Here is a 123,064-nt window from a genome sequence, read left to right as displayed (position 1 = left end):
GACCTCAAGTTTAACTGGTGGGTGAGGAAGAAGCATAGCCAGGCTTCAGAGTCACTCAGCTTGGCTTGAATCCTGATTCCACCACCAGATAGTTGTACAGCTGTAAGCAATTTTCTTAATGTCTTAAATAAGTCTGTTTTCTTGCTATAGTGAAAGTGACAGTCGCTTAGTCGTGTCCAATCCTTTGCGACCCATGAACTGTCACCTGCCAGGCTCCTCTGTCCATGGAATTCTCCAGGCAAGAATACTGGAGTGGGTATCCATTCCCTTCTCCAGAGGATCTTCCCAACCCAGGGATTGAACCATGGGTTTCCTGCATTTTTCTTGCTATGAATGGACATAATATGTCTGGCCTCACAAGGGTGGTTGTGGAGCTCAAAACACACAATGGACTTACAGCACTTAGTTTCATTAAGCCTGCCTGGCATGACTGGAAGGACTCAATGAGCAGTAGCTAGCATCACCCCCTACTGTCCATCAAGTAAACTACTTTCCACAAGGAATGGGTGAGCTCAGGCCAGGTAACAGGTCACCTGAGGCTGTTGTGGGACCATTCAGTCCTAAAGATTCCTAAAGATTTCTCTTGACAACCTACTGTGAGAGCTTTAGGTTGGGGGAAAAAAGGAGTGTGTAGAGGTGTGTGGCACTCTAACAACTTCTCTGATAGAGCTAGGCAGTCCTTATCCCTCTAGCCTTCCTCTCTTAGAGGTCACCACCACATCCCATGCCAAATGACTGAAGACAACCAAGAAGCCTGAGTTGATTTGTAGGTGTGCGATCAGCCCCTTCCCACCCCCGTCCCCCACTCCAGCTCCCCTTTCCTTCAAGGGAATAGGAGGTGGAGCCATCATCTACCTGCATCCTTCCTACTTTAGTACTCTGGGTGCTGATGGAAGGTTGATTTTTCTAATCTCAGAGCGCCCTCTGCTGGGATCTGAGGCTCCCTACAAATGGGAAAGGAAAAGACTAAGATTTGAACTTTGTAGGGAGAGAAGGCTCCCTACAGAAAACTGCAGAAAGGAGGCTCTTCCCTGGCACTCAGGACATGGAATTGAGTGACAAAGAAGAAACAGACAGGTGTTCAGTTTACCGAGTAACAATGGCACCATAGCTTTTATTACTGGTGGCGGTTGGTTGCGGGAAGCAGGAAGGTGCTCTTAGAGGATCTCACTGGGGCCTTCACCCCACTTCAGCCAGAGGTCACAGGAGTTGGAGGCAAGGTCCAACTCTTCACTCTGTGAACTCACCAGCACATATTCCATCCCCAAGCCCACCTCCCCTTTGGACCAGCCATTGACACCTGGGCCCGTCTGCCTCTTGGAGGTGGGGGTGGGGGTGGGAGCAGAACCAACCCTCAAGAAAGAGAAGGAACTAGGATCAGGATGCTGCGGAATGTCTAACAAGATCAGCGGAACACAAAATCCCCTGTCTTAAGATTATACACTCAGGCTTTGTCGCCCTGAGGTGTCTTACAGCCAGTTAGACACCTGTGGAGTGTAAGCACCATTCCCACAGCTGCCTCCCTCTGTCAGAGGGTGCTGCGGGGGCTCTTAAAAAGGAATGCTTGCCATGCCTTCATGGCTTTTTGGTTGTGGGAGGGTGCTGGGATTGCGAGTTTAGCTTTGAGGTTATGATATCAGAGTGGACCAAGAACTCCTGGGATTGTGCCCTAAGATGGCCTTATTGTAGTGGGAGGCAGGGAGTTAAAGAGCACTATGGGAAGCCGGCAAGAGCAGTACAGGATGCTGAGACTCCTTTGTTCTGTAGAGAAGAGGAGAGGAAATGACCCATTCCAGGATGTGGGGGATGGTACAAGCCCCCTGCCTCCCGTATCCCCACATGTCCTCCTCTGCCAGCTCAGATCTCGAGTCAGCTTTGGGAGCCAGAAAGCAGAAATCTGAAGGATTCAGCCCAGTTTGGCCTGCTAAATGTCCTTCAATCTCTGTCATGAGATCCTGGGGCTCCTATGTCCAGAAGGGGCAAGGTCCCATCAGAAATGACCTGGCTGGTGAAACTGTTTAGGCAAGAAAGCCCTGTACCCTGGCTGGCAGATAGCCAAGAAGGGAAGCCAGACATGAGGACATCCCAGGACAGCCTGTACACACATACGTTATCACTTATGTACATACACAGACGTACTAGCGCAGGAGAAAGGGATTATGTGACCCTGCCTTTTGAAATCAGAGGAGAGGAAAAGGCTTATGGGGGTAACCTCTCAGCCGAATGGATCGCTGGTCTCAATGGCTGCACCCCCACCAAGCCCTCTGCCAGCACCAGGCAGATAGAAAGCAGCCAGGACGGCAAGGCTCCACTAAGCAGCAGCCCAAGGAGGCGAGGAAGGAGGCCAGGGGCTGACCTGCCTCAGAGCCCCTTGTTGTAGTAAACCACTTCGATGCTGGGGTTTTGCTCCTGAATCTGAGCTCTCAGCTCCGGCTCCAGCCTGTTCACGTGTATGGAGCTATAACAGAAGAGCAGGCTGGCTGAGTGTCTCCTGAGCCCACCCCTCACGCTCAGGGACCACCATCCCTCATCCTCCCAGGCTGCAGAATCTTCTCCTCCAACTGCCAGAGGCCCACCCAGATCACAGTCATTCCCTCACCCCCAGGAGAAGCTGAATGCCCACCAGGCCCCTTCCTGGAACACACTGATGGGACCTAAGGTCAGCTGCTACCACAGGTGTGGAAAAGTGGAAGTGAAAGTGTTAGTCCTTCAGTTGTGTCCAACTCTTTGCAACCCTATGGATCTGTCCAAAGCCCCAGCCAAGCCCAGGGACAGCACTTACCTTCTCTGGGGGAACAGGGCACAGCACAGGGGAGTGGCAAATACCAGGCTGCGGGAGAAGAGTATTAGAGAGTTTTGTGAAGCGCTGATCCACGAGTGTTCCCTCCCAGTCCCCCACCCCATGTCTGGAGACAGCCCCTATGGGTGGAAACTGATTAAAGCCAACAATGACAGATGACAGTACGTTCTGGCTGAGGAAGGAGCCTCCAGAGCAGTGATCCAGAGCGCCACAGCCAGTGACAGAACCAGGAATTAAATGTGCATCAAACTCTGAGATGGCACCAAAAGTCTTATTTCCATGGTGGATGTGGGACCCCTTCGACTAGACTCTTGACCTTCAAGAACAGACCTCACCCCTTAACACACACATGTATGCTTTACAGGTGTCCAGGACCCCTACCAGCTGCCTGTATGAATGAATGACATATATAAATATCTTAAAAGCAATAATACCCACCCACATTCACCACAGAAAGGACACTCGCACACACTCTAGCTGTCTTCCTGCATACTTACCAGAAGCCCACCAGGCCCATCTGCAGCGGGGCCCCCAGCCAGGGGCGGCGCTATGGGGAGAGAGAGAATATAAGTGTGTATCCCCTGCCCCCTCACCCGTTACCCATACCACAGCGGTTCTATCCCATCAGTTCTACCTTTAAGCCTCTGATATATGACCCTTTTCTTTCCCTCAATCCCATAACAGCAATTGGCAGCCTCCCACTCTAGCCAGGCATGCTTGCCAACACCCTCCCTAGCATACCATCCTAACCCTTACCTCTCAGAATCACTTCCTACACTTCCTCCAGGAGCGTTTCTCCAGGAAGCCTTCTCCAATCCTCTACTCCCTCCCTCCCATCCCACTGCATGCATCTGTCCATTTCCAAACACACCTCCTGCTCTGCACACCCTTCTTGATTTGCTCCAGCCACCACCAATCTGTTGCTCTGTGTGTGTGTGTGTGTGTGTGTGTAGTTGGCACTCAATAAATATTTGCCAATAAAGGATTCATCAAATGAGTCAGAGCTTACATTGTAAACTACGGGATGTTCTGTCCTGTTCACACGTGTGTGAGCCTGTGTGTATGTGTGTATGCGTGTGTCTCAGTGCTTTTCACAGCTGACAGCACGAGCATGATACCAGGTGTGACTGTGATGGCCCCTCCCGATGTGTGTCTCTGGAGTGACACCAGCTTCCTTCAGGACAGAAACCCTTTCCTTCCTTTCCTGCCCTTCTCCGGCACCCTCAGTGCTCCTTCACTCCAGTTCAATTTAGTCTTGCTGAATGAATTAATGAAGAGGGAGGGGGAGCACAGGGGTGCAGACAGGCGGCACGTCTTGGACTTAGGTCAGGCTGCAGAGGAGGTTGGGGACCGGGGGTTCTGCCCCCAGGCACCACTACTTCCAGCATGGGAAAGGTGAAAGTGATCTACCTTCAAGAAGTCTTTCTTCTCCAGGGTGTCCATGATCACCGGGGGAATAGCTGAGGGAAGAGCAGGGCAGGCAGGGAGGGAGTGAATGGAGTGAAAGGCAGGACCCTCAGGAAGAGGTGATTCCCCCTTAGCAGCTCCTCCCACTCTCCCCAGAATCTTATAGCTCCCAGAGTCCTCACACCCCCTGGATAATGGCATCCCTTCGCTTAGGGCCTCCCATGCGCCAAGGAGCCACTCCTGCCTCACCCATGGCAGGAATCGCCATGCAGATTCTTGATATCACCACCTGGAAGATTCCTTGCTTGGCTGCAGCCACAGAATAGCCAAGCCTCTGACCCTGTTCACTGGTCACTGGGATGCCCACCTGCAGCTCCCTGAAAAGGGAAAGGGGTGGGGATCAGATCACAGGCAGCTGGTCCCTGGGGTCCCCTCAGACAGCCTAGATTCAAAGGCTGGTTCTCCCACCCCAGCATCCCCCCAGCACCAGATGGAGACTAGGCCCGGCAGTTTGCATGGCCAGCTGGTATGCCTACAAGCACTCTGCATGCACGTGCCAGAAGCAGGGGCCACTCACCTTTGCCTCATCAGGGGGATGTTGATGCAGTTGGCAGCTGCAACAGCTGCAAAGGGCACAAATCTGCCAACCAGTGGGGGAAGATGCTGGGGGAGGAAAGGTGTCCCTGAGTGGCCCTAAGGGCCATGGGGTGGCAGGGAACTCCGAGGAGAGTCACAGGGAGCCTGTAGGTTGGGTGGAGGAGGGGAAGGGAAGAAGGAGGTAAGTAAAGAGCGAATGGGGGGGCACTTACCTTGGTCAGGGATTTGAGTCCCAGGGCTGTGGCCACAGCCCCGGTGGTGGCACTCACGTACGCCGTTCCCAGCTGCCTGTGGATGGAAGAGCCAGGAAATGAGGTGGAAATGAACAACCCAGCATGTGGCTCTTTGCTTCAGGGACACACCAAATCCTCAGTAACTGAGATGTGGGAGGCTGGCCTCACTGCAGAGAAACGTCTCCCTTGCTCCAGTGTAGTCCTGTCTGGAAGCCCCAATCCCTCCACTTGAAGAGGGCTGGGTCCCCCAAAGCATACACAAGACCTCGAACCATCAGTCAGGCCAGGAAAGTGAGTAGGGGACTGGCTGAGAGGAGGGCATTGAGCCACACGCTGCACAGGCCTGGGAGGACAAGAGAGAAATGAAGGGCTGGGAGAAGAGCCCCTGGGGTGAGCTCTCACCCTACAGTGATGGGAGTGTCACCGCTGCGGTTGGAGTAGTTCACGACGGCGTTGAAGGACTGATTCAGCCACTGCCAGAACACCACGGTTGGGGTCTTCCTGAGGGAACAAAGGCACTTATTTCCACAGTGTCCCACATCCTTGGACACCGACAATAAAACCCCAAAGGTTATCCCCAAATCCTCAAGAAGAGCCCCGGTGATGACCCCAGAACCTGCTCTGATGACCTGTGCATGACCCTCCTTACACAAACACACCTGAGTTTTGAGGAATGGAAGAGATTCTAATACAAGCTCTCAGCCACCCACTATTTTCTGCCCAAACTGGCCCAGAGAGGACCTGCCTAATCATCAGGTTACCCTCTAGCCTGAACAGAGTACCAGGGAGGAGACATACAAGATAGGACCTGCCTGTAGAAGATGAGCATGCAGCCGGTGATGGTCATGTTCATGGGCACCTGCGCTGACATGCGGCCAATCAGGACCACCTTTTCTCCTGTGTCTGGATGGAAGGCAGAGTCGTACACGTACTTGGCCCTCCACAGCTGGTCCTCGGTGAGCCCTGGCATTATCACGCCAGCCCTGCAGAAGTTGGCAAGGAGCTGACAGGCAATTCTAGGGGGCAGATCCACCCTCCCAAGCCCTGCCCACCCACCTCAGGGGTGATCTGGGCAGAGGACTCTGGCTCCCAATTTCAGAACAAACGAGCTCCTTGTCTCTCAGGAAGAATCAAATCTTCCAGAAAGAGGGCTCCTATTTCTATTTCCCTTCTGGCTACACAAAGAGGGGTGCCCTTCTGTTTCTGTCTAATGCTAGGTCATGGGTCATGGTGGTTTCCAATGGGTCAAAAATGGCTGGGGTGCTCTGAGGGTTTTTCCTCTTGGAAGCAAGGAGGCTGCCCTCCTAATTTATTGGGACTCATCCTTGCAGAGAGTGGCCCAGCAGAGGAACAGGTCCTGTAGAGGGTTTGTGAAGCATAGAACAGCCCGCTACCCATAAATATCAACACCACCTCCTCTACCCAAACACCCTGAAATCCTTTGGGCTGAAGTTCTGTGTCTTAGTTGTCAGTGATTCTGACAGATAGAGTCAAGGAGTGAGGAGGTGGAGTAGAACAGGGTCACGCTCAAGTGAGAGGAGATTGGTACAAAAAGTACTGTATGAGTAGCAGGGAATGAGCCCCTGGGTCAGATGGGGTCAGGGGTCACCTGTAGTTCTGCACGATGTTCCGGGAAGCTTCCAGCTGTGCCCCAGACAACAGCAGATTTCGGGGGTCCGTCACGGTGAAGAAGTGCCGGGCTCTGCCTAGGAAAGTGCTTTGGTCCCAGCGAGGTTCCTGGATATTGATATCTAAAGGCAACTCACCCATTTTCTGCAGGGCAGGAACCAAAGTCAGAGGACTCCAAGGAGGGGGTCCAAGGGCTCCACATGGGGGAGACTTTGGTGGTGCTGCCCTGGTCCCTGGGCCTACTGCCAATCCTTCTAGAGCTCAAGGTAACTCCAGATAGGTAAGCAAGCAGGGGAGGAGCTGTTCTTTAGGCAATGTTCCAGCCCAGGGACCTACAGCCACTGGAGGAGGGGACAGGAGAGAACACGCCAGGGAAGCAGATGTCCTTGTGCGCTGGCCTGCTGCAGATTTTCATGAGTGAGGATTTACACGTGTGTGGTTGACGTGAGCAGCAACTAATCCCATGCAGCTACTCTTGTGCTCTGCATGCACAAAAATGCTGATTATATGCATCACACATCCACATTCCTGTCGGCTTTAGGCCCCAGTTGCTTTGAGACCTACATACAAACACCCGAGGCTGTTTGGAAAAATGGCATAAGCGGTACCACACTCCAGGCCCTAAATGGAGGAGAGCAAGGGCTCAACAGCTCCAGGGCTCACCTATTCCGGGTCTCAAACAGGGGACTGCTGCCAGCCAGCCAGTGTGCTCGCAGGCATCTACAAGCTCCCTCTCCAGACCCATCTTCCTCAACCACACTGAACTGCCCAAAGTTCTCCTTGTTTCCCAGGTGGGCAGGGCTGGCATGGACACCCACTCACCTCCTCCTGAGCCACCTGCCTCTAAAGGAGCAGGATTCAGTAAGTGACCCCTTCACTCGGCATAGAGAGGAAAGCCTGAAGCAGCCATCTGGCCACGTTGGGCAAAATCCTACAAAATGACTAATCCTCTCCAACCACACTTCCTCACAGGCAGACACACCCTCCCCTCTCACACACTCACATTCACATATCCACACACAGAGACACCAGCATACTCGCCCTACACAGACCTGCAGACAGGGTGGACACACCCTGCACACCAAGACCGTTACTTACTTACACACACACACTCACACACACACAGCCTACATCCATCAGCTGCAGACACTTGAATGTGTGACCACACAGAGCCCCACCCTAACACTCCCTCCCTAACCAACCTCCCCTGCGCCCCATGAGCCGAAGATACTGAATCCTATAGGACAGGGGCAGCTTCCCTTTCTGACTCCCAGCCCTCAACCCTCTACTCCCCTGACCCCCGAACCCCACCCGGCACAGCGACCACTCACGCTTTCCTAGGCTCCTGGGCTCCGAGGTTCTGCAGCTCTCAAACTCGCCTTCCTCTCCGCGCTTCCCCCCCACCCCGCCCCGCCTTCACATCCATCACGGGTAACGTCACGCGTGACGCTCACCGGCTTGAGAGGCGGGGGCTCCGCCCGATGAGGCCAGGGATTGGCAGGGCCTGGGGGCGATGAGTGTCATTTAAGGGTGACGCCCCCAGCCCTGGCTACCGAGACCCAGCCCTCCGCAGCCTCCCAGAGCCAATCCGGGCTCCGGAATCAGTCCTGGCCGCGTCCCAGCGCGAGAGAGGAGGGGACGAGCTGCCCCGTTTAGTTGCATTCCCTTGGCTGGCCTCGGGAGGCACCCGGCCTCTGCCCAAGGGGTCTAGGTGCCCCCGGAGAAGGCAGGCGGCGCGGAGGGGCATCCAACCCAGAGGGACTCGGGTTACCTCCAGGCTTGTTTACTTGATGGCTACCTTGGCCGTGGCCTCTGCCTACTTGGTCCCCTGGGCTCCTACCCCGGTTCCCATAAGGTCCTCTCGCAGCATCCGGACATTCTTACTCCCTCACAGTCCAGTTCTGCTAGCGCCTGCGTCCTTCCAGTGGCCGCACATTTCCTCCTCTGTATCTTCTATCCTCCCCTCTGTAACCTCTAGCTCCGCTGGGTCCCCAGTTTCCTTGTGACTCCAGTCCCTATCCCTGCATCCCAGACCCTGGCCCCTGGCCCTGTCCCGGAGATGAAGGGGCAGAAAGCTCAAGGTACCTCTGTCTGCATCAAGCAAGTGGATCAAACATTCTTCCTCCTTCTGGTGGCCCGAAACCAGCTTCCCTGCTATGCGTCCTTTCCAGAACTGGAAGGCCAGAGAGACACTTTCTGACACAGAAGGAGGATGCATGTGAAGGCAACGTTCAAACACACACACACGCGCGCACAACTCATCGTCATACAGAACATCCATGCCGCAAACTGAGGCTGCAGCTCGAGCTCCTGCCCACTGCAGGTTCACGCCTCTCTCTGCCCAGGTGACATTCCCTCGCTGAGGCCTCAGGGGTGACCGCAGAGAGGTGGCAAGTCGGACACGACTGAAGTGACTTAGCAGCAGCAGCAGTAAGTAGCTGGTTCGGCCTGGAAACGACGCGGTTCTAGGCTCGCCTGCGCCGAACCGGTAGCGGGAGCCGGGCGAGCCGAGATCCAAGCTTTAAGTTCATAGTGCAGGATGGGGTATCAGAACTCGAACTGGAGCGGGTAGAACCCATTGGCCCCAGCCCAGTTTACAGACGGCATCCCCAGGCACCCAGGAGAGGTGGCGGGAGGGAGTGACTGGCAGCCTTCCCAGCCAATGGGAGCCCGAGGCTGAGCGGGCCAGCCCTATTCCTGCAGACTCCGCGGGGCGTGGGCGGGGATTCCCCGGCCGCTGCTCTCTTTTCGCGCCCGCAAGCGGGCTAGGCCGGCGGCTGCCGCAAGCGCGACCAGGTGAGGGGGGTCGGGAAGGATGGAGCCCGAGGGTGGGCTGCTGCGTTCTAGATTCTGGAACTGCTATGCGAGATTTGGCCCAAGGTTTTGCGTGGGATGTTGTGGGATTCTCAGCAGCAGGTCCCGTCCCCAAGGCTGGGAGAGGTTCATGCACCTCTTTAGACCCAAGGGAAGGAGGGACAGAGGAGACTGCAGCCTGGGGCTTGGAGATCTCTGGGGCCCTTGGCTGCAGTTGTCCCAGGTTCTGGAGGCCCCAGCCCCTGGGACTGGCCCCCAGCCCACATACACAGGAGAGATAGTGCAGCGAACTGTCCCGGCCCAAATCTCTCACAGTGGTTGCACCCCTGCTACTAAGTCGCTTCAGTCGTGTCCGACTCTGTGCGGCCCCATAGATGGCAGTCCACCAGGCTCCCCCGCCTCTGGGATTCTCCAGGCAAGAACACTGGAGTGGGTTGCCATTTCCTTCTCCAATGCATGAAAGTGAAAAGTGAAAGTGATGTCGCTCAGTCGTATCCGACTCTTAGCGACCCCATGGACTGCAGCCTACCAGGCTTCTCCATCCATGGGATTTTCCAGGCAAGAGTACTGGAGTGGGGTTCCATTGCCTTCTCCTGCTTGCAGCCCTAGGGCCGGCAATAATCCCATCTCCACTCTCTCAACCTCTGCTGAGGACTGGAGACCTACCTGAATAGATGACTCAGCTGAGAGCAGGAACAAGGGGTAAAAGAGAGGTTCTCACCCACCTTGTGGTATAAATGGCTCCAAAGTCCACGATGGTGCCTGAAATGGGCAGTTCTCTAGCCGGGGGTGGGAGAGGTGAGAGACCTAAGGGTTGAACAGGATGCTCAAGCCGGGGGAGAGGGGGTGGAGGTCCTGGGGGGCAGCAGGGGCAGCATTTCCACCCCTTCCCCAATCCTTGCTCTTCCTGTGCAGGCCTGGAGCACACACTCCTGAGAAGCAGCAGAGGTTGGGGGCTCCCAGTCCTTGAGACCCTGGTTGGCACAGAAGGCTCATGGAGCCCCAGGCGTGGGGGGCCCTCCTCTTGAGGGTCAGCAGGTTCCTTCCGGACCTGCAGGGTGCCACCCCAATCTAGCCAACATGGCACATGGTTTTGCAGTGGGCTTTGACCCGCTGGGTCTTGGAGACCTAAGCTCCAGCTCTCTGAGCTCCCTCTCCTCCCGAGGCCACCTGGGCAGCGAGTCGGGCTCCGCAACGCGATACCTGCTGAGAAAGCAACGGCTGCTGAATGGGCCCCCCCGTGGAATCCGAGCCTCATCGCCCATGGGCCGAGTCATCCTCATCAACTCCCCTATCGAAGGTGGGGGCAGGGCCAGGAACTATCAGAGTGGGTAGGGGACAGCAGGCTTAAGTAGGTGAAGGGAAAGCCAGCATGGGTGGGGGTGTCCTAGGGATGCAGGAAGAGAGAGGGCCTCTGTAACCCGTAGATTCTTCCTTGTCTATCCTTTTCTTATCTTCAGACTGGTTTTTTAGTGTTGCAAGATTGTGGAGAGGTCAGAGCTGGGAGGTCTGGGCATGGAGGTGAAGAAGAGGTGTGTGGTATGCTGCTGCTAAGTTACTAAGTCACTTCAGTAGTGTCTGACTCTGTGCGATCCCATAGACGGCAGCCCACCAGGCTCCTCTGTCCCTGGGATTCTCCAGGCAAGAACACTGGAGTGGGCTGCCATTTCCTTCTCCAGTGCTGAGAGTGAAAAGTGAAAGTGAAGTTGCTCAGTCATGCCCGACTCTTAGCGACCCCATGGACTGCAGCCCACCAGGCTCCTCCATCCATGGGATTTTCCAGGCAAGAGTACTGGAGTGGGTTGCCATTGCCTTCTCCAGTGTGGTATGCTAGCCCCCAAGTAAGCAAGGCCAAGTATTAAACTGGCCCCCTCCCTCCTGTGAACTCTTCCTTTCTCCAGGCTCATTTGAGTATGACTTTTGGGGGATGGGACAGCATGAAGAAGGACATTTTTCATCAAGCTGCCCTTTGTGTGCCCAGCTCTATGCTGGGCTGTGGGAGTCAGTGTCCAGATGGACAGACAGAATTAAAGGCTTCAGGTGAAAAGGATGGAGACAGAGGTAGACTGGAAGATGCTTCAGAGAATGGGGAGGGGTCAAGGGTCAGCACGGAATCCCAGGTCTGGGCCCCGAGGGAGGGGGACACCTAATCTTATGCAGTTGCTTAGTGCCGTTTCATGGCACACCTATCTTATACCAGCTCTCATTAGGTCCTGAGGGGAACCTACAGAGAACTAAGTCTCAACTTTCACCTTCCAGAAATTTCCAGTGTAGCAGGGCTTGGAGACCGAGCCATGGTAGCAGCTGGTAGTGGGGTAGAGATATCACAGGGAAGGTTGAAATGGAAAGTGTGGAATATGGCAGGTGGGCTCTTAGGAGACAGAATGGTGCAGTGACAGATGTGAGGCGACAAAAAGCCGGTGAACCAGGCAGGACCTTGCCTACCAGCAGGGGAGGGGGCCTCCCCGGGCCTGGGCTTTCCCTGAGCAGAACCAGATAAGTATTTCCAGCTGCCCTCCTCTCTCAGCCAGCAGAGCTCCCCTGGCTGGCTCTCAGACTGGACTTTTCAGACCCTACTCTCCCCTCTGACCTCACTGGGCCCCGTCTGTCCCCTGCCCAGGCCATTGGGTGGAATATGCTGCTCAGAGAGCAGGCTTTCCCGCACCAGTGGCCCAGCACGTTCACCCTCATCGTCTGCCACGCTGGCCCCACTTTCAGGTGAGCAGCAAGGCAGAATGTCACTCTGGGCATGGAGCTGGAGCCCCCAGATGAACTAGGAGACACGGAGGAGCAGAAGGGAGGCACTGAAGTACAGCCCCTGCCAATCCCATCGTATTAGAATTACACCTATACCTCCCCCTGCACTCTCCATGCTCGACTATGATGCACACTGTCCCTCTCAAGAGCCTCTTCCAGCAGTTCCATGAGTGCTCTCTCCCTCACCCCATGCCCCAGTGCAGTCAGGAGAGCAGCCTCCCTTAGCAATGATGGAAGGACTGGGGCATCAATCCAACCAATTGGTCTGTCTGGGTTGGGAGCCTGTGAGCTCAGAAGTGTCCCCTCTACCTGAGCACAAACATCCCCCAACTCACCACAGGCTGGAGCCCCTCCCCCATGTTATTTTATATGTTATTATTTAGACCCTTCCAGAGGCCTAACGTAACTGATGAGGGAGACACAGTAGAAGGGGGAACACTGCTACCCACATTGTCCTCGAGAGTTCCCACCAGCTCCTCAAACTTGTTGGGTCCCAGAGAAATGGCATTACCTTTAATCCCAACCAGCCCCTTCTTCTTGCTCTCCTAACTTATTCATTTGTTCATTATTCTGCTTATTATTTCATTCATCAAAAAAAGACTTAGCAGGAACTTCCCTGGAGATCCACTGGTTAAGACTCCATGTTGCCACTGCAGAGGGCATGGGTTTGACCCTTAGTTGAGGAAATAAGATCAGACATGTTGAGCATTGTGGCCAAAAAAAAAATTTTTTTAAAGACTTAGCAAATATCAAGCACTGTGCAACATACTGGGGAATACCTTGGTGGAAAGAATTACTAAGTCCCCACCATGATTGACTTCCCTTGTGGCTCAGATGGTAAAGCGTCTGCCTACAATGCAGGGGACCCGGTTTCTATCCCTGGGTCAGGAAGATCCCCTGGAGAAGGAAATGGCAACCCACTCCAGTACTCTTGCCTGGAAAATCCCATGGACGGAGGAGCCTGATAGGCTATAATCCTTGGATTCACAAAGAGTCGGACTTGACTGAACGACTTCACTTTTTCACTTTACCATGACTGAGGTTATAGTCCAGTGAAAGGAGAGTGAGAATAAATAATATTACAAATGAGCAAATAATGAGAAAGGATGGTAACAATCTTAAAGGTATTTGGATGATAGGATAGAGTAGTGGTTATCAAACTTCAGAATACATCAGAATTGCCTGGGGGGCTCATGAAAAACTTACTGGATCCCTCACTCAGAGCATCTGATTCAGTGGGTCTGCGGTAAAATTCCAAATTCACATGTGTGATAACTTTCTGGGGGCTGCTGATGCTGATCTGGAGAGCTCTCTTTGAGACCAATTTTGAGACTCCTTGGGAGGAGGGGGAGGGGCCTTTCTTCAGCAGAGTCTCCCAGGAAGTCTTCTCTGAGAAAGTGGCACCCGAGCCAGGAGGAAGTGGAAATAGGAGGTGGCTTTACGAAGGTCTGGGCAGGAGCACCCCAGGCAGAGGGAACACTGAAAGGACTGGCTGGTGAGAGGAACAGGGAGGAGGTCAGTGTGGCCCAAGGTCATGAGGCCAGGGAGTGTGGGCGGGGGTGAGTGTTGAGAGGTGGGCAGAGGGAAACCAGGGAGGGCCTTATTGGTCATGGCAGGAATGTGGAGCTCCTTGTAGAAGCAGGGGCAAGCATTGAGGCTTTTAATCAGGGCAGAGGCATGACTGTGTATAGAATGGATTAAAGGAGACAGAGGTGAAAGTGAGGAGATAGTGGATATCTGGAGAGATGCCTGGTGGCAGGGATAAGGCACTGGAGGTACCTCCCTCCTCAGGGGCCCCAAGCTTCTAGGCTCAAAACCCAGATTTTGACATCCTCCTGGCCCAGGGAGCTGGCTCTCCAGGAGGGAATGAGGAGAAAGAGAATTGGAGGGCAGGAGAGCAAAAGTCTCCTTGTCTGGGCTGAGAAGGTCCTGGGACCTGTGCAGATAGAATCAGCTAGGAAGCCCCAGTGCCTCTCATGCCTCTGTCCTGCACTGCCCCTGCCTACAGGCTGCCCTTGGGGATTTCTTCCAGAGCCACTCTGCTCATGCACTGTAACTTGATTTCTCTTAGATCAAGTGTGTGTGTGAGTGTGTGAGAGAGAGAGAGAGAGAGATTTCCCCTCTCAAACACCTCTGAGTAAGCCTCACCGGAGAACTCTCACCTTCCCGCCTGGGACCCAAGTTACCCCTCCAGTCCCCTCACTCTTCTCTAAGCAGAAGACCACCTCTGAGCCTTTGCTCACTCCATCCCTTCATCAGTGCCTTTCCCTTCCCCTCCACCCACCCAAATCCCACCTTCCAAGAAGCCTTCCTCAATAGTTCTGGTCCCTAAAGTTCCCCTCCTCTGACTTTCCCTGTCACAGATGGAGAGAACCACTTCTGTGCTCTAGGTGCATACAAAGGCATGGTGGTGTTTTGGGTTTCTCTCCTCATCTAGCCAAATAGCTCCTAGAACCCTCACCTCTAGAATCAGAGTCTACAAGGTAAAAGGAGCCTCAGGTACCCTTCCACAACATCCCAGACAGGGATTTACTATCAGCTTGTATGCCTCCAAATAATGAGGAATTCACTATCTTTCATGGAAAATTCATTCCATTGTCTGCCAGCTAAAGGTTTTAGAGAAAGTTTTCCCTTATTAAATCTCTTCCATATAACTCCACTGTGTGGGCTTGGTTCTGCCCTAGGGGTTACACAGACAAAAATATCTAATGCCTTTTATAGAATAGTTCTTCAACTATTTGAAGAAGGCTTGTCTCTGCTGTAAGCCAGAGAGCCAGGATTCCCTTGACTGTGCCTCATAGAATGGAATCTTTTTCATCCATCTGACTCCGACTTTTTCATCCATCTGTCTTTTTTAGAATTTGGCCTGTCCCAGTGAGTATGGGAAGCTTAGTATGGATTACACACACACACACACACACACACACACACACCCCTACATTATAAGGGAAGGAAAACAGTGTCTTCTAGCATGGAGTCCTGTCCTGCCTGCTCCCACACCCTTCCTGCCATGATCTCAAAATCACTCAGAGAAGACTCAGAAATTAGCTGCCTATGCCCACATTTAGGGTCCTGGGTGGCTGTGCCCAGTGACCCAGCCTTTGCAGGCCCCAAGTTAGGGGACTCAGGGACCCTCTGTGCCCAGAATGGGCAGGGGAGTCATGCCCGTGTCCCCACCCCCATCAGCCAACAGCGATGAAAGTGACATCATCCATGCAGTTCGAGTGGAGAAGAGTCCAGCTGGGAGGCTGGGGTTCAGTGTGCGGGGCGGCTCTGAGCACGGCCTGGGCATCTTCGTCAGCAAAGTGGAGGAGGGGAGCAGTGCAGGTGAGCGGGACCCCACGGGTGAAATCCTGGCTTAGGATGCGACCCCCTACTTCAGTGGTATGCAGAGCTGTTAGCAGGGATGAGAGGAGAGGACCCTCAGTTTTGGAGGGGCTGATCCAGTGGGGAGATGAAAGGGACTAATGAATAGGTCCTTGGTCCCATGGGCTGATACTCAGACCCTACCTGGGGATCCCAATCTCATTGAAGAAGCTGTATCCCAGGGAGCTTCAGGGATGGGAGAGGCTCAGCCTCAACCTGGGGGACTTCTCCCCAGGGGCCCCTGCCCACCACCCCCTCTCCTGATACAGAGCGGGCTGGCTTGTGCGTGGGGGACAAGATCACCGAGGTGAATGGGCTGAGCCTGGAGAGCACCACAATGGGCAGCGCTGTGAAGGTGCTGACTGGCAGCAGCCGCCTGCACATGATGGTGAGACGCATGGGCCGCGTGCCGGGCATCAAGTTCTCCAAGGAGAAGACCACATGGTGAGCAGGCCTGGCCTCCACCCCCAGCCCAGCACCACCACCCAGAGCCATGGTGGGAGAGACCTAGAGCCCAGGGCTTCTGCGCTTCCCATCCCCTGATACTGGAAACACAGGGATCTAACGGTCTGCCCTTGAAATGAGAAAAGGCTGTGTCTTTCCCCCAGCCCTCCTCCCAACACGGTGGCCTCAGGCCCCAGTGACCCTGCCCCTCTATGCTGTAGCTGCTGCAGACCTGGAGACAGGGCAGTAGCTCTCTCCCGGGCCCAGGGAGGATTTAAAGTGGAGCCTGGCAGTTCCGTGTGTGCCTACTAAGTCACTTCAGTGGTGTCTGACTTTTTGCCACCCCATGGACCACAGCTTGCCAGGCTTCTCTGTCCGTGGGATTCTCCAGGCAAGAATACTGGAGTGGGTTGCCGTGCCCTCCTCCAGGGGATCTTCCCGACCCAGGGCTCAAACCTGCATCTCTTACATGTCCTGCATTGGCAGGCGGGTTCTTTACCACAAGTGCCACCTGGGAAGCCCAAGCTGCTGCTGCCTCGGGCCTGAGGACAATATAGTATCTCTCCCTCCTGGGCCTGGGGAGGACTTAAAATGGGGCTTGGCAGTTAGAGCTGCTCAATAAAGAAAGATTTCCGTGGTTTCCCTAGCTTGATGAAATCTATGTCCCAGTGAAGATCTCAGGCCCCGCAGAGCAGTTCCTCCTTTCCTGTGCAATTGTCTTAGCTGCTGGGGGGAGGGGGGTGGGTAGTGGTGGATGGGGGCCCGGGCTGAGGGCCCCGTGTGATTGTCCAGGGTGGATGTGGTCAATCGGCGACTGGTAGTAGAAAAGTGCAGCTCGACACCCTCCGAAAGCAGCTCAGAGGACGGTGCACGGCGCATCGTCCACCTCTACACAACATCCGATGACTTCTGCCTGGGCTTCAACATCCGCGGGGGCAAGGAGTTTGGCCTGGGCATCTATGTGTCCAAGTGAGACTGGGGCAGGGGATGAGACGGAGTCGGGCGGGGGCCTGGGAATGCATCAGCAAGTGGATCCTGCCCAAAGACATGTCCCGGCGACCTAGGTTAGGGATAGGATCTGGAGAGGGGCCGGGGCTCACCAGGAGGAGGGTCAAGGAGTTTGACGAGGTCATCCCTGTGTTCAAGTGAAGAGTCTGGAATGGGCGGTGAGGGGAGGCATCAAATTGCCCCTTTCCTGACCCCAGAGTGGACCACGGTGGACTGGCCGAGGAGAACGGCATCAAGGTGGGAGACCAGGTCCTGGCGGCCAATGGTGTCAGGTTCGACAACATCAGCCACAGCCAGGCCGTGGAGGTGCTGAAGGGTCAGACACACATCATGCTGACCATCAAGGTGGGCAGGACTGTGGGAGTCAGGGAGAGGCCAGACTCTAGGAAGGACTTCCCAGACCAGTCTAGCACTTAATGCTGCCCATTGCTGTGCCACTTATGACCTTCCGCAGGCTCCTGAGAGGCAAGGGAGGCATTGTCCTGTCTCTCTTCACAGAAGAAGGAACTGAGGCTCAGAAAGGCAAAGAAACTCAGGAGTCAGTCATTTACACAGCTGATCAGTAGCAGGACCTAGTTTCAGCCCACCCCCCCACCCCCAGATGCAGTGGCCAGTGCCAATGCCCCTTTGTATGAGTGGTGGAGGTCTTGGAGGGTAAGGAGAAAGTGTCCTGCCCAGAAAGGGACATGGTAGAATCAGGACCTGGATGGTGGGTGTCCTAGGGCACAGGGCAGGACAGAGATTGGATTTCAGGGGAGGTACCTGAATTCATTATTCATGCGGGTCTCACACTTGCCTAAGGATCAAGTCCTTCTCACCCTGGCTCCCACAGGAGGTGATGTCTTCCTCTCCCCAGGCCCCAACCCTGGCCCCTGCCCTGGTCCTCTCCTTTCTAAGCCTTCGTCCTTCTCCCCATTCAGTGCCTCCTCTGCCATCCCCCCACCACCTCTATTTCCCACCTCTCCCACATCCCATCTGTCCCTTTCCTTCCTCTCAAATTATCCCAAACATTCCTCTTCTCCCACTCTGCCCTCATGCATTCATTCAATACTTTTGAGTACCTACTATATGACAGCCATTATGCCAGGTAGGGGGTGACAACAGTGAAAAAGATAGGCGAGGTCTCTGCCGCTGGAGGGAAACAGACAGACTAGATGCATGCCGATTGTGACGGCTGTTGTAAGGAAATTGATGGAGAGGTGGGATGGGGTAATCTGGGAAGGCCCTTTTAGCCAGGGGGATCTAAGGAGCAGACACCTGAAGAGCTGGCCATAAGATGAGCTGAAGGAAGAGAATTCAGGCCGAAGACACAGCACGTGCAAAGCCCTAAAGTGTAGAGGAAGTTGGCACATTGAGAAATGAAGCGGCTGGTGTGGCTGGAGTATGATGAGCTCAGAGCAGAGTAATTGGGTTGAAAAGTTGACTGCTGTCCCATTGCTCCCATATTCTTACCCTCTCTTACCACTCCTTGCTCACTCACTCCCCTCTGCCCTCCTATCCCCACCATACCCTCCCCAGGAGACCGGCAGGTATCCTGCCTACAAGGAGATGGTCTCTGAGTATTGTTGGCTGGACCGATGTAAGTGACCAACTCCCCGAGGTTGGAGGGAAAGGGCCCTAAAGTGGAACTGGGATCTCTGAAGAATAAGTGGGAGGGGCACCAAAATCTCCTCGTGACTCCTGTCTCTGGGCTCCCCTCTAAGAAGTTGCAGGTTCTGATCCAGGCTCTCCTGGGGGCAAGTCTGGGGGTGGTTGGAGAAGTGCCTTGCCTAAGGTCCCGCAACCAGTTAGCAGGACTGCTGAGTAGCGGCTGGTTCCTGAGACCCCATGCTCACAACCCCGCTGCCACCCAGCACTCCCACTTCAAGCCCACGAGTGGGCTGCAGCCCCGGCAGGGCCCCAAAGCCACCCGGCCAGGCCTCTGAGATGCCCCTGCCCTCCCCACTGCCCGCAGTGAGCAACGGGGCGCTGCAGCAGCTGTCCCCCGCCTCGGAGAGCAGCTCCAGCGCCTCCTCCTTCACCTCCAGTGCCCCCTACAGCTCGGCTGAGGGCTCCCTGCCCTCGGACCGCATGGATGTCTGCCTGGGGCCTGAGGAGCCTGGCAGCAGCTGGGGCCCGGGCTGGGGGCGGGCGGACACAGCCATGCAGACAGAGCCGGACGCGGGGAGCCTCGTGGAGACCTGGTGCAGCGTGCGGCCCACAGTCATCCTCAGGGACACCGCCATCCGTTCCGACGGGCCGCCACCCACCCGCCACCTTGACTCTGCACTCTCTGAGTCCCCCAAGACTGCTCTGTTGCTGGCCCTCAGCCGACCCCGGCCCCCCATCACCCGCTCCCAGAGCCACCTGACCTTGTGGGGTATGTGGGGGACAGGTTGCTGCTGCTCCCCCCAAAAGCTCTGGGTCCAAAATCTGTCTTGCACCCTGTACTGGGCCCCAAACTTTCCTTTGCACCAGGCTTTGCTCAGCCATAGCTCCAGAACACACCCAGATCCTGCTTTGGGTTCCATTTTAAACTAGTCCTGGGCCCCAAACCAGCCCTAACCCAGAGCCTCCGTCCTTGGGCTCCCAGACCTGCCCCCCACCCCCACACACACACACACTCCTTACATAGCTGGAGCTGTGGGTGGGGTGAGGCGGGACGCTGGAAGAGGAGCCCCATCCCCATCTTCATCCCCACCTCCCCACACGGCTGCAGACCTTGTCTGCCCCCGACTCGCCCTTCTCTCTGCCCCTCCTCACACCCCTGCCCCTCGTCCTTCTCTTCTGCCCACCCCTCCCTCATGTCTGCAGAGGAGAAGAACCAGCGGAGGAAGGAGAAGTCAAGGTCCCCTGGGGAGAAGGGGGCCCTGCAGCGCTCCAAGACCCTGATGAACCTCTTCTTCAAGGGAGGGCGGCAGGGGCGGCTGGCAGGGGATGGGCACAGAGAGGCCTGGACCCTGGACAGCAGGAGCCCAGCCAAGCCCCGCCCTCGCCTGGACCTGGAGAAAGGTAGGTACTGGGTGGGTCAGACGCGAGGACAGAGGAAAAGTCGACTTGCTATTCCACAGCTCTGAGTCTGAATCCTACACTGGCTCATCCCAGCTGTGAGCCGCCACCCTGCCCTGCAAGCCACATGAGTAAACAGGAGTAATAATACCCATTGGTGCTAGTGGTAAAGAACCTGCCTGCCAATGCAGGAGACATGGGTTAGATTCCTGGGTCAGGAAGATCCCCTGGGAAAGAAAATGGCAACCCACTCCAGTGTTCTTGCCTGGGAAATCCCATTGACAGAGGAGCCTGGTGGGCTATGGTCCACAGGGCTGCAAAGAGTCCGACACAACTGAAGCAACTTAGCACACACACACGCAATACTATTTCTTTAGGAATAATGATGAATCAGTGAATCAGTGTATGTTAATCACTTAGTACATGGTCTGACATACAATAGGTGCTCAGAACATGTAGTGGTCCTTGTTGTACTGCCTCATCTTCCCATTTTACAGAAGGGAAAACTGATAAGAGTCACAGCACAGACAAGAAGACCTTGGGTCAGATGCCCATGCTCTTGGTGCTCTTGAGGGGCAGGGCACTCCTTTCCTAGAGCATTTGGCTTCATCTCCCCTGGCCAGAACTCCACAGGCTCTAGCCAGTTCTATTTTTAAACTTTATTTTAATTTTTTTTTTTACTCTACAATATTGTATTGGTTTTGCCATACATTGACATGAATCTGCCATGGGTGTACATGTGTTCCCCATCCTGAACCCCCCACCACCACCCTCCCCATCCCATCCCTCTGGGTCATCCCAGTGCACCTTGTATCATGGATTGAACCTGAACTGGCTCTAGCCAGTTCTAGAACCACCTAGAGCAAGGCCATTGGAGAAGGAAATGGCAACCCACTGGAGAATCCCAGGAATGGGGGAGCCTGGTGGGCTGCCGTCTCTGGGGTCGCACAGAGTCGGACACGACGGAAGTGACTTAGCAGCAGCAGCAGAGCAAGGCCATTTCCATACCAAGGCCCAGGCAGGAGGGCCTAAGCAGGCTTCGCTCATGTCAAAGTCTTCCTGAGGACTCTTCCAGAGAGCATCTCTTCTCTCTGGTGAGGTTCAAAGGCTGGACCAAAAGTGAATAAACTGAGACTCTTGGGGTTGTCTGTGAGAAAAACTTAATTCAAGCTAGCTTTAAAAAGCACTTCTTGGTTCAGCTATGGATGTAAACTGGGTCTAAAGGTTTAAACAGTCTCCTTAGCCATCTGCACTCTTCATCTTTTGGTTCCTCTTTCCCCTGGTTTGTCTTCATCTTGCTGGCTTTGCCTCTTGAAGGTAAGTGGTCGTGCCACTGTTGCTTAGCAACCCCGGGGGAAAGAGCCTCTCCTTAAATAGTTCCAGATGATGTCCCAGGCTCTGGTTGGCCCAGCTGGGATCACATGCCCAACACATCACTTGTGACCTGGGAGAGAGAGAGGGTGCTTTCATTGGCCAGCCTGGGTCATGTGTCCACCCTGGAGTACAGGGACTGAGAATGCTGGGGGTGGGGGATGGGATGGATCCCCTGGTGAAATCAGGGTGCTGTTTCTAGAAGGGAGAGTGAATGTTGGGTAGGCAAAGAGGGGCTGGGCCTGCCCCTGCCTGGGTCTCATGGGAGAGACATCCCTTCAACTCAGGGCAGTCTAACCCTCCCTAAACTCATCTCTCTTTTCACAGCCCCCAAGGCCTTTCTCCTGGTTCTCTTCCCAGTTCTCTGGCTACCCCTCTCCCTCTTCAAAGGCTCCTCTTTTTCTCTCTGTGCCCTGAAGGTAGGTGATTTGCCCTTGGGGTTCTTCCATCCATTCATTTGCTTTCCAATGGACCTCTATGAGCCGGGCACACACTGGGCCCTCTCTTGATCCAAAGCCTTTACTCCCTCCCCACTGCCTGTGAATGAAGCTCCTGGCCTGACCTTGGCCTTCAAGACCCACCTCAATAGCCTGGCCTCTTGCTTCCCAGTCCTACCACATTCCAGCCTTGAACTCTCCATTCCAGCCCATGATCCAGCTAGTTCTGAGTCCCCAACCCCCATTTTCAGATAGGAGACCAGGGCTGCAACTGAGCCTCTTTCTTCTTCTTAGCAGGGGGAGTGGGGCCCGTGCAGAAGTTTGTCACCTGGAGGCTGAGACGTGGTAATGCTTGCTTCCCCCTCCTGAGCCTGGTCTACAATAGAGCTGCAATGGGGTGCATGTTGGGGGTGCTGAGACTTTGGGTTACACTCATGGTCAAGCATGGGGGTATCAGACAGATTGAGAGGTGCACATCAGGGGCAACTAAAAGAATTGGCTATGCTTTCTAGGAACATAGGGTTACAAATAGATATTGGGGTGTATTTTTTGAGGACTTGGAGCTTAAGCTGGGACTCCCAAAGACAGATTTTTGGGGAGATGAGGGAGGGGGCCTTGCTAGAACTTCAATGGGGTAGACTAGTATGACATTACATGTTCAGGGGGCCCAGGGGCTCTGGGCCAGGACTCAGCTAAGGAGCAGACTGGGCTAGGGGTCTGGGATGGGGCCTCAAAGGCCTGAATTGGAACTCCAGTGATGGGCAGATTGCTGTGGGAGACCATGGCGGGGAGCATCCGGGCTAGGCTGGGATTCCACCTGGGGAACCTGGGACCCTTAGCCAGTCTATTCTGGAGTCTGACCCCACTGAGGAGAGCCCCTGCCTTGGCTTTTGATGGCTCCTGGCTCCTTCACTGTATCCTTTTCCTCCCGCCCTGCAGACCGGGAGAGGGGCCGGGCTCTGCTCTCTGCCAGGTCTGGGAGCCCCTCCAGCCACCTGCCCCATGTGGATGAGCGGGTGCAGGCCTGGGAGAGCCGTCGGCCCCTGATTCAGGACCTGGCCCGGCGATTGCTGACCGATGATGAGGTGCTGGCTGTCACCCGCCACTGCTCCCGGGTGAGCCACCAGCCCACTCTCAGCCCCAGGACGTGGTCACTCAGCCACCCAACCCCTCATTCATTCAGGCCAGTATCTGAGTTTAACACTGTGAGCCCAGTGGTAAGTAAAGCAGAAGTCACCCCTGTGACATGGATGCTCAGGAGTACTCACAGACACATGGACACACACACTGAGTTTACAGTCAGGAAGGAAAGACAGATAGTAACTAGAACCTAAGCACCCACAGAGACAAATCATGTGAAGTGTTATGAAGGAAAAGGTCATGAGAAAATAACCTGAGGCACAAACTAGATGGTGTGGTCTGGGAGGGCCTCCGAGAGGAGGTAATATTTAAGCTGAGGAGAGAAGGAGCCAGACCAGCCAGGTGATGAGTTTGGGACCTCAGTCCCTGCAGTCACCTGCTCTGTTTTCTGTTCTCTTGTAAACCTCAGCCTTCCCCAGCTCATGCCTCCTTCCACTCTTGGGTCAGCCATCAGGCCTGGCCTCTCCCCTCTTACCCAAGTAAGTAATCTTTGGTTCTCCCAACATACCCCAAGCCTCCCCCAATATCTACACTGTTCCTCACTGTTCCTTTCCACTTCAGACAGAAGCAGAGGTTCCCACCGTAGGGTTGAGGGTAGATTTGAGGGAGTCTTTGTGGCCTGAATGTTGGGGAGACTGTAGGAGGCATGGGTCACTCCCTCCAGGAGAAGTGGAAGTCCCTCTCCTCTCCTTCCGTCTCAAGAAGCCCCAGGTTTCCTGCGATGGGTTCCCTATACTGCATCTGCATCAGGGCATGCGTGATCCTCTGTACCAGGGCAAACGGAAGAGTTTCAGGAAATTGTGGTTCCCCCCCACTCCCTCACCTTGGTCAGGGTGGGGCTGTGTTGTGTCTGTGTGATGTGTACATTTGTTTATCTGGGTTTGTGTTGACTTAACTATATAATTTGGGCTTCCCTGTCGGCTCAGTGGTGAAGAACCCTGCTGCCAACGTGGGAGACACAGGTTCGATCCCTGGGTCAGGAAGATCCCCCGGAGAAGTAAATGGCAACCCACTCCAGTGTTCTTGCTGGGAAATCCCCAGGACAGAGGAGCATGGCGGGGTACACTCCATGGGGTCGCAAAGAGTTGAGACTTAAGGACTAAACAACAGCACTGTATGATTGTATCTGTGAGCATGTCACTTTCATGCATTGGAGAAGGAAATGGCAACCCACTCCAGTGTTCTTGCCTGGAGAATCCCAGGGACGGCAGAGCCTGGTGGGCTGCTGTCTACGGGGTCGCACAGAGTCGGACAAGACTGAAGCGACTTAGCAGCGGTAGCAGCATGTCACCTGGAGACTGAGGCCCAATAATTCATGCATCCTTTTCCCAATACTTGATTTACAGCAGAGCTACATGTGGAGATGCATGTTGGGGGCTGCTAAAGGCCTCTGGGCTAAATTCACTTGAGTGTCACGCTCAGCTTAGAGTGCCAAGTAGGGCTGAATGTACCGTCTTTGTCAGCCTGCGATACTAGGCTCTGGCCACCAGGTGGCGCTCTGTATCAGTTTATTTGGATGCTGTTCCCCCATCCCTCTGCTCCTTCCTCCGTGCCCAGACCGGGAAGGCCTTTCCCAGAGCCTCGTAGCACCTAGGGAGCAATGCCCACCACACGAGTCTGACCCAAGCCCCACGCATACCAAGAGATCAGACCTTCGGGGTAGTGTCCTGGCTGGAATGATTAGTAAAGCTCCCTTAGATGTGTGGTCCTGAACCCCAAGCCTCCCTTCTATCTCCCACTCTGAGCCATCTCCCCACAGCCTACCGACCAGGCATTATAAACTACCTGTCTGATCACTTTACAAACTCCCCAAACCCCCTTGCAGCCTCCTGTCTTTGGCAGAATAGAGTACAAGTTCCTTATCCTCACATTCAAGGCGCTCCCTGATTTGACTCCCCAGCTCACTAACCTCTGCTTTCCCACGGTCACCATGTCATCTTCCCTGGGTATAACATGTAACATGGTTTATACAGGCTAACACTGTGCAGCTCTAGGAGCACCTCCTGTACTGCAGTCACAGCCCGCACAGCCTATATGGAGGCCCCTTCATGTACCCTGTGTGCATGAGTGTGTGTGTCCTCTGTCCATGGGATTCTCCAGACAAGAATACTGAAGTGGGTTGCCATGCCCTCCTCCAGGGGATCTTCCTGACCCAGGGATCAAACGCCCATGTCCTGCGTTTTCTGCATTGCAGGAGGATTTTTTACCCACTGAGCGACAGGGGAAGCCCTGTTAAACTTCTATGAACCCATTACTCCACACCACCCTTTCTTCTCAACTTTCTTGTATTTCTTTCATTTATCCATGAGTCAGTGTAAATGCCACCACCTCCGTGAAGCTTTCTCTGATCTTTCCACCCTCCTCTGAGACTCCCTCTGAGCCGTCGCCAGTGGTTTGTAGTTTACTGGGGCTTGTGGCTCTTTGTCGTTGTGTCCCTACTGCCCAGTACAGGACCAGGCACTTAGTGGATGCTGAATGCAGGATTGTGGACTTCAAGTGTGTGCACATATGTGATTGGTTCTCTGCCATTACGTGTATCTCTCTCCAGACAAAAGGGGGTGTATTGGCGGTATGTGTATGTGTGAGTCCCTGCAACTTTGTGTGTGGTTTAGGGCCACACACGCACGTTTAATTTCCAGCTATTTATGAATGTCTCACTCTGGCCACCAGGGTGTGCTGTTTCCCAGTGTCCTGTGCTTGCCGGGGATGCTCTGTGTGTGTCCGTCGTGGCACTAGGGGGCAGTGTGCTATCCAAGTTGGGTGACTCCCAGTATTCAGTTTGTCAGTTTGCGACGGTGGGGTGTGGCTGGAGGCATCTGGGCAGTGCCAGGCAGAAATGCTTCCACTACCCCAGCTAAAGACTGGAGAGACTTTCTATAGGGCCACTCCTTCCCCAAAGTCCCCATTCCAGCCTTGAACAAAGCCTAATTTGTCAGTCTGTATGCAGACACAAGCTGGGACAGCCAGGCACACAGCCTAGCCTTTGGCTCAAATTCCTTCCTTCAGCCTGGGAGGTGGGGGTGGGGAGGAGAGTCCACTCCCTGCATATCCTTTTCCGGTACTGTAGTAGGTAGGAGCCAGATTTCTCAATTTTCAATTTCTCTTCACACTTCCTCATCTGTGTGGCCTGGGGCAAAGTCCTCTCTGAGCCTCAGTTCCCTCATCTGTAAAATAGGAATAACTGATGTCATCTCTCAAAGTGGGAGACCATGTGTAGAAGGCCTAGAAAAAGGCCCAAAGCTGTTATTGGTGTTGCTGTTACTGTTCTGTCATTATTATTGCACGTTCCACCCAGTCACCGAGTAAGACCATCCTGTGAGCAGCCCGGGCCTGGGGGAGAACCTTTCCTAAACATGGGGACCCCCACATGCCCAGGCATGCCCCCGCACCGGGCTCCGGAGGTCCCTGCTGCTATCTGACCTGTGATGCCTCTCTCTGCAGTACGTGCACGAGGGCGGCGTGGAGGACCTAGTGAGGCCCCTGCTGGCCATCCTGGACAGGCCGGCAAAGCTGCTGCTGCTGAGGGACATCAGGTGGAGAGGGCTTGGGGGCAGGGAGGGGACCCCCGATACCTCCCCTAACCTCTCCAGGGTTGAAGCCCCTCAAGGCCCCCCTGGAACTGAGCCCTGCCCACACCTCATCTCTTACCCTCCCCCAGGAGTGTGGTGGCCCCCACAGACCTGGGTCGCTTTGACAGCATGGTGATGCCTGTGGAGCTGGAGGCTTTTGAGGCCCTCAAGAGTCAAGCAGGTCAGCAGCCAGGGGGCAGGACTGAGGCTCCTGAGCCTCAAGTGGGGCTGGGGGTGGGGGGGGGGGTGCTCCCAGGAGAGAGGGGCAGAGCTGCCTGGGCTCTTTCAGCTGTGTCCCTCAGGAAGCCTTGTTCCTAACCTGCTCTCCTCTCCAACCAGTTCGGCCTCCTGCCTTGAGACCAACCCGACAAGACACACTACCCAAGCGTCACCTCATCACCCCCGTGCCTGGTCAGTCAGAGTCCCAGAGCACAGGGAGGGGGCACACCCCAGGGGGACTCGGGGAGGGAAAATGGGCATTCCATCCCTGTTCCCACATAGGACTTCATGGCTTCAGAGATACGTGTGGTGTGGTTCCCTGAAGGGAATCCCTCATCTGCCAGGACTATTTTTATCATGTCCACTAACCATCTGTACTATTATTTACTTACTAATTGGTTTTAAAACCCACTCACTTGTTAAATCATCTCATTCTGTGCAATAATCTCTGAGAAATTACCAGGTTGGGTGTGGGAGTCATATTTTTACTCAGACATGATAAAATAAAACTGTCACTATTCCAATAGAAAGTATTTAAATACTTTTGCAATAGAACGGGGCAGCGTCCCTCACTGTGGGACACACTGCCGTAAGAGCACCCCCAGGTCTCCCTACCCCCACGCAGTGAGGACTGGGCTCTGGCCAAGCAGTTTGGGCTGTTGAGGAGAGGGCAGCCTGACCTTGGCCCTCTTCCCCAGACAGTCGTGGCGGCTTCTACCTGCTCCCTGTGAACGGCTTCTCAGAAGAGGAGGATGATGGGGAGCTGAGGGAGCGGCTGGGGGGCCTCCAGGTCTCCCTGGATGCCTCTGCCCCCCGCCACCCTCATAAAGGGATCCCCCCTCTCCAAGACGTGCCAGTAGATGCCTTCGCCCCACGCCGAAGCGCCTGCACACCCCCTCCCCAGCCACCTCCCGTGGCTCCCCGGCCCCCGAGGCCTAACTGGCTGCTGACCGAGCCGTTGACCCTAGAGGACCCTCGGCAGAGCCGGAGCCAGGGCCCAGCCCAGAGCCGCAGCCGTAGCCGTAGCCGTAGCTGCAGCCGAGGCCGAGGCAAGTCCCCGGGCCGCAGGCGCTCCCCATCCCCGGCACCCATCCCCACTCCTAGCACAGCCAATGGGCGCTACCACAAGCCTCGAAAAGCCAGGCCCCCTCTGCCACGACCTATGGATGGGCAGGTGGCCAAGGCATGGGGCAGTCAAGGGCCCTCTGAGAATGGAACTGGCAGGACAGATGAGGAGACAGCCACGAAGGTCCCTAGTGGGGAGCTGAGGACTGTCACGCTGTCCAAGATGAAACAGTCCTTGGGTGAGTCCTGGCAGGACTGGGCCTGGTCGGGGGTGGGGACTCTGATGTGGGTGAGGTTGGTGGGCTTGGTGTTGGGGTGTGACTTGGGGACCTGGGAGAAGGGAAAGAATCAGGGTATAGTTGGGAAGGTCTAAATTTGGGAGGCTTAGGATTCGAGTGAGTTGAGGATGGAGTAGTAGTAGAATCTGGGGGTTGACTTGGGGGGCTCTCTATTTGGGGATGTGTCCTGGGTTCTCCAGGGAGCTCTAGGCTTTAGGGATGTGGCTGCACTGCACCCAGTGTTTCTCCCTCTCACTAGGCATCAGCATTTCTGGGGGCATTGAGTCCAAGGTACAGCCCATGGTGAAGATAGAAAAGATCTTCCCCGGGGGCGCCGCCTTCCTCAGCGGGGCCCTTCAGGTGGGTGAAGGGCACCCAGACCCACTCTTTAGGCCCAGATCTGAATTCTGGCAGGGGGCAGGACCAGTACATGCTCATCTTCCAGCCAGACATGTGTAGACTAGGTCGTGGGAGGAGGCCTGGAGCAGGGGGCTAACCTGCAGGTTGAGCAGGCCTCAGGGAAAATCTGTGCCCTCATGCCAGCCTGGGCCTGAGGGTGGCCCATCCTATTCCACCCCTAGCCCCAAGGGACAAAAGGCCATTGTCTGTGCCCCACCCTGCCCCCATCGGGCTCTGGACACAAAAGTCCCATTGTCCATCCCCTCCGCCCAGTTGGGGAGGAGTGTCCCAGCTGGTGGAGGTGAGAGGTTGGGAGTGGGGTGGGGCTGACCTGAGGAGGGAGGTCTGTGATTCTCTCACCCCCATCCCAGGCTGGCTTCGAGCTTGTGGCCGTGGATGGAGAGAGCCTGGAGCAGGTGACGCACCAGCGGGCAGTAGATACCATCCGCCGGGCTTATCGAAACAAGGCTCGGGAGCCCATGGAGCTTGTGGTCAGGGTCCCCAAGCCTGGCCCACTGCCCTTGCCCTCTGACTCGTCAGCCCTCAATGAACAGCGGCTTCCTGCTGACCATTCCCCTGCCCGCTGACCCCTTGATGGCACTCCAGCTGCCTCCCATAACTTCCCATTAATGCCCTTCCCACCCAAACCCAGACCCCTCCTGCTGATGCTGGGCTTCTCCAGCTGAGCCCAAGCCCAGGCCTCTCTCCAACCCTCCTGCCTCCTGACACTAATCCGATTCCCCCCAACTATCCCATAACTCTTCCCCCTGACCTCGGAGAATCCTCCTGCCACCCCCCAGACATTACCTAACCTCTTCAGGCTTCAGGAACCTCCCACTCCTGCCTGCCTTGCCTTCTCCACGCCGGTGGCTCAGACCCCCCCTCCTCGCGTCTCCCTCCCCAGTCGTCACTAGGGCTCTGCCCGTTCCAGATAAACTCAGTGTCAAGGACAAGGTGCTACTGGGTAGCTGTGTCACCAGCTCACTGCCCCCAACTCCCCAAGACGGGAAGAGGACACCCAGGGTCTGGAGTTGGGGATTGGTATGCACTTTGTTATGATTCCCTGAAACAGTGAGGGACAGGGACTCTCAGAGATGGCCCTCAAGGGGGTCACCGCATCCAGCCCCCAGCAGTGTTCTGTTCAAGGGAGAGAAAGGTCTTTTCTAGTTTCTCAAACCCTGAGAGCCCATTTCATGTTGTAGTCCACCAGGAACTCAGATTTTCTACTGGATTTGTCCTTCCCCATCACCCTTTCCCTCCTGAAGATCTCTATGAGGGGTAGGGGAATAGCCATCAAATAAAAGGGCACGGGGCTCAAACAAGTTCCCCTAATCTTTATCCACCACACTCATCCTTTTTTAAAAACAAAAAAAAATTTTTTTAATTTTTTTCTTTGGGTTTGTACAAGAAATTTACAATGTGAAAAATATACAAGTGAAAAACGAGGCCAAAAATCTGGGTGTGGGGAGGGGCCACTTGGTCACAAACACAAATAAACATTTCTGAGTTCTTCCTTTGGTCTGACTACAGCCCCCTCTCCCCAGAAGAGGGGCTGCAGAGCTGGGACCTGGAGATCAGACCCCAGTCCCAGCCCTGTCCCCCAAAATGGGCAGGGTTGGGGGCAGGCACATCTGGAGCAGCTGGCGCTATCTGGCTCGCTCTGGCTTTGGGATGGTGGGGAGAACGTGGAGATGAGGGAGCCCCTTCCTTTTCCGAGCCCCCTGGCTGAGCAGGCTGGGAGTGCTGGGGGTGTGTGGGGTTGGCAGAGTAGCAATGGCAGTATTTGGGGAGTGAATGAAATAGGTGGAGTGAGTAGGAGCCTTTGTGTAACAGTGGACACAGGGACCTTCAGGGAGTCTGATCCAAGTCATCGGGCAGCCCTGAGTCCTTGGCAGAGGCCCAGAGGCCTGCACCCCAGGGACTAAAGGCCCTTGGGCCCTCAGACTCTGGGGCCCTCGGGGGATCTGAGGCTGCTGCCTGCTTTCAGTAGACCTCCGTACAGAGGCGGGTGCTAAGGCCCTAGATTTCGGTGGCAGTGATCTCCTCCAGGCAGATGCAGGGCGCTGGCTCCGCCAGGCCCAGGTCCGCGAGTTCCCGGGCCTCCAGCTCCAGACTGAGCTGCTGCAGCTCCTGCTCCAGCTGCCGGTTACGTCGGTACATCTGGATGTAGTTGTGCTGCAGCTGCTTCTGGTAGCGGATCACCTGCTCCTTCTCTGCCTGCCAGGCCAGCCGCTCCCCCTCGAAGCTGTCCCGCTGCTCCTCGCCTCGCCGCCGCTCCCGCTGTAGCTCCGCCCGGAGCCGCTCCACCTGGGCCCGTAGGCTGCCCCCGACCCCGGCGGCGGCCCGCTGTGCCTTGGCCTCATCACTCTCTGCCAGGAGGAATGGGTCAGCAGCGGCAGGTGGCACAGGGGGTTCCCGGAGTCCGGCGGCCTCACTGTCCAACTGCCCAGCTTTCTCCCGCAGCCGCTCAGCCTCTTGACGGTGCCGCTGCAGCTCCTGGGAACAGGCCTCCAGCTCCAGCTCCCGTGTCCGGGCCGCCTCCTGGAGGCCCCGTGCCCGGCCCTCACTGACCCGAAGCGCTGCCCGGGCCTCCCGCAGTGCCACGCGCAGGGCCACCAGCTCGCTGCCCTTCTGTACCAGCTCTGCCTGAGATTCCTTCAGTTGCTGCTTCAGCAGGGAGATCTCACCTGACTTCTGGCACACCTAGGAGTAGGAGACAGTTGGAAAAGATGGTGAGAAGGTTCTCCCAGGTGGCCAGGCCCTGACATCAAGCTGGCCATTTGGGGAGAGGCAGTTTGATCACTGTACCTATTTTACAGATGAAGACACTGAGGCAGCTATTCATTGGCTAAGGTGGAATATAGACCCAGATCTTCTGGTTTCAAAGTTGGGGTCTTTAAACCATCATGAAGCACCAGCTTCATGCGGGTTTGGCAGGAGTGGAAGCAGCAACGGGCAGTGGCTGCATTTCCAGCTGGGAGGCACAACAGTATCTTGGTGGAAAGCGTAGACACTAACTAGAGCCGGACTGCCTGGGTTCAGATCTCAGCTCCGCCACTGTGTGTGGAGTGTGATCTCAGGCTCCATCCCTTCTGGGTCTCCTTTTCCTCACCGATGAAATGAGGGTGTGAACAGCACCCAATTCACAGGGTTATTACAAGGATTAGACGATACCCTACGTTACATGCTTCGAGTAGCAGTACCTGTCAAGGAGTAAGCACTACATTCTCATTCTTACTATTGGTGGGAAGGCAGTGGATGGGAATGTCACTGGCTACCTGAGCACTTAGAGCAGAGCCATGAGGAGAACCAATGTGGAGGCCCCCAAGCAGACCCATACCCAGAAAGGGAGGTCAGAGGGCGGAGCCTCATCTCACAAAGGTGAGCAAGGGGAGGCCCTCTGGGGATGGCAGGTGAGGGGATGTGGCTGGGCCCCTCCTTTCAAGCCTTACCCCCTCACTGAAGGCCCTGCTCCCTGCTCCTCCTGGTACAGCTCACCTCCCACTTGGTCTCCTCTAGCCGTGGCCCGAGCTCCCGTTGCTCCCGCTCGAAGGCGGCACAGCGCCGCTCCAGCTGCTCACGTTCCTGCAGCAGCTGCGCAAAATCGTCCTGCAGCTGCCGCTTCTCCTGCTGCAGCTGGAACACCTGAAGCTGCAGCAGCTGTTGGGCCCGCTGGGCCCGGGCCACACCATCCTCTCGCAGAGCCTCTCGCTCACGGGGCCAGTGCCGTTGCCGCTCCTCGTACACCTGCGGGCGAGGGGGCAGGCCTGGGTCCTGGAGGCTCCCCCACTCCTCGAACCCTGGCCACCCCCAGCGCCCCAGTCACCAACTGCCCTGGTGGCCCACTGTCCTGGGCTCAGGGAAGGTGGATTCAACAGTGACAATAACTAGGATACCAACAGTAACAACTACTTTTATGAAAAGAAAGACAACAATAGCAAGCATGTGTGTGGCACTTCCCAGGTGCCAGGCATTGATCTAAGCACTTTACACCCTTTTCCCTGCTTAATCCTTAATGATAACCCTCAGGTCAGGAATATCCCCATTTATGGTGAGGAAACTGAGGCTCAGTACAACTGAGTAACGTGCTCAAGTCTGAAAGACAGTATATGGTGGTGCCATGTCAACCACTCTACAGTTTAAGCCAGACAGCTGGGGTGGGGATGGGGGTCACCAGCCCAACACCTGCCTCTTGGCAGACAGAAATGCGTCTTGTATGCCCAGCACCTGTGAATGTCCTGCCATGCCACCCCCATCACTGCCACTGACCACACCTGGCACATGGTCACCTCACTCTCGTCCAGACTGTCCCGCAGCTGCTGCAGCTCTGCCTCCCGGTCTCGGAGCTTTCCTTCCAGGACACAGTGCAGCAGGGCCTCATCCGAAGGGGGTGGAGGGGGTGGGGGCGGTGGTGGGGAGCGCTCCCCACAAGAGCTGCTGTCAGGGGAGGCCCGGGGACCGCTGCCCAAGAGCCCCCCAGCCATGCGACCCCCCAGGGAGCCTGTGCTCTTGCTGGAGGAAGATCGGCCGCTGTCTGAGTGGGAGGGCCCAGTGGGGGCTCCTCGGGCTGGCCCCGGCAGGACGCCCCGCCCAGGACCGTGGGAGGGCAGGTGCCCGCCTGGGGAGTTGGTAGCCGGCTCGGCACCCCCGGTGCTGTAAGTGGGCAAGCTGGACAATGAGTTTCGGCCAGAGTCAGACAGAGTCCCCGATGGGCAGCCGCTGGCCCAGCCACTCAGTATCAGGGGTTTGTCGGCAGCCGAGGAGGAGGAGGAAGAGGAGGAGGAGGCTGGGCCCCCGAACAGCTGCGTTAGGCTGCCTTGGCTCCCCGACGGTCCGGTGGCCCGAGGACCCAGGAAGCTAGGTAGGGATGGTACCCCTCGAGGTTTGGGCAGCACTGGCTTGAAGGCTGTTGGGCGGATCACAATTTTCTCCATGTTCTGAAATGAGGTGCCATTTGACAATAGGGATGAGCCGCCCAATCTCTCGAAGCCCTTATCACACTCCCTGCCCTCCCATCCAGGGCCCCCAATCCCCATATAGTAATAACAATTGCTACCACTGGCTGAGGGCCTCCTGTGTCAGCTTTACTTACGTCAGGCAACTTAAAATGTACCTCTCAGGTCATTACAAAATCCATGCAAGCAAAATATTATCACTATTGCATACATAGATGAGGAAATGGAGGCTGAGGGAGTTACAGGCTTTGCTCAAATGCAAACACACAGTAGCTATATAAAACAGTATTTCTAAGAAGCTAACATTTATTGAGTACCTATTATGTGCCAGGCACTATGCTAAACACTTTACACATATTATTAGATTTAATTCTCACAACAATCCTATGAAAGTTGACCTGTTACCTCCATTTTACAAACACAGAAACTGAGGCTCAGAAAGGTTAAATGATGTCCCTGACTGAGGTAGAGCTGGGATAAGAACCCAAGTCTGGTGAATCTGGAGCCCGTACTCCTTCCTATAAATAGGTCTCCAAATTTCAGCTTCTCCAGGGGACCTCTGATTCCACCCAGACCCTCAAAGGAAGGGCTGGTCCTCACCTTCTCTAGCTTTCCAGAGACAGGGATGAGCTTTGGTGGGGGACCACGGAGGTGGGCATTGCGTGCCCGCTGCTCTCGGGCATCTTCAAGGTCACTGCTTGGGCTGGGGGGTGACTCTGTCCGGAAGTCCTCGTTGATGTAGGTAAAGTTGGTACCAGGGACAGCCTTCCTGGGGGGCACAGCTGGGCACAGTGGCTCCTGTGCCTCGTAGCCACCCCGCAGCAGCCCATCCTGCTGGCGGAAGAAGGTGGGTCCAGGGGGACCATGGTGGCGAGGAGGAGCCGGCCCCCCGGGGCAGGGCCGGCCTGAGATGAGGCTGCTCACGCTGCCCATGGCTGGAGCTTGTGGGGCAGTAGCGGCCTCAGGAGCGGGTTCCAGGGGCACTGGCAGTGTCTGCACAATGGCCATGGCAGCAGAGGCTCAGGCCTGGCCAGGGGCCTCCAGGGAAACCTGTGAGCAGGGAAGTGGTATCAGAGTCTCTCCATCTTGAGCTCCCTTCCTGTGTGAAGTCCTGAGTCCCTCCTGGTCCTTAGTCTCTGGTCAAACGGCCCACCCAACATCAGTGAAAAGCACTGATATCCTCCCCCTAACACATCCCCTCTTGCACCTTGGCAAGAACCTCCATCCTCCCTGGGCCCCAGACCACTGCCCAATTCTGGTCTGAATAGGGCTAAGGACTGAATCTATCAAGCAGGGATGATGAGGGAATGGGGGTCCCACAGAGGCCAGGAATCAGGGAGGGAGCCCTCTGTACCAGCTCCTGGCACTGGTCCCTGTTCCGCTGGGACAGGTGGACTCATTAGATGCAGTCTGGGCAAACTCAGGGGTGCAGTCTGCAGCTCAAAATGGTAATTAGGGAACAAAGAGCTAAGGCCAGGCAGTGCCCAGCCTCACCCAGCTGGGCCTCAGTTTCTCCCAGACAGAGAGGCGGCAAGGGTGGAGCTGGTCAAACAAGAACCAGAGCTCTTAGGGAACCCACAGGTGCCCTCTGGGGTCTCCTGCCTCCCAGAGGTGGATGTAGGCTCATGCCTATTTCCATGACAATTCCTAGCCTCACCGCACCCAGTCAGTCAGGCCTAAAGAAGCCTCCACAGGCCCACTGCCAACCTCTATGAAACCTTTTAGCTTTCGACATTCCCCAGAGTAAATCCAAAGGGATGAGAATAGAGGCTCTACCATCACCTCTGGCAGCTGCTCCAGGGAAGAGGGCTCCACCTCCCCAGGCCCTGCTCCTTCCTGGAAGGGGATAGCAAGCCTCCACCCGGAACTCCCTCCCTAGTCCTGAGGCTGAAGACCAGGGCTCAGGCATCTGCTGAAGTCATCATGCAGAGCAGGGGCCAAGAAGTGGACAGAGAACTGCGTAGGAGTAGGAGTGTATGCATTTTACTTATTTGTGCGTGTGAAACTGTGCACAAGAACATGAACATGAGCACTGTGTGTGAAAACATGAGTGTATGTGAGTACATGTATGTTTGGATAGATGTATCAATACATTCAGTATATACATGTATATATACATGAACTCATGGGCATACCTTACAAAAATCTGTGCAGCTCTCAGAAAGTATGTGAAAATTATAAATGCATATATTAGTGAATCTGTGATGTATGAGTGTGACTATGTCAGAGAATGGTTTGATGTCCATTCATATATACATGAGTTTACGTATCCTACACAAGTGTGTGAACAGGAAATAGTGCACAAGTGTGTACAGAGTGTTGTGTGTGCACGTGAGAGGGTGAGAGTCTGGGTGGCAGGCAGGGCCAAATGAGTGAGTGGGAGCCTGGTTTTTGTCACTCACTGGAGTGTGTGGAGAGGAGAGACACATTATTCTTTGCTTGATCTGCTCTCCTTCATTCTTGTGTTCGTTAAGTCCACCCTCCCCCACCTCCCCGCTCAAGTCAAAAGATCTGGAGGAAGGTGTCCAGACTGAGGGAGGAGGAGCTGGGAGCCAGGGGTGGGGGTGTCGTGCCCTCGGAGCAGGGGTGGGGACTGAGTCCACCCCACAAGTGCCAGTCCTGAGCAAAGCCGATAGAACACCCCCTCCTCTGCCTTCTCCCAGACCACCCAGGACATGCAGGAAACCGTGGGGAAGGGGCTTCCTTAAGGGGCCAAGAGGGCTGGCACCTCGGTGTGTTTCCCCACTTTAGTGAGCACAGAGTGGAAACTGAGGGGAGGAGACAGAGAGATTCAGACAGGGACCCAAAGGACAGGAGACAAAGACGAAGAGCGGCTCCAGGGCCTGGCGGACCCAGTGAGCCGGGGTCCCCGCGAAGCCAGGGGCCCCTAAACCGAGAAGAGACGCTGAGCTGGGCCCTGAGCGCCAGACACCCACGGAGCCAAAGCCAGGCGCCTGGAAAGCCAGGCCCAGCCAGTCTGGCTCCCGCTCTTGGAGCCCGAGAGAAAAGGAGGGGCAAGTGGAGGCTCCATTTTGAGAAATGCGTTTGTGGCTGTGGGAAGGGAACCCCTCGCACTCCCCAACATCCTTGGGAAACCGCTCCGGCACAGCACACACTGCCCGGCTCGGTGGGCCGGGGGCGGTAGAGGGCTGGATGCAGCCGGGGCCCGAGGGAGGTCTGGCCGAGGTCCGAGTTTCCCACAGACCTGTTTTGGGGGCAGAAGAGTTCGGGAAAGTCTCCCCCTCACCAAACTCCAGGACCATCCAGCGGGTTCAAGTCTGAGATCACGAGTTTCCATTACAAGACAGGAAGCCGGGAGCCCCCAATCCGCCCTCCGGAGTTCACCCCCCTCCTTCCGCCTCTTCCAGAAAGTGGGGGCAGCTGTGGAATGCCGCCTCCCCACGGGACCTCCGCCGCGCAGAAGTTGGGGGCGCCCCCAGGTCGCCTCCCAGCCCCGGCCCCCCCCTCACCTCCACCGCGCCGCTCCATGCTCAGCCCCGGGCCGCCCCCAGCGCTCCACAGGCGCGCCGCGCGGCTCCAGCTTGCCGCGCGCGGCCACTCGGAGCGGCCCGGTCCGATCCGGCCCCGCCTGCGCGGCGCCCCCAGCCCGGCCTGGCCCCCGCCCGGCCCAAGTGGGCGGTGCAGCGCGGGGGAGGGTCCGAGGGGTGACCCCGCCCCCGGGGCGCGGACACGCGCAGGCACCCGGCGTCACGCGTGTCCGGCGGGGCGCACGCTGGAGCTACGCAGCAGGACTCAGATTCCCTCCCTCCGAGGCGCGATGGCTGTGTGTCTGGGGCTCGGTCGGTTCAGGACTAGGCGGCGGCGGGTCACCCTTTACCCTTATTTGGGCCCCGGGGCCAGCGGCAGCTGGTCATTGTTCGAGCACAAAGGGCCAGGCGCCGCGGCAGCCGCCCTTCCCCCTCCGCTCCTCTAGTCGATGCCTCACCCCTAGGCACACTCGCCGGCTTCAGAGTCCAGAGAAGGAGGTTGGGGGTAACCTAACCCCCAAGTCTGGGCCCTACGTCCCGGCACAAGTCGGGGGCCGACGCTTGGTGGGTGCCTGCCCCACCCCCAGCCGCTTGCCAGAAGGCATACTAGGATTTGCGGAGGCGGCGCCACCTGGCGGCCCGTTCGGAGAACACAGCCACCCCCAAACTTGGGGGGGCCCTACCCTTCTCCCCAGTGCTGTACTCTCTCTCGGGAGAGCCCAGGCCTTCCTCGAGCGCGGTTCTTTGCTCCCCAACCTTCCCTCAGACTCATTTGCTAAGAGGTAAATGCTCAGAGAGAGACGTCCCCTGGGCCCCCAAAAGTCACCCCAGTGGGGGAGCTGGTCCAAACCTACAGGCCAAGCTTACGCCAGCCTCACAGCAGACAACGTTCCACTGTCTTCTCAGGGTCAAGGATACTCTCACCCTCTGGCAAACAACACAATCTAAACACCCACACGACCTTTCCCACACTCAGTCTCAGACACAATCACTCAGTCTGTCTGGTCCATCAGAAGGTTCCATGTCCCTTCTTGCCATAATCAGGCCAACTCACAGAGATACACACTCGGTATCACGGCTAGTTGTGCACAAGCTTTCACAGCTCAAGTTCCTTTGCACCCAGTCACAATCTTGACTATACTTGCCTCCCAAGCTTTTTTCACACTATGACAGTCTTTTTCAGTCACAAAGACAACTTTTTAAACAAACACGTCGTATTTCACTAACATTTTATCACACAGACTTTCCCATAGGGATTTCTGTGACCCAACCAGGTCAGCTGATGCCCGCATCCCTGGGCAAGGACAGCCTCCTGCCCCCTAACCCCGCCCGCCAGAACTAAGGCCTGCCGGAGCTCCTCTGCCCCAGGAAGGAGCATTCCCCCCGCCCCGCCCCCCCCCCCCCCCCCTTCCAGGCCGCAGCCTGGCCGGCTCTCAGTTCTATTTTTAGCTCCATGGAAAGAGTTGTTTTCTTTCTTTTTCCCTGGAAAGGGAAACATAGCCCAGCCACCCTCAGGCTCACCCTAGACCCTCTTGCCTCACAAGTACAGACTGAGCCCCACCCCCATAGAGACCCCCTCTTCTGGCCTTGCCCTGATCCCAGCCTCCTGGGGCACCAGGAGCCTCCTCCCCTTTCTGGCAGCCTGCCCAGAAGCTCAGGCAGCAGCTGGGCTCAGCGTGTGTGGAGGGGTAGGGGGGGTGGTGGAGAGGGAGGCCGAGGGCCGCTGCCCACTCTCATTCGCTGGGGGGAGGGGGCCGTGCTCCCTTCTACCAGAGGGAGACTGGCCCACTCTGGTATAGAGAGGATGTGTACGGTCATGCATTCCCTGGGGAAGGGGGACTCCTACTCTTGCGTGAGTGGGCTTTCTGCTCCTACTTTGAGGGGAGGAGCTCCCAGTTCCGCAAGGAGGAGTGTAGTAAGAAAGGGGACCCACAGGCGTTCGCGCAGCTGCTCCCCGGGCCTGGAGGTTCCGGCGGAGGCTGCTGTACACTGCCAGAATTGCCCCCCTCTCGGGTATCTTCAGGAATGGGGGCAGCATGTTCCGGAGAAGGAAGGTGAGGAGCCCAGGTAACCAACCCTCTCAGTCCAACAGTCTGTTGTCCTCCTTCGCTACCCCAACTCCGGGGGGCGTTGTGCTCCCATTCCTGGGGAAAGGCTTATCCCCTCCGGGTGGAGAATGGAATACAGCCCGGCAAGGTATCTTTCAAACTCGCTTAGTACTGGGGAGGAAGGTTCCCGCCGCGAGGCTCCCCCCGTACAGCCCACGGGTCTGCGAAGCGATGACGTGCTCAACGCCTGTTTACGTCTTAGTCTTCACCTGCGGGCAGCAAGGAAGCCGGAACCTCCGGAGGCGTCCCACCTGGCCCGCCCCCGTCCGCGGTCACTGGGAGGCCCTTTTCTCCCACCCTCGTCAACTACGCGACAGCAGCACACCCTGCCCGCTGGGGGTCCGCGCGGGCCAGCGGCGCTGATCCGCCGACAGCAAGCGAAACTCACTAGGCGCGTCCGCCCCGCAGTGCACGTGTATTCAGGTGTCTCCAGTACGCGCGTGGGTCTGTGTGCACGCGTGTGTGCGCCCGTCGGTGTGAGTTTTCGTGTAGGTTCCCTGTTCAGACTCTTCGCCCGCGGCCCCTGGACTGAGGACCCTTCTCTTCACCCCAATCCCCGGCTTCCCGGGATCGGGAAAGTTCACTCCGGGGCGGGGGTGTGCAGGAGGCGAGAGTTCCTACACCGCCGCGGCGCCCCCACTCACCCACCCAGCGCTACCTTAACCGCCGTTCCAGCTCCCGCTGGGCTCCTGACCCAGGGCCGGCACCTCCTGGCCGCAGATCCGCCGGCTCCCTAGCGCGCTGGGCCCGGGCTTGGTGGAGGGGGCGGGGCGGCTGAGGCCGCGCCCCCGACCAAGGCAGGGGAGTGGTCTGCCCAGCACCCCCTCAGCAGCAGATCTGGTACCCTGCCAAGCAGTGTTGCGACGGTGGCCCAAGACTGCCCCTCGGACTTCTGACTTCGCAGCTTCTGGAACTGGCTTTTGATCTAGGAAGGGGCCAGCGGCGCCACAGCTAAGCTAAGCTACCTGGCTGCCTTAACCAAGTTGGCTATAGGGCTTTACTGCCACCATCCTCTGGTCTGTAGGGAGCCCAGCCTGGTCCACTCCCAGCCCATTCCCCAGACACAGGGAAAACCCCTGGGAAGCAGACGAAGAAGGCTCGGATTTCACCAAAACAGACCCCGCCCTTCCTCACACACACCTCTGAGGTTGGGGCTGCTCAAGCAGAACCAACACTTCCCCCTCCCCTGGAGTAGGTGTCTGCCCCGTGAGCAGGCTTGCCAGTTTTGGCCCCCCCCCCCCCCCCAGAGTGTAGTCAGGCTTCTCTTAGACTTATAAAGTTCCACCCACAGGCACAAACAGGAAGTTGACCTGTATTGCACCAAAGGGTCCCTCCCTCCATGGCACCCAAGGCAGCCTGTGGGAGGGCAGACCGTGATGTCTACAGGTATTTGGGTCATATCTGCAGCCTGAGTACTTGGGCAGCAGGAGCCGTTTGAGTTGAGTCTCTTCTGAGACCCATCCCCAGTGAAGGGATGGGGGACCAAAGCTGCCCCCTTACAGCCAAGTGGGTTAGAGAATCTGAGGACAAGCCTGCAGATCCAGCTGGACTCTACTGGGCCAGGCTGTCCCTCAGCTCTCAGGAAGATTCCAGTTGGGCACAGGCCGAGTACTGATTCTAGCCCAGGCAGTTTGCCTCAATCCACTTAGGTGGGGTACAGAAACAGTGACTCCTAGGGACCTTACATAAGACCCAGGGATTAACTGCTAATTTTTGGGCTCCAGGGGCTCCTGAAATACTTTGGGCTAATTTTCACGTGAGGGGTTTAAGACAGGTGTGTAATGGAATGTGTGTGTGTGTGTGTAGGGGTGGGGGTGGGGGATCATTAGCTTCCCCTCCCCCCTACCATTCTGGTTTGCTGTGTGGGCTGTCTGCTAGAAGGGTGGGGCAAGACAGGCAAGTGTGTATCTATCCCTCTATCCCCAATTCATAGACCTCATAAAAGTCTCCTTTTGGAAATCCCTGAAAGATTTCCTGAGCACAGAAGACCAGAATGTGGAACCCACATCCTTACAGGTAGGGCTGACCTGGTAGTGTGCATCTGGAAGGCATGGCTGACGTTCAACGTTATAGACCCTGGATGAAGCCTAGACCAGCCAGCGGCTGGGAATGATTACTGCAGGATTAGGAGGCCTGGCTCCAGCCAGTCTGGGAGAGACCCCCAAGAAGGGAGGCCCTGGAGGAGGTCCCCCTTCCCTCCCCCTAGAGAACAGCTTTGTTCCAGGGTCTGTTTCAGGAAACAATTGTAGTCACAGTTCTCACAGACCAGAGACCCCAAACCATTCCACAGGGTTCCAGACCTCTCTCTTAGGTTGACAAGGAATGCTTGAAAAGGCAGCCTTGCTTCCAGGAAGCAGGACACTCCCCCTCAAATACCCCCCTTAACAAAAGGCTTCTCCCCAGCCCCCTTCGAACATCTTGCATTCTCACTACTCTTGCAGGCAAATCTAAAGGGAAACAGACTTTAGAATATCTGAGGAAGTGACATGGGAAAGTGTTATCATTTAGCAATATTTCTGACATGGTCTCTTTCTGCATAAGTTATTTTACGATCTCCTTCAGAGTTTCTTAAAAACGAGTCCTGCAACCTCTCCTGAAACCTCCAGAATCAGAAATGCCCGTGTGTCAGGATTTGGGGAAGAGTAGGGCCTAGGGACTGCATTTTTAAACAAGAAACCGAGTTCTAACACACACTAACATAAGAGAAACCCAGAGAGGGTACAAGAGAGGGAAATGGAAGTGGGTGGGGAGCAGATAAGAGTATGCTGAGCCTGAATCCACAAGGAGCGAGGCCACTGAGTGACTCATGTCACAGAGGGACAGCTGGTCAGGCAAGGTCTTAGGCATGGGGCCCAGTGACCCACACCTCTGCCAGGGATCACATGGAGATCCTCAGGGAAGACAGGGATAAAGAAGCACCATCCTATCTTCCCTAGGCCATGAAGAGGTATAAGGCTGTGCATGCATGCATGCAGATCCTGCTTTCTTGGGAGCACGCAGCTCCGACGGAGTGGGGGAGGGGACTTATCCACTCCCAATTCAAAAAGTGAGAGGAAAATTCAGTTCAAGGAAAATCCAGTTTAAGACTAGGGAGACACCTGGTGGTCAAATAAGCAAAAGCAGAGTAACAAAGGCAATGGAAAAAAATATATTTTTATTTTTTTTCAGTAAAACTGGAAAAGGCTCTACAAAAAGTCTTGATTGCATCCACTCCAGCAGTCCAAAGCAGCATACCATGGAATGAGTGTCTAGGTGGCAGGCACTCTGGGCTCACATCTCCCTTCCATGGCTCTCTTCCAGGCTTCCACCTTTGAAGCTAGCCCTGGTGTTATTAATACAAGGGTGAAGCACCTAGATCAGATGGTATTAAGCACCACTTCAGGGGAGGCTTCAGAGTGGCGGGTAGAGGAGTTTGGTGTCCACCATGTCACCCCTTGGCTCTGAAAGCCTGGGCTGGAGTTTTGACAAGAAGTTCCCCTATTCCCCTACAGGTTCAGGGAGCCTGACCCCTCTGCTTTGACCTCAACTTGCTCGTTCTCACCTCAGGGCCTCTGTATTTACTTTTTCCTCTGCCTGGATTCCTCTTTCTCCACATGTTCACATGGCTCAATCCTAGTTCTTCAGAGGTCCCAGCTCAAATGTCCTCTGCTCAGAGATACCTTTTCAAATATTACTCTAAACTAGACTGTAAGCACTATCACATTACTGTAGTTTTCTCCTTTAGAGCATATTTTCACTACTGAGAACTATGTTTTGTGTGTATTTGCTCATTGCTTGTCTCTTCTACCAGATTACAGGTTCCATGGAAGCAGGGACCTCATCTGTCTTGTCAGTGCTATTTTCCCAGAATCTAGAACCAAGCCTAGCACATAGTAGGTTCTCAAATATTTGCTAAATTGAATTCTCTCGAAATGAAACCATTCCCTATGCTAAGCCCCTCAGGGTGAGACAGGGGCCCATAGCTCACAACTACAGGGCAGAGGCAGCCGTAGCAGAGGACTGAGAGTCTCTACCCCACACTGTCCTGCCAGGCATGTTTCAATGTCCAGCTCTGCAGTGTCTTCACCTTGAAGGCTTGGAGAGGTCTGGCTGGTTGGGGTTGCGGGCCTGGTTGGAACAAGTCTCAGAGATCTGGGGCATAGCCCCCTTTTTGCCAGAAGAGGGCTTTTTGGCCACTAGTCCATTGTCATCCTTGATCTTCTTGAGCCGGGCCTTGCTCTTTGGTGGTATGGAGAAGGTGAGAGAACTCTTGTTGAATTCAAGTGGGAAGACACCTACATCTCCATCAAAGCGGTTCTTGGACACCTGCAGATACCGTTTCCCTGGCCCAGTTACCAGTTTCCTGTCCTGCAGGATCAGAACGTTGTCTGCTTCCTGGCTTGCCTGGGGGATAAGGGGCAGAAGGAAGAAGGAGCAAGAAGATATATGAGAGGAGCACAAAGGCAGGCTGAGAATGCAGGAATAGCAAGAATGTGGAAAAGGAAAAGTACTTCCCCTGTCACCAAAGCTCTCTGAACTACTGACCAAAATGCTGGGGTCACTTAAGTATCTTAGCTCCCTGACGACCCTGCTGCCGTCCCAGGTTGTGAACATGCTGTTCCCTCTGCTGCTAACACATCTGGCTCCTTGGCTCACGACCTCACTCCACCTGAACTCCTTAGCATTTAGGTCCCAGTCTACATGTCTCACTTCCCTGGAGAGAACATTCTTGATCCCCATACATAAAAAAGGCACCCGCATCTTTCCACTTCTGTCATTCTTTTCCCCAGTTCCATGTCTGTTTCATCATAGCACATAGTTTGCATTCCTTGCCCTGTCTTCCTAGTGCCCAGCCCAGGCCTGGCACATAATAGGCACTCACTCAGTGTGCCATGGAAGCTCCAGGATCCCAGGCTGGTCCTGCTGCGCAGAGGGCCCTCCCACTTACTTGCTTATTTCATACCTATTGTTGGCCAAAACCCAACCCAACCTTTGTTGACACCTCTTCTAAGAAGTCTCCCCAGATGTCCCAGGCTGACTCAGATGCCTTTTCTCCCCAAATACCTGTGCTGCCTATCATAGTTCTTAGTATTATCATGAAAGTGAAACTCGCTCAGTCATGTCCAACTCTTTGCCACCCCATGGACTTCCACTTAGTCCATGGAATTCTCCAGGCCAGAATACTGGAGTAGGTAGCCTTTCCCTTCTCTAGGGGATCTGCAACCTAGGGATAGAACCCAGGTCTCCCGCGTTGCAGGCAGATTCTTTACCAGCTGAGCCACAAGGGAAGCCCCAAGTATTATCATATTGAGTTGTAATCACTGTCTCCTTTTTTTTGTGCTGTGCTATATGGCATGTGGGATCTTAGTTCCCTGACCAGGTCTCCAACCCTTGCTCCTTGCATTGGAAGCACAGTCTTCACCACTGTACCGCCAGAATACATAGCACATGTATTCTTCATGTCATGACTCCAGAGGCAGCTGCCTCCTGCCTGTTCCAGATGGGTAGTCAAGATGATTTAAGGCTGAATGAAAGCTGTCCCTGGTCATACCTGCCCCCTCTACTCTCCAGAGCTTGAGATCCTCTAAAGTCCACTTACTTTGGCTGAGCCAAAAATGGATGCTGTCTGTAGTTCTTTATCATCATCCTCTTTTCGGGGGTGAATGACCAGTGTTACATGGCAGCTACTGTCTGTTGCAAACTTCCGAAAGGCCCCGACAATGTAGTCTTGAGCTGCAATCCTGCCCAACAAAGCAAAGAGGTTATCAGACACAGAAGGACAAGAATGAACACATACTCCTGATTCGTTCACATCTTACCACAACATCACTCTACTTCCCTTTGCCCAAGGACTCACACTTAAATCCCTGTCCACATTTACCACTGTCATACCACACACCTCTATAAAGACAGAAATACATACAGAGAGGTATGTGCCTGCACATATGTCAGAAAACAAGCGTACAGTGTTTACCCAGAGGCCAGCTGCCTGAGAAGATGTGTGTTTAAGTGGGTTACAGCTAGACAAGAGGAGGATGTCACCTGTCTGTGGACAGCTGCTCATGACCCATCATGAACTGCAGATTGTCGATGACCACATGACAAATGTCATAAACATAGACTGCATGTTGCATTGTGTCTATTACAGTCCTGGGAAGAGGAAAAGACAATGAATTCCAGAGTCAGTTACAAGTAATGACTGTTCTCTAGACCATGGCAGTCTGAAGACTCTGTTGGGAGTCTGTTCTCCTGCCCTCCTGTTCTTTGAAAGCCGAGGCCTGGAAACCTCACCTGATGCTCTGTTGCCCATGAAAAGTCATGAAATAGAGGGGCAAGTCTTCAAAGCGGTCAGCCCACTCATCGTATTTGTCCAGTTGCTCTTCCAGTCGTCCCACAGCAAACTGTGTCAGCATGACGCGGGCTAGTCTCACGTTGCTGATCTCAAAGCTACCCCACAGCGTGTTCACTCCTTGGGTACACAAATCCAGGGCATATTCACTGATGAATGTTGTCTTTCCACTGCCTGTTGGCCCTGCACAGGGGTTGAACACAGACCTGGGTGAGGGAAAAAAGCCCTAACCTTGAAACCAAGATCCACAAGAAACTTCAAAGTTGGGAGGCGAAGGCTCCTCTTAAACATTTACTATTGCCCAAACCCACATGCTTTAGTCATCTAATCCTCTGCCCCCAAACCCACCCAAGCAGTAAGTTCCCAAAGGGTTACCTGTGAAGACTGTCAGCTCGCCCTTCCGATGTCCCTTCAAAAGACGATTGAGGTCTGGGAAGCGGCTCCAGCGAACACCAGCTGCCTGCTCCACGTTTGACAGTTCTCCTAGCACCTCCTCCCGAAGCTGCCGGAAAGACACGATAGACTTGTGCCAGGCGGGCAGGGCAGTACGCAGAATACGAGAAAGGTTTAAGCCTTGGTTCAGAGCCTCCAGTGGAGAGGGCTGCTGGTCCCCAGGCCGCACCAAGGAGCATCGTTTGGGGTTCAGTTTTCGGGCAAACAACTTGGCAGCTTCCCAGGACCTAAGGTCATTCCCCAGCCAGAGCACGACCCGTCGGAACTGTTCGAGGTAAGGAAGCAGGGCAGGGGGTAAGCAGGCTGTTCCTCGGGGTAGGGCTAGAGTGGGCAGCCCTGTGGACTGGTTCAAGGCCAGACTATCCAGCTCTCGACTTGTCAATACCACTTCAACATCTCGTCGACTAATCAGTGGTAACCCAAACAGGTTGTGGTAGGCACCAGGCCGGGGAATGGTGGTCTCCACATACTGCACCCCATTGCCCTGGGTTTCAGCCCCTAGTAGCTTCAGGCCTCGCAATCCCAAACCTCCAGGGGAGAACCAAGGGAAGACAAGCTTGCGAGCAGGCCGCAGATAGCGCACGCTGAAACGCTTAAGTGTGTCATCTGTCACTCTGGTGAGGCCAAACATCATGCGAGCTAGCTGGGACTCCTCTGGCTCAGGCAGCTCCCAGAGAGGTATGGCTCGGTTCCAGATCCTCCGGACCTCCTCACTGTCCTCAGCTTCTGGGGCCTCACTGAGTAGGACCCCTTCTCTGGCCCCATCCCCTTGCCCCTCCACGCTGGCTTGAAAGTCTTCCCAGCTCCCCTCTGCTAGGGTGGTCATGCAGAGAAAGCGGCCCGTGGTCTTGTCAATGAAGAGGCTGAAGGAAGAGGCTGCACCAGTCTGGTCCTTGAGCTTTGAGGCCTCCACAAAGGGACTCGGTGCCCGCAGGCAGCTGTGTCCATCCTGGAAGGGGATCCCACGGGCCCGCAAATATTGGCGGATTTCAGTTGTGGTTACAGGCAACAGTGGTGCCTCCAAGGAGGGAAGAGCCTCCTTCCTGTACCGTCTGCGAGGAGGGCCCGGGGCCAAGCTTCGGGGCAGGCCTCTCCGTCCCATCCACGCCCCACGCAGGGGCAGCAGGATGCGGAGGGGGTACCCGCTTCGGAGGAGGACCCACATTCCTACTCAAACGGAGGAAGTTACTGCTTGAAATGCCTTAGGTGCCTGGTTCGGGTGCCTTCACTACTAGGTCATACCCTAGGGACCCTGCACGCAGCTCTCTTCTCCCTCTGAATCCTCTTCAGCCCCTCTACATTGCCACCTCACATCCACGCCAGAGGACTTTTTCACGTCCGCCTCCCTCTGGCCGGTCCCTCCACAGCTACCTCACCTCTGCCACCTTCCGCGCCGCCCCTTCCTGACGCGGTTTCTCTCGATCATCTCCTCGCCACTACCGCCCCTCCACTGCCCCTCTTCATCGTCCTCATCTCTGCAGCCGTCTGTGTCCCTTCCGTGGTCTCCCTCCTCTGGGGCCCCTGCTAAAGGACCGTTCCACCGCTCCCCTCAAGGGGACTCCAGGCGACTAGAGTGTTGCTCCGCCGCTCCCGCCGAGGGGCGCCCGTCGTGCCTCCGCCGGGTGGCTTCCTCGGCTCCACGGCTAGGAGCTCCGCCGCTCCTGACCCCAGCCCCCGGGTCACCACTCTCGTCTAACCCCTGTCGCCTGCAACATGGGGAACACGCGAGCCACTAGCCGTGACTTCGGAAGCAAAACTAGCGCGTCGCAAGTGTTCCCGGAAGCGGAAGCCTCTGGTTCGCCCCGCCCCCACTCCGCGAGACCCGGCTTTGCGACCGGAGAGCTGTGGCCATGACTGCCCGCGGGACAGCGAGCCGCTTCCTGGCGAGTGTCCTGCACAACGGGCTGGGTCGCTACGTGCAGCAGCTGCAGCGGCTCAGCTTTAGCCTCAGCCGTGATGCGCCCTCGTCCCGCGGCGCCAGGTGAGCCGAGGAAGGGCGCGGGGGTGCGACTCCGGGCGCGGGGGTGCGACTCCAGCCGCGGTCGCCCCGGGTCAGGGATCACCTTGCTCACCCTTCTCTGGTCCCTCAGGGAGTTCGTGGAACGGGAGGTGACCGACTTCGCCCGCCGGAATCCCGGGGTCGTCATATATGTGAACCCGCGGCCGTGCTGTGTGCCGAGAGTAGTGGCCGAATACCGTGAGTGGGGCCGGGCGAGGGCTGGAGGGCGGCGCCGGAGCGGGGCTCGGCCCGTTTGCCTGCCGCTCGTCTGACCCCTGCTCCGCTTCTGTTATCCCCATCTTCCTTCGACCAGTTAATGGGGCTGTGCGCGAGGAGAACCTGAACTGCAAGTCGGTTGAGGAGATCGCCACACTGGTGCAGAAGCTGGCCGACCAGTCGGGCTTGGACGTGATCCGCATCCGCAAGCCCTTCCACACGGACAGTCCTAGCATCCAGGGTCAGTGGCACCCCTTCACCAACAAACCGACAGCACTGGGCGGGCTGCGCCCTCGAGAGGTCCAGAATCCTGCCCCGACCCAGCGGCCAGCACAATGAAGACCAACTCCATACCCATAGTTTGGACTCTCACTCCAGCAGAGGTGGTTCCTGCTCCTGGTTTGCTTCACGGGAGATAGATGGAGTCCACCAATGGGTACTTTTGCTTGGGATAAAGAAGAGCTGCCTGTCTGTTTTGATGTCCACCGTTAGGGGCAGGGACTGTGAGTCTCCTCATTCTTAGCCAGTTGACATCCTGAAACCTGAGAATCTTCAGAGATTTGACTTGGTCTTCATTTCTTAAATCCAAATCAATAATAGTGCTCTCAAAGCACAGTGAGGGCTTTCAAGGCTGGCTTCTGAAGAATTCCTTTTGGCTTGTTTCTGTAGCCAGTGACCAAGAGAGTCTGCTGTGAGCCTGGCACTGGACTAGGCCCTTTATATCTATGTGAATGTTGTGTGCAGATTAGAAAACTGAAGTTAATAAATTTGCCAAGGTCGCACTTGAAGTCTGCTTCAAAATAACACCAATTTTTGACTATTCTAAAACCAGAAGCAAATGAATAATAACTCTTCAGAATGGTGTAATATCAAAGGCCATATGATTAATCTAGGCTTAACCCTTGGAAAGAGTGATTCTCAGACCATCTGATTAATAGGCAACATCTTCTAGAACTAGGGGGGGGAGGAGATGATGAGAAAAAGCCAGGAGGTAAAAACCTAAAAACTTTTTTATGAATTCTTGAATTGTCATTAATTTTGTCATCCCCTTATCACCATGATCAGTAAATAGTGATCATTTTAAAAAGCCTGTGTGCCTGCTCAGGACAATCAGGATGGAAGCTGAGGATCCCACCTTCTGCAAAATTAAAAAAATAATAATTTTATTTTTGGCTGTGTCGGGTCCTCATTGCTACACACTGGCTTTCTCTAGTTGTGCATAGCCTTCTCATTGCGGTGGCTTCTCTTGTTGTGAAGCACAGACTCTAGCGCACATGGGCATCAGTAGTTGTGGTGAATAGCTCAGTAGTTGCATTCCCGGGCTCTAGAGCACAGGCTCAGTAGCTGTGACGCACTGGCGTAGTTGCTCATGGGATCTTCCCGGACCATGTCTCCTGCATTGGCAGCCGAATTCTTTATCACTGGGCCCCCTAGGGAAGCCCTGAAAATAGTTGTATGGAAAGCAAAGCCCACCCTGAAGCATCTTTATCATAAGCTTAGAAGCCTGTCTCCTGGTGATCAGGGGAAGACCAGCCTAGACCAAGCAGACCACTCATAGTAGCTGTGGGGAAACGGGTATTTATTAGCCAACAGTAGGGGGAGGAGCTGAGCCCAGCCTCCCCACTCTGTCACATGCCTGTCCCGCCTACCTGCGTGGTGAGCGGGGGCATTTCTAAAGAAGTGTAGCCAGTTTACAATAAATACATTCATTGTGGGGTAGAGGAAGGAGAGGTTGGGTGAAGGGCAGTAAAAATCCGTGGGATTCCACGTTCTCAGCTACAAAAATAACAGTCATCCTCACCCGAGGGAAATGGGGGAGCTCAGTCAGGTTTTGATTGTCCCATGTGGGCCTGGAAACTTCAGAGGCCCCTGGACCCTGAAAGTGCCCCGGTGAGGTAGGACAGGGGTGGGAGCCAAGCATCCAGACTCCCAACCTCTGCCCTTTGCATAGTTCCGAGAACGGGCATCAGTGCCAGGTGAGACCTCAGATCTCTCCTCCCCCTGCTCTGATCTAGGGGCAGCAAATGCTTGGTGCCCAAAAGGGAGGCTGGCTCATTGAGTGCAGTGTTGGTCACCCGTCCTAAGGAAGTGTCTGCAAGGACAGCTAAATGGGAGACAGCTCTCCCTCTGAAATGTTCATGGACCAAATCCAACAGACAGAGGTTCGATGCAGCAAGGGGAGGCTCAGAAGGTGCATGTGAATGGAAATGTAAGCACATGTGCGTGAGGAAGACCATGCCTGGAGCTGTCTCTGGCACTCCTGAGAGTGACCAGGGAGTAGGGAGGCTGACTCACAAGGGGTACACATTAGGGGAGAAGAGGGAAGGATGCGGTAGTCTTACCTTCCCAGGTTGGCCTGTTGCCAAGCTCTTGCCAAAGAGGTCATCACATGGGGCTGGGACTACAGGAAAAGACTAGATAGGATGGGAGGTGGCAATTGAGAGGGTACCCAAAGTCCAGAAGAAGGAATGAAATGCAGGAATGCACCAGGAGGTGGGGGTGGGGGCCCTGCAGCCCAGCTGATAGGCATTCTTCCACGTGCGCACGTGAATGCACGCAGGGCTCAGGTGGCTCTGGTGGCTGGCAGAGGTCTGGTTTGTTTTCAGGACCGTCCAGCACATAGGGCCAGGCAGAGGGTGGTGACCTTGAGGCCACCTGGACCTGCAGAGCCCTGCCTGGGAGAAAGAGGAAGGGTGTAAGCAGATGATTGGGGCAGGAGGATGGCATCCTCTCCTCCCAAGTGCTTAGGTTAAAAGGGAAGAGGAGTGGGGGCTGGGACTGCAGAGCCTGAGGGGCACCTACCTCTGAGGAGCACCGGTTGACCTGGGCTGCTCACAGATGGGTCTGTGGAGAGACTGAGAAGGGGGCTTTGGCTGGGCCTGACGCTGGCCAGCCCTACAGGGACATCACAAAGTTGGGAGAAGGGCCTGGAGTTGCAGGGATGAGGGTAAGGTGTCCGTTGGGGAGGCAGCGGCCCAGCCTGGTACAGGCAGGCTGGTTTGGAAGAGCATTTGTCTTGGGAGGCTGGGCTCAGACAGAGCTTTCATCCAGGTGCTCTACCAGCTGTGTGTGCTTCCTCTTCTCCAGGATGCGGCTGAGCTCCTCCGCGAAAGAGCAGGGCCCCACTGGCACTCCATTGTTGCTCTGCCTCAGGAGCACGTAGCTGTTGCCATTCATCCTGCGCAGCCGGCTGGGCAGCGTCACCAGCCCATTGGTCAGCTCAGTTGGTGGCGGTGGGGGGGGTGGTGGCGGCGGGGCTGGGGTTCCCTCTCCGGGGATGATCTGGAGGCAGCCACCCTCCAGGCCCCCAGCCCCTTCCCCATCATCACCGTCATCTTCCTCTCCAGGACACTGGCCTGAGACTGTCTGCAACTGCACAGCAGAGCCCCCTGCCCGGCCAGCCCGACCCAGTGAGTATTTTCGACGGTGCCCTCGTCCGCCTCCCCGAAGACAGGCCACGTAGAAGAGGGAGGAAGCCAGGATGAGGCAGAGGCCACCAAGTGCAGCAATGGCTAACACGTAGAGCAGCCGCACATCCGGTGCCAGCTGTGCCCCAGGCATGGCAGGGGCTTGTGGACCAGGCGCTGGAGTGGCTGGCCGCACTGTGAGGCTGTAGGAGGCCAGCAGGGTGCGGAGGCCGTTCTCTTCAGCATAGCAGCCGTAGCTGCCGCTATGCTCAGGCTGCGTGTCTGTTACCAGCAGCCCATCCACACCCACGCGGTAGCCATCCTGCCCATCGCTCAGGCCCATGCTCCCATTGAGCAGCCACAAGGCCCGGGCCAGGTTGGATGGCTGGTCACAGGGCAATAGGACATCATCACCCCGGAGCACAGAACGGGTCTTCAGTGGTGGTGGTGGCCCTGGAGGGAGCAAGGGACAGGAGAACGTGGTCAGTGCCTGCTTATCCTGGGAGGGCACTGGAGATGGCAAGCCAGGTGGTTCACTGTTAGGTCCCCAGCACCACCCACAGAATCTAGAATTGCAGGACTAAGCCCTCTGTGCTCATGCTCCCACGCAAGGTTCAGTTGGCCCATCTCAGTGGTTTCAGTTCCTGACATCTACCAGTGATTCCTCATCTCTGTCTCCAACAAAGAGTTTTCTACTGAGTGTAGACTTGACTTTCTTCTACGTGCCATACATCTCTTGGACATGTCACAGGAACTGAGGCCAAAAGCTCCCTCTTAGATGACACTGGGTATTTTTCTTGAATTGTCATCACCAATTGTATGGCACCACCAGCCATTTCCCAGAAACCTGAGTTTCCCTTGTCTCTTTCTCCCCTTCACCTTTGTATCTAACCCTCACTAAGATTCTGCTTCCAGAATCTTTCTCAGACCTGTTCACGTCTCTCCTTCCCCAGCTGCTGGCCCTCACCTAATCCATTCTTTACGCAGCAGTGGGCTGACCTTTTAAAAACCCTAAACTAAAAAAAGAAAATGAATAGGATATATTAAATGCAGACTGAAAAAAATAATAAAGTCAAATCTGTGTTTTAAATTAAAAAAAAAATAAAGAAATAAAATAAATACACTAAACTGATGATCACATCCCCCTGCCTCAGCACAGTCCTGTCCATCTCTCCAGCCTCTTCTCTCATTCAAACACCAAGCTTGCTCTTCCCTCTGCTTGGGTGTCGTCCCCTTCCTCGTGCCCTGTATTAGCCAGGTTAATTCGAAGGAGAAAGCGTAACAGTGAACAAAAGCACAGATTCCAATCAGCCTGCTTGGGGTTAGGCTCATTTGAGCCTACTGCTTAAGAGCTGATCAATTTGGGGTAGTTTACTTATTCTCTCTGTTACTTGGAGAGATTGCCCCTCATGGAGATGGTAATAATGGCACCTGTCTCATAGGAATGCTCTGAGAACAAATGAAATGCGTGTGTTTGATCAGTGCTTGCCACATGGTTAATCCTCAGTACATATTAGCTATGATTATTATGATTATTGCTCTTGCTTCAGATATCAGCTCAGTCATCTGATCTTCCTTGGGGAAGAACCTATTATCTCTCAAACCCTTGTCATAGTTGTAATTATTTCTTTTGTATCAAAAAAGCCAAAGAAAAGAATTGTAATTTATTGTGTGATCATTTAATTGCCTGTGCACATACTTGGCTGTAAGCTCCAGAAGTGAGGAAAAACTTCACATCTTGAACCTGTTTGCTTATTTATAGCTTTTCGTTTTGCAACAAATGTTTGTTGAATACTTACTCTCTGCTGGGTCATTCTCACTGAAAGCACAGACAGAGTCATTCAGATACATATATGCACATACAGATGGCATCAGATGGTAAAGGGGACAGACTGTGCTGCCAGACCCACACACGGCCATGATGGCACTTACCTGTGACCCTGCTGCCCTCGCAGCCTCGGTTTCCTCTCTCGATGTCCTGTATGAGTGCTGTCCTGGAGACAGAGGATTGGGATTCAAGAACAAGGGAAACGGCCGTAGTTTGCCCAGTGGAAGGGTCAGTAAAGCTGTTACTAACAACTGGACCCTACTCCCTGCAGCTGGCAGGCCCTCCTTCACCCCTTAGGCCCTGATTCCCGGGGCAAATGGGACCCCCGAACCGCCCCCCCCCCAACCCCCATGCCTCTCACCTGCTACTTTGGGACCTGTTGGCTACGGTGGTGGTCACCATGCAGGCATGGGTGCTGGGGTCCCAGCCACAGTAGGGGTCTCGGGCCAGGATGCAGTCATAGCAGGAGCGGTAGCGGGAGCAGCTGGACAGTGGTAGCTGGATGATGCCACTTGGAGCCCCCACGTAGAGGCTATGCTAGGAGTCAGAACAGCTGGTTGGCAGCACCTCACTCCCACTTACAGACACACACACACACACACACAGCCAGTGTCCAGCCTCCCACCTCCCTCTGTCTACTCTGGCAAGACCAGAATATTGAGGGTCATGAGTCAGGAGCTACCTGCATCGGAGAGATGACCAGGTTCTCCACAGACTGGGGCTCCTTGAACACCTGTGTCTCTTCAATAATGTGCATCCCAGAACCCAGGACCACAGCTTTGTGGATCCAGCCATCAGCTGGTATGGGAATGGCAGAAGGTCAGACTCCCAGCAGTGGAAGCTACTCTCAGCCCCCTGCAATAAATAGCCTAACGGGAACAGCTTGGAGTCCTGAGGTCAGGGACAAGGATTCAGCCAGTAGCAGTGGGTTCTCCCGAGATTGGAAACTCCACATTAGTCATGGCAAGAATTATTGGATTTAGAAGCATTAGTGACCAGGGTCAAATGTCATTGTGGTTGGTGACAGGAGTCAGCAGTCACCAAGAGCTAGTGGTCCTTGGGGACCAGTAGTGATTATTCACTGAAGAATCAACATCAGTGGTCACCAGGGTTTTGTGATCGGGGTCCTCCAGGGGACTGGACGTCAATAGGGATCAAGGACTCAGGCCAGCAGTCACCAAAGGGCTCAGGCCAGGGGTCAGAAGCACCTGTGCCCAGAAAGAGCAGGTCATAGGTGGGTCCGGCGGGTGTGCTGACAGGTGTCCCCGTGAGGTGTGTGTAGCGCACACTGCGCTTGAGCAGCAGGGGCCGTCCGCGTGCGGGCACCACAGGCCGAGCCATCAGCGGGTGTAACTTCACAAAGTCCAGGACCAGAGATGGCAAGTCCTGGGATGAGTTGTAGCCTCGGCTTCTCAGTGAATCTGTAATGCACTGTGGTGGGGGATAGGGTGGTGAACCTTAGAATTCTACCACTGGCCCACCCTCCCCACAAGGTTAGACCTCCTCCCTATCTTAGGGGTCCTGTCTATTCAGCCCTGACCCCAGGCCTCAGCACTCACCGAGCCAGGCCGGGGCTCTGGCACCCCACCCTCGTAGCGGCCCCAGCGCCGGACACCATCCTGGTATTCCATGTAGGGGCCTGCGAAGACAGCCTGCACCTCGGCCAGGTCATAGCGGCACACGGCTGAGGCCTCGAGGGTCTTCCTAAGGATGGGATGGAGGGGAGGGGGCTGAGTCACACTGAAAGGAGCCTGCCTACCTGCCCAGCCTGGAGCCCACCGTTGCTCTGACCGAGTCCGCAGGCCCTCTCCTGAGTGGCAGCAGACCCCTGGATGTGCCTGAAGTTCTCTGAGGCTGGCTTCCCCCGGGGGGTCCTCTCTCATCTCCCCTGACCTCAGCTCCAGTCTCTGTGCTGTCCCCATCCCTCGCCTTCCCGCCATCCCCGAACTGACCACTGTGTGGTCAGCGTGAAGGCCGCATAGAAGTGTGTGTGTGCTGAGGTGTCAGCTCGCAGGCTGCAGACACTGCGCAGCGTCTCATACTGTGGGATGTGGCAGATGAGGCGCGCCTTCAAGAAGGAGGTCCACTTCTTCTGCAGGATCTTCTTCCCTCCCAGGTCTCCCTGGGGGGGCAGGGGGCAGGGGGTCAATGGCCAGGGCCAGAGATTCAGCCTCTACACCCTTGCCCTGACCTCAGTCCTCCTCACCTTGCACACCCGGGCCACGCGGGCCACGCGGTGACTGCTGCGGCTCTGAGCAAAGCTGCCTGCACCCTCCTCAGCAGCGCGCTCCGTGAAGAAGTAGTAAACTTTGTCGTCGTCACCCACGGCACTGGCCTGGCTCTCCCGCACCAGGACGGAGAACACAAACTCAGCATCTGTGGGTCAGGTGGCTTCTGAGATAGTTTGGGGATCTCCACCCACTGCCCCCATCCCCACCGCACCGCCCTGATTCAACCACACCCAGGAAGAGACAGGCTCACCTGGGGATTTGGGGATGGGATGATGGTCAACTGCCCAAGGGAGTACGGATGCAGAAACAGTCCCCTGCCCCCCATCACCCTGGGCCTCATCCTCCTAACCATTGAGCCAGTGCATCGGTGCCTCCTCCGTCCTCAGGGAGTGTGGGTGCCGGCTCCGGCGGATGTCAGGGATGCTCCGGAATTCATACCGAGTGGCTGTGTAGAGGCCTCCATCTGAGGCACGAACATGCCCAGTGTGAGAGACACGTCACACACAAGACACATAATACTACATGGGTGGCAAGTCCTAGCAATGAGATCCATGTCTCACAGACAGCATGCCTGTGGTTGAGGGGCCCATGTGGAGAGGAGAGCATGCTTACCAATGATGAGGCCAGTGAAGCCACGGGCTGGGTCGTAAGGACACTTCTCCTTCCCCTCCTCGAAGCTGGTTGGCAAGGTGAAGGCCTCAGCATCCTGGGGGAGGAGGGGCCCAAAGTCAGTGATCCTGAGGACAGGCCAGGGTTGTTGCTGAAGGTCAGAAGGGTCCAGGGTCAGGGAGCAGGGGCGGCAGTCAGGGCAGGGGCAAACACACTCACAATGGCTGCACAGAGAGGCTGGAAGGCGTGAGTCCCACATGCGTAGAGGTGGGTGGCATTGAGCCGCTGCAGGAACCGCACATGGTTGAAGCACTCGGTCTGTGGGATAGACGAGGAGGGTTGTGAGCCCCAGGCCTCCTTAGAGACTGCTTCCATTAGGCCAGCTCTGTGGTCTGGCTCTTGCCCCCACCCACAGGACAAAAGGTTCCTTCTAAGATCCTGGTGGGTGTTCTCACTGCTCAGGACACAGATTGGTCCCGGGAACTTGCTGTCCTTTGACTCCTCTCCCCTTGGCTAGCTCAGCTCACCTGACACACTTGGCTGGCTTCTCTTGCATCTTCTGTAGTCCCCTAGTCTGGGGGATCCAAGGGCTCTCACCACCTGAAGATGCTTCTCTCTTGCATCTTCACAGCACCGTCCACCAGGCATGGAGCTCCCACACCCGCTTCAGGGTGGCATTACCAAACCTACCCCCCAGGTTCCAGCCATTGCTCCACCTGCTAGCCCACAGACATGTCGAACTCATGCTGTCAGAAACCAAGCTTATCCCCTCCTCCATCCTGTGCATCTTCTCCCTTGAACCTGTTCTTCCAGTCTTTCCCACCTCACTTCATCCGTCCATCCTATTACTCAGTCCAGAAACCAGGCGTCATCTTTGCTGCTTCCCGTTCCCTCACCCCCACATTCAGTCTCTCCATGATTAGGTCTTTATCCTGCACGTCCCATGACTCGGTCCACTTCCCCTCCACTGCCATCACCCTAGTCCACTTATCACCGTCATCTCTTCCTGGGCAGCCACAGCGACCCCCTGACAGCTCCCCCACCTCCCTGCCTCTCTTTACAAAAGCTGTTTATTGATTCAGTGAATGAGGAATACATGCACACGGTGTAAATTCAAAAGGTACAAAGGGATATGTTGTAAACAGCCTCCTTTTTTATCCTGTTGCCTTCAAAGGAGACTGCTGTTACCATTGTCTGGATTTTCCTTTCAGAGAGATTCTACCAGTCAGCACCCTCTTGCAACCCACTTTCCGAGGCATATTTTAAAAATGTAAACCAGATCATCTCACTGCTGTATTTAAAACCCTTCTGTGACTCACCAGAGTCCTGAACATAGGGCCCCACATGCTCCTGGCCCTACATGACAGAGCCCTGCCCGTTCCTCTGGCCTCATTCACCCTCCTGCAGCCACAGTGGCCTTCTCCGCCTACCAAATGCCCTAAGCTGATGCCCTCTTGACTTCTTTGTCTTGTTAATGATTCCTCCTCCTGTCTGTTACCCAGGGTTTGAGTCCATGCAGGCCTCTATGTCTTTACCCCACCCTCACCAGGTGCAGACTTTGGCATCCAGCCCTCCTCTCCACCAGCTTGCTCAGGCCTCCCTCCTCTGACCCATATGATGCCCCCCACCTCCGCACTACCTTTCTTGCCTCCAGACTCACTCTATTTTAATTCATTTAGTGCCTGAGACCAAATAAATATTCTTAAAATAGTGTTTCCCCAAGATGTTTCCATTAAAAAAGGGGGAGTGGGGAGGGGGAGTTCTGTGGTCAAATGGATAGAAAACCACAGGTAAAAGCTATCTTTACTGGGGACACCTCAAAGCCTTAAGGGTATCCCTGTGCATTGTAGGATTGAGCATGCAGCATTTTCCAAACTCATCTAACTATTAAACATCTCTTTTGAAAATTATTGCTTCTCAGAACATGCTTTGGGAAATGTTCTTCTAAAGTCAAAGAATGGTCTGGGACCAGTAATGTGTCAGCTTCATCTGGAAGCTCATTAGCGTCGCAGAATCGCAGGCCTTTCCCCAGACCTTCTGAGTTAGCATCTGCATTTATAATACACCCAGGTGATTCAAGTGCATGTCAAAGTTTGAAAGTCTCTAAAATATCAAATGGTGAGGGTACCACTGTCACAGAATAAAATCCAACCCCCCAGCTGGGTGTTAACAGCCCTCCATAAATTGGGCTCCATATGCTTCACCAGCTCCATTTTCCACCCATGTTACACTTAGAGGCATCCTTTGATGGAATCTCCTGGAGACGCCTTTAAGTGCTGCAGACCCACTAGGTCAGAATCCCCCAGCTTGTGGGCCTTGGGGTATTTTTAAAAAGCTCTCCAGGTTCTTCCCTGGCAGTCCAGTGGTTAAGACTTTGTGCTTCCACAGCAGAGGGTGCTGGTTCGATCCCTGGTTGGGGAACTAAGATTCCGATATGCCATGCCACAAAAAAATAAAAACACTGTGTAAAAAGCTCTCCAGATGAATCTGTTACATAGCCAGACATAGGACCCCTGCAGACATTCTGTTCTTTAGCTAGAAAGGGCTGACACTTCACTAGAGAGTGTTAGTTGCTCAGTCGTGTCCAGTGTCCGACTCCGTGACCCCATGGATTGTAGCCTGCCAGGCTCCTCTGTCCATGAGATTCTCCAGGCAAGAGTACTGGAGTGTGTTGCCATGCCCTTCTCCAGGGGATCTTCCTGACCCAGGGATTGAACCCAGGTCTCCCACATTAAGGACAGACATTCTACTGTCTGAGCCACCAAGGAAGCCTGACACTTCACTAATACCTATGGAAAAGTGGGTATTTGAGCTATTCCTTGACCAAAGCCTCATTTTTCTCATTGAAAGTGGAGGATAACACCATTTCCTAGGATTATTTTAGAATGAAATTAGATAATAGCTAAGTCAGCACTTACTAGAGATTACCTATTGTTATCATGATTATTATTTGGGAGCCCAGAGGAGATTAAGATAATATCCAAAACCACACTAGTAGGTCACCAGATGTTTGCATTACAAGTATTGCTCCCAGGCCAGCCACTCCAGCGGCACTCACAGTGGTTGCTGCAACTGACTGGCTGATCTGTTTCTCCATCTATGTCCCCACCAACTGTGATAGCCCCCACTGAAGAGAAAGAGGAAAGGAGTTGGGAACAGGGCGGATCACATACCTGGTTGTTTTTCCCTTTCTGATGACATTTGCTTTGCATCTCTGGGGAGGCCTCCCAGCGAATCTGGAGGGGGTGGTAAAGGGAATAGGCTGATGCATAGAACCCAATGCCTTTGACTTTCCCCATTGCCTGTGGGACAAGGTGATAGGACCCCAGGGTGAGGTAAGTGTCAGAAGGAGCACTGGATGTAAAGGAGACCTGGACCAGGAAAGGCAGTGCTGTCTGACCAGGGGGTTACGGAAGACTGACAGGGTTTCCAGGAAGTTGAGGTCTTAAGATGCTGAATGAAGCTGGATACCCTCTGGGTGGTCTAGGCTCCAGGGGCTGACCTCTTTGTGAGTCCCGTCTCCTATGTCTTGCGCATTGAGAGAGAAGAGGGCACCTCGGGCTCCCACCAGCAGCCTTGCGGAGGCCTCCTCCAGCAGCAGTGTTGAGTAGTTCTGGGCTTGGCCCTTGAAGTGCCGGGTCCCAGAGAGCTCTGGGGAGAGCGGGATCTGTGAGCCCAGCCCTGGGACTGACTGCCTCCCCACCTCCAGCCCCTGCCTCCTGCTGCCTTTCGAGGTTGGGGCTGTCAAACCTTCGTAGGGGATGGTCATCCGCGGGGTGGCATCTAGTTCTCTGGATGGTCTCCGCAGTGAGGGCCCAGGGACTGCAGTTGCTGTGAGGAAGCTCAGGAGGAGGGGCCAGAGCCTCCCCCACATCTTCCTGGGGAGGCCCAGACCAACAAGACCCCCAAAGGGAGCCAGGGCCAGAGGTTAGGGGATGATGGGAAGAATAGTCACAGGGTATTAAGGTCCAGGGAGGTTGCTTAGGTCAGAGGTCATGGGGCCAGGGAGGGTCCTGGAATCGGGAAGACATGGAATCACATGATTGTGCAGCCATGGAATCCCAGGTAAGAGGTCAAGAAGAGGGGTGGATTCCAGACTGCCTCTCGGCATCAGTTACAAACTCCATGGTGGGGTCACACAGGGGTTGTAGATCACTGGTGGGGTCACCCTGCCCCAACAGCAGGGCTAGTTCTGGTTCACTGAGGTCTGTTTTCTGAAGAAAAGAAAAAACAAACAGAAAAAAAGTCCTTTATTCTGTGTGTAGATGGAAAGTAGATAGCATTCCCCTCTAAGTTCAGGTGGTATCAAAGTGAGGAGGCCCAGCATCTATGAAACTCCCACAAGAGAATGAACTCCATCATTCGGTCCTCCTTGCTGTTCAGATGCAGGAAGCTGGGCGGAGCTTGCCCACTTTACAAGACCCTAGACTCCCTTCAACCCAAATCTCAGGTGACAGCCCTTCTGTAACCTAGTCAGAAGCTCAGCTAGGCCTCCATCTTGGTAGAGCCCAGGTTCTCAGGAAGAATGCCTTCTCCCAGCAGTGAGGCCCAACTCGGGCAGCAGCTGCCCCTCCGCCTGCGGGGGTGCCTTATGCAGGAAGGCCTGGGCAGAGATGCTTAATGGGCCTTTGTTTATTTTGTCCTATTTTCCCTTTGTTTTTTCTTTTCCCTGGCCTGAAAGCTCCCTCTGGAATTTCTCTTTAATTAGATACTTCTCCTCCTCAGCATTCCTCTCCAAGGGGGTGCACATCTCTGCCCTGCCCATGCAAGTCTGTACTGTACCCTCTGGCTAAGCGTCCACACGTGCCCCTACCTGCAAACAGGCACTCACAGGCACCAAAGTGGGTATCTGCCCCCTCTGCCCTCCCCTACCCTCAGCAGTGCAGCTGTCATACCTGTACAGGAAGCTCGAGCGTGCAAGGTCACTTAACTGAGACATGAGCAACATGGAAAAGGTAAATGATAGGATCCCTGAGACCCTGGCCACCTCCCTTGGCACATCTTGGAGACTGTTACCACACCTGGACCCTCCCTCATGGCAACCAGCTGGGGATGGGGTTGGGAGAGGTGGCAGGTTTGATCTGACCCCTGAACTTCAGGCCTGATCTCTGAAGTTCCTTGGTTGGGCTAGGTGTGGAGAAAACCTGACTCACCCAATCTTTGACAAAGCCAGAGAGAGGCCACTGGCCTCTCCCTTTCCTTGCAGGTCAAATATTAACTAGGTGGCCTTGAAGAGAGGGCAGAGACTGGGAATTGGCCAGAGGGAGAACAGGAATTTGGAGGGTTTTTTCAAGAGGTAAAGATCACTACTGTTCTGGAGCAGAGCCCCAAAATGGAGAATGGCATATGAGTAGACTGAAGAGGCTCCCTGGACCACAGGAGGGGCATCGTATCCTAGTTTGGGGGCTGGGGCAGCAAGAGGCCCCAGGCAAACCGCCCAGGCCCCATCACTCACTGTGGAGGCACACCTGTTTACCTTTGGGGCCTCCTATTTGCTTAGTGCAGAAGTGGGGCAGGGGCGGGGGGGGCCCTAAGGCTAGGAGGGATCAGTCTCTAGGATTGGGCAAGAGGAATACACCCCAGGTCAGAGGAACCACTCAGTGTGGTGCCTGACACACCGACAGAGGTTTAAATGAGTCACATATGTCCAGAGGAGGGAGATGTGCATGCACGTAGATACACACACATACATATTCATAGGAGGGCTATGAGCACACGTACACATGAAGAGTCAGGCACACACACTCACAGTGAGGTCTGCACAATATGTTCACCTAAAGGGCCTGCCACCTGTCTATACATATTTACATGTAAAGTTGTATTCACATGCCCATTCAATTAGCAAGGCACCCAGTCTCAGGGGTTAACAAGGAGAGTTATACACCCACACATGTCCCTATGGAAGACTATACACCTATTCACAGGAGGGTCCTGCACCTGTAGGGACACGCACACAATCCCACTGATACAGTGGGTCAGGCACCATCATGTCCACAAAAGGATCAACTATATTTGTATGCACACAGTCCTCAAACACACAATTACATCTATGCAGAGACAAGCGTATGTACATATAGGGGTCCAGTTCTCACCGCAGGCTTGGAGGCTAACAGTATCCACTGGGAGAGAGATGCAGAGCAGAACCCTGCCTCCCTTCCCCAAAGTCCTAATTCTAAGGCCAGAATCCAAGTTTGTGTTTGTGAGTGTGTGTGTAAAGAGAAGGGAAGTTTCTGATCTCAGATGCTCAAATAGGATCCATGCATGGGTCAAGGCCAGTCTGGCAAGGGAGGGAGGGGCTACATAACCCAGGCAGGAGGAGGCCCCTTGATGTAGCAAAGTAAAGATGCAATGGAACAGGTAACTTAACCCACCTCCACTCCCATGTCTACTGCAGTTCTAGATTTGGGATATGGGCCGGGAGCGCTCAGCCTGCATTTAACCTGTTGGGCAGGAGGGTGGGGCTAAATGGGGCGGGGGGACGGGCGGAGCTGCCACCCCCTTCTCCCAGTGACCACAAGGCTTCAAGGTCTCCAGTCCACATCCCACACACCATCTCCGGTTCCAAAGCTTGCGATCCTCCCCCAGGGCCGGCCCCCTGAACTCTGACCACCTTCCCGCTGTTAGATCTTGGGGTGGAGGGAACTGAGGAGGGTAGCCAGCGGGATCAATGTAGGGATAGGCAGGCTGTCGACCTTCATCGCAGATGTCCACCTGCCTAGTGTAGGCGGTATCCCTCTCTGCCCAGTAGGATGATGGTCTCTCCTGGCCTGAGAGCCCCTCCCCCGCTACCCTCGCCTTCATCCTGGACAGTCCGCGGTTCTCTCCTCTCCTCAGATCTAACCTCAGTCTCTACTGCTGCAGCTCGAGGACGAGCTCTCCTTCGATCCCGCCAGACGCCAGGAGACGTGACCCAGATCCCGGGGAACACTGTTCACCACGCGGGCCCCCGCCCCACTCCAGATCCCGACTCTGCGGTGGCAGGTCTGCGACCAGCGCCGCCCGAGGCCTGGCCCGCGCCCCTCTAGAGCTTTTATGCGGGACTAGGGGACTTGGCGGTGAGAAAGGCCTGGCCGAGCCTGGAAGGTTTAACAGACGTAGGGAAGGCATGGCCTGGCCCCCGCCCCCCGGCGCAGGCCCTGCCGCTGCCCGCACTCCACGCCTGTCTCACCTTTGCTCGCAGATCCCCGGCCATGCAGACGGCGATGCGCGGCTCCGCGGCCCCACAGCACCAGCTGCGGGAGGAAGGGGCCGCGGCCGGAGGCGGGGCTGGTGGAGGCGGAGCCGGGGGTGGAGCAGGGGCCTGGAAGGCGGGGCCGGGGAGGCGGGGCCGCAGGGAAGGGTGCGGGGAAAGGCGCTCTCTGGTTTCGCATCCCCACCCTATACTATAGGTCAAGGCTCACACAGTGCCCTGGGGCGTCTGGCGTGCCCCGCCCCCTAGGGCCGCGCCCCCTGGAGGTGGCTTCATCACCCTGTGTGCTCTGTAAGGACTTATCCCACCTTCCTACCCCTCAGACCTAGGACCCCTTGGACTTGCTTTCTCTGGGGGATGTGCACACGTGTCCTCTGGCTGACTTAACTCTCCGAAGGCCCTCGGGCCAGTCCCCTAATGCGGAGCTCACTTTTTGCGCTCCTGCTACCTGCTTCTACTCTTTGCCTAGGGCGGAGGGCCAGAGTAGGTGTACACCAAGTGTTGGGGCAGCTCTCAACCCAGATGAGGGTCTTGATTTCTAGCTCAAGTGTATCCAGCTGCCTGCTTTTTCAGCCTGAGCTCTGAGGGGGTCAGGCTTGAAGGGATGAATAAAAATTTGACCGGAAGTGCATACCAAAAAAATGCTGTTTTTCTGATTAAAGAAGCCACAAACATTTGCACTTGTCCGCTCAGACCAACTCTTAGATGTAACTGGGGTCTACCTCCTCAGGGCCTGGGTCACTCAGACACCTGCGTTCCCTTCCAGTTCATGTTGAATATCATTCTTACTCCAGATCTTACAGTGAGCTCCTCCTAGGTGAGCAAATATCCCTCCCTTTCTAGACTTGATCACCTTACCCAGCAGCAATCTAAGAAGCCTCCCAAGAATCAATTCTCCAGCTCCTTACTCAACTAGGGTAGTCCTCCCATGCACCCTGGCCCCACAATTTCCCCTCAACTCGGGCCATGCTTCCTTCCCAACACCTATTAAATCTCCCTCTAGGGTTTAAAATCAGACCTGAGCTCTAGCCACAACCTGGTCTGATCCTCCCTCTCTCATTTGTGACAGTACTGATATGGTCTAAGAATAAGACCAAAGTGATGAGAGCCACAGGGTCAAAGGTAACTGAGCCACACATGTGCCTAGGAATCTGAGCTCTGGAGGAGCAGGGAGTGAGGGAACAGGCAGATGAGCACTGGCCTAAGAGAAGGTCAACAAGATTGAAGTAGCTGTCATTATTTAACTGAAGGGACCCTGGAAAAGACATGTCATCCCTTTTCTCAGAATTCCCCAAAGCTTAGTTTGGCACTTCATCACATACAGTCTGTAGTTTGTGTGGCTGTGAGACTGCATGTCGCTAGACAGCAGGGCCCACGTCCCACTTCCACCACCGCCAGCACTCCGTAAATAGGATGTGTGTGTATGTGGAAGGGGCGGTAGCTGGGAAGAAATGTTTACATTCAAGTGTACACAGGGAATTCCCTGGCAGTCCAGTGGGTAGGACTTTGCACTTCTACTGCAGGGGGCAGATTCATTCCCCAGTTGGGGAAATAAGATTCTGTAAGCCTTGTGGTGCAGCCAAAAATTAAAGTGTACATAAACTTTTACAAAGAGTATCCAACTTAGTATTTTTCGTTGTAGTTTCATTCCACTCTGATGGATTATCAGGCCTATTTATTAGATGGGAAAACAGGCTCTAAGGCGTTAAGTGACTTGCCTTGAAATCAGGACTGGAAAAGCCTGAGAAGAGGGAAGCAGGGTAAATCTAAAGAATTGTCTGAGCCAAGGCAGAAGTATGCATGCTTGTAAGCTTGTGCACAGATGAGTGTTGGGGGAGTGGGCAGAAGGGAAGGGGCATGAAAGAGAAAAGTGAGTTTGATTTGATAAGATGGTTCCTAGTAGGAAAAAGAAGGGAAAAGTCAGCAAGTAATTCGGAAAAGAACACAGAAAAAAATCTTGAAAGAGCTGATGGATTGACTAAGTGCAAGCTGGGAAGACCAGGAGACACATGGCTATGAAAAGTAAATCTGCAGTCCTTGTGGGAAAGTGGGCTGGGGGATAGTGGAGGGAGGGCAGGAAGACTACCACCTTATGGTAACAGACAGGAGAGAAATTAAAGGGCAGGGGCCCAGGGGGCTAAGGGACATAGCTCTTCATATTCACGAAGAACTCAGTGCTGACTTAGGTACCTCAGGAGGTGGCAAGTAGGCCAAAATGGTTTGGTGGTCAGTTCAGCATTTAACTCACCTACACTCTATATGAGGGAAGCCTTTCTCTTCTAAGGTGCTCTGATGGCTGACTCAGAATCTTACACATTTTCAAATAAACAGAATGTATAAATCACAATGCTGAATTCTAGCATGGCACTTGCTAAACTGTAGCTGGGCAGTTACTTCACTCTCTTGATAATATAGATTCAGACCAAATCCATTTCTCTCTGCTGTCTTCCCACTTCAATCTCTGAACTTAATGTGTGACAGGAATTAATGGAACTTTCTATAGGAAGCCCTTTTGATTGATTCCTCTCTGCAAATCAAGTTGATAAAATATGAATGAGGGGATAGTGACAATGGGAGAGACAAGAAATCAAACCGAGAAATTAACCTCAACTTGGCCATGAATCTGAATCTGGGGACACAGGAAGGTCATTCTTTGCATGGATTATTACTTACCCTTAAAGTCACTACCCTGGGAGCTTCCTAGTTTCCTTCCTTCATAGCTTCATAGGGTGGCTATGAGAGGACCCCACTTGACAAAATTCTAGTGTACTTCACACAGAACACAAATATGGGTCTTGTTGTTGCTAGGTTATTCTGCCCAACTTGGCTGTAAATAAGTGGCAGAGGCCAGTGCTAGTTGCCTTCAGCCACCTATACACAAGTGTTTGGCTCCAGGATTTGCACAGACCAAGTTATTCCTTTTAGCAGGGATCCTGGGTGAGGGGGATAGGTATGAAACCCTGAAACTTGAGCACAGGTTCCCTCAGAGAACTCTGGCCTAGTCAAGTTGTCCTGCTTCTCTGTTCCCTGTGGCAGCACCTCCGTTCCTGTTTTGCCATCTCCACCTCTTAGTTTGCCCAGCACTCTCCCTTGAGGTGGCGTGACCTTTATTTCGTACGTGCATACAGCTCTTGGTGCTTCTTCAGTAGGCACTATCACCAGTTTAACAATAATGTAGTCTCACTGTTCCACTGCCTCAGGAGCCTGTTTTGCCTGTTGCTTTTCCTCCCAGCTGGTCGTCTTGGGAGTCAAAGCCAAAGCTGGGCCTTCTGGTTTGCCCTCTTGACTCTATCCTGGGGAGCAGTTAGCAAGGAAAAGGGAGTATCAGGACATGTCCACATAGGATGGAAAATCATCACCCACCACCCCGTCCTCAGCTTTAGCATGCTGAGTTTAGGGGGGTGGGAAATCACAATTTTTTGCCAGCAGGGACAAACTAGGACAGAGCAGCTTCTGGAGCTCCCTGTATCAGAATAGAGAACACATACACTGTAATTTTAAGAGATATGGTTTGCTCAGATGACAGTGAACTCCGAAGTACTAAGATCAATTTTAATTATCATCTGAGAAAAAGCCTCAGATTAAAACTAAGTAACAGCTATCATTTATTGAAGTTCTTGCTATATGCTAGACACTTGGCTAATCACTTTTCACTCCACTAGCTTACTTAGCTCTCACTAATCCTGAGGGAGACACTAACAGATGAAGAAACTCAAGCTCAGAAAAGGTAACTTGCCAAAGATCACATGGCGGATACTGTGAATCTGGGATCTGAGGTCAGGACTAAGGGCAAGGTCAAGGCGCTTATCTTGGACAAGGCTGCGCTGCCTGCCTCCCAGTTAAGTACTTGAGGCAGTGTCTCTTGTTTTTGCCTAGGCTGTGGCTCCCCACCCCAGTTGGAGAAAAGTACTCACAGGTGGTTAGTTCAGTTCAGTCGCCAATTCTTTGCAACCCCACGGACTGCGGCACACCAGGCTTCCCTGTCCATCACTATCTCCCGAAGCTTACTCAAACTCACGTCCAATGTGTTGGTGATGCTATCCAACAATCTCATCCTCTGTCGTCCCCTTCTCCTCCCGCCTTCAATCTTTCCCAGCATCAGGGTCTTTTCCAGTGAGTCAGTTCTTCGCATCAGGTGGCCAAAGTATTGGGAGTTTCAGCTTCAGCATCAGTCTTTCCAATGAATATTCAGGACTGATTTCCTTTAGGATCGATTGGTTTGACAGGTGGTCAGTTTCCTCTTAATCAGCCCATCAGAAGAGAGAAGGAAATACTGGCATGGTTCTGGAACCCAAGGCCTCAGGCAACCCTGACTGGTCCTTCTGTGAGCTTGGGAGAAGTTTCTCCTGTGAGGTCAGCTCAACCTATGTCTCCCTTTGGCTGGGAGGAGAAAAGTGAAAGTGAAAGTTGCTCAGTCATGTCTGATTCTTTGTGACCCCATGGACTATACATTCCATAGAACTCTCCAGGCCAGAATACTGGAGTGGGTAGCCTTTCCCTTCTCCAGGGGATCTTCCTAACCCAGGGATCAAATCCAGGTCTCCTGCATTGCAGGCGGATTCTTTACCAGCTGAGCACAAGGGAAGCCCTCAGCTGGCATATCCATAGCTATATTCTGCCTGGCAGGTTGGAGGTGGAACTAAGCTCTGCCTCTACTCTGCATGGCTTCCCCTTTTTTTGCCCTGAGCTCCAGAAAAAGGAAGCCAGGCCAAAGGTATTCTTCTCCAGTTCTCTTTGCCTAATAAAAGAAAATACCTTCACCTGGATTTCGGAAGGTAAGTTCCATGAGAGATCTCTTTGTGTTGTTCACTGAATCTTAAAAACAGTGCCTGACATGCAACAGCAGTACAGCTGTTGAGTACTTGTACTGAATGAGGTGATGTAAGAAAGAGATTATCACATTCCCAATGACAGAGTATACAGCAAATTATTAACTGAGTATATAACAGTGAACTGTGTACAACTATGGCTCGACATGATTCCTTTCCAGAAACAGGAAATATCAAACTAAAAAACTGACTGAAGAATCCAACCCAAGAGGAAGAAATTGGTTTCAAAACTAGGTGGGGCAAGGGAAGAAACAGGACGTCCCAGATACTTAACCATCCCCACTCCCAAACAAATATTACCAAACACGTGTTCAAACTGAGAAAAAGCCATTTTAATGCAGACACATACATTCATAGGACTTTAGACAAGACGTAGTATAAAATCTGTTAAAAAAAAAGGCGGGGGGGGGAGGAAATCTGCATTTACCTGTAAACTTCCTAAAAGCTGGTGGATTACCTGGCTCACAGGACTGCCCAGGGAAAACAAATGCACAGATATTGAGGTGCACCAACACTGTTGATGAGTAAGAAATAACCGCAGATCACACGCTACATGCCCAAGCCACGTGTATGCGAACGTGCCTTCTAAAGAGACAAGCCAGAACGGTCCTCCTCTAATTCTCCAACTCAGTCACTCGCTAATGGGTCACCTCTTCAAATTTTTTTTTTTTAAATTTCAAAATTACTCTTGGTTTAAAGACTCCACACATATTACTGGCCCAATCCCCACCAACTATACTTATTCTGACAGAAATAAAAATGCAAATACTCCAGCTGAGCCTGGATGACAACGCACCATTTTCTTCTACGTCCGGGGAGATTTTTGTGAAGTCAAAAGCAAGCTATTACTTGTACTTAAAAACAAAATGCCAACCTTCTAAAAGGTGACAAAGGCACCACTGCCATCAGGAGACAAACAGAAAATGTACAAATATGACTTTACTGCTACATAGATGCATTTTGTGCATGGAAAGCCTCTTCACTTAACATGATATAACCAACAGAATTATACTTTAGGATAACAAGAAAAGCAGTTTAGGTAAGGCAAACAGTTACACACAAAAGCATAAACACTTGCAAGTACCTTAATTTTCAGCTTGCAATAAGGGCAATAAGTTTGACATACAGATCCAGAAAATTAGACAAGGTGATTTTTGACACAGTAATATTGCCAAACACACCACCACTCAGTGCAAGCTTTGTTTGCCAAGTCCAAAAAGTGACCTGACATTCTCTGTGCAACAAACATATCCCCCCCCCCACCCCCCCACTACCATCCCATTCACAGGGCAACAGCAGCAGGAGGGAGACAAAGCATGGGGACTCAGAGGGTGAAGGATAATACTTGATTTGGGAGGAAAACCACGGGCTACTTGTGCTAAAGAGACTCACAAAAATTTCTGAGAGCCCCAATGAAAATACTGTTGGAATATGACCTGGAGACTAAGGATATCTACCAAGTCATAAATATAATGGTTCAAATTGATGTTTGGCCATTTATTTTAAAGGGACCGATGAACTTTTTTTCCAATGGAGAAAGACAATTAAAAATAGACTTTTCTTGTTGGAACTCCTAAATAAAACGTATCAAAGTGGTTTTAAATTTGATGAGCAGTTATCTGCTGAAACTGCAATACAAAAGGGTCACTTAAAAAAAAAAAACCTGAATAACCCACTCGTTCCCCCTTTCAATGTACACGATTAGAAAATATTTACACACTGTAATTACAAGCAATATAAGCAGTATTTTATACTTTGAGATATTGTACACTTTACACAATGCAAAATGAGAAAAATATGAACACTTATAAAATTACACACAAATAATGTATATCTACAAAATATTAAATTACAGAGAGTGAAAGCCCCCACTGTTGGGCAGATAGATGCCAGAGTTTCAGGCTTCTGTCAATATAACTCTTTGTATCTATCTCATTTAACCGTAAGTGGCATTTTCTAACAATACCCTTGAGAGGTAGTATCAAGATAATAATATTCTTACCAGTAAACGCAACACAGAATAAAACTTTTGTTGGTCTGACTCTTGAAGCCTCATTTAGTCAGGGTTCTTAGGGACCAGATTAACTTACTCTTCCCTATAAAATCTCTAACAGCTCAATGTTTGACATGGGCTCAAAAGTTACTATTTTAAATGAAAATTTAAGATAAAATACTTTTTACTGCTAAGCCTCAATTAGAGGTAGAAAGCTATTTTTTCAAAATTTATTTTCTCCCCTCTCAAACTACAACATCAAGTCCAAATCCCTTCCCCTTCCTCCTCTCCCACAACTGGAGGGAACAGAGTGCTCAGGAGAGCAGTGTCATCCAAGTCAATATTGAAAGAAAGAAAAACAAAGCTGGCATCATCTTTCAAGAAACCAGCCCTCCTAAAGGGACACTCAGTCAACAAAAGAATTCTTCAGTTAGCTAGTAAGAGTCTATTACTACCGAAGGCTTCAAAGGGCCCTGGGCTAAGACTAGCATGTGCATTTCTCCTAACCCTCCACCATTGAAACCAAAGGATGGCTTTCCAGTGTTTAAGAATTTAGAGCAGCTGTGGTTTTCAAGTGCAACAAATTTAAAATACAAGCACGCACACACATACATACATACACACGCGTGCGTAGTGTACCAAAGAATAGATGTTATTCAGGTCTCTGCTAAGGTTATATCCTCATGAAAGTAGTTTTTGGAAACCTGTTCAGACCTTTAGCTTTTACAATAAAGACTTCTGTAATATGGCTACAAAGGGCCAGAATTCTAAGATTTAGCCAAGATGCTAAGATTTAACCAGTATTAAAAAATATACAAATGCATGTAAAATAAATCCAAAACAAAGAGCAGATGTATGTTTTGGAGTAAAAACAAAGCCACTATTTTATAGCTTAAACTCCTCCCCTTAAGGGGATCTGACAAGGTACCAAACTTCTGTTTCTCAACTGTTTAAATGTATTTTAAAAACCCAATAGATTTATAATCTTGAACAGTGAAGAAAAATGCATGGATTAAAACACCCCAGTGGTTTTACAGAGTAACAGAAAAGATTTATCCTTTCAATTACTAAATTCAGTTCTAAGCTTTCCCTTTGAGTCATAAAATAACTAAAAATAGGAAAATTAAATCAAACTGGAACTTGATCTTGGTTTCCAGGTCCAGCTTTTCAAGTTGGTCCAAGCCCTTTCTTACATACTTCCTGTGATTATCCAAGTGCTGCAAATATAATCCAAAAAAAAAAAGATAACAGGCTTACAATTTAACAAGAGTAAACAGGGGAAGGTTAGATATGCAACTGTCCGCTGCTTCTACCTCTCCCCCTCAAGGAATTCTTCTCTTTTAAAATGCCAGTTGCTGTAATTAATCAGATTATATTTCATATCTGCTTCAGAAATGGCAATTTCTTCATTACCAGCTTCATTCTAGATACTCAAGTAGCCCATCTGCTGCACATGTTCTTAGCTTTCCATTGGATTTGTAGTATTCCTTTAGGAAAGGCTCTTACTGAATTTCTCTTGGTTCATAATTTTTTTGCTGCAACTCCTGTTAAGAATCTGGTACCCAAAAGTCATGAAGTTGCCCCTAGAAAAGGGAAGGGAAGAAAAAAAACAGGATAAAGGAAAATCAGATTATGAATTAATCCATATAAAACCACTATTCACCAGACAATGGGCTTTGATAATGAAATTAATAAAATGTTGACATAGTACATTTCTCTGATAATTTATCGTAATCAAATTCAAGTTTCACATTTTATAGTCTAACAATTTAAAGTAAGCATAAATTACTACAAGATGTTTTCCTCAGCAACACACACAGGTGGAGGGATGTATTTTAAAAAGATTAATGAAAATGTTAAGCTGATTAACGAAGTTTTGGTATTAAATTCTTTTGTTTTAATGCTACATCAGCAAAAAAGGCTGGCCTAAAATAAGTCTATGGAGATTAGTAACTAAAACAAGAACAACAAAACATTAACATATTTCTCAAAGACTTCTGTGTTCCTGTTACTTTGATACAATCCCATTTATTACTGTAGTTGGTCTGTAAATAAACAGGATGGTAAACTTATTAGCAAGTGTTTAAACAATGTCCTTCTTATGGAAAGTATCCTTAGATATAATACCCAAACCCTAAGTGACAAAAGAAAAAACAAAACAAAACTGGACTTCATCATAATGAAAAACTTCTGTTCTCTGAATAACATCATCTAAACAATGAAAAGCCACACAGAGAATGGGAGAACATATTGGCAAATTATGTACCTCATGGGGGAATTTATATTTAGAACATACGGAGAATTCTCACAGTTAAAAAATGGACAAAGGACTTGAATAGAGACTTCTTCAAAGAAAATGTATGAATGGCCAACAAACACATAAAAAGACACTCAACATCCGGGAAATGCAAATTAAAATCATAATGACATTCCTCGTTCAACTCCCTCTGTCTATATTTGAAAAACAGATAATGACAAATGTTGGCAAGAACGTGGAAAAACTGGAAATCTCCAACATTCTGGTGGGAATGTAAAACAGTGCAGCCACTTTACCTATACACAAATGTTCATGGAAGCATTATTCACAACAGCCAGGAAGTGGAAACAATTCATAATAAGTAGATATATAAAAGTAGATATATAAATCTACTAATAAGTAGATATAGAAAATGTGATATATGCATATAGTGGAATACTACTTGGCAATACAAAGGACATACAACACGCCAAACATGCATTAACTTAACATTATGTTATGTAAAAGAAGCCAGTCACAAAAGACTACATCATATATGATTCCATTTGTATGAAATATAAAGAATAGGCAAGTCTATTTAGACAGAAAGTGGATCAGTGGTAGCCTAGGGCTTGTGGTGAGTAGGGATGGGAGTGCAGGTGCTTGGGGAATGAGGAGTGACTGCTAATGGGCATGACTGTCACTTTTTGGAGTGACAGCAATGTACTAAAGTTAAACTGTGGTGATGATTGAACAACTGAGCATATACTAAAAAATACCATATACTTTAATTGGGTGATATGTATGACATGTGAATTTTATCTCAATAAAGATATTAAGAAATACTCTACATGAAATAAGCACCATTGGATGCAATGTACCATTGGATGCAATGTAACATTTTAAAATCGGGTCAACCACCTTTGAAAATAAATGAATATAAGAACAAACAAGAATTTTAAAAACATACATAAAGGAGTATATTGGAATTTTCAGTTTATCTTAACATATCTAGAAGTAAGTACTTTGTCATGCTTTTTTAGAACACTATGAAGAAATAACAGCACCAAACCAGTAGATTCTAAAGGAAATCAACTCTGAATATTCATTGGAAGGACTGATGCTGAAGCTGAAGCTCCAATACTTTGGCCACTTGATGCAAAGAGCCAACTCATGGAAAAGAACCAGATGCTGGGAAAGATTGAAGGCAGGAGGAGAAGGGGACAACAGACGTAGAGATGGCTGGATGGCATCACCAACTAAATGGGACATTAAGTTTGAGCAAACTCTGGGAGATGGTGATGGACAGGGAAGCCTGGCGTGCCGCAGTCCATGGGGTTGCAAAGAGTCAGAAACGACTGACTGAACAACAACAAATTGAGAACAAATAAAACTGTTTAATAAAATGACACCTGAGTAGGCCGACAGTTCTGTATTATTTCCTGCCATTTTCCATGTATCCTGGCAACCAAGTCTTTTACCTTAAAAATACAAAGAAGGGGAAAAGAGATCAGATCAAAACAATTTAAGACTTGACACAAAAGACCTGATAATTGTGACAGACCCACCCTCAACAACTCAATGTAGTTTCTGTCAAGAAACTCAACTTCTAGAGGGGTTTTCAAGTCACAGTGATTAACTAAGACCATTCTCTATCATCATGTCTAAGATACTGAATGCTTAGGACTCCATTTTCACATTAGTTAACTAAAGATCATCCAAAAAAACATATTTTCTGCCTTCAAAACACCTATTTTCAACTCACTGGCTTCTGAACACCCAACAGGAAAGCTCAAGAGTAGGATTCCCACTCTTACAGGACCCAAGGCTTTGGTTGTTCCTTGCCTTTCAAGTTCTATTTGATTCAAGGTCACAAAAGAGGGTGGTTATTTGTTCCTTTCCACATTATCAGGAGATCCAAAATTGAGTGTTAAGTCTCTCTAGCGTTCTGCAAAGTATAGACGACTCGTGAACAATGTGGGGGTTAGTGGTGCCAAGCCCCTGCACCATAGAAAACCCTACTCCTATCTCTGCCTCAAAAACAAAGAAAGTGATTAATGACTCACTCAAGAGCAGGAAGCTGAGATAGTTTGGATAGAATCTGTGTTGCTGAAAGGTAGCCTGCACAATGAATTCTCTTTATATATAAATACCTGATGCATTCCTACATTTGGAGCTTTAGTAAGTCTTTGAATGAAACTCAAACTTTCCTACCACACTAGAGGATTCCCAATTAGTTCTTGGACATAACTGCCTGACAAAATGTTTGTAAATATTTATGCATGTTTATCTTGGGCTGTGCCGTGCAGCATGTGGGATCTCAGTTTTGTGACAAGGGATTGACCTTGTGCCCCCTGAAGTGGAAGTGTGGAGTCTTAACCACTGGACCGCCAGGGAAGTCCCAACAAAATATTTTAAAAGGGTCAGGAATTTTAGAGTTGCTTTAAGTTTATGAAGTAAACTGTAAGGTCTGCTTTTTACTCCATTTACAGTTTGGCAGATTCAGTTTCTCCAAAACAATCAGCACCTTTTCTACTAGAGGCTTGTGGAGAGGCATGCAATTCATTCATTTCAGCAGGACTGCCCCTGAAGCAATTTCCATAGATCTCTGTGTCACTCTCCACTCTAAGGAGACGTGGCACCAGTCTATGCCCAGCCTCTTGGCTTTAAGAAACAAAAATTTGGGGGTGGTCCCCTGTAGCATGTCTGTCAGCAGTAGCCACCACCACCACCAAGTTCTATGGGTCAGTAACTAGTCAATGTTCAAAAGAATGTGTTTCTGAAACTGGTTTTCACTCTAAGCCAAAGAGCTATCTCCTACCTGCATTTGAAAATCTTCAATCTAATACAATTTTGTTAGTTGCTCCTTTTGGTATTTAACTTAAATCTATTAATACAAAAACAGATACTATACTAAGTCTACACAGGCATTGTTGAAATGACTTTACAGCTAATCACAAATCCGAAATCTCACTTTTAATGACTATCTAAACACAAATGGCAAGGAAGAATCACCCCCACACTGCAAAAGCTAAAGGATGATTAAGAATTAAAAAAAAAATCCTTAGAAGAAAACGTTTTAAAAATAGTGGTGTTTATATTTCAGGAAAAATTGTCAAATTGTTTTATTAATACTAAAGTTGTTTTCCTAACTCCATATTCTTATATTCAGCTTTTCTGTTCAGCTTCTTGTCTTAAATGTTTTGCTTTGAGATTTTTCCCTTTCACTTTCAATCTAGCTAGAAGTACTCAGACGAACCTAATTTGTTATTAAACGAGAAAGTCTTATTTCTAATGTTATATGTTCTTAAATAAGAGGCTTATAGGCTTCTCTTTCTCAAATATTAATAAAGCCAAGGATAAACAAACAACAAACTATTAAGAAAAAGGCATACTTACCTTAGTTCTATAAAACAGTCTTGCATCTTCCCTAATATCACACTTAACGTGCTTTTCCAAAGCCCCACAGAGGTGCACAAAGTGTTTCTGTGTAAAACAAATATAAAGGATGAAAACAATTTTAAAGCATTACAAATGAACAAAGAAGAGATTAGGTAGCTAGAACTGACAATCATTTATAAAAAATCTACCTTAGCAATTTCTGATATTAACTGTCCACCACAGTAGCAGTCATATGAGTAAAATGTAGTGACTGCTGCAATAATCAGTTACTGCTTATTGCTAGCTAATGTATAAAACATACACAAAAGATTTTTGCATGTATTAAGACACATTAATGAAAATTAGCTCCAGAGTTCAGACTATGATGTAGTGCTCAGAAATGTAAGTCCTTCTGTTAACATGATCTCGAATGAAATATTCAAGTAACAGCTTACCTATTTCTCTATGAACAAAACAAGGTTTACTAATAGTTCTTTGAAAAATTAAGTGTCCTAAGTTTTAGAAGTGTACAGTTCAAAAGAGTCACACTCATATATATACTAAGGTGAGAATTAAATGGACACTTTTGAGGAGGGAAATGTGATAATAATCATTTTACAATAATTAAAATTTGAAAACTTTATAAATTTTGCTTTAGCATTTCTACTTCTAGGAATTTACCCTACAGAAATGCTTCCAAAGGTTCATGTTAGTATTGTGTGTAATCACAGAAAAAGGAATGTTCATCAGTAAAGATTTAGGAATACTAGTTTAATTAGACAGTCGTGCTAAGTAATTTACAGTGGAGGAGAAAATGTAAGTTGCAAATAATGTGAATAGCATGACATCATTTAAAAAAAGGTAATTATGTTGGGATATTCGTAAATTATGGAGAAATTTACACGAGGGCACTGGATTATAAAGTCTTTCACTTTCTACCTTACATGGTTTTATAGTAATTGAGTTTTAACACAATAATTGTTTTCTAATCAGAAAAAATAATTAAAAAAATTTAAGACCATATGTAAGAACAGATAGATGACTGCATGCATGCTAAGTTGCCTCAGGTGCATCCGACTCTTTGCGATCCTATGGACTGTAGCTTGCCAGGCTCATCTGTTCATGGGATTCTCCAGGCAAGATACTGGAGTGGGTTGCTCTGCCCTCCTCCAGGGGATCTTCCTGATACTGGGGTGGAACCCACCCACGTCTCTTCTGTCTCTTGCATTGGCAGGTAGGTTTTTACCACTAGGGGCACTAGGGAAGCTCCACAAATGATTATATTCGGTTCTAATCAGGAGAGCAAACAGTTCTATGTATAACAGTGTTTATAAAAACATAGGAAACAGTCTTGTGTCCTTTTTGAGCATGTCTAAGGAGATACAAAGTTTTAAACAGGGGTTGGATTACCTAAAGTATGAAACATGGAGAATTAAACAAGAATTTTCCCCACAAATAAGGAACATGACAGTACTGGAATAAAATAATTCAAAATGAAAATATTAACATGAGGAAATAATTTAGGAACGTAGATCTCAAGTAGCCTGATTTACCATCAGTTTAATTTTGAAGGCAAACATTATTTTTAAAGAAAAAAGGAAATGGAGTGGGAGCAGAGATAGAAGAATGGAGCTAAAAGCTAGCTCATTTAGTATTTGGCGATCTTGATATTAATGTATTACACTACTGCCAAGTTATCACGGTTAAGTTCCACTCCAATAAACAGAACAAACATTTATAGATGAATAACTATCAACAATATGGCTACAATCTCTGGTTGAGGAACTAAGATTCTGCAAGTCTTATAGCAAGCCAAGAAAAAAAAAAATGTTGAGTTTGGACTTCCCTGGTGGTCCAGCAGTTAGGAATCCACCTGCCAATACAGGGGACACAGGTTGGTCCAGGAACATTCAACATACTATGGGGCAACTCAGCCTGTGAACCACAACTACTGAAGCCCCACACACTCTATAGAGATTGTGTGCCCTAACTATGGAGCCTGCAAGTTGCAACTACGAAGCCCACATATCCTAGGGCCTGTGCCCCATAACAAGAGAAGTCACCGCAATGAGAAGCCCACACACTGCAGTAAGGAGTAGCTCCTGCTGCTGCAACTAGAGAAAGCCTGCACAGCAACGAAGAAGACTCAGTACAGACAACAACAACAAAAAGGCTGCAAGGTTACCATCACTTCTCCCTTCCAGTGTACATTGTTATTTCAACAGTGAATCCAAAGTGAATTTGATAAAAGTTATTATATTTTCTCCTATATAAAAAATGATCATTATTCCATCAATAGTGACATTTATTAAAAATAAAAAGGATGAAAAATACCTACCCGTTGTCCAGAAGAAAAGGAGTGAGAACAACTAACCTCACCAATTAAATGAAGAAGAATGTAGGTCAGGTAATATGCCTGGTAGAGAAATGAATAAAGTCAACACCCATGGATGAAATTAGCTAGAGTACATGTCATGCCGGTTTAAACATTAGGGAGGTTGCTCAGGAAGGACTGGATTTGCTAAAGTTGACTGGTAAGTAAGCAAAAGTCAAGCATTTATCCCAGGTTTCTGATTTCTAATTGAAGTTCATTCCTTTTACCTTACCACCTCATGACTGCCCTAGTAAAGGGCTACGAAAAATACTTGCAGTATTAAATTACCAACAATCCTTTTATTTCAGTCTTCAAGTTAACTGAAGGATTTTTATGACAGCAATGAACGAAAATATCATTCACCATATAACTATGCTGCTGCTGCTGCTAAGTCGCTTCAGTCGTGTCCGACTCTGTGCGACCCCAGAGATGGCAGCCCACCAGGCTCCCCCGTTCCTGGGATTCTCCAGGCAAGAACACTGGAGTGGGTTGCCATTTCCTTCTCCAATGCATGAAAGTGAAAAGTGAAAGCGAAAAGTGAAAGTTAAGTCGCTCAGTCATGTCAGACTCAGCGACCCCATGGACTGCAGCCTACCAGGCTCCTCTATGCTACAATGTATCTAGTCTCTAAGAAATGTCTATGGTTAGGAAGCTATCACAGGTTGTGCTCAAATGTACTCTTTTGAGAAGATCTAGCCCTGGATACCTGCTTTTCAAGTTCCAAATGAAGATTATCATCAATAGCGTTATTTGGTTGTTCAGCTCTTTTCTTCAAGACCATTTTCTTCAACAAATCTGAAGGCTTCATTTGCACAAGATAGCGATGTAAGACTGATATCTATCAAAGGAAAGAGGAGACAATGAAACATATTAGGCAATACATTTACTCTTTCTTAGACATTTTTTTTCAGTGTCTTCTGTTCATTTTGCCTTCTCTAATTTAGCTTCTTAAAGTTCAGTGATATTCATTTATTCTTTACTTCAAAGTCCCCAACCGAGGGACTTCCCTGGCAGTCAGTGGTTAAAAACTGCACACTCCCAATGTAGGGGGCACAGGTTTGATCCCTAGTCAGGGAAGATTCTGCATGCCACATGGTGCAACCAAAAAAACAAAGTCTCCAACTGACCCACCAAGGTTCATGTGTCTTTTATATACTGTTAAACTTCATTGTAATAAAATGAGGGGGGGGGAAGTCAATTGCTTAAAAGGGATCCTAATTTTAATTTTTTTGGTTGCACTTTGAGGCTTGTAGGAGCTTAGTTCCTCAACCAGGGATTGAACCCAGGCCCTGGCAGTGAAAGTGCGAAGTGCTAACCACTGAACCACCAGGAAATTCCCTAAAAGGGATATTAAATTTAAGATTTAGTACTTTTAATTGAAGATGAAAACTTGAGGAGGAGACCAAACTGCATTACCAAACAGAGGTCAAAGGGAATACTTTTTATGAAAAATTACTTCAAAGTCAGCAAAGTTGAATCTTCATCTTTGCGAGTAGAAGTTACTGAATTCTGGAAAGAATTCTCTTTCGATGGCAGTAATATCACTGAAAGGACTGAGAGCTATTTCTAATTACCTTGGTGGCTCAGGCGTGGTCCCCCCATAAATCTAGAATCAAACCTACTTCAACTCTACTAATATAGAAATAGCTGTCCTTTTCAATCTCTCTGTCCCACAGCACCCTGAGCATACTTCTGTCACTGTTCTTGCTACACTGTACCACAATGGTTGGTTAATTGTTTCAACCACTACAGTTTGTTTTCAAGGCCAGAATCTCTATCCCCACATTTATTTTTAGTCTGTAGGATGTGACAGATTATTTTATACTGCACTGCAATTCAAACAAGAAAACATTTAGATCAGATTCTATGTTTCAAATTCAACTACAAATAGCCCCCACTAGTGCCTTCAGGACTTCTCAGAATGGATTTTCTATAGGACATGTTTATATACATGCATATATACATGATATATTCACTACTGAAAAAGTACTTAATTATAGGGCAACCACATTTAAGCTCTATAATTTAAAGACTAATATAAAAATATAAAAACAGGATGTAATTAACACTTAATAGTTTTGCAATTTCTAATCTCGTGATAAAATTGCTAATGTTGACAAGGTGAAATAATTAAATAGTCACATTTATATAGCATATTATGATTTTCCCAGCACTTTTTATAAATTAATTCATCTAATTGTCCACAACCATCCTATGTGATAGATGGTGTGTTATGTCTCCATTTCAGATAAAGAAACTAGGTCTCATTGGTTAAATACCATGCAAAAGATTACATGAACAGTGTTCGGCCCAAGAGTTAAGCTCTAACTGAAGGACTTTTGACACAGGATCCATCGTTTTTTTCTATACTTCTCTCCCACTTATTAAAAGTAAACAAAAGTGCTATTTATACCTGCAGATTATTCATATTAGGGATATCTTCACGTTTTTCATCCAAAAGCTTCGAAATAATCACTAGGCTGAGGCACTGTCTCAGTTGCCTGAAATTAGAATTTTAAAGTATTTAGGATGCATTTAATCAATACTGCTTAAGAATATGAATGAGCCAAAAGAAGTTCTTCTAATTTGCAACACAGCTAATGTTTCAAGAGAAGCCTATATAAGAATATATAAACTTTATTAGAATAGTAACATTTCCATGTAAAATATTTGTACACAAAGTTAAAGTTGTCTGAAGTGCAGGAAAACCATTGAGAGCCTTTATCTTTGACCCTGACAATTTACTGTTGGAAAATCTATTTTATTGCTGGAATTCCTTTTTATTAAAGCAAAAAAAAAAAAAGCGAATTGATTCATTTTTGTGGTATATGCCATCTATATTAAGTCATCAGATAAGCTAAAGCTAAAATTAATAATCAAGACTACTACAAAGTGATCTGAGCTGAGAATCAGAATCAGGCTGTCAATGCCTTTTCTTATAATATCAAATAAAAGACTCTGATCTAACATTCAAGAAATTATGAAAGGAAATAAAGGGCATTTCATTAATGTAAACAGGTAGTTTTCTAACATTTCATTCTCACTTTTCAATACCTTCCACGTGATGTCCAGTTAGGGACCAGCTGTACCAACCAGAGAAGGTTGTGGGGATGAGTGGAGAGTTCGTTTATGGCCAGAGAGAGTTCAGGCACCTGAAAACAAACCGTGAGCAAAATTTTTCCATAAGTTAGTGGAATCAAGTATCTAACAGATCATCCATGTCCCTTCTTGACTTAAGATTACAAAAAGAGCACACAGATTCAGTTTTATCTTAAACTCTAGAGTAAACAGAATAAATACATTTATCAGAATTCTACTTAACTTTTGTGTTTTGTGCTACACCAGATCTACACTGATTTTAACAGTCCTTCAAAGAATAATCTAAATACAAATACCAGTTTCTAAAGGTATATAGTAAGAGTTGCACAATACATGTTCCTGACCAGGAATTTTTTGAATTTAGGAATCCTCAAGTTTAAATACTATTTCAGTATTTAAAATAATCCCTTAGTAAGAGTCAGGAAGATCCCCTGGAGAAGGAAATGGCAACCCACTCCAGTATTTTTGCCTGGGAAATCCCATGGAGAGAGGAGCCTAGTGGGCTATAGTGAATGGGGTCCCAAAGAGCCAGACATGACTGACCAACCGAATTTAAAAAAAAAAAAGGAAAGGAAATATAGGATAAGGGTAAGAGATAAGAGTGATTGTGTGCTGTGCCAAGTCGCTGCAGTCATGTCCAACTCTGTGTGACCCAATGGACTGTAGCTGGCCAGGCTCCTGTGTCCATGGGACTCTCCAGGAAAGATACTGGAGTGGGTTGTCATGGTCTTCTCCAGGGGATCTTCCCAACCCAGGGATCGAATCTATGTCTCTTATGTCTCTTGCACTGGCAGGCAGGTTCTTTACCACTAGTGCCACCTAGGAAGCTGAAAATTAATTACATTTTGATAACTGCTGAAGCTGGGTGGTAAGTACTTAGGGGTTCATTAAACTGTTTCCCCTACTTCAGCATGTTTGACATTTTCTACCAAAAAAAGGTTGAAAAACATAATTTTTAAAAACCTAACAAAAATTATCCATGTTTACCCTCAATGGCCACAGAAATTTAACTCAAATTTTTGTATGTGTGATTCACTCTACCATTTCAATTTAGGTCTCTGTTCAAAGGTCACTTCAGAAAGGCCTTCTCTAACTGCCTCTTATCAAACAGCAGAAGATACCTGCCTTGTCCTGCTTTACTGTAATTTGTAGCATTTACTATAACTTAATATGATATTATAATCTACGTTTACACTGTTTATAACCTAAGCTTTTGACTAAAAAGTGCGGGGAGAGCAAGGGTTTTTCTTCACATAGCTTTATCTCTAGCACCTGTATTAATAATACTTGGTTCACAGTTAATCCCCAATAAACCTAACACATTTTTTGTTGAATGAACGGCTTCAGTTTTAGAAAAGATTCAGTTTCATGAATTAAATACAGTTCCAGCAAAGACAGTCCTTTCCTCAGTTAAGTTTTCATCTGCTGAAGATCTCAACTTAGGTTAGAAACTGTCACTTCTGCATGCACTATGAAAGTCAAACTGTGATGCTATACAAAAAACAATACTAAAGTTTTAAGTAATGTTACCTTTGTGTTCCAATCTCTGATGTTTTTCATCAGGTTTATTAAGAGACTCTGAAAGTCCACTAGAGGAATCTGTTTCAATTCTTTCTCCAAACTCATTTTAAACAACATTAAGATCAGTAACATTATTTCACGATCCTGGTAACCTTCTGGATGTATAGATGTACACAAGCCTAGAAACTTTGACACACATCAGAGACAAAACAACTTGAGGAAATATATTCTGCTTGAAGAGTTTACAGTATAAAAACTTTTTGACAAAAAATGCAAATGGGAACTACACAGAAACCAAAACATCAGCTGTCTAGAAAAAGGCAAAAAACATTCATGTTAATAGTTGAATTGCTAAGTATTTTCTTCTCCATTTTTAGTTTTCAAGAGTCTAACAGTTCAATATCACTATTGATTTGATTCAGTCACTAAAGATGTTTTAACTGTTATTAATTCTTGGTCACTAGGGTATACTGTAAATAACAATTTTTCTTTGTATAGTCTAATTCTAGAAAATTATTGGTTTCAAAAATACTAGTTTCAAAAAGCTTCTTGGTAAAGGTATTCCTAGAACTATTTTAATCACATAATGCTGATTTAAAGTTCCCTTTTGCTCGTAATATTAAAACAAAAATAAAAATAGCAAAATCAAGTTTTAATACAAAGAATATTGCTAAGGAATTTCAGACACTAGAAATTCCATGGTAAAACACTAGTGATTTTGTTTGAAAATCACTAAGCAAAAAACTAAATGGTTCCAGCTCTGTGCTAAAGACATACAAAACAGTTTTTTTCCTACCTTAACCACATTTAAAATGTTGGTTTCAGGGAGAGAAGAAAAAATTGGCTTGTAAGATGAATCTTCATTTTCTTTCACCCCCAATGTCATCTGCGTTTCAGAACTATAGAAAGGTGAATAAAGCAGTGAGAAATTAGGAACAAAATTCTGAGAAGCACTGAACAACAAAAATTTTGAGGTATAATTACATATGATAGAAGAAATATACACATTAAAAACTTTGATGAATATGTATATACTAGTGTAACCACCATCCCAACCAAGAAATAGAACAATTCTATTACTTCCCAGACTCCTTGTCAGATCTGAGTTAATCAGCTGTCTCCTACTCCAGGTAAATTTGATTTCCATCTCTATACATTAGTTTTCCCTGGAACAGCTGCTTTTTATAAGGCAATCTCCCTGTTGCTCTTGGTGTCTGAGAGCTATGAAGAAGGTGGCTCCGACTACAAACAACTCAAATTACTTAGAAGACTCCTGAGTGGCCCAATAAAACTGTCACAGCAATATAAACAATTCTAAGCATTTCAATTTTGGTTGAGGAAATCAGTGAAGAAGGTTCATGGCAGAGAGACAAATGAACCTAGCCTTCAAAATATAGGTAATATTTAATTTTTTGAATAAATAACCCTTTCATATGGTTAAAAAAAGGTTAAGCGATATTAAGGCACAGTATGCTGAAGAGAATGGTCCTTGCAGTCTAGTCCCTCAGCAGCTCATTCCCCTTCCCGTGGACAATCACTACTAGTTTCAGCCCTTCCTCCTGTAGGTGTTTTATATGCATACAAGTAAATATGAATGCACCTCTCTCCAATGCTTTAATACTTGTATCTTGGAGATACTCCCAGATACATGTGCAGAACCTTCTTATTTCTTAAAATATCTGAGTAGCTTTAGTGACTATCAAATGAAGTACTATATATTAAGCCCCCAGAACCATGTCTGGCACACAGTAAAAATATGTAAGTATTGGTAGCTCCACTCAAATGAACAGTGCTTCAGGAAGTGAGACAGATAAGATTTTGATAAGCAGACACTGAGGATGGAGGTGAGGGACTTGCATGAGGAAGATCCAGTGCCAACAATGGCTAATGTGAAGAAACAGCAAGAGAATTTGGATAGAACAAAAGGGTGAATGAAATAGAAAACAGGTCAGAGTCAATTGTAGATACAGGTATAAAGGTTTAAAAGCAGAGAAGAAAATTTTCATAAAAGGAATCCTCTAACAGTGGAAAGAATAAATATATTGGAGGTGGGAAGCTCCCAGAAGGAAGATTTCTGCCGTGCTAGACATGAGAGGAGGATCTGAATAAGGCTGATGCTAGGGATCAAAAGGAAAGAATAGCTGTGAGATAGGTACAGGAAGAGAACACAGTGATGTAACAATTAATGGAATGTAGAATAGAAAGAGGTTAGAACTAAGTCTGTATATCCTGCAGACTAATGCTGAAGAACTGTTACTTGAATCCTTTAATGTCTTACTCTCCGTATCTGAATATTTACTCTAACAACCTTCAAATCTACTATTTGGGTGCATATTTGTGAATATGCATACACATAACAGCAAAAATAGATAGGCTGCACATGAGTCCTAGTAAGAAAAGAGTGAGTTGTGGTCACATCTCTACAGGATTTAGTCTTGTACTCCATGCTGTTTAAACAGGTATTTCATTATGCTTCACTCATTCCTTCACCAGCTCACTCCTGCTCATCTGTGTTCATCTTTCCTACCACTATACAGCAACAGTAACTTATAGCCACCACCTCCTGGCTGCAGTCACCAAACTTGACTAAGGCAACTCTTCAGTTGGTAAATAATCAATCAGAAAAATTATTATTGGCATTTGCTATGTCTTAATGAAATAATTATATCTTTACTTCACTATCTCCACTACAGTACCTGTTCACTACAGTGAAGAGAAAAAATTCAAATCTGTTGCATACATACAAAATCACCACATACTACTCAGTTCATTAAATAATAAAATAGTATTAACTTTCTAAATATAGGTATTTGAGTATTTTGGTCTTTTTTTGAGGGGAGAAATATTGGAGCTTTTGAATGGTCTGAGAAAGCATTGTTTCCTATTTAAAGTGATAGAATACAGTCTTCATGTGAAAATTTGCTATCTAACGTATTAAAAGACGCTTACTCCTTGGAAGAAAAGTTATGACCAACCTAGATAGCATATTCAAAAGCAGAGACATTACTTTGCCGACTAAGGTCCGTCTAGTCAAGGCTATGGTTTTTCCTGTGCTCATGTATGGATGTGAGAGTTGGACTGTGAAGAAGGCTGAGCGCCGAAGAACTGATGCGTTTCAACTGTGGTGTTGGAGAAGACTCTTGAGAGTCCCTTGGACTGCAAGGAGATCCAACCAGTCCATTCTGAAGGAGATCAGCCCTGGGATTTCTTTGGAAGGAATGATGCTAAAGCTGAAACTCCAGTACTTTGGCCACCTCATGCAAAGAGTTGACTCATTGGAAAAGACTCTGATGCTGGGAGGGACTGGGGGCAGGAGGAGAAGGGGATGACAGAGGATGAGATGGCTGGATGGCATCACTGACTCAATGGACGTGAGTCTGAGTGAACTCTGGGAGTTGGTGATAGACAGGGAGGCCTGGCGTGCTGCGATTCATGGGGTCGCAAAGAGTCGGACGTGACTGAGCGACTGAACTGAACCTATTTTCAGATACAGGTTACATCTAAGCAACAAGGAGGAATCCTGTATGTGGTGGAAAGAGATGGAGGGATGAAGGTTTGGTTTAGCATATACCAAATAACAAAATTTGCATTAAAAAAAAAAAGTAAAGGTGAGTGTATTTTCATAAAGTTTAAGAACTGTTTTTCCTTATTTACTTCCTTTGTCCATTTTTTTAATAGTTATTGAACTTTTTCTTATTAATTTGAAATTAAGCCTTTATCCGTGACCAGAGTTCCATTTGGAGAAGGCAGTGGCACCCCACTCCAGTACTCTTGCCTGGAAAATCCCACGGACACAGGAGCCCGGTGGGTGGCAGTCCGTGGCACTGCTGAGAGTCCGACACAACTGAGCAACATCACTTTCACTTTTCACTTTCATGCACTGGAGAAGGAAATGGCAACGCACTCCAGTGTTCTTGCTTGGAGAATCCCAGGGACGGGGGAGCCTGGTGGGCTGCCGTCTATGGGGTTGCTCAGAGTCGGACATGACTGAAGCGACTTAGCAGTAGCAGCAGCAGAGCTCCATTCATAGTTGACGATTACACAATGCAGGGGTTGGAGCACCCACCCACCACAAAGTCTAAAATCCTTGTATGGCCCTGTATACATACATCTGCAGTTTCAATCAACTGATGATTGTATAGTACTGCAGACTTTTCAACAACCTGGGTTTGAACTGTGCAGGTGTACTTAAAAGTGGGTTTAAAAAAATAGTAAATAATATAGTACTATTATGATATACTCTCCCTTCCACTCCTCAATTTTCTTTTGACTTTTGTTTATGGTGATTACTGTCATAGAGATTTTTCTTTAAAAAAGTGGTCAAATATGTTAAGTATCTCCTTTTATGGATTTTGCACATTCAAACAAAATGATCTTCCCTTCTTCTAGGATTATTAAAAAAAGTTCTATTACTTTATGATTTCATTATATACATTTAAATCTTTATCAGTTTGAAGTATGGAAACACTAGAAAGCTACCTCATTCCCAAATAATGGGTAATATCAGATACTGAATAGCTCACCCTTTCCTCATTTTTTGAAACACTACCTTTAGCATTTACTAAGTATTTGTTTCTTTTCCGGGCTTATTTTCTTCCACTGATGGAGCTTTGAATCTCTATACCAGTCCCATGTTATTATCTGCTAAGGTCAATCCTGCCTCATAACTTCTCAAAACTTTCCTGGGTATTATTTTTTCTATATGACTTTAGAATCACTTGTAGCATCCCAATTCCCCTTGTCTCCACAAAAACCTGATTGGCATTTCTTTAATTTTGCTGGAGTATAGTTGACTTACGGTGTTGTATTAGTTTTAATTTTTAATTAGGATCTCATCAAGTTCAGTTTACCTTAGGGGGAGCTCTGATGTATTTATGATGAATTTTCCTACTGTTCTTTTTTGTTCTTTAGTAATTTTACACATACATACACAACTTCTATTTAAGCTTATTCCTAGGTATTTAGCACATTTTTCTTACTGTTGTAAATTAAGTATATCTTTTAGTTAGCTCATATATCCAAAGGTTAGTAACTTCTCTTTAACATCGTACCCTGGCATCCATACCAATTTTTCTTACTAGTTTGTCATTGCTTTTCAATTGACTCTTAGGCTTCTATGTATACATTAAATCACCTTTTCAGCAAACAATGAATCTTTCACCATTTCCAATCTTTGCATCTTTTTTTTCTTATCTAATTATTTTGACTTATTGTGTTTGAGCTTTCCTCTTCCCAGGCTTCAAGGCTGAATTCTTTCTTTCTTTTGGTTTCTGCCCTCTAAGGTTGGTCCAGAGGTTTATGTAAGCTTCTTATTGGGTGAGATCTGTGCTGAGTTTTGGTTTGTTTCTCCTCTGATGGGCAAGGCTGAGTGAGGGGGTAATCCTATCTGCTGATGATTGGGTCTGTATATTTGTTTTGTTTGTTGTTTAGATGAGGCATCCTGCACATGGTGCTATTAGTGGTAGGGTGATGCCAGGTCTTGTATTCCAATGGTTCCCTTTGTGTGAGTTCTCACTATTTGACACCTCCTAGGGTTAGTTCTCTGGTAGTCTTAGGGTTTTGGAGTTAGTGCTCCCACTCCAAACCCTCAGGGCTTGATCTCGAGTTTTGCGTGGGGGCCTATATATTCTTTTCTGCTGGTCAGGTACTCTTGTCTGCTCTCAATTGGTGTTCGGCATGCACTTCAGTGTCTGAAGGTATATTCCTGATGTATCTGTGCAGAGAGATGTACTCCACGCCCACCTATTCCTTCGCCATCTTGTTCTTCCCCTGAATTAAACAATTTTTTTTTATGGAGAATAGAGAAAGTGTTTGTATGAAGATTCGGTAGTTCAGAATTTTTCCAAGGGGAACTGATGGAGAAAGTTCCTTTTCTTCTTATAAACCATGGACTCCACTACACAGAAGAGCCTTGCTGGCACGGGCAAGCAGCTAGGTCTGCAGCTCCTTCAGCTCCCAACGTATCTTCCTTTCAGCCTAAGTCCTGGGCCTCTCCGTATATTTTACTTGATGGGCTCAGATACAAAAATGATCAGGTAGATGGAACCACGTGAAGAGCTTCTCTCTGTAGGCAGCCCTGTCCTGTAGCTGAGGGCGTGCCTCTGGGCTGGCCTACAGGAGGGCGGCTAGGGTGGGGCTGGGGGGTGAGGACTAGGGGTGAGCCAGAGGTGACCAAGCCTGAAGCAACTGAGGTGACTCAGGCGGCAGTAGCTGTTCATGGCCTAATTGTTTTGGCCAGTAATCCCCAAATAGTTGTAAATAACAACAGGCAGTCTCATTAAACAGAAATTTTTTTTTTTTAATTTAAAAATGTTTCCATTTTTTCCCTGTTAAATATGATGGTGGCATTTAGATTTAGATTTAGATGTTAAGAATGTCTTTCATTCAAGATCCATTTCAACTTTGAGAGACTTTTAAAAAATCAAGAATGAATACTAAATTTATCAAATGAATATTAACTGTTGCTATATAAATCATTTAGAAGATAATTTTGGGAGTTAATAGTGAAAAGAACACTTACACTAGATTGTCTTCATTAAAGTCTGGCTGAAGATTCTCCAGAGGAAATAAAGATCTAAAATCAATTCCCATATTGAAAAACACAGCAGCTATATCAGACAATGATGGAATCCAGGGCCAAATTGGTGAATCACTGAAGGTATCTAGTTAACAGAAGAAAATATTTTATCCCAAATCTTGGGTTCACAAACCCTCAGTTGTAAGATGATAATTTGCATGTGAAACATGGATTATTAGCATGATTTCATAGAAATGGCAGCTGGTAATAAATTAACTATATAGTTATCTAGAATAATCATATAGGAATTACAGATTTTCAATTAAATATGAAGGAAATGACATTTATGAACAAAATATCTGTGAATGATGGATGATAAAAAGGTGTTAACATGGGAGGAACATTTTGAGAAGACTGGAAAACAACAACAGTAAGAATAGTAAGAAACCAAATACTGCTAACACAAAGATTTTATCATGTACAGTGTGTATGTAGTCCCAAGTCTCACAGGTAAATCATAATGCTTGTTTCATTAAAAGGGATCCCAAAGGTGAGAATGCAACTGTCATACTCTTACTTTCGATCTTCTCAGGCATAATCAGTACAATACTGTTGCTCACCAAAAAGCCATCAAAGTTAATTGGCTAATTAAATAAATAAACTATTTCTCTTTAACCCGCAGAGTAGGCCATGACTTGGTAAAAATTATGTAAGGGCTGCCACTTGTAAGATCTTATACCCTTTTCTCAATGCAACTAGAAAAATGCACTCTCTTATTAGAGTTTCATTTTATTATTAAAGACTTTATATTAAAAAAATTTTTTATTCTATATTTCCAGATATCCTAATGTTTAGTAATATTAAAGCGATCATGTACAAAGTAACCAAAAATTCATGCTACTAATCACAGTAAATTTGTATACTCACCATTTCTTATTGTTATTTCCATTAATGTACTTAGAATCTGCATAGATACAATACAGTCTGTATGAACTGACATCATCTGTTAAAAGTAGATAAAGAGTATTGAGAGAGAAGAAAGAGCAAAGAGGGTCAGAGAGATTAACATACTCCACCCAACATAATATATGAGTTGGAATTTAAATACAGATCTGATTCATAAGTCAGAGCCCTTTCCATTCTAATATGCTGCTTTTTCTTTTTTTACAACTTTCATTTATAATTAGATAAATATAATATTTAAAATGATCAAAAGTACATTTCTAGTTCATATCATACCATGAAACCAAAAGACCATAAAGGAGAAGGCTACTAAGCTGATCGTCACATCATGGGCAAAAATCAAATCATGAACTAGTAAAAAATATTTTAAAAATATACAAATTAATATGTCAATATGAATTTTCAAAAGCTACTCAATATCACTAATAATCAAAGAAATGCAAAAAAAAAAAAAAAGACATATCATTAGTTGACTTAGGGACTGGTAAAGATCAGGAGTTGTGATAATACTCAGTGTCCACAAGAGTACTAAGGAAAGAGGTAGTATGTCCAATGTGAGTGTGATTTGGTAAAAACTGTAAAGTCTATTTGGCAATGTTTATGCAAAGTCATTGTCCTTATACTTTGATCTACTCAGGCCTTTTTATGAACAAAAATTAACATATGGAAGCAGATCATTAGTATAATTTCTATAAGACAACTTTTGGGAATAAAATCTCAAGTTGAACAGACATTAAAAAAATCATAACATATCAAAAGTATTTTAAAGTGGTTTTGTAGCGGACACATATCATGCTTCTATTTCTTTTGTTTTGGAACCATAGATTATAATAAATTTAAATCTAAACTGTAAGGATGAATAGCCTGGTTTCAGTCAGGCATATAACTTGTGTCATTTCAAAATCAACCTATGTGAAAAAAAAGTCTTTGCTATGATGTTTGAGTCATTACACTCTGCTAGCAGGGGCAGAATCATTCAAAGGCCTCCTGGTTATAGGACAAGTTCTAGATAAACCTTTTTGTAGGGGGGTGATGAACTTAAAGGTGGGCGATGAACTTAAAGGTGGGCAATACAGTGAAAGCGAAAGCTCTCAGTCGTGTCTGACTCTGCGACCCCTTGGAATTCTCCAGGCCAGAATACAGGAGTGGGTAGCCATTCCCTTCTCCAGGGGATCTTTCTAACCCAGGTCTCCCACACTGCAGGTGGATTCTTTACCAGATGAGCCACCAGGAAAGCCTAGTGGCAATATAGAACTTGGAGATAAAAAGTAGAGATATATACACATAAAACAATCTAATGTCTGTCAATTGAGATTGGGTTAATCATGATAAATCATGAATATAGCACCACAAAGGAATACTTATAAAGCGATTAAGAAGAACAACATGTCTATATCAAGATGAAAATAACTCACTATAGTTATCTGAAGAAAAAAAAAAGTTATAAAACAGCCCATATTCTGTTCACACTGTCTTTCGGGTCAACTACATTTAGACACATGATAAAATCATGAAGAGGCAAACATTTCAATTACTTTAACAATCCAATTTCAAACTATTAGGATTATAGGATTAAAATGAATTCTGACACATTTTCTGGGAAAAGAAAAAAAAAAAAAATATATATATATATAAGTTGGTAAGTCTCTCCATCATGAAAAACGGACTTGGAATTGAAAAGAAGAAATGAGACCAAGTGTCTTACATGGAAAAAAGCACTTAACACATGATTATTAGTTTGCTTTTCAAAGAATAAATATGAAGAGTATAAAAAGGTATGTTTATATGTCATTATTAGGGTTTTAAAGGCTATAATGATGGGCCCACATCAACATGATGAAAACACAGATGAATGCAAAGTCTTACTTGTAAGTTTAAGAAAAAAATATATTACACAGAGAATAACAGAGTCCTGGCACGACAACAAATGAGGTTCTGAATTGTTATAAATATCTGGGGGTGGGGGTTGATGGGTAGAGTCTTGCTGGAAACTGCCGGCAATAAAGATCTTATATGGAGCACTTGTTCATTACTGGGGAGAACAAACAACAATTTAGGAGTGAAAGTGAAAAGCTGAAGGTCACTCAGAAGGGTGACCAGTAAAGGGACTTGAGAATATTTAGTGTGGGAAGTGATCAGTCATGATAGTTGTTTAAATAACTGAAGGACTGTTTGTTATTCTCTCTGCCTAGAATGCTCTTATTTATCATTTGACGTAACTATTAATATAAATGTACACACATTTACGGTCTGTCTCCTCTATACTAGAACATGGGTTTCAAGAAATCAGAAAGTTTTTTTTATTACTGCTCTCTCCAGTAGTACCTGCCACAGTTGGCACTCAAATATGTCAGCCATATGAAAAATGAAGGAGAAACTATACTGGAGTATCTAGTTCTTGCCAAATATGAGATTTTTTGAAATGCAATCTTAAAAGTCCAAAACAGAAACTGCATATGTTTCCCCTACTTCTCGCTTCGTACTCTGATACCACTGATATTTATAAAGTTACCGTGTAGATATCATAAAATTAAGGTAATTATTTAAGTGAATTTAAAAGTTAAATATGGAACTTCCCTGATGGTACGAGTGAAGTTGCTCAGTCATGTCCGACTCTTTGCGACCCCATGGACTGTAGCCCACCAGGCTCCTCCATCCATGGGATTCTCCAGGCAAGAGTACTGGAGTGGGTTGCCATTTCCTTCTCCAGGGGATCTTCCCAACCAAGGGATTGAACCCGGGTCTCCCGTACTATAGGCAGACGCTTTACTGTCTGAGCCACCAGGGAAGTAGTGGCTAAGAATCCGCCTACCAATGCAGGAGACAAAGGTCAGATCCCTGGTCCAGGAAGATGCCACACCATGGAGCAACTAAGCCTGTGCAACACAACTACTGAGCCTGTGCTCCAGACCCCAGGACTCACAAATACTGAAGCCTGTGCACCCTAGAGCCTGTGCCCCTCAAAAAGAAGCCACAGCAATGAGAAGCCCTCGCACTCCGACGAAGAGTAGCCCCCACTCACCACAACTAGAGAAAGCCTGCACAGCAACAAAGAACAAGTGCAGGCAAAAATAAAATAAATTTAAAAGTTCAAAATGAACAGGGACGAGAAATACTCAGGTGGATTTGCACCTCCCCAAAACTGAATGGGGGAATATTAGCATACAATTCAAATCCTAACACTATACGGAGCTGCTGGTACAAAAACAGGGGGAAAAGGTAGGAGAAAAACTCCAGGTACATAAGCATTAGAAGACCTTTTCTAAAGCAAACTACAATAGTGATTTACCAGTGTGATGAAATGTCTTAGGCACAACTAGCAGTACTGCCTATCCTGCACACTGTCTACATTGGCGTTTTTTTGGCAAACCTTTTCCATAAATTTGTATTCATTTATTGGCTGCACTGGGTGTTCGTTGCTGCATGCAGACTTTCTCTGATTGTGGCAAGCAAGGGCTACTTTGTTGTGGTGCTGGGATTTCGTTGGCTTCTCTTGTTGCAGAGCACAGGCTCTAGGAACTTGGGCTTCACTATTTGCACCACATCTGGGCTCAGCAGCTGAGGCGTGCAGGTTCTAGGGCACGTGGGCATCAGCAGTTGTGGCACATGGGTTTAGCTGCTCTGCACCATGTGCAGTCTTTCCAGAACCTGTATCCCCTGCACTGCCAGGTGGATTCTTATCCACTGTACCACCCGGGAAGTCTTGGTAACCTCTTTATACCAGTTTTTAACCCACTAAAATCATGGGTTTGATATGCTAGATTTTTTTTCTTTAGCAATATGCAAATAAGATTATATTTCAAAAGTTTACTTTTGACTGAAAAGTATAGAAAGAGACACTATCTCAAAAACATTTCTCTTACCCGAAACAGCCACTTTAACACAGGTACAGGACACTGGACATAGTGATAAGCCGAGGTAAGGAAGCCTTGTGTTGTCAAAAAAATTTGATCTGTTTTTCCTGACCTGAAAAAATACAGTGAAATCAATATGACTGCTATATTCATGGCAAGAAACTCGTACCACCACACCTGACACAATCAGGGAAATGAACAAGCAAACCATTGCAGTCCGTGGAGGTGGACTCTGCCCTAATGTGGATAGGTTACTCACTAAAAAATTCAATCAGTGACCTCAAGCTGAACCAACCTGTTGGCCTGGTTCCAGATTTATCTGGTGGATGAATCTACATTAGCTGAAGGTGTTAAAGGGCCTATCAACTCTCAGAACACTGTCTGCTTTTGCCAGCCTGGGTTTGTACTTCCCAAAAGCTCAACACCAGAATTAGTGCTCTCTCTCTCTGGGTCTTAACTATCATACACCGAGAGAAATTAAGACTAGTCTGGGTACTGTGGTAGAGACTGTTAGTTGCCTATTCTGACATCTATTTATGTCTTTCCTCTTGGTAAATGAACTCTGGGGTTTTTAGCTGGGCACACTGGCTGCCTGAAATAAAAATCACTCCCAGGCTTCCTTGCAAAGCTAGGTGTGGTCATGCTGACTAAGTTCTACCCAACTAACTCTAAGTTGAAGTGTTGTGTGGGGCTTCTGGGAATTTAAATGTAAAGGCTGGAGCTCCAGTAGCACCTGAAGCAACCAAGTGCTAAGGATGGTGAAGAAGAAAGACTATATTTATTGTGTAAGCTCTTGTTATTTTGACAGTCATTGTTATTAGATACTGATCTTAATCTTAACTAGTAAAGGCATGAGATATGCCAAACGACTATCTTACATTGCTTCAAATAAACACAAAGAGCAATAATAATAAGAGGACTAAGAAACGGGATAAGTCTTAATAGAAATTAACCTTTCAGAAGAATTGCTTCAAGTCAGTAATCTTTTAATTCTTATACAGGAAAAAGCAAAATGTCTAATTTTCCTACTTACTTAAGAATAAGCTTTTCTACAGCACTTTGTCCGATAAAACCAGAGTCTCTTAAATCCAAAGTATACTGACTGAAAATTTTTCCAGAATTAAGGAAATTAAATATTTCTTCGCCTGGATGATGATCAGGAATAGCATCGATTGTAATTGAAAATTTCTTTAGAAATTCTCTGGAAAAAAAAAAGAAGTTATTGAATACTGAACAGTTATACTGCATATAGTTTTGTATTTAAAGACACTTCTCTTAGGACCACTATTAACCCTAGATTAGAAGGCCTTAACATTTGCTTTTCAAGCCCACCCCGATGGGTTAAGAACCCACCATATATTATTCATAAACAACCACCAATGGTCTATTTTATGAAAAACAAAATTTTTAATAGAGTGTATTTATGAAAAACATTGAGTGCTTTTTTTCCTCTGAGTTTTATTGAGGTATAATAGACATACAACATGGTATAAGTTTAAAATATACAGCATCAAGATGTGACTTAGATCTTGAAATGATTATTACAAGTTTAGTGAACATCCACCATCTTATACTGGTACAAAATTAAAGAAATAAGAAAAAAATTTTTTTCTTGTGATAAGAACTCTTAGAATTTACTCTTTTATCAACTTTCACTACAACATACAACAGTGTTAACCTTATTTCTCACGTTGCACATTACAACCCTAGTACTTATTTGTCTTATAATTGGAAGTTTGTACCTTGTGATCACTTTCATCCAATCCATCCTTCTCTGAACCCTCTGCCTCTGATAACCACAAATCTGATCTTTTTCTGTGGTTTGTTTTGAAGTAAAAGTGACCTACAACACTGTTAGTTCCTGTTACACAACATAGTGACTTTGTACTTCTATACATTTCAAAATGATCACCATGACAAGTCTAGTTATGATGTACCACCATTTATAGCTATTTACTAATTCCCCACATACTTGTGCTCTTCTAAGAGGCCGTCTTCATCATCACTACTGTCGTGATCACCAATTCTGATTGGGGATTTAATGCCTCGGCCCTGCCTGATGTCTTCCTGTAGTTGCTTTTGCAGTTCATCTAGCCTGAGAATCAAAAGAACATTATAATAAATGGCTTAACCTAAAAATAAAAAATCTTTAGTTTATGTCTAAAAGCAGTACCTACAAAAACTCATTACAAGACCTGACTATTTCTTTATGGCTAGGACTTCAAGAGGGCTTCCTGGATGGCTCAGCAGGTAAAGAATCCGCTTGCCAATGCAGGAGACACAACAGACAAGAGTTCAATCCTGGGTCAGGAAGATTCCCTGTAGAAGGAAATGGCAACCCATTCTTGCCTGGGAAATTCCATGGACTAAGGAGCCTGATGGGCTACAGTCCATGGCATCAAAAAGAGTTGGACACAACTAAGCACACACCCACACAGGATTTTAAGAATGATGTCCAAATCATTTAGAGAAAGGGGAAGAAAAAAATCACAAAGAATAAAAACTACTGACTTGATTACCTCTTCTAATCTTGAATGCTCCTCTGACTTCTAGTTAACTAGGCTTTCAGGAAGCAGTCGTCTTTACCGTTGTCACTGTCATGATCACAACGCTCATCACTTACTAAGCAGCTACTATGACACTGTCCTAAGGACTTTATTAACTCTTAACCCTCACAACACCCCAGGAGATAGTTTGTTATCCATTTTATACAACAAGGAAACAGATATAGAAAAGCTAACTTGCTCAAGCTCACAATATAAAGGAGCTGGGATTCAACTACAGAGTCCAGTTCTAGAGTCCTTGCTCAGAGAGCTTGCCAAGATTAAGTTATTTTAACCAAGGCCCTTATTCCTAGCTCCAGCCCCACAGTAAGTACATGAGAAAACACACTGCTTTATCACTACTGGACAGTCATTAGATCAAACCAGAATCTCTCCCCTTGGTCTGTGAATGTTCAGTTTTAAATAAGAAACTTCAGATTTGGCCTCAGAAATCACCTGAAATCATGAAACTTTAAAAGAATTTTACAGTAGACAGGAATTCCCTGGTGGTCCAGTGGCTACAAATCCATGCTTCCACTGCAGGAGGAACCAATTCAACCTCTGGTTGGGAAACTAAGATCCTACATGCTATGCAATGCACATCAGTTCCTCATCAAAAGACTTTTACAGTAGAGACAAATTTATTTCTCTGTTAAATTCAGAAAGGGGAATACTTCTTTCTTTTTTTTTTAATTTTTATTTTTACTTTATTTTACTTTACAATACTGTATTGGTTTTGCCATACATTGACATGAATCCACCACAGGTGTACATGCGTTCCCAAACATGAACCCCCCGCCCACCTCCCTCCCCAGGAATACTTCTTACTTACTAATTGTCTGTAACTCCTATACTTAGCTACTTGGAGACACATATATACCAACTTCAGGCCAGTTGAGGTTTTAGTGAAGTTCTCTGAGTTAGTTTTAAGGGTAGTCTTTGAATTGATAATGAATATTATTTTTTCCCTCTAATAAGCAAAAGCAGTTTGCAGCTAGTTACATAAATTTCACTAGGGTTATCATAATTTTCTAACTTTTTGATTTCTGTGTATGTGTGGGTGGTGGTGGGGTATCAGTCATAATTCTAAACTTCTTCCTCAAAAGAGTAACTTGATGTGAAAACGCCCTGTCTAGTTATACTGGTTTCAAAACTTGGACTAGGTGGGCATACAAACATTTAACAAGTGTGATGGTGCTGCTTCATACTTGTTAGGATGGCTATCATTAAAAAAATCAGAAAAACCAAGTGTAGGTGAGTACATGGGGAAATGGAAACCTGTGTGCACTACTGGCAGGAATACAAAGTGGTACAGCCACTATGGATGACAGTATAGCAATTCCTCAAAAAATTATCCACAGAATTACCAATGATCCAGAAATTCCACTTTCTAGATACCTACGCAAAAGAACTTAAAGTGGGGACTTGACGAGAGAATCTGTACACCCATGCTGATAGCAGAAAAATTTACAGTAGTCAAAAAATAGAAGCATCCCAAGTGTGTCAATCAACAGATAAATGGAAAAACAAAATGAAGTATATACATAAAATGGAATATTCAGCTTTGAAAAGGAAGGAAATTCTGACACATGCTACAACATGGATGAACCTTGAAGACCTTACACTAAATACAACAAGCCAGTCATAAAAGGACAAATACTGTATGATCCCATTTACATGAGGTATCTAGAACAGTCAATTTCATAGTAAAAGAAAGAGATGTAGCTGCCAGGAGCTAGAGGCAAGAAGAGAATAGGGAGTTACTATTTAATGGGTATACAATTTCAGTTAGGGAAAATGGAAAAAAGAAAAGTTCCGGAGATGGATGGTGGTGATGGTTGTACAACAATGCAAATGAGTGCTAGGTAATGCCTGTGAAGTATATAAAAATAATTGAAATGGTCAATTTTATGTGATACATTTTTGGTCACACACACACACAAAAAATACAAAAAAATCTTTTCTACCCATGCTTTTGATCAAGAATTTTAGCTACCAGATACTAGCTGTGGTAAGCAGAAAGGAACTCATACTACTAATGGATGCAGTATACAATAAAAACCAGTATCTTCCAATTCAGCCTGTAAACAAAAACACCTTATTTTTAACACAAATGACAGTGAAACTATAATAGCACTAGCACAAAATACCTGCTAATTTCTCTATTTTTTTTTAAGGTAAATTAAAAGCCAGACATACGAACAGTACGTTAAATTTAGCAAGACAGCCATGATGCTAACCTACCTGTGTGTGTCTTCCATCTCCTTCACTAGACGTTCTAAAGTATTTGTGTAAGTCCCACTATGAGCATATTCCTGAAATAAGAAGAAAATTTAGGAATACTTCATAACATATCTTAGCAGAAGAATTGGGATCTTTTAAGTTACTCAGAAACTAAAAAATAATTTTTTTTAATAACCTGGGCCAGGAGGATATATTTTTTTTAAAAATAATTTTCACCATCATGCTTTAAATTGAGAATTTTGTAGGCAGGCAATTTGATTTTACCATCTATTAGGAAAAGGTACTATCATAAAAACCCTGCTAGTCTTAGGAACTGACTGCCAACACCCAAGGGCTCCATGGCTACCCTGTCTTTATTTTTAAATTCTATTTTACTGGAATTAAACTACTAATTTTTAGGTGTTACTATGAAACAATAACACCTTCCCCACCAAATTTTACACACATGAAAATTTAATTCAGCTTATTCCCAAGATAGCATGAAGCACTTCATAAATAAAATTGCACACCACAATTAACAACATTTCTACACTCTACCTTCATTTACAGCAGTGGTCTCCAAAGCAGGGGGTGTGCAAGGTGATCCATTGGGGTGCAGGAAGAAAATAATAGAACTTCTATTTATATGGAACTTCTATAGAAACTCCAGTAGAACTTACTCTATATTAACTTCTATATAACTTCTATAGAAAAATACCTTTTCTTCTTCCTTTCATATTGTTTTTTTCATATGCTTTAGAAAGTACATAGCAGTATAGTAATACATGTATATAATCTATAAGTCTACATATATTGGGCTACATGCTCTAAATTTGTTTTACTAATAAAAGTGTATCTGATCAAAGAAGTTTGGAGACCACTGATTTACAGTTATAAAGCTAAAAATGTGGGAAACCCATTCACCAAAAAAGAACTATACTGCTTTCAGTCTGAATTGTAACAAACACTGAATTTTAAAGTAAGTTCTAACAGATCTATCGCTCTTTCACTAGTCAATCCATTTTTCTCTCTTCAAGTAAAGACAGATGTCGTAGAACTACTTACTGTATAGTCTGATGACTGAGATCTAAGCCCTTTAGAAAGAGCTGGAGGCTTTCCTGTAGCTGTAGGAGTCTGATTGAAGTTCAAAGCCATTATTTCTTCCAGTGATTTTAATGTTTCCTCTTCCTCATCACTCTCTAGGTTATAACCTAAACTTTCTTCATCACTATCAAAATCACCCCTTAGTTTCCTTTTCAGTGCACTGCTACCTGCATTAGAATTTCCTGAACTCTCTTTATCTGAAGGGGCTTTATCTGAAGGTGCTGGTGGGCTTGGAATACATGGCACAACTTCCAAAGCAGCTGGGGAAGACTTTGTAGGAGTGCCATATTCTGAACGTAAAGATCCCTCAGAAATTTTCCCTGAAGATATGTTAGAATCAGCCTTATTAGTCTTTGCTTTGTGTTCCTTGTGTTTGGAGGACTCTGTAGAATGCCCAGAACATTCTTTAGGTGAACAACGCTCTTTATCTTTTTTAGGAACTGGAAGAGTGCAATTTTTAGCATTTAATGGAACCCGAGAGGAACCAGCACTTGGAACATGGGAAAGCAAAGGTAGAAGTTTTGTCTCCTGTGATGCCACAGAGCTAGCAGTTTTATTTTTCTGAAGGTTGCTAGCTTTTTTAACTGCAGACTTTTCCTGAGGTAAAGGTAAGTGGGGTTTCGGTATCTTAGTCTCTTTGGTACTTGCCACACGGATTTGGTCACTACCACGGATTTGGTGCCCAGAATTTGTAGGTGTCAAGCCTGCAGAGGAGCAATCAGCTTCTTCATTTGGGTCCTTGGATATATCTTCCAAACGCAATACATCACCAGGTGTCTTCAGTGCAATATGCTTTATAAATTTTTCTTTCTGATGTGGTCCATCGGGACGCTTCTCAAGGAAGGACTCTTTTGCTTTTGGCATTATAGATTCTCTTGTGCTTTTCAGATCTGAGTCCACAGAGTTCCTTTTTCTTTTGTCAGGGAATTTATTCTGCTTAGAGCCTGCTAAAATTTAATTTTTGCCAGATTAGTGAAAGCATACTTTTCTATCTTATTAAAGTTTATTCAAAGAGTGTCTAGAACACCCTGACAAAGTATTTAAATTCTAAAAGCTTAGGCTGAGATTATCACATATGGAATGAGGAAAAAGTTAATAATATATTTCTTTGACATACTCATGTCAAAGAAATTTAGTCCAAAGCAAATGACAAATGCTCATTTTCACTCAAAAGCTATTAAAAGTTTATTACCTAAATAGAATTAAAGGTGTTACTTGCCAAAATACTAAAAAGATGTATATCTGTATCAAGGAAAGGTAATTTCTCAATTAAAAAAACTTCCTGTAAGTATTTCCCCCTACTATTAAATTGTTTATTCTTTCCCATTTATCTCTCTAATCCTCAGCTGTGTTATGGGTTGAAGTGTAGCTCCCAAAATAATATGGGGAAGTGTTAACTCCCAGAACCTCAGACTATGACCTGAATTAGAAACAGGGTTTTTACAGGGGCAATCAAATTAAAATGAGGTAATTAGGGTGAGTCCTAATCCAATATAACAGGTATCCTTATAAAAAGGGGAAATTTGGACATGGAGAAAGACATGCAGAGGGAAGATAATATGAAGACACATACAAAGAAGATGCCATGTGACCGGAGTGATCCATCTGCAAATCAAGGAATGCCAAGAATTGCAGATAAACACAAGAAGCTGGAAGAAGTAAGGAAGGATTCTTTCCCTAAAGTTATTGAGAGCATGGCCCTGCTGATAACCTTAGTTGGGGAATTCTAGCTTCCAGAATCATGAGACAATAAATTTTTGGTGTTTTAAGCCATCTAGTTTTAGATACTTTGTATGGTAGCTCTAGGAAACTAATACAACTTGACTCCATGTTAGGAACTCCATCCAGAAGCACTTTAATTTTAAACACAACATACACATGAATTAACCAGTTTTTTTAAAATTTCTGTGTTTAAAAATGTGATGTTTCATTAATTCATTCTGAAAAATTCACTATTTATATAATTAGTATTCTCAAAATCAAATTTCCCTAAACCAAGTTTCTACACATGGACAGATGTCCCCACATCTCAAGTTGGATTTAAAAAACAAAAAAACCTCAAGAAGTTAGGCAATTATTTGGATAAGCTTATCAATACACAGTCTGGAAAATCAATATGTAAGAATGAAAAATTAATTAATGATAAAATGTTCCAGGACTTCCTTGGTGGTCCAACTGGTTAATAATCTGCCTGCCAAAGCAGGGGACGTGCGTTTGATCCCTGGTCTGGGAAGATTCCACATGCTGTGGAGTAACTAAGTCTGTGTACTACAACTACTGAGCCCAGCTGCCACACCTACTGCCCCTGTGCCCTAAAGCCTGTGTTCCACAAAAGAAACCACTGCAATGAGAAGCCCAAGCACCACAATTGAAGAGTAGCCCTCACTCGTTGCCAACTAGAGAAAAGCCTGTGCATAGCAATGAAGACCCACTGCAGCCATTAATATACAAATTTATATAAAACAAACAAACAAACCCAGGGGAACTTCCCTGGTAGTCCAGTGGCTAAGACTGTGCTCCCAATGCAGGTGGCCTGGGTTCAATCCCTGGTCAGGGAACTAGATCCCACATGCTACAACTAAGACCCAGTACAGCTAATAAATTAAAACAGAAACAAACTCAATCCCCCAAGAGCTCCTGTCTGCATTCTTCTACAGATATTTCCTATTAGCTGATAAATCATTCTATGCTCTCAGTTTTCTGGGGTTAAATGTCTTAAAATGACAGGGATCCTTTATAGGGCAGGATGACAAATCAAATAACCAAGAAAAGAGAAGACTTGGAGAAGACAAGTCTTCATGATTCTTTTTGTGTCTCCTATACAATCTGTAGGTTGAATGAATGCTTTACAACATTTCAAATACTTATTAATATAGAAAATACTCAGATAAGACAAGGACTGAGCTTATAAAAAGAAAAAGGAAAAAAGAAAAAGCAAAGAAAAAAAAAATCCAAATGCTCAATAGAAGATTGGCTATTACTAAATAATAGATTAAGTTGATCCTCAGAATTCAACCATAGGACAGGGCTCTGGAAGATCAATAAGCTAAATGCCTATCCTACCAACATTGCTGAAGTCCCTGAACTTGTATGTGATTAATGAATGTGTGATTATGTGTATCATCACAACTGTTAAGTGTAATAACAATAATGTAAATAGAGCATAACATCTGGATTAATATCTACTCACTATTTAGGGAATACCTACATGTGATGTGAAGAACCAACTCATTGGAAAAGACCCTGATGCTGGGAAAGACTGAGAGCAGGAGGAGAAGGGAGCTACAGATGATGGGATGGTTGCATGGCATCATTAACTCAATGGACAGGAGTTTGAGCAAACTCTGGGAGATAGTAAAGAACAAGGAAGCCTGGTGTGCTGCAATCCATGCAGTTGGAAAGAACTGGACACGACTTAATGACTGAACAACCACAAATTCACTATCAGATAAACATGCTTCATGTTATCTAGAAAAAAAAAAAAATCCCCTTATGCTCTTAATAGTCTACTGATATTCAACTGAAGTATAAATGTATATTAAGATTATTATACCATAATTAATGGGCATTATGAAAATAAAAATATAAGCAAAAGCAATCATCTTAAACCTGCCTATGAAAATAGAAAGAACTTTTTTCAAGCACTTTTCAAGTGTAGTATATAGGATTATGTAAAAGGAAACCACTTCAGTCACCACGAGTGAAATCTGCAAACCCATGAACTGAAGAGAACTGGCTGAAGAGCTTATTGGCAACACCATTACCAGTGGCCCCTTATACTAGCAGAGCTAGTGTAAAGATGTCTTGTTTTTCCCTTCAACAAATATGTTAGCACAGTGAGTACATGAGCAATCCCACGGCTGCAAATTTATTGTTCTTTTACTGTAATGTCAAAATCCACTAAAATGTGATCACTAAAACCAAAAATGTTGTGAAAATTAAACAACACAGATCACTTGGTCAAAACGCAATACACCTCTAGAATGTACAGAAAACAGAGTTTTACATGAAACCAGAAGAATGAGTCAAAACTGTCTCTTTGTACCTGTTTTTTCATCTCTAAAAGCAAGGATGTGAATGAAATGATGATTCACAAAGCACACAGTAAGTGCTCAGTAAATGCTGGCCATTATCAGTACGTCCAATGTATCTTACTGATTGTGGAAATCTGTAAAGCCCACTTTTCAAAGTCTGCAGTCACAGCAGAAAAAATGAGATATACCAGATTATTATTAACAGCGGGCATTTTTGGTGGCCTTTCTTTTTCTATATTATAAACGTTTGTGGTGGTTGAATTTCACAGGGTTTTACCTTCTAGTTAAAAAGAATACTTTAAGAATTACTGAATTAACAGTAGCTATTTGTTATGTATTTTATCAACAGATACTGAAAGTATAAATATCATATAGGTGTCCTTGAATTTGATAATAAAAAGGGATCTTTATATTTGAAATATTAAGAAACACTGTCTTGAACCGTAAGTTTCACTTCAACAGAGCATCTGCAATATCAAGACCTCAGTCCATAATTCAAGAATATAAGATTATGCTTCTTAATGTAGCCAAAGATTCAGAAGTAGAACACTGAATTCCAATATGAGAAACACATTGTAAGGAACTGTTGAAGATGGCAAAGAGTCAAGACAAACTACTTTTTACACATACTGAATTCAAGAACTATTCCTTCTGAATATAACTTTCCAAAACTTTAACCTGAGACACCCAATTTACCTCTAGCAAGGAAACTGTACATTTAAACAAAGTAAAAACCAGTGCCATTAAGATGCAAACTTATTTAGAATTCTTAAATTTACTTTGATTCTACCTGAAGCAGGTCCCCATGAATCAGAAGAGGATCTTTTTCTTGAGAGATGTCCGTTTTCCTATTAGCAAAATGAGAAAAAATTAATTAGGAGTTGAGAGCAGTCAAGAATGTGAATTTTTCTTCATTATATTTAAACAAAGATTTCTAGACTGACTAAAGCAAGCATCAAATTTGGAAGTAAATCCACTTCTACAGCAAAATATTTTAAACACAAGTCTTTTCTGAAAAATGAAGTACCTCTGTATTATATGTAAAAGTCAATTTTCATAATGTAAATTTAGAAATTTAATGCACCACCAAACATTGAAATCTTATGAAAATGAACTAAACATTACTACATCTATTGATCATTAGCAAATCTCACTGGTAAAGCCACCAAAGTCCCTGTAAGTAAACCCATGAGTTTACAAATATATTTCCAGCTATTCACTCTTAGAATGTCAGTTTGGTTTATTTTTGGTCCATCTGGTTTTAAAACCATAGCATCTTATATTTACATAGCACTTTATCTCATCTTCCTTTAGTTGCTCAATACGTAGAGACGCTCTTTTGAAACAGGTATACTTAACAAATTGACTTTCCAGGGGAGAGGGACAGTTTTTATGCTAATCTAAATTTGGTCTATTCTCAAAAGAGAAATTTGATGAGCTTAAGATGTATTGGGATAGTTTTCTAAGATGTCATCATTTTGTAGGTTTTCCAGGGCCCATGCTTATTTATTTAAGACATACATAACATAAACCAGTGATTCTCAAACTTCAGGGCAGCCTAATTTAAAAATAACAGTACTCACCTCAAAAAAAAAAAAAAAAAAAAAGAATGCTTATTTTCCTGATTAAGGAACATCTTTGTTCCTGGTCTGAAAAAATTAAGGGCAGAAAACACTGCTTTACATCAGCCATCAGAAATGTTTTGATGGACAGTTAGAGGAAACAATGAAACTAGTTTCTGTATCACTATTTCCTTAACAAAAGGCACTGTATTGTTATCAAACATTTTTATGTTTAGTATTCTAAATATGATAAAACAGTAGCAAGCTAATTTAGCATTTATTGCACATACCAGGTTTGAAAGATTACTGTTTCCAGCTGTGACATCATTCTGTTTACTCAGTTCCTGCCTTGGTTTGCATTTTCTTTCTATACTAGAAGATTTTAAGGAAAGATTGCTTGCTTCTGAGAAAGAATTTTCTGAGTTGATTCTCTGCTCCATTTGCTCCCTTCTCAATCTCTTTAGTTCTCTTTCTCTGCAGTAAGAAGCTAGAGATGACTGGAACTTAGGTCCCAGTGGGCTTTCTCCTGGGTGGTGCCTGGATAGGCTGCTCCTGCTGCTAAGACTTCGGGAGCTGTTCTTGAAGATGTCAGCTTCTGTCACCGTGGCCTGCTTCTTAGAATCTGCACTGATCCTGCCTCGATTGCCATCATTCTTCTCCCTGCTATTTTCATGAATGAAATGTGACTTCCTTCCCTCTGGAGACTGATGTTTTTTCTTGGTCTCTTTTGACAAGAGATATGAAGGAGGAACGTATTTTGTAACTGCCTTTGAATATTTGGTGTCCAGTGACACACAAGGCTGACGTGACTCATGTATACCACGGTCTCTATGGTGCTCTTTAACACCTTTTATGAATGCCTCTAAGACGGGGCTCTTTTCTGATGGCACTCTTTTGGGTTTAGAACTTTTTGGTGAGGATAGTTTCCTTTCAAACTGCTCTGTCCCACTGATGGACAATCCACTTTCTCCATATTTGATGTTCGATTTTTGTGGAGAATCCAACATACGTCTATCTGAATAGCCAATTAAAACAAATGCATATTGTATGTTATTAAAAATAGCACAAACTATTACACTTGTATAAATATTATAAATTAACACTTAAAATATTAAGCTATCACAAATGTTTTCAAATTTATATTTAAATAATGATACACATTTTATGGGGGACAGAAATTAAGACATGATTTTAAAGCCTTACTTTCATAAAGTTCTCTTTCATCACATCATGTAAGTTCTCCATGGCTCTATTTATGAAGTTACTTTAATCCAGAATCAAAATAGTATACTTAATGAACATTATTGACTTGAATCTTTAAATGTAAGAAAGCATAACAGCAAAGAGTTTCTTCATGATTTTAGAACTTGTTTATCTTTGTAAATAACACTGTATCTTCTTTATATTTTCAAATTTGAGCACCATGTTTAATCAAATTAGTAAGTTTAGAGTAGATCTCACAGAAAATGCATGAATAGTATACATACCTTGTTTTGAAGCTGGTTTGAAGAAATCTATAATTGACTGTTTCCTGAAAATAAAAGCATAACTAATATGGGATCACATTGGTAAATATTAAAACTTCAATAATTCAGATTAAGTTGAGAATACTAGTAGATTTACAGACTAGAGGCTGACTACAGACTATCTGGCTTAATCATGTTCTGACAATACTGCTTTACTAAGCTGATTATAAAATTTTTTTTTTTAAATATAGTTCAGCAGTTCCTGTAAATTTATAAAAGCAAAACGGAAGTTTATATACTTTATAGTACAAAAATGATGGGAGTGTGGATCGAAGGAATTGGTAGGCAGTTTTTTAGGACTGAAAGGCTTGCTGCTATGTGGGAGAATAAAAGAACCTGAAGGGATCTGATCCTATTCTGATATCTCCAGTGACAGGTACAAAATTTGTTCTAAAGATGTTTTGCTGAATGAATAATGGAGATTATAAAAACCGATTAAAACTTGAGCAGACTCTTAAGAAGAGTAGATGGTAGAATGGCAAATATGGGTGATTTTGCTGGTTTGGAGAGGCAACTAAAAGAATGTGCTGAGCAGAAGGCAGAAAAAGATCTAAGCTTATACTATATTCTTTATACACTACAGTGGGATATTAATTTAAGTAATAGCAAAAATTGGAATGAGGAGTGTTTCAAAGTCTTAATATCTTAAGAATTCTTAAGATATTTACAAAATCAATGTGTTGCCCAGGAAAAAGAACAAAACAGAGAAAAAGCCGTTAAGGAGTAAAGGATAATAAAAACCAAACTTTTTAAGGATTTCTGCACTCTACAGTGAACACAAAGTGAAGTAGGACCATATTAGCAGAATTTATCTGATTTGTTCATGTATTTAGTTTCCAACTGCACAGAGTGCTGTTACTACTAAGTAGAGCAAAAAAAATCACCTTTCTGGCAGATTTTACTAAAATTTCTTCATTTTAGCTGAAAGGAAATAAGCGGTAGACAAGTTCCCCTAAACATTTATCCACTATACGACTGGACTGCTCAGAGAAAACTTGAGCAATGTTAAGTCCCTGAAGCTTATGCTGCTTTTACATCTTGCACTCTTTACTGGCCACATCAGAATAGCAATGCCCATCTTTAAGGGTGTACTAAGAGTCTACAAGGTTTGTCTGAGATATTAATAGAAAAGCTAAGCAGCCTTGAATGAGTGACATACTAAGGGAGAATCTATGCATTTTTTTCGCACTAAATAAATTACATCAGAGTAAAGAAATACTACAGGTTTGGCAAAGGGGAGAAGGATACTGCCTCACGATTGGTTGAGTAAATGGAGGTGAGAAAGGACTAAAAAGCAGCTAATTAACTCAAAACAAGATAATACTGAATGTTTTTACATTAATTACTAAAAGTAACACTGTATCTCTTCCCTAAAGTATTACATCTTTTTGCTCATTACACCTGGGAGAAAAATGGCTTTGGGTATAACACACAAGAAACCTGTAAAAATAACTATGAATGTAACTTTCAAGAAGTAACAATCCTCTAAATTCAAATGCACAGAAAGGTCCATTATTTATTTATAACTAGTTAAAATTATTTGTAACAGCACACAAACCCTTATCTGAAACTTTTTTGGGAACCAATGTTTTAGAATTCTGAATTTACTGGATTTTAGAAAGGCGGTAACTTGGATGCATTATAGAAAGCCCCCAATGGGGGCTGAGACTGCACTCTGTAAGCAAATACATAAACGTTTTTTCAGCAAAACTTAGACTCACACTTAAAGAGGAGAAGACCAACTATAGCCTTCCTCTAGTTCTGGTCAGGTCTGGCTGCCAAGTTAGATGTGGTGCCAAACTTACTGAAAACTTTCGGTTTTCGTAACTTTCTGGCTTTCAGAATTAAGATAAGGGGTTGTGGACCTGTACCACAATATCAGAAGATAAATTTACTGTTAAACTAATATTACAAGTTTTCAAACTTAAAAAAAACAGTACCAAGTTCGAAGAGAATTTAAACATGTTTTATTATCAGAGAATGTCATTCGGTGAAATTCTCCATCTTTTTACATAGCTCCAACAAAATCTTTACAAGAAACCTGGCCTCTTGGGAGAGAAAACACAACACATTCCTAATCTGCATGTTCTTTAAATTTAGACTTATCGTGTATACTGGACTTTAAAGCAATTCGTGGAAGTGTTTCTCTCATCACATCTTACATAATTTCACCCACAATATAGAAAATGCTTATACCATTCAACCACTAGGATGAGGAGAACTGACAATGCAGAGAAAACCACTTAAGTATGCATTTAGCAGTTAGGGCCCAGAGTCCAGCTAAAATAAAGGACAAAAATCACGTTCTGCCTAAGGCGGTTGGTTCGAAGCCATCCAGGCTGTGGTCACTAGACCGAGAACACCGTCCCAACTACAGAAAACGAGACTCGAGCTCCCAGCAGTCCCCGCGTGGAGGCGGGGCAGGGGTTTGCCAGGCCCCGGACGCGGAGGCCTGAGCTCGCGGAGGATGGCGGGAACTGGAAGAGCGACCGTCCGTAGACCTCCCTCATACCCTTGCCCCCGCGACCCGGCCCCTTCTCAAGCCCTCTGCACGGTACCTGTCCCCAGGCCTCTCTGTTTTCTTTCCCGCTGCAGCAGGGACGGTACTACCGGGTCTCAGATGGCAGCGCGGGGGCGACGACCCCGGGGCTGGGGATGAGGGGAAACCTGGCCTAGCGGGCATGCAGCGCCTTGTCATGTCGGCGCCGCTGGCGACGGCGGCATGAGCTGTAGCTGGAGAAGTTGGATGCGTGGTTGCCGTCTTGCTGCTGGGACTCGGGGATGCTGTCGGAGCAGAGGTGGGCGGCACCCCCTTCCCTCTTCATGGCGGTTCTCTCTCTTCGGAAGTGACTCCGGTGTGAGCGGGAAGGAACCTGAGGACCCACATGAGGCGGGTCTTACTTGAAGCGGCGCGTTCTTATTGGTCGGCACCGGGGTCATTCCAGTAGTGGTGCAATAGGAAGCCGTAGCCTCTCAAGAGAAGGCAGGGTTTCGGGGGAGGGGAGGAGAGAAGGAACACTGTTCCCCCCCGTCACGTGCATGGGGTGGGGGTGGGGCGCCTCGGCGTTCGTGCCGCGTCCGGCTTGGCGGGCACGCGGGGGCCGGAAGGCGCGGGCTGCCAAGGGCGCTGCGGTAGCTGGCGATTCCCGTCTTGAGGAGGGCGAGGGGCAAGATTTGCTGAAGCAAACCCGAGCCCAGCAGCTTCCCTCAATGAAGATGGCCAATAGTTGGGCTTCTTGTGTCACACAATTGTGCCTCAGAAATCCCCAGCTGTTCATTACATCGTTCTCTTAATATCTTAGGCCGAAGTGCCCTGATGCTGTCACCATTTCCTCGGTAGTCGGCACAACCCAATGTGAAGACTTGTTCATTGTATGAGGATTCTTGTTGAGTGCTGGAGTGGCTCCTCTCTCTCTCTTTTTATAAGAAGGAAAAAAACCTCATTGAAATAAAGACTTTTTATTACACAAACGCATTTTGTTTCTCAGTTGCTGTGATGAGTTATCCATAAAGTCTCTGCAGCCAGATTCCGTGGAGATTTTTGAAAGGAACATAAGGTCAGCTTTCAATTACTCATGTTAAGTGTGGACAGCATAGATTAGTGAAAAGTGCCGCAGTCTCCCATCCTTTGTAAAGGGTTTGTGCTTCGGAGGCTTTTAGCTAGGGTTTTCCCTACAAACTGAGAGGCTGGTCTGAGTAGCTTCAGTTTCCACATCTATAATATGGGCATTCTACTTTTCTGGGTAATTGCTTATAAAAATGATAAGCCAGGCAAAGTGCACAGCTCAGAGACTCTCATGTAGTAAGTACTGTGCGAATTAATGTTCTCTTGCCATTGCTCTTTAAACAGACTGTTTAACTTACTATAAAATCTTCCAGAGATGGGTCTGATATTGTTATAATAACTATTAACCAAAATATCAGTCTTAATGATGTTCAAGCCATAACTGTCAGGCCTGTTCAATCAGTTGGATGAAACAAAATCTTAAATGACAATGAAGAATTTAGACAGGTCTTTCAGGTATTGTACTGAGATTTAACTGCTTCTGTAGCTAAGCATGCCTAACTGGCCTGAAATTCACCTCGTTCCCTCACCTGTTAGCCCTCAGGAGAAAGAATTAATGAGGAATAAAGTGGCTAACAGGGAGGGCAAAGTGGAGGGTAGAAGGTAAACTGAACATACAGGTCTCTCGTTCATCCCCAAAGTATATATACATAGGTGGATACTAGGTAGGTAGGGATGTAGGAGAGGAGCTGCTGAAATAAGGGGCATTTTTCTGCTCCCAGTATCTGAGAAGTTACTATACCTAGCATTGTTTCTTAGATAAAAAAGAATATAATAGAAGCTCAAAATGTGTTGGATGGTTAGTGACATATATTTATTAAGGGTTTTTACATGTTATTTCCAACCTCTTGTATAACTGTGTTCTGGGTGTTATGACACTAGCAAGTTCCTATTTCTGTAACTGCACATCTATAAAACATTTAATCTGATTCGTTTTATTGCATGCTCAGTCCATAAAAAAGAGTAATGCATAAAAGCACGTTCTGCATGATCAATTAGTTGCTTTTCTTGGATTATAGTATTTGAATCATCCAGCCTCCAGGATATCGCTTTAAAGGCTGTACTTATGCTACCAAACAATAGTTTTCAAATTTTCTTAATCTGAGCAACAGATTATGGAGTTAAGTGAGGCAAGAAATCCCTTGATCAATAAATGGAGATGGAGTCATAATAAAAACATAATTTAAAAAATCTCTTCTTAATAGGGAAGTAGTTATCTACATCCTCAATAAGCATCAAGGCTCTTCTTTGTTTAAACTGTGTTTGAGAATGATGCAGATTTAGGTTGCAGGATGAAATATGCTCTACATATCAACCAGAATAGCTGGGAGCTTCTGAAGCTCTTCCCCCCTCCTGTAAATAGTGTTAGCCTCATTATGTGTTTTTAATCCCTTCTCTTACTTTGAATTTGTGTGTGTATATATCTCTATCTCTATGTACATAAGTGACCTGGAAGCTGTACTAAGTGAAAGATGTTGCCGGTGAGGAGACCAGGGTAGAGAAAAGCGGCTGGGGCGAGAGGATGATGAATAAAATAGACAAGGCTGAATTAGAGACTTAAAACCTCAGCCAAGATTGGATAAGTAAATGAAGAAATGAAGGCCAATGACCATAAAAAGGCTAGTTCGAGAAGTTTTCTTTGGATGAGGAAACAAAGACCACAGGAAGGGAGTGGCTTCTAGGCACGAGGGTTCTATGGGGGTACTCAGCACAATTCAGCACCCTGTATTGTTAAAGACAATGGAGGAGCACAGACCCTGGCCTTGATGGGAAGGGACGAGTCAGTCAGCACAGAAACAATGTTACGTGCAAAACAGATCAAATCTGCTGGGAGCCTCAAGCCCAGTGTGGGAATCCTGAAAGGAGTGACAGCATAGCTGATGCCAGAGATACAAACAGTCACAAAGAGAGAAAACAATTTAGGGAGATGGGCTCATGAAGTACCTTTGCAGGCAGGGACTCAGAACAAAAGGTCAGTAAGTTACACAGAATGTTACTAACAAGCTGGGAACTCTTTTGATTCTACAGTAATGACACAGTTTTGCTCTGACATTGCTACACTCTGGAAGAAGCCCCAAGGCTCTTATTGGAGGGTGCTCCAGGGCAGACTGAGAGACAAAGATGGGTTTGCTGCAGCACTGCCTGCTGGTGGCCAAGAATGTGTGTGTGGAGGGGAGGGTAGAGGGTGACCTGGGAAAGGGGATAAGGAGCAGACTCTGAAAAACAGGAAATAATTAACTTGAAAGCCTGACTGAGAAAGGCCACGTGATGATCTGAAGGAGGGAAGGCAACCTCCAGCCTCTTAAGATCTGCACGAATCACTTTGCAAATAGATGCTGAACTCAGAACTGCCCAACAAGTGCTTGGAAAAAGCTCTGTGCTCAGTCAGTCACTCAGTCGTGTCTGACTCTGTGGCCCCATGGCCTATAGCCCACCAGGCTCCTATGGCCATGGGATTTTCCAGGCAAGAAAACTGAAGTGGGGGTGCCATTTCCTATTTCAGAGGATCTACCTGACCCACTAGCTTGGTTTTAAAGGGCTGCTGGGGAAAAACCAAATGTAATATGATATCATGTCATGTCCTGAAACTTTAACTTCCTGAGAGTTAATTAGAAAAACTGCAGAAGCAGATCTAATGTTAAGGAAAGGTTCTTGTTATTTCATTACAGAATGGTACAAGATACTGTTTCCCACGCTTTAGAACATGAGTAACATATTTGTAATTTTTGACATACCTGAATGTTTTCTATATTAATATTTAACTAATATTTTTCTGTAACTCACTTTTTAAATGTTAACATTTATTTTAGAAGAAAACTTAAAAATCATTTTCCCACTTAGGGCTAACTTTCCAAATGAAAGCTAATTCTAAAAACTAATAAATAGTAACTAGAAAAAAATCTCTGTTTTTTCTAGAGACATCTTGTTTACTAGTTTGGGAGGCATAGATATCATTCATCTTATCTGAGAAATAAGAGACTGTAAATATTGGTTTGGAACTCCAGCCTCAATCAGGTGTTTTTCACACTGGGTTAGCCACTCATTAGAGGGTTTTGAAATTGATGTAATGAGTCACAGGCCACATGAACAGAGAAAGAGAGACAATGGAATAGAGAGTGCACAGACTGTATAAGTATGTGTTGTTTCACAAGACTTTTACTTATTTCAGTTGCACATATGTATTTTATATGGCAATGATATAAAAGGTATTTCTGTGGCCCTACTGTGGGCAATAGTGGAAACTTGTGAAAGTTGTTGCTGTAATCTGTATTCATATTTCACACTTTTGTGTATTGGTGAAATGGAACAGCAGAAGCTGCTTGGAGGGCAAAAGATAGGCTTTCTTTGGTCACTCCTGCTGGTGGGGAGGGTGGAGAGGGGAACTCAGGCTCCCCTTATGCCCTTTTAAGACCATATTTTCCAGAAGTCAGGGAGGCTTGAAGAGGGGGAGGCAGACTGTCTTTTCAAAGGAGAGTGCCTTTACCTCTCCCAGGCTATAAGAACTTCAAGATGGGGAGGAGTGGCTGAAGTGGCCCTATCAGATCCCTCCTTGTCTTCAGTAATCTTGAGACTGTGAGGAAGAAATAGGAGGAAAGGGAAAATGATACAAAAGAGGTAGAAGGACCTTATACACCTTGTCCAACTCACCCCTCACGTGAAACCCTACCACCCTGCAAAGAAGAGAGTCTCTTTAAGGATAATACATCTGATCTCATACTTTTCCAATGCTCTTCCCAGGGTTCAACACACCTGTGATGACCTGTAAGACCTTTCTTTATTGGGCTATGACTTACCTCTTCAGAAGCATTCTACCACCACTGTTCCTTAAGCTGTAAACTTGCACAGCATCAAAGTACTGAACCCTCTATGCCAGGCATGACAAGATGGCCTCCTGAAGGAGCCACCTTTCATCACCTTCTTTTTAAACTTCCAAAGAGTTCTTTTGTAAAGGTATGGGATAACATGGAAAAATCAAGAGATTTCACACAAAATTCTAGATTTCTGGCTCCAAGAAGTACAAAGAGGGGTCTCATATTTCTGTCTACAGAGGCTAGATAGGTACGTGAATCAGGTCACTTCAAGGCCACCAAAGCCTGCTTGGCCACGCAACATGGATGCTGAGGTAGCAATAAAATGGAGTAATTTATCTGAACTCTCAACACTTGTGATGGCTTCCCAGGTGGCTCAGTGGTAAAGAATCTGCATGCCAATGCAGGAGATACTGGAGACGTGAGTTCGATCCCTGGGTCCAGAAGATCCCCTGGAGGAGGAATGGCAACCCTCTCCAGTGTTCTTATCTGGAGAATTCCATGGACTGGGAGCCTGGTGGACTACAGTCCTTGGAGTTGCAGAGTCAGACAGGACTGAGCACACACACACTCAACCCTTGTTAACAATATAAACTAGTATGGAACAATCTCTGAGATACCCTAAGTGAAAAATTGAGTTGCAGAACAGTGTATGCTACGGTGTATACATGTGCTATTGCTTATATAAATAAAAGAGTTATTTGTATGTATGTGTCAAGACTATCTCTGGAAGGATGCTGTACTTTCCAGGTAACTTCCTAATGCAACATAGTATTCTACTGTATGGACTGGCCAGTAACTTAGTTAAGTTAGTTCCCTTTCAGCCTTATATTACTGATAATGATGCAACAAACATTTATACCTTTATACTCACCTTTGTGAACATAGAAGTGTATCTCTATACATTGGGAAGGGAATTGCTGGGTCAAAGGACATGTATGTTTTATATTTTGATAGACAGCAGCTATTGGTACTTCTGAGTGTCTAACCTGAGCATAGGTAAAGAAACTCATAACAGCAGTTTCCTCTGGAGAGAGGTTTTCCCCTATTTGTGAAAAATATTTTATCAAGTGCATATATTACTTTTCCAAAGAAACACATATCCCTATCTCTGCTTATCTGTTTATCTATTATATCTATCATCTATCTATCATAAAATAAAAGGACCAATGGTTTTGGATGAAAAGTTATAATTGCTTTCCATGAAGACTTCACCAGATATCCTTCACTATTTCTATTAGCTTCTGTCCATTTCTCCTTCATTTCCCTTCCACTTGCCCACTGACACCCTTGTTCCTACTGCCTCTTTTGGAGGGCAACGTGGAGACCATTAAGTTACCTTCTCTGGCCAGGGATTTGGTAGTAAAAACATTTGTGGTTGGGTTCTCAAACTCAAGGTGCCTTTAGCAGAACCTATTATCTTTCCTCCCTGACCTCCAGATTTAAGGTTCTCTTCTTCTGTATTTCTTATCTCAGTGGATGGTTTCATCCCTCACCTGTCGCTCAAACCACAAACCTGGGAGTCCTACTAATCTCTCCCCTCTGTCACCCTCAGCTGCCACCTGGTATGTCATCAAATCAGTGATTTTGCCCTCTAAATATCACTGTGTCCTTTTTTAGCAAAAATAAAAAGGATGACAATATAAGATATTTGAGCAGACATAAGGAAAACAGTGCTCTCATATATTGCTAGTGGGACTGTAAATTAATTTCGCCATAACCACACACACACACACACACACACACACACATCTGATTCTTTTTAGAACAAAGATATAGGCAAATACAGAGAATAATATTACAACATATTCACCATTCTGAACTCACAACTATTAAACAATTTTAATCTTTTACTTCTTTTTCCTGGTTTTCTTTAGTTTTCTTTTATTTTTTAAAAGTCTTTATTGAATTTCTTACGACATTGCTTCCATTGTGTATGTTCTGGCTTTTGGGCCACAATTCGTGTGTGATCTTAGCTCCCCGACCAGTGATCGAACCCACACTCCCTGGGTTGGAAGATGGAGAGTCCCAACGACTGGACTGCCAAACAAGTTCCTGCTTTTCTTTAATTTCATAATAAAACATTATATGTTTTAAAAACATATAACATTATTTATGGGAGTAGCTAAGTCTTTTTTTTAATTGACACTCCAGTTTAATTCTCTTCTCTCCTACTCCTGTGGTTTTCAAGTCTGCAAGCCTCATATTCCTCATTTTTTCAGTTCAGTTCATTTCAGTCGTTCAGTCTTGTCTGACTCTTTGCGACCCCATGAACTGCAGCCCGCCAGATCTCCCTGTCCATCACCAACTCCCAGAGGTTACCTAGACTCATGTCCATTGAGTCGGTGATGCCATCTAACCATCTCATCCTCTGTCGTCCCCTTCTCCTCCTGGCTTCAATCTTTCCCAACATCAGGGTCTTTTCAACTGAGTCAGCTCTTTTCACCAGGTGGCCAAAATACTGGAGTTTCAGCTTCAACATCAGTCCTTCCAATGAACACCCAGGACTGATCTCCTTTAGGATGGACTGGTTGGCTCTCCTTGTAGTCTAAGGGACTCTCAAGAGTCTTCTCCAACACCACAGTTCAAAAGCATCAATTCTTCGGCGCTCAGCTTTCTTTATACTCCAACTCTCACATCCATACATGACTACTGGAAAAACCATAGCCTTGACTAGATGGACCTTTGTTGGCAAAGTAACATCTCTGCTTTTTAATATGCTGTCTAGGTTGGTCATAACTTTCCTTCCAAGGGGTAAGCGTCTTTTAATTTCATGGCTGCAATCCCCATATGCAGTGATTTTGGAGTCCAAAAAAAAAAAAAAAAAATTAAGTCAGCCACTGTTTCCCCATCTATTTGTCATGAAGTGATGGGACTGGATGCCATGATCTTAGTTTTCTGAATGTTGAGTTTTGAGCCTACTTTCTCGCTCCCCTCTTTCACTTTCATCAAGAGGCTCTTTAGTTCTTCACTTTCTGCCATAAGGGTGGTATCATCTGCATATCTGAGGTTATTGATATACACGTATTTATATCTAGTCATAAACATATAGAGGATTATTTTGTATATGTTTAAAAAATACGTACATTTTATTTATGTTTGCAGTTCATATTTGTCCATTACAAACAATATTTCATGGACATCTTTGTACATGTTTCTTTTTACCCACGTGCAAGAATTTCTATGGGTTATATAATAAGAATGGAAATTGCTGGGTCATAGGGTATTTGCATTATCAAGTTTATTGTATGCTACCAAATTGCTTTTCAGAAATGGCTGAATTAATTTACAGTCCCACTAGCAATATATGAAAGCACTGTTTCCCTCAGTTCTGCTCAAATATTTGATATTGTCATTCTTTTTTTATTTTTGCTAATCTGAAGGGTGAAAATGATTTCTCACTGCTTTATTTTGCATTCTCTTAATTATTAGGTTGGATATCTCTTCATAAATTTGGTAGTGGGGCATTTAGATTCTTTTGTTAGCTACCTATTTCTATATTTCATCAACTTCATAAACTCATCTATTTTTCTTATTGTTTATAAAATTTAAAAATGCATATTTTAAATACTAAAAAAATCCTTTCTATCCCCCCTGCTGTACCCCAATACAGGCTCTAATTGTCCTTTGCAAAGTATGTTGCAACAGCTTCCAGATTGGTCTTTCTAACTTGTATTTGCCGTTCTTCATTCCATCTTGCACACTGCAGCCTGAATCATCTTTCTAACAAGCACATCTGAGCAAGTCACTCCCAAAATCATTACTAATGGGGAAAGGAAGCAAAAACTAAAACATCACCATTCACAACAGAATCACCAAACAAACCAATTTTAAAGGCCTACACTCTTTGGTATACTGTATAGGTACTCCATGATCCGATTCCTCTCTACCTGTGAGAGGCCATCACCCTGTTCTTCCCCATACATCTTACCCATTCAGAACAATTGGCCATTCTTTGAACACATCAGCCTCACTCATGCTTCTTGGCTTTTGTGCACCCACCTGTACTGCAATCTTGTCCCCCTAGAAAAAACTTATCTGACATCCCTAAAAAGACCTAGTTGCTCTTTGCTCAACTCTTATGTGCCCTATGCATGCTGCCTTGCTTCAGTCATGTCCAACTCTTTGGGACCCATGGACTATAGCCCACCAGGCTCCTCTGTCCATGGGATTCTCCAGGCAAGAACACTGGAGTGGGTTGCCATGCCCTCCTCCAGGGACCTTCCCAATGCAGGGATCAAACCCATGTCTCTTACATCTCCTCATTGGCAGGTGGGTTCCTTACCACTAGCACCAGCTGGGAAGCCCAAAGGAAGAGTCATTTTTCCAGGCCCCAGTTGCTTTAGACTTACCTGTAGGCTGGGAGTGTGTAGAGCAAAGCACTGAGCAGCATCTCACTCTCAGCAGTTCAACACAGCTTTTCTGCTCCGTGTCACAGTAACTCCACAATTCTCTTTATGACTTTGCATTGAAATGATTTTTGTATGTATGTCTTCCCTCTAGACTGGAAGCTTTGATAGCACAGGGCTCTGTCTCTTGGTCTCAAGAGGCAGTGTATCAGAGTGGTTAGGAGTGTGGGCTCTGAAGCTAAACTGCCTGGGTTTGAATCTTAGCTCTGTTACAGTTTGGGAAGTTGCTTAGCTTCTCCATGTGTCAGATTCCTCATTTGTAAAGTAGGGATGATAATAGTACCTATCTCATCTGCTTTCATTAAATCAGTTAACAAATATAAAGTGCTTATTAATAGCCAAAAGGTGGAAGCAAGTCAGGTGTTGATAAACCTGAGTCTCCTGTATTTGCATTGCAGATTCTTGACCACAGAGCCACCAAGGAAACCCGAATTAATAAAATGTGTATATACTTATACATATACATATATACACACATACAATGGAATGTTTTTTAGGCTTAAATAAGAAGGAAATTTCTGATATGTGCTGCTGCTGCTGCTGCTGCTAAGTCGCTTCAATCATGGCTGACTCTATGTGACCCCATAGGCAGCAGCCCACCAGGCTCCCCCAACTTGTATTAACCTTGAAGACTATGCTCAAACAAACCAGTCACGAAAGAACAAATACTGTACAATTCCAATTATATGAGGTATCTGTGACAGTCAATTTCATAAAGACAGTAAAATGATGGTTACCAAGGGATGCCAAGAGGGGAGAATGAAGAGTTAGTGTTTAATGGATAGAGATTCAGTTTGGGAAAATGAAAAGTCTAGAGATGGACGATGGTGACGATTCCACCACAGTATGAACATACTTCATGCTATGGAACTGTGCACTTAAAAATGGTTAGGGAATTTCTTGGTGGTCTAGTGGTTAGGATTCCATACTTTCATTGCTGAGGACCTGAGTTTGGTCCTTGGTTGAAGATCCCGTATGCCTCACAGCCAAAAAAAGAGAAGATTAAAATGGTAAATGTTATGTTATGTATACTTTGTTATAGTAAATGAAGAAAGTGCTTATAATGATGTCCAGTATATAGTGGCTGCTCAATAAAGGTTAATTCTGATTCTGTTTATTAACAACACATTATTAATAATCATTCATTATTCTCACTGTCCTTGAGCTCTTGTGTCCTCAAGTGGGGCTAGCTCCTACAGCTGGGTCAGTTCCCCATCTGTTTCCTGTCCAACCCTAACTTCCTCTGATTTCCTGACACAAGGCCAGTTCCTCAGAAGGAGATTTCTAGGGCAAGAGAATATACCTGGCGTAGGAGCCTTGCTAGCCTAGGTGACACTTGGGTATCCCCCAACTAAAATTTCAGGAGTAACACCCACTGTGCACTTAATCCTGGTTTGAGTCTTGGTCAGTAGTGACCCCTGCTTCCTCTCTTCTTTTCCCAGTTCATCTATCCCAGGCACCTAGCTGCTGCTGCTAAGTCGCTTCAGTCGTGTCCAACTCTGTGTGACCCCATAGATGGCAGCCCACCAGGCTCCCCCATCCCCAGGATTCTCCAGGCAAGAACACTGGAGGTTGCCATTTCCTTCTCCAATGCATGAAAGTGAAAAGTGAAAGTGAAGTCGCTCTGTCGTGTCTAGCTACCATACCAGAAATAACTGGAGGCATTAGAAAAATGTGCTGTGCTATGCTTAGTTGCTCAGTTGCGGCCAGCTCTTTGTGACTTCACAGACTGAAGCCCACCAGGCTCCTCTCTCCATGGGGATTCTCCAGGCAAGAACACTGGAGTGGGTTGTCATGCCCTCCTCCAGGGGATCTTCCCAACCCAGGGATCGAACCCAAGTCTGCATTTCAGGCAAATTCTTCAACGACTGAACCACCAGGGAAGCCCATTAGAAAAATACAGCACATTAAATGAATCTGCGAATATTCTTTGCACTTTAAAAACCTGTGCTAATTCCGCTCTCATACTCTCCAAGCCACTCTCCAAACCCACACTTTCCCTCTTCCCTTCACCCATGAAGCAAGCTTTAGTCTGAGGTCTTAACCTGTGGTAAACCCAAACCATCCGTTCCAAGATTCCTCCAGAATCCAGTTTCCCATGTTGGGGCCTCAAATTGTCTTTAGCATAATGTTCTTTCTCTGAACTCTTTGAAGCACAAAATTCTCACTTTGTGTTCTTATGACCAGAACAGAAACAAAACTTTTCTGAGTAGTTGGGAGCAGCTCTGTTTTTGTTTTTTAGAGTACAACCTAGAAATGCCATGCCTGATTTTCTAGAGGCCCTTGAAGTGCTGCTGGCTTAGATCACAAATGAAAAATTCAGATGTAGACAGGTGTAAAAGTCAAGCACTCAGCCTGGGGGATTCTGGGTGGCTCCAATTCAGCAGAGCAAATGGCAAAACAACAGGTGTCCACAGATGTACTGACCCACAAAGCACTCATACTCAAAGCTCGCCTTGAGATTGAATTCTCTCATTGAAATCTGCCCCTTCAGTCTGACCCCCATCACCCAATCTCTGCAGGGCTCGGGAAATTATGCATTCTGCTGGCCTTATGTTACAGGTACCAGGAGGTTATGTGTGACTCACCTAGGATTAGTGGGCTTTAGGACTCAAAGTTCTGACATTTTCAAGCTGTTTATTAGTCAGAGGACATTGCAGCCTACCTACAGAGGTTGCATAATAGTTAAAAACTATAGTTGGAACAAATGCTCAGGGGTGACCACATAGGACAGAGACTTGCTGAATTGGAAACTCAGTCTAGGGTCCTCAGAGCCTTAAAGAGTTGTCTTGAAATAAGACATTTGCAGGATGGGGAAGAAGGAATATGATGGAAAAAGAGAGTCAATGTGACTTTCCCTAATTGGAGGATCAAAAATAGGGTTGATAAACCTTGTAAATCAGGTATTCCACTTACTGTGTCTTAAGGTAGTCAGGAACTAGAGCCAGAAACCATTAAAGTAAAAACTTTATAAGCTTTGTACCACTTCACATCTGTTCTTATTGTTATTCTGTGTTTGTTTCTTGGCATGATAATGTGCAAGCATGCTCAGTTGCTCAGTCATGTCCAACTCTTTATGACCTCATGGACTGTAACCTGCTAGGCTCCTCTGTCCATGGAATTTTCAGGCAAGAATACTAGAATGGGTTGCCATTTCCTACACCAGGGGATCTTACACATGCACACAATGGGAGGGAACAGTTCACCCAAGAAAAAACTGAGCTGAGCAGCAGCAATTTCATGTGTGAAGAAAGGTTGCTCATAGCAACACTGTCTGTAATAGAAAATTGAAATAACCCAAGGGTCCATCAAAAGGGGATTGTTAAATATAGAGCAGCTTTACTGTGGAATACGATTCAGCTATTAAAAAGAATGGAGAGGATATAAATGTGCTGATATAAAAAGATGCCTGAGATATGTTAAGTGAAAAAAGCAAAGCGCTAACAGTATACATACATAAAATCCCATTTCTGTATGGTATTTCCTTATGAGGTGAGGCATATAATATGTATCTTCACTTTCTTGTATGTATACAGACAGTGTCTGGAAGGAAATTAAAAAGTTAATTGTGTCACTTCCCACCTCTGGGATTGAGATTTAGGAGAGGTATTGGGGAATTATTGCTTTCAACTTTGTAATTTTTATTCTGTTTGAAAGTTTAAAAAATATTTATAATTAAAAAAAATTTTTTTGAAGTCTTCTAAGGGTTTCAGCCAGGATAATTTCAGGATTTATAATTTTTGAAAAGCTGTCCTTCAGTTCTAATTTCAAATAGGAATGTGGACTTTAGTTTCCTGATTTCTTGTTCCTTCACCCAGGATGATGGACAAAGCTGCAGTTTTTTATTTTTATTTTTTGGTGGCCACATGGCATGTGGGATCTTAGTTCCCCCACCAATGATCAAACCCACATCCCCTGCATTGGAAGTGTGGAATCTTAACCACTGGACCTGCCAAAGAAGTCCCAAAATTGCAGTTTGAATATATATTCTTTTCAAGCACATGTGGAATATTTATGACCACGTTCTAAGTCACAGCAGGATTCAACAATATGCCAAGGAAATAATAGCATATAAACAACATTCACTGTCTACAATGCAATAAAATTATAAATCAGTTAACAATAGTACCATATTTAAGCAATAGTTAAATAACCAAATCAAAATGTAGTCTCATTCTAAATTCTCTAAC

General features: G+C 47.2%; 7 protein-coding genes across 8 annotated transcripts; 2 read left to right on the top strand and 5 right to left on the bottom strand.

Annotated features, from left to right (window-relative positions):
• Window positions 1-2,356: 2,356 nt before the first annotated feature.
• SFXN3 (sideroflexin 3) lies at window positions 2,357-8,059 on the bottom strand. Its single transcript, XM_068961327.1, has 11 exons — window positions 7,998-8,059; window positions 6,647-6,810; window positions 5,846-6,020; window positions 5,440-5,534; window positions 5,017-5,092; window positions 4,785-4,870; window positions 4,457-4,584; window positions 4,211-4,260; window positions 3,298-3,347; window positions 2,783-2,830; window positions 2,357-2,458 (listed from the first exon to the last, which is right to left on the bottom strand). Exons 2-11 carry the CDS (start codon window positions 6,805-6,807, stop codon window positions 2,362-2,364), a joined length of 966 nt encoding a protein of 321 aa, XP_068817428.1. The 5' UTR covers window positions 6,808-6,810; window positions 7,998-8,059; the 3' UTR covers window positions 2,357-2,361.
• Window positions 8,060-10,560: 2,501 nt separating this feature from the next.
• PDZD7 (PDZ domain containing 7) lies at window positions 10,561-29,332 on the top strand. The gene is given in 17 exon segments (XM_068961801.1): window positions 10,561-10,780; window positions 15,424-15,564; window positions 15,873-16,047; window positions 16,840-17,016; window positions 17,253-17,400; window positions 18,574-18,634; window positions 19,010-19,414; window positions 19,849-20,046; window positions 22,146-22,196; window positions 22,791-22,966; window positions 26,433-26,524; window positions 26,650-26,741; window positions 26,900-26,971; window positions 27,478-28,083; window positions 28,382-28,482; window positions 28,893-29,150; window positions 29,153-29,332. Coding segments are annotated over 17 exon segments (3,153 nt in total).
• Window positions 29,333-29,929: 597 nt separating this feature from the next.
• Window positions 29,930-37,045, bottom strand: LZTS2 (leucine zipper tumor suppressor 2). Of its 2 annotated transcripts, none has more exons than XM_068961472.1 (5): window positions 36,947-37,045; window positions 34,077-34,526; window positions 32,796-33,458; window positions 32,020-32,268; window positions 29,930-31,224 (listed from the first exon to the last, which is right to left on the bottom strand). In XM_068961472.1, exons 2-5 carry the CDS (start codon window positions 34,482-34,484, stop codon window positions 30,541-30,543), a joined length of 2,004 nt encoding a protein of 667 aa, XP_068817573.1. In that variant the 5' UTR covers window positions 34,485-34,526; window positions 36,947-37,045; the 3' UTR covers window positions 29,930-30,540. The 2 variants fall into 2 exon arrangements, with proteins under 2 accessions (XP_068817573.1, XP_068817574.1); XM_068961473.1 differs by having other exon boundaries at window positions 32,811-33,458.
• Window positions 37,046-42,275: 5,230 nt separating this feature from the next.
• Window positions 42,276-47,732, bottom strand: TWNK (twinkle mtDNA helicase). Its single transcript, XM_068961692.1, has 5 exons — window positions 45,776-47,732; window positions 45,343-45,583; window positions 45,094-45,201; window positions 44,651-44,792; window positions 42,276-43,455 (listed from the first exon to the last, which is right to left on the bottom strand). Exons 1-5 carry the CDS (start codon window positions 47,016-47,018, stop codon window positions 43,135-43,137), a joined length of 2,055 nt encoding a protein of 684 aa, XP_068817793.1. The 5' UTR covers window positions 47,019-47,732; the 3' UTR covers window positions 42,276-43,134.
• MRPL43 (mitochondrial ribosomal protein L43) lies at window positions 47,674-49,188 on the top strand. Its single transcript, XM_068961693.1, has 3 exons — window positions 47,674-47,834; window positions 47,944-48,050; window positions 48,166-49,188. The coding sequence occupies exons 1-3, from the start codon at window positions 47,704-47,706 to the stop codon at window positions 48,405-48,407; spliced, it is 480 nt and encodes a 159-aa protein (XP_068817794.1). The 5' UTR covers window positions 47,674-47,703; the 3' UTR covers window positions 48,408-49,188.
• A 458-nt stretch (window positions 49,189-49,646) lies between these two features.
• On the bottom strand, window positions 49,647-63,363 carry SEMA4G (semaphorin 4G). The gene is made up of 16 exons (XM_068961691.1): window positions 63,312-63,363; window positions 59,894-60,357; window positions 59,646-59,794; window positions 59,317-59,379; window positions 56,363-56,461; window positions 56,147-56,240; window positions 55,884-55,997; window positions 55,510-55,679; window positions 55,256-55,425; window positions 54,863-55,007; window positions 54,512-54,734; window positions 53,986-54,101; window positions 53,665-53,840; window positions 53,408-53,469; window positions 50,871-51,928; window positions 49,647-50,743 (listed from the first exon to the last, which is right to left on the bottom strand). Exons 2-15 carry the CDS (start codon window positions 60,015-60,017, stop codon window positions 51,099-51,101), a joined length of 2,535 nt encoding a protein of 844 aa, XP_068817792.1. The 5' UTR covers window positions 60,018-60,357; window positions 63,312-63,363; the 3' UTR covers window positions 49,647-50,743; window positions 50,871-51,098.
• Window positions 63,364-73,787: 10,424 nt separating this feature from the next.
• Window positions 73,788-109,893, bottom strand: SLF2 (SMC5-SMC6 complex localization factor 2). The gene is made up of 19 exons (XM_068961389.1): window positions 109,650-109,893; window positions 107,053-107,096; window positions 105,856-106,580; window positions 104,794-104,851; window positions 99,931-100,916; window positions 98,887-98,957; window positions 96,072-96,194; window positions 95,133-95,300; window positions 94,109-94,211; window positions 90,210-90,285; window positions 89,286-89,427; window positions 83,562-83,664; window positions 82,775-82,951; window positions 81,200-81,297; window positions 80,559-80,646; window positions 78,852-78,983; window positions 78,110-78,187; window positions 75,790-75,876; window positions 73,788-73,871 (listed from the first exon to the last, which is right to left on the bottom strand). Exons 1-19 carry the CDS (start codon window positions 109,787-109,789, stop codon window positions 73,788-73,790), a joined length of 3,483 nt encoding a protein of 1,160 aa, XP_068817490.1. The 5' UTR covers window positions 109,790-109,893.
• Between the last annotated feature and the right edge of the window lie 13,171 nt (window positions 109,894-123,064).

This window comes from Capricornis sumatraensis, chromosome 23 (assembly GCF_032405125.1).
Source record: "Capricornis sumatraensis isolate serow.1 chromosome 23, serow.2, whole genome shotgun sequence".
Taxonomy (NCBI): Eukaryota; Metazoa; Chordata; class Mammalia; order Artiodactyla; family Bovidae; genus Capricornis; species Capricornis sumatraensis.
This window is presented reverse-complemented; position numbering and strand designations above follow the sequence as displayed.

What these genes read in the sequence shown, in the direction of transcription:
- SEMA4G (XM_068961691.1), bottom strand. Translation starts at nt 60,017, where the DNA reads ATGTGGGGGAGGCTCTGGCCCCTCCTCCTGAGCTTCCTCACAGCAACT. An exon ending in GAGACGGGACTCACAAAGAG is followed by an intron (nt 59,380 to 59,645) that starts GTCAGCCCCTGG and finishes CACCCCCTCCAG; the next exon opens with ATTCGCTGGGAGGCCTCCCC. An exon ending in ACCGATGCACTGGCTCAATG is followed by an intron (nt 55,680 to 55,883) that starts GTTAGGAGGATG and finishes CCTGACCCACAG; the next exon opens with ATGCTGAGTTTGTGTTCTCC.
- LZTS2 (XM_068961472.1), bottom strand. Translation starts at nt 34,484, where the DNA reads ATGGCCATTGTGCAGACACTGCCAGTGCCCCTGGAACCCGCTCCTGAG. An exon ending in GTGAGGTGACCATGTGCCAG is followed by an intron (nt 32,269 to 32,795) that starts GTGTGGTCAGTG and finishes CCTCGCCCGCAG; the next exon opens with GTGTACGAGGAGCGGCAACG. An exon ending in TAGAGGAGACCAAGTGGGAG is followed by an intron (nt 31,225 to 32,019) that starts GTGAGCTGTACC and finishes TCCTACTCCTAG; the next exon opens with GTGTGCCAGAAGTCAGGTGA.
- MRPL43 (XM_068961693.1), top strand. Translation starts at nt 47,704, where the DNA reads ATGACTGCCCGCGGGACAGCGAGCCGCTTCCTGGCGAGTGTCCTGCAC. An exon ending in CCCTCGTCCCGCGGCGCCAG is followed by an intron (nt 47,835 to 47,943) that starts GTGAGCCGAGGA and finishes CTGGTCCCTCAG; the next exon opens with GGAGTTCGTGGAACGGGAGG. An exon ending in GAGAGTAGTGGCCGAATACC is followed by an intron (nt 48,051 to 48,165) that starts GTGAGTGGGGCC and finishes TCCTTCGACCAG; the next exon opens with TTAATGGGGCTGTGCGCGAG.
- SFXN3 (XM_068961327.1), bottom strand. Translation starts at nt 6,807, where the DNA reads ATGGGTGAGTTGCCTTTAGATATCAATATCCAGGAACCTCGCTGGGAC. An exon ending in TGCTCATCTTCTACAGGCAG is followed by an intron (nt 5,535 to 5,845) that starts GTCCTATCTTGT and finishes TCCCTCAGGAAG; the next exon opens with ACCCCAACCGTGGTGTTCTG. An exon ending in ATCCCCCTGATGAGGCAAAG is followed by an intron (nt 4,585 to 4,784) that starts GTGAGTGGCCCC and finishes TTCCCTTTTCAG; the next exon opens with GGAGCTGCAGGTGGGCATCC.
- SLF2 (XM_068961389.1), bottom strand. Translation starts at nt 109,789, where the DNA reads ATGACAAGGCGCTGCATGCCCGCTAGGCCAGGTTTCCCCTCATCCCCA. An exon ending in ACAGTAATCTTTCAAACCTG is followed by an intron (nt 104,852 to 105,855) that starts GTATGTGCAATA and finishes TTTTGCTAATAG; the next exon opens with GAAAACGGACATCTCTCAAG. An exon ending in TCAGAGATTGGAACACAAAG is followed by an intron (nt 81,298 to 82,774) that starts GTAACATTACTT and finishes GTTTGTTTTCAG; the next exon opens with GTGCCTGAACTCTCTCTGGC.
- TWNK (XM_068961692.1), bottom strand. Translation starts at nt 47,018, where the DNA reads ATGTGGGTCCTCCTCCGAAGCGGGTACCCCCTCCGCATCCTGCTGCCC. An exon ending in CATGGGCAACAGAGCATCAG is followed by an intron (nt 45,202 to 45,342) that starts GTGAGGTTTCCA and finishes TCCTCTTCCCAG; the next exon opens with GACTGTAATAGACACAATGC. An exon ending in CCATTTTTGGCTCAGCCAAA is followed by an intron (nt 43,456 to 44,650) that starts GTAAGTGGACTT and finishes CTTATCCCCCAG; the next exon opens with GCAAGCCAGGAAGCAGACAA.